We start from the raw sequence: 132,768 nt of genomic DNA, 5'->3' as shown, positions 1-132,768 counted from the left end.
AAGATAAGCATTGATGTCAAGAAGAATTTATTTTTTCTTAGAATTCTTTGTAGTCTACCGCATCCGGCATTGTTTTGAAGTGTTTTGCATCGTGATGGATGTCGCATAATTCACAATATTGCTGGCGGTACACCAGCCGAGGACCGTAGGACGCGGTATGAATTCCGAGACAGTAATTATTGTTGTTTTATTCCATTGACCGTCCTTGAACCAACATTTGGTGTTGGCATTTAACGCCTAGTCATCAGCAAAAGCTACATAGGAACTAGGTTCTCCCCCGACACACACACCACCACCAATACCACCACTACCACCACCACCACAACCACCACACCACATTAATTACTTAATTTAATTAGACTGTTGTGTTGAGGCTCAAGCATTCAAAAAGATGATTCATCATTTCTCTAATTCACACTCACGAACACACACATGCAAAGACCCACATCTAAGAATTCAACTCCTACATTCTAGTGGGCATTGTGTAGGCTGTAGTGTAGACGAGATTTCAACCGGATTGTGCATTGAAAATGGCGTACATGCTCCAGTTGAGTGAGCAAATGGTTGAACACTCGCCTTGACTAAGGTGTCCCCGTGTAGGGCTTCATGCGGATGTTTGGGCTCATACTTCTGTTTTTCTCGTGCAAGTGTCACAAGTGTTCCCAACCGCAACATGCACACATATCTGTCTACGTGTGTGCGTGTGTCTGTGTGTGCACATGCAATATGTTTCATTCATTTTCTGTAGCGTCGCCAACAAAGAAGTTCGCTATTCAAGGTCCGCACGTAGGACCGACAGGTAAGATTCAGTAAGATTCATCGTGCATGTACACGTGTAGACGCACATGTTTTTGTGGATGCTTGGAAGCAGCTTGTTCTATATCACATGCGTGCACGCAATTCTGACTTTCCCCCGTGCTTCTAGCTGCACGTCTAAGTGCCTGAGTGCATGCATGCATGCACGCGCCATGTTCATTCATCTCATTCATCGTCGCACGGTCGATTTTGCTAATGACCAGACGATAAGGTTTCGCACCACACGGTCCCTGCATAGGACGGGCAGGTCGTTCACTAGACTCGCCGTGAACTAGTTTTCCGCAGGGTGAACGCCGTAAAGGCCGTGCACTCACTTAATGTCTCCAATGCACGTGGCCCCATTACGCCAGACGTAACGCGTAACGCCGCATGCGAGGCACAGTTCTGAACAGTTGAATAATTATACAAAAGTATCGGGGACGAATAGTGAATCGTAGCTAAATAACATTGTCTATGTCAAAATTGTCTCTCTCTCTCACGCCCTCACGTACGCCATATTACGCCCCCTCCTCCCCAACACACACAGAAAGAAGTCAGCAGTTGTGGGTGTGACTCACTGTTGATCCACCTAACGATTTGCGCCACCCCACGCTCCCACCCCTATCCCCTAGCTGCTTGCTCAGCTGTCTCGAAGTGACTGTTTCGCGCTCAAATATTCTATTTGATTAGATCACTCATCCGCAACAACCTGAATTCCACGAACTGACTAACACGCAGAGCCAAGAGCATCTTTGCCGATGAAGACGTAGCTTCCACTCGCAAATACCAGCTTGCACTCCTTCAAAGCATTTTGCACTTTAAAATGTTAAATAAGTTAAAAAACAAACAAACACGAAACCACTCGTTTATGTGTTTTGTCTCCCTGGGCGTGCCCGACACCGACTGATCCTCCATCCGCATCTAATTTAAGAACGATGACATCGTGTGTTGTGGAAATGTGATTGTATACACTCGTAACTGAAACTTTACGATTATTTAGAAACAAGAAACTTTGCAGGGCCCTATAACTGAAGACAGAGACAAAGGTTCCACGCCCCCTTCTGTCTTTTGTACGGTCCGCTGACATGACTATAGACATCTTACTAGGGATGTAGGCAGTAAGCAAAGATAAAACAAATTCCGAAGGTCTGGATGTGTAACCCTAGCCTTTATTCTAGATGGAGAAAAATAAGTCAAGTCCTTGAACTCCTCAACAAATGAAATAGTAGATGGAATTGGCAATACTGAAGTCTATCCACGATATTGATTGCCTGCAGGCCTTGATGAAAACTAGTTCAAAAAAATTAAACTGCTGAATTAAATAGGTCAAGGAAGTGAAATAAAAGTCCGAAATTTTAAAAGAAAATGATTGAGATTGCCATTATCCTTCATTTCAGCCCTACTTGTGATTTGTCTTTCTCTTTATTTATTTTATCTATGATGTCATTTCACGGTATTTTGTGTTTCACTTTTGAATAAACTTTTGTTAACGTAAAATAAACGTAGATATCTGGAATTGGCATATTTTATAATAAAGATACGAAGTATCCAATTATAATCCCTCAAATCTAGGATTTAAAAACTATCCTTTTGCCTGTTGAAACTTAATATTGTTCCTCTACTCGCTCGTTCCCTGGACGTGTATAGGTGGACTGCTGTCTGTCTGCCGAGACCAACGATTAGCCTCTTGTGAAGTTCTCCGCTGTTAGTCTCGGCGAGCCTAAACAAAAAATGGGATTGAACCGGAAGCTTTGTAGTATCATGCCTCGTTTCAGTAGTTAACTGGAAAAAATCGTCCAGTTATACAAGTTCGTGCTCGTTCACTCAGTCATATGCACGTGCTTAATCACACACGCGCACACAGACACACATATATGATCACACACACTATACGCATATATAACACGCACACGCTCAGACAAACGCACACAAACATTCAAATAAGCGGAGAAACGCACACGTGCACACGCCCTCATGGTTTGTCGTGCATGTATATAATGTCTGCACCACCCTTTCACCTCACGCGCACTGCTGAAAGGCCGAGGTGAAGGGTGTACACGTGTGGGTAGATGGCGTGGCAGCGGTAAAGACTTGTCACTGATCCTCCCTGTTGCCGGAGTATCAAGGACGCGGGTGCACGAAAATGGAGGCGCTCACATTGCACGTGTTATAGCTCAGTTTCATGAGGTGGGGTTTTTTTTTCAGTTTAAGGAGATTTTAATGTTAGCAGCTGTCAAAAGGTTTAGACGGGTTGAACGCTGGCGGGGGGGAGGAGAACTCCAGGCTGTTCTGTGACCTCAGGCACGACGGCTGGTCCGAGTCGGAGGGAGGGTAGATTTATGAGGAATTCATGCATGCTCGAATGAACACATTCACAGAAACACGAGTAAGAGAAATCATATTCACCCACTCACACAGTTCATCCATTCAGACACATTACTTGCCTTCATAGACAAAACATAATATATAATTGTATGACATAATACATAAATATAAAATATTCACAGATGCATATATACACAAAGAAAATACAGGCATGTATCGATGTAGACCAGTCTTTATGCTAAACGAACACACCCACACACGCATGTGCTTCTCTTGACACAGCTGTGGAGTGTCCTGTACGCTTGTCTGGATCTCGCACGATCTCTGAACCGTTTGCACTTGTGTCCCTTTGTCATGTTTTGTGACCTTGTAATGTCCACATTTGGTGACACAGAATCACAACTTGCTCCAGCCTGTTATGCGCCTGCACGACACACAGAGAGGTGGTGAGGACAGCAGCCACGTGTCGCACGGTAGGTGTCGCGAGGAGAGGTGTTACGTTCTACCTTATCTACAATGGCGAGGCAACACAAGAGGCAGAGAGCAAAAGGGAGCTCAGGTGCGATTTATGAAGTTGTTTCCCAGAAATAAAACGCAGCAGGAAGTTGAAGGTCCTGTGGGTTTTACCCAGTGTTCCTCCACGAGTGTACACCCTTGAAAACGCTCCCCTCCCATTCTCTCCCCTCTTCCCCCCCAACACCAAATCGGGAGGAGTTTACGCTAATGCGACGAAAGGTCGCTAGGAACTGTGTTTCGGTGCTAAGCTAGATAGGCTTACATCGAGTTTTTTTTAAACATTCGTACTTGAAACCCTGAGATGCGGATTTTTAATCTTAAAGTATGCGGATTTAGAACTCACACACCAGCTCATTGGCGTGCGCGCGCGCACACTCACACCCATCGCAGTCTTTACCAGTCTTTACTGGTCGCTCTACTCCCACATCCTAGTATTCATTTTTAAATGACAGCCACACGCTCTCTGGAAATTTAAAAACAACAGTTCCAAGTACATTTCTGTGATACTTCTTCGGAGTGTTACGAGCGATATTGTTTCACTCTTAGTAACTGAGAAATTATTTTAGTCTAGCGGTATTGCACCTTTTAACTTGATTTTGCCCAGCTGATCTTAATAACATTTGATGTATACTGTGTTTTGTTTGCTCCCAAGTCCGCATTTGTTTCATTCCATGTCTGTTATCATAAGCTGTACAACACCCACAAAGTTAAAGGTCAGAGGTAGCCGAAGATTATTAGAGGGAAAATTGGACTGTTGTGGTTAATGTAGTAGTATATCGCGATGGGCGTCTGTTGGGTTATGTTTTTTAAAAGTTGGAGGCAGTTTGGTAGTGTCCTTGTGTGGAAGAAAAGAACAGCATATATAAAACTATAAGTACATCTCTCTGTTCCTGGCACTAAGGACCCACCATTTTCCACATCTAGCGCCGTGTTTTTCAAATTCCACATTAACGGCTTGCATGTCACAAACCGCAGGAACGTTTGCGATGATACCATTTATTTGTCTTGGTAGGCTGGCAAAATGACACCTACATAGTCAGGAAAGAGTCCCTTTGCTTGCAGGAAAAAAATTTCAAGGTATTTGTCAAAAAGAGACCCCACATAATTTCACTTCATTTTCTGCGGGAAGCAACATCCCGATGAGGATGACTTTGAAGCGAGCAGGATGACACCAGCAAAGTATGTTTTCACCAGTAAGCAAGTTAATATATATTAGGATCCTAATTTCGGTTTGGCAGTTGGCCACTTAGCGATGCTTTTACTGTTCATGTTAGTTGACCGTACTTACTCCATCTGCTCTGGTCTGAATTGTGATATAATTATGTACAAAGTATTTTGGTTATCGTGAAGTCGATATTTGCGCTTGGTGCAGACACAACTTATCGCTTTGATATCTGTAAGTGTGCTATATCTAGAAACAGAGATGCTTTTAATAGAAGCTGCAATCTCTAGCGATCAAGGATGAACTGATCAAACGTACCACCAGGTGAGCAAGGGCACACTTCCAGTTCCCCCGAAAAGTTATTGGCACGATTTGTGTTCAGGACAAATGTTATCTTCACTTTGTATGTCGTTCGTTCGTTCAATAGAGCGAAAAAAAAAACCACGTTTTCTTCGCCTCTAATATTTCCTATCTCTAGACATGATATACTGTGAGATGTATTTGGAGATTGCTTTATATATTTACTCCTGTACCTCATCTCTATGCTGTTCAGTGTGCCTATGCGTACCTCAGTGTCCACTTATCTTTCATTTATCATGGCTGGTCCTCGCATCTATCTTGTTCGTGATGCTGCGCGTTATAAGTTCACGTTATTATTATTATTATTATTATTATTATTATTATTATTATTATTATTATTATTATTATTATTATTATTATTATTATTATTATTATTATTATCCTATGTGAATCAACAGCAGCACTTCATATGTTATTATTAATATCATCTTATAAGCTGGAATAATGACTAAGTTTAACAATTCTTTACTGTTGAAAAAGAACCCTTCCCCCCTTAAACAAATATATTGGACGAGGACCTAAAAAGCAAGTGAACAAGAACGTGTATCTCCCCAGTGAGAGACCATTTGTAATAAAGTCTTTGATCATTTGATTATTGTTTAGTACTGTGTCCACGTCAATAAAAGTCGTGGTGACGTTTTTTACACAGTGACGTCAGATTTTCCACTCCAGCGACGTTGTGTACGCATCATTATGACATCATTTTAGTCAGGGACCATGACCTTGCAGTATTCTCTGTTGTGCTAACAGTGCGTCCGACTCTGCCAGCTTGTGTAACGCAGTTCACGCAGCTCACCAGCTGCAATGGATGCCACACCAATGACATCTCGGCACAACTTTCAGTGACTAATGCAGCTGTTTGACGAAGAGGAGTTTTTGAGCCTTCCCTCCTCCTTCACCTCTTCATAGATAGCGTCCGAATAAAAGAAGTGGACACTGCCAATGGTCCACAATATGTGCAGCTGATCATAACATACAACACAGAGAGAGAGAGAGCTTCTTTCTTCCTTGATTCCTGTGCCAGCAGGTCCAGTGAGTTGTGCAGCAGGGACTCGAGGCTTGACAGACGCGAGGGAAACATCCTACACCATGGCCACGCAACCGTCAGCGGGGAACCCGATGTCTTTGGTGGAGGGTCTGCGGCAGATGCGTAGAGAGGCGCGTAACTCGTTAGCAGAGGTACAGCACTCGCTGGCTGATGTCAAAGACTATCTCTCGGAGGCACATGCGTCAGTGGTGGGGGCGAAGTTCTCCTTAAATGAATTAAATTTCTCGCTGGAAGACGTAGACCAGTCTTTGAATGAAATACAGGACAGCCTCAACAGCATTGAGCGGACTCTGTGCGGTGCACGACTCATATCGCCGACGGAAAAGCAAGCCATGGATGAGAAGTCTGGCATGAAAGACGGCGCTAAGAATGAGGTATGATGTACAGGTGAGATCTTGTTGGACAGTTCAATTTGAAGCGTTTTGGTCAAGAAAGTGTATCGGATGAGAAGCGAGGAAGCAACTGTAAAAGAAAAAAAAATACTACGTGGGGAAGAGTGCAGACTGTTCATCGTCTGTCTAACGAAAATAAGGCCACCATGCCCAGTGAACTTAAAGCTTCAAGATTGTTGGACTCCAGTGGATGGCAGTCACCATTCAGCTGTGGTAGTTATCTATTCTGGAAGCTGCTTGTATTTCAGGACATGCTCTTGTCCCGTGTTCCTCCTTGAAGCACTCAGTGTTTCGGTCCCAAAAGCGAGGTCATTAGCATCCCAACTCTTTTACTGTGGCATGCAACATCAGCCTCAGCATGTCAACCTCTTCCACACTTTGTATAGTTTGAGACAAAAAAAGGTCACATCAGCGCTTTTTGTCTCTTTTTTTAAACTGTTGCAGATTTAATGGCGTGTGGGACTGATGTTCACTCTCTGTCCTCTGGATATGTGTGCACGCCCTCGTGAGTGATGGACGCAAAAACTAAAAATAAATAAATAAAAATGCACAAGCAGAAACAGAAACTCTCAAGACCTTTGTTGTCTCAGCACGAAGCGGTCATTTGCAGTTGTGCATCATTTCTTTCTCGTTCCTTTTTCTTTTCTTGGCAAGCATTTATTTAACTGTGCTTCCTTTCTAAGTGCGTGCTATTGTAAATTAGCAAATACAGCCTACATCACGGCCTGCATGCACAGTCCTAAATTCCCCCTTTTTTTATTCTCATCGTGGTGATGCTGTGGGGCTGGTTGCACAAGACGTTCCTAACTTTAAAGCTTCTCAAAAGTAGCAACTTCGTAGTCATTGACATGCAGTGAACGAACGTTTTAGCAACGTTTGAAGTCAGTTTTCTTTTCTTCAATTTATAACAGTTTTAAAAACGTGCGTGCGTGTGTCAGTGTGGGCCGGTCATACAGTTCAAACACTTTAAATGAAAAGCCTAATAAAGGCAAATTACGGCACGTGATCATTGGCTGTGGCTGGTTGTAATCTCATGGTCGGAGTAGGAGCGGGTACATTCTAGTTTGTTTTTGAGCGCACAAGGATGAGACGTGTGTGGGTCTGTGTCTTCTTTGTTTGCACGTCGAAAGTGTGTGCGAGTGAGCAAACATTCTGTTAGTCCTGTGGTGGCTACCATCCTAAAAAAACAAAACACTTCCATCGCGCTCGTTGTTTTAAAGAGGGCACTATCATTGACTTCGCGACTTGATTTTTTTATTTCAAAGTTTCACTGCATTATTTATCCCCCCCCCCCTTCAACTTTCCCATTCTTTTCTCGTTTTCTAGGTGCGCCTGTTAATGTGTGATTTTGTGCATGAATGCACGTGGTTATGCCTTTGTCTATGTGTGCCTTATGTCTCAGCTTCTTTCATTCAATTGTCATGGCGCTTAACCTCTATCAGATTTTTAAATTAACTTTTATTAGTTTTATTAGTCTTCAGCTCTTCATACTTTTGAATACTCTGACTCTCCGTCAATACTATTTTAGAGGATAGGCTTGCTGGTGATTAGAATCTTTCTCCCAAAATTGTAAGCACAGTTTATCCCATTGTCTTACTTGCTGTTTATCAGTAAGCTCACCAACACAAAAGTGTGTTATGTTTACTCTGGAGTGTAAGATGGGATGTTTTTATAAACAAGGAATATTTTTCGGCTTTAAATAGAACGAAGCATATAACCTCATGCAGGGTAAGGAGGGGAACTTGAGTCAACACCTAAAGTATTCGGTCTAAAGTGCAGCCGCCCCGTTGTTGTTGGGAGGACGTGCACTTTTAGCCCCTGATGGCAGATGGGTCAGGACTGGCCCCCACTTTCCCCGTTTCGAGCAGACCAGACACTGCTGTAAGTCTGGTTGTCTACCTCTGTAGAAATTGTTTGAGTATCCCGGGGTTCGTCTGCTGCTCGCTCGTCTGCTTATTTCCCCCATTTGGACATATTCTCTAATATTCCATTGTCTGAAGACGTATGAAAGGAAGACAACCTGGCAGAAATAAAGAACATCACTGCCATCACAAACGGCATGTTTGTTTTGCTGTTTAGACTTGGTCATACAAACACTCGATAACATTCATTAGATTTTGTATTTCTGAGTAAGTAATAATAATATACAGCAAAAATAATCTAACAGTATAGGGGTGAAAGTTTCAGTAAATTCAGTAAATTTCAGCATAGTGACGTAAACATTGCCCAGCACAGCTATACTATTTACACACATTTTCTGAGCTTGATACCCGATTTGAACACTTAAAACGAAGCCTTCGTGAAAAATTAAATTTTACAGGTAGGTGGGCACCAATAGTAGATGGTAGGAATGAACATTATTTATAAACAATCATATATTGGGCAAGTCAGCAAACAAATGGACCACATCTTCAACACATCGGTTGTTAGCAATAGGCATTAACGGGAGATTGATGGAAAATTGTTAATAACTTTAAATGGTAGTTGATTACATCTCACTAAACTCAGTGCACGATATCGTTCAAGAGACTTAACTGGCTGATGCAGCCATTATATAATATCTTGGTGTTATTACAGTAATCATAGTAGGATTACATTCCACGCAAGAGGCATGCCATTTTAGTCTCAACTTGATCATGAACAAGAATTGTGTTTTAATATTGACTGTCTGTATTTTCCAAATGTAGATAAAACTATACTTAAAAAAGTCTTTTTGAGAGACAGTTAGATCTTTCAGATTTATAGTTAAAATACATTATCAAATAACATTATTTGGGGCATCTGTCATCTACCATGTTCAACACTTTGCATCAGTATTTAATAACTTTAACGAACTCATCAAGAAAAGAATGTTCTTCTAGAGAGATTGTTATTTTAACCCTCCAAACACCCACCATTAACTTGCATCATTTGTATGTACCCTTTCAATCTCTTCATAACTCTGAACGCCCCATGTTTCTTATCCTTTTAACAATTTCGGCTTAATTTTTTTCATCACAAAGTTTAAGTAATTGGAAGTTTGGTAACACTCATAAATAATAAATAATCATTTCTTAATCCCAGACATAGCTCTAGATGCTTTATTTGTTACTCACCTTGAACACAGATCATAGTTTTATAGCATCATCTATTGCTTTATGTGAAATTTCGCATCAGAATATTTATTTAAGTCATTGGGAGCGCTGGTTCCTCTAAATATTTAACTTTTTGTACTTGGTTTGTTTAGCCTGAACACACCACTGTGTTGCCTTGACCTCATTTTCTCAGCTGCTGTTTGGAGAAACGAAACAGGATGAACTTTTTTCGACACTATTTTCTAGTGTGGACATGGACTCTTCTGAAGGCTTTTTTTTTCGTTTCCTGATCATCTCTTTTAAATGATAAGGCACATTTCTCGCTCCAACAAATTAATAATCTTTCTCTAATAAGGCATCTGTGTTTACTTCCTCCGGTTGACCTGAAAGGCAGGTAAATATTTGTCAACAACACTTTTGCTACAGTTAGCTACATAAGTAATCTCTCCCTCATATTCGTTCTGCCATTAATATTTAGGTTACACTCTATGCATAATGACTCGTTTATCCAACATTTCAATATCACCACATGCAGTTCTCTTCACCGTAACCCACTGAGCGTTCTGACACAAACGAATGTGACAATAACATCTGACAGAGTTGACAACGGACTTCTTAATCTTTAAAAACACATGCTCCTTATTACTCTGTAGTACTCGTTTCACAAAATTCACAAGAGATTAATAAAATTTCGATTGAACTGGAAAACAGAGAAAATTGGGAATTGTCTGTTCGATGTCCGCTTATGTGCACACCACATTCCGGATTAGGCAAACTTTTGAAAGAGTTGCAAAATGTCTTAAATGAACTATTTGTGAACTTTGAGATCTTGCAAGTACGTAGGGGTGACACTGCCACTCGCTTCTAATGACAATTTTACGTTCATTATTAACAAATATATCTGTGCCCGCCTACTCATCATATAAACCTTGTCTGTTCCACAAGCCCAGTGGTTGAGGAACCACACTTAAAAGATTCGCCGTCTATGACGAGGAATGTCGTGGCGAAGGTTTTCTTTCTTGTTAGCATCCTTAGATTCTTTCAGGAACGGAAGCAATTTTTGGCGGGTGTCCATCATCCATCACACGAGGACATAAATCTGAAATAAACGCACCTGAATTTTTTTACCAATTAAAGTCTTTCGTTCGGCCATAATTTTTCTCTTTGTCTTTGAAACTGCTAAGGATACAGTGATGGGGAGGGGGAAGGACGCCCACGATCCGGATGGTGAGACCGTTCTATCGTAACATCCTCCATGAACTTGAGCATTGTCCTTATAAACTGACTTCACAGCCTTTTCACCTTTCTTTATAACCCTCGGGTTGGGGTATGTTGTGAAAACTCAAACTGCTACTCCGTCTTCTTCTTCTCAATCCTCGGACGGTCCAGTGGCGCAACGGTTGAACCTGTCAAGAAGTGAAGATTGGCTGTCCAGGATTCAGATCTCGTCTCAGGCACGTTATTCTTTTAGTGGCTTAACTTCGTTGCTGGCTCGGCGTAAAACACCAGTTTCCCACCCACCGACCCTCTCAGTCGTGAAAGGAACTAACTTTCGTCTTCTTCAGTTCTCTTTTTCTTTCATCACTTTAGTGAGTTCGTCCTCCATCGTTTTTATCTGCATTGATGCTCTTTGCTGTTTATCTCTCTGGCTACTCCACTCATTTCAGAAGGCACACTACTTTCACTAGTTTAAACTTGCAGTTGATATAACAAGAATAATTGTTTCTTAAGAGATCCAGGGTTGGCTTTACCCTTTCTGCACTGCAACAAGAACCCAATAACGAATATCAATATCACACGCGTGTGCTAACACATACAAAACATATTGTTGTTTCCACAGAGACGTGTTGCTGCATAAACCGCATGAGACTCGAGCAACATGCGTAACAAGCAGCTCGTCAAGAAACGAAATCACTCGGCATGATAAGCATATTCCGCATTTCCATGTCTCATTTTGCCTTCGGTTTTATGTTGACGCTTGAAATAATTTAAAATATTGTGTGTGTTATTGATAGAACTCACTTCAGTGCCAAACAAATTTGGAACGCTTCGCGAGTGTGCGTGGGTGCATGCGTTTGTGTGTGTGACCCTTGAGTCAGGGAGCATGATAATCTACCATCTATCGTTCTCATTTTAGTTTTATGTCCTCCACACATAGTGATGTGGGATGTACAGCAACAGAGAGGTCAGTACAGACCGCTGTCGTGCTCAGAGTGACTCATTTAGAAACTTGTCAGCGCCACCTTCATCAGCAAATTGTCGATAATGTGTACAACGGAGTAAAAGAGACCTGATCCGATGAGACACCCAGTGTCGGTCGCCACCCCATGTCCTACTTGCTGGTCATTTCCCTGCCTTCTATCCTGCTAACCCATTTATTCCTGCTTACTCATTCATGTGCTTAGTTCTCTTTCCCCATTGCTGATGTAGTTTAAGTAAGAGATACCCAAGATTTAGCAGCTAATCTCCATGGACCCTGTTCTCTTTTCAAAGACTACTTCAAGGTTCATGGTCGCGCATGCATTTAGAAAGACGAAAGTGAATTTGATGTTGGAGGAGAAAGAGAAATACGATATTCCAGATGTGTTAGCTTGCTTAAGGTTTTTTGTCGTCTGCGCTATTCTGGAGAGCACCTCTGGTTGTGAGCCTTTTGTAAGAAACAACTGACCTCAAGCTTTTCAAATTGCAGACCTCCTTTTAGCTTTTGATTCAATGTCTGTGCTGACGCCATTAGTGTTGTTGGTGAATCAACAATCGGTTCTGCGTTGGTCTCCATGCGTACGATAGTCATCCGCAAACTCTTTTTTCTTGGCAGTTTACCCGTCTGTCATCATGGATCAAAAGATTGATGATCGTCCTGCTACTACTGATGGCTAACCCTCATCAGGGCTTTAGAGAACAGTTAACACAAGGGAACCAGACTCTTTGTTTCATACAAAATTGAAGACTCATAAACCAGAAACATATTGTCACAAATGTGGTAATATTCTCGTCTCGTGTCCTTTGACAGAAGATCAACTAGGCCTGACTGATTCTAATGTTAATTCGTAAGCTCCTAGAGACGTTGAGCGGGTATATAGGTGGAAGGTTTAAAAGTCTACCTGAGTTTTGGTTCTACGAGTGATCAGACGGAATCGACACAAGATAGCGCTTTCCTAAATATATTTGAGAAACTCACCTGTATTCTCGAGATACAAGTCTACACACATCACAGAAAGAGATCCAGCTCTCCTATTGACCTGGACATATGTTAATCATGCATGTCCATTCATATTCGTGATTCCATGGCTTTGGCCGGTGATATTTGTGGTTTCTCTCCCGATAATGGAAGGAGGACTATTTGTTCAGGCTTTTGAGGGGTAAAGCATTTTGGACCCCTCTACCCACCTTTTCGTGAAAAAGTTCGCATTCTTGGAGACCTTTCGCGGACAGTAGTCACAATATCTCGGTTTTCACAAAGCCTTGAAAGAGGAGAGCACGCTCGAGTACCATGAGAAGTTGCCTGAAATGGTATGAAATACACGTTCATTGTTTTGAAACCGAGAGCGAGAGCAAAGCGCTCTCACCGACTTTCGTAAAAATGTCGTGTGCAGTAAGAGTGCTTACTATGTAGGTTACGGGGTCCCTACCGTCATGGTCTCTGCACATGTACTGGGTTAGTTATTGACTACACTACAGGTGTAACTGTTAAAGATGGCGTTGACATATCTTTATTTCGTATCCCTCCTGCTGTCTCTACCATCGGCAAGGGCTTCCAGCGCGTTACTCATTCCAAATCGCCATGACAAGTATTTTTGTGTGCGTTTGTGTGCACGCAAGCGCGACTTCATTCATTTCAATAAATTAGTATTTATAATCTACAAGCATGTACATGTTGGCTATGTCGCATTGGTATTTAAACATGAAAAGGACAGATACAGTCACTCAGACATGGCAGGCGTACACCTTCAACGCCATTGTGAAAACTTGAAAACTATTACCATACATTTCGTGCCGCACCCAATAATTTTTTTTTTTTTTTTTTTTGAATGTCTACTTTCTTCGCAAAAAGAAGGTTTTAAAGCTGGGGAAAAAAGTCGCGACTTATAGTTCGAAGTTTACGGTACTATTATTGACTAGGTGTTGTTGTGATACTTTTCTCCTGCAGTTGTAAAGACACGACTAACCTTCATAATAATTTTGATAATTGCAGTCAACTGATATCACTTCTTCCCCGACTTGCCTCCAACACCATCCGATCAATAACGGTCTCCTCCTATTGCTCTACATCTTTTTTTTTTCTTTTCCTTCTTTCTATACACCTCGTCCTTGACATCCCCCTTCCCACTTTACTTCCCCTCCCCGCCTTCCACCAGAAGAACTACTTTCTGACGCCCACTGAAAAAAAAAAAAAGCGAGGCTTCCGTCGAGAGACTTCCTACGGTCAAGGACGCGTCTTCCCTGGAGGCCTCGACATTCATTCCACCTCCACCCGCAGGGAGTCGACACAGATTTGCGGAAATGTGGCTGAACTAATCGTTCTTGGGGTTAGCTTTCGGCGAATTGTGTGCTCAGTGCAAGAGAGTTGGCCTCCATGCTGTGGATCGGCTTGAACCTGACAAAACATGTCCACAAAAGCGGCGTGGCTGCGAGCAGGAATATTCAACAGCTAAATATTTTTTTTAATGCCCAAAATATAGTTTCATACCCGTGACTAATGTCAGTCAGCTGAGGTGATTAGGCTTGCGTTTGATTCTGTTATTTAACGGCTCGGTTAACGCTTAATAATCATACACTGCGTTCTTTTGAAGTGCGCGCGCTTGTGTGTGTGTGCGCGCGCGTGTATGTGTGCTAGTGTAGTGGTTTATCCGTAATTTTTGCATTTGCGCTCTTATAGTCTCTTTATTCCAATGAAAAACGCAAGCTGACTTGACGCATTTGGTGTTAAGTACCTATACTCTCCCCCCTCCACAACCGAACCTAGCACTTTCAGTGGAAACATCCCCCCCCCCAACCACCACCGCCACCTCCACCACCGACACCATAAAAGAAAAAAGAACAAAAAACAAACCTCATCGACAATAACAGCAGCAGGTGCTTTTGCGTCCTTGTGTCTGCTGCTCTCAAGGTCTGCCATGAGCAATGAGTTCTCCAAAGTTTCCTGTGACCGACAGTACTGTTGTTAACCCGTCGAACTGAAGTGCGATTCTTTAAACGCTCCTATTGCCATCAAAGCAACTGCTGCTTTGATGAGGGGCCTGTAGATTGGAGGGCTGGGGTGGGGAGCTGGTGGGGAAAAAAAACTTGTTCAGACGTCTCCCAAAGCCGATCGCTTCTTGAACTTGCCGCTGGGGTCAACCGCACTTTAGCAGAATTCCTTAACGGACACCAGTGTTTGTCAAGACGCCTACATTGCAGGCTGCCGATGCAGTCAACTCTGTCGCCTACCGAGTGCGAGGACTGCACTCAATCGCACTTCCTCTTTCCCTTTCTCCTCTTTTTTTTTTTTTTAAAAAAAGACGAGGTCAACCCTTCGTTGAAGTCTTGCATCTGGAGATTTATTTCAATTCGTAAAGGAAAATTATTTGACTAAGCACGTACATGAATGTACTTCGGGTATAATGATCAATAATTATTCTTAGCTTTCTTTATCAACGAGCAACGAATGTGACAAACAATGTTTGCGCCTCACTGGCGTAGACTGGGGGAGCTGTGGCTGCACTGTTGAGGTGAAGATTTATTACCGGCGCTCCCATATTTGTATTGGTATTTCCCACCCCACTGAAGTTACTAGCTTCATAAAGCTGTGCTATATTCTCCCTAGCGCCACGGATCGACAGGTGTTTCCTAGTGCAGTATGACAGTATAAGCCAAACATTTCGCAGACATAAAAGGAGGGAAGTAAATACATTTTTAAGATTGTGTAAAATGATGCTCAAGAGCATAAAAACGCAGTGGAAAATAAAAATCATACAGATAAAGAAAAATGAGGCTTCAGATTAACAGAACAATTTATAAACATTCAAAAATAGTAAAAGAAAATGAATTTATATTTAAATTCTGATAAATTTTAACGAAACAACATTTCTGCCTTTTCTGGCAGCCCACTCAGAAGTTTCGATCGAGAGTGTTTACAGATTTTCATGTATGCGTGAAAGCATCCTACTCCCAAAACCCGATTCAAATGTATATAAAGAGTTGCACAGGTGGCTGTATCCCTTTAAATGAGCTGCGGGAGCTGACTCTAGAGGAGAAATTAGAATCAGACACCACCTCGACTGATATGTACATCTTGGCGAAGTCCAACAAAGGGGATTCCCCCGCAACTTATACGCTTAGGAATTCCTGGCTTCGCTTGTATTATCTTAATATTTTCCCTGTGATCCTCAGTGAGATTTATAAACAAGAAATAATGTTTTCTTTCTTCTTTATTTATTCGCTCGCGGAACTCTGAAAATAACCCATCGCTAGTCCAGCCACCCTCACAGCCAGTCCTTCCTAATACTTCACTATGAATTCATTTTTAATCAATTTGTAAGTAAATATTTTTAAAAGTGCTTGGACTTTTGAACTTTATCATTCTCCCTTCACTTTCTACCCTTCTTCACACCAACCAGCCCCTTTTCACACAAATAAATCATGAAACACTTGACAAGACGGTAGTTTACCACCCGCTCGTCCGCTTGTCCTCAAACGGTTGACATCGCAGACGGTGGAAACGTTCGCCTGCGCATGCGCCGCCTCGTGATTAACGCGCTATATATAGGCCACCTTCGCGATGCAGACGACACTACGGCGTCCCTGGAACTTCTGTTGCCGCTCGCAAGGTGCGAGAAATACCGGGCAGCATGTATCTGACTCTTATCTTCCTACTCTGTGCGCTGATTCTTTTATACAGGTGAAACATTTTTCTTCAAACATATTATTATTTTGTTTTACATGCTATGAAGCTTTACACTGTGTGTAATGGCAGCTCCGTGTATGTACGACTGATCGGTGTTTTAAGCTGCAATTGCAGAAAATAAAAAGTTTTAAGTTTCATTATTTCTTACAGTCTTAACAGAAAAAGCAAGCATTATTCATAAAATTATTTTCTAAGGAATAGATTCATTTACATATCTCTAGCACTCGTCGTCCAGTTTCCGTCAACTGAAGACAATAAACAAAGCGAGGTAGCGCAGTAAACTTCAGCTTCGGCCATGTATTTGCTAATGTCCTTGGACAAAGCATGTTTGTGCCAGTTATAATAACAACAACCATAGTATAACAATAAATATAGTTTTAATAATTATTTTAAATATTGCGACCTGTTGTATACTTATTGTACCAGGATGTATCTGCTCATTTTTGTGATGACATGTAGTATATATTTTAGTACTCAGAGATCCCCACCCCTAAAAAGATCAGATATAAAATGTTGCTTTTGTTAGGAAGAATTTCCAAATGTGGAAGTTAGAGAGGGATGCCCGGGAGTGAATTGGTTAAAACACTCTCTTGTCACCACTGCAGTGAGACGCTAAGGGTTCAAATCTCGTCTTGGGACACTCTCTGTATGTAACATCTGTCCGTATGGCTGGGCGTAGGGGATTTCTCCGGGTACTCCGGTTTCCTCCTCACCCCATAGGGTGAAATCACCTTAAGATGGAATGCCTTTCCTACTAAATAAAGCAGCCATTGGGATAGCCTGCTGACTCCCTTTCAGCATTTAAATGAGATAATTTACTTTTGACAACTTCTAAAAAAAAATTACCTTTGTGAACGAATGTGAATATTGTAGATCTTCCTTTTCGATGAACCGGCTTTGCATGATTCTGTCAAACCACTGTTTAAAAAGTCTCACAGACACTCGCTTACATGTAGACACCTGGATATTTTTCTTCACAAAAACAAGATAACTATCTCTACCTCTTGTGCAGGCCTGTATACATTTAATTATATTAACAAAATTTATGGTACGGTAACTTATAAAAATACACGATAAATGTAGAATTATTTATCACTGTACATACATCAGTCAATCTTTACTACTTTTATTATTACTAAATAATATCTCTTATTGTAAACACAATCCTGAAAGAAAATTCCTTTTCTCAGGCTGGTTATCAAGCATAAGAACAATAGAGTTTAAAGTTCTGCTGAAGGTCGCCGTTAACACTGCTTACACTGATGATTAATCGGACGATGCTCTTAATTTCAGTCACTGGGTTATGTTATTCCATTGTGGCAACGATAAACTAAGAAACAGTCACTGGTGACTACTGTTTCAGAATCCATATATACATATCTTCCACACATACACACAATATCCTAAAGAATACAGAAAAAGTCAACATACAAAACAAATCAGAGATACACAAAAAATGAACACCGCACCTTTCTAAGAAGACAGCCTCCACTCCCCTTCTCTTGGTGTCCCTCCACTTGCCGTGTCACCTTGGGAAGGGAAGCGCTGGCCGGCGACAGTTAATTATATCGTTTCCCTTTTTCTCTTTTACTATCTTTAAAAAAACCAAACTATTACTCATTCAATGGGTGTGGCTGCGCTAGCTATTCAACCTCATGTCAACCTTTTGTGACCAACAGGTACTGCTTTGTCAGATTGTTGTATGGATATATTCATATTTTCGAATAGATATGTATCATCTGAACATGAAAGCAAAGTAAATAAATAAAAGATACAAAACACTGATATTTTTCTTTAATGTAAAAGTCTGAAGGGTTAGTCGTCCCTCTACCACTAAAGAGACGTAATAGAGAGAGAGATTAAAATAATGAGAAAAAACCTCGCAGAAAAACTGTGGAGTGAATAGATCACAATATGCTCACTATATCATATATGCTATGGTTACAGATATTTGAAGGAGAACTACAAAGTTTTTATCAAAGATGGCGTGAATGGTCCAAAGCCTGTCTATCTCATCGGAAACCTCGGAGAGTTTGCCGGAAAGGTAAAACTAAAGTCTTTCGATGTAATTTATGAATTATTCCGCTCTTTACCTATTCAAATCCATCTATGGGTTTGAATGCCACTTAATGTACATATTTCATATTTTTGTTGTTTAGTTTAGCTTGACACGCGAACTGGCGAAATAATGCTGGTATGCTGATAACAACTTTGCCACGATACAGGGTCAGGAGGGGAGAACATTATTTCCACGATATGACATACCTGCTTTAAGGGAAAAACCCATATCAGAATATTTATTGTGTTTCAGGACCCCGGTCAAACATTTTGTGAGCTCACAAAGCGATTTGGCAAAGTATTTGGGTAAGTCGGAAAGGTCAATAATTGTCATTGACTATCTGTATTGCTTTTACAGTATTACAAGGAACGTATCAGCTCATATTGACTAACGGTATTATCAAGGCTTTTTTAATGTAATGAAAACTCCAAGCATATATCGTTATGACCTGATTTTCAAAGTTAAACGTTTTGTTTTACTTTTATTTTGAGAAATTTTGAAATTATATTTGAAGGAACAAAATCAAACTTTACCTTAATAGAAGAATGTGAAGTGAATGTGGCTACCCCTTCGTGACTGGTAAATGTGTGAATCATGTGTTTCTTGCTTAGATTCTACCAGGGGCTGACTCCAAGTATTGTAGTGTCCGATCCTGATCTCATTCAGAAGATCCTTGTCAAGAACTTTTTCAAGTTTAACGGCAGGCCGGTAAGATGGACAATTTATCTGGACGCTCGTCTTCTGTCTTCACTTTCTCCACAGACCTATGTCAAAACGTGCGCGCGCGCACACACACACACATACACATTCAACCACACACACACACGCAAGCACGCATGCAAAACACGTTCGTTTCTGAAAGTCATTCTCTATTCCGAGGAAGCACTTCAGGTTCGTTAATGACGTCAGAGGTACTGGATGAGCAGCTAAGCTGGCTTTACTAGCTCAAATGCTAGCCCGCATGCAAAATTATTTAGTTCACGTAGACAGTAAATGTAGAAAGTAAATCCTAATCTAAGTGCATTTTTTAAACATGTAATTACATTTGTCGCAGCGCATTTTGCCTTTCCTGCACGGAGAGGAAGAGGGAGTTCTACAAAACCTCAACGGCACCCAATGGAAACTAATGCGTGAAGCCACGGCGTCGGCGTTTAAGAACACCAACCTCAGTATGGTGCGTAATGACCACCGACACCAACACCAACTAACACCGGCATAATGAACAATGAACACCGACAACATGTAGTGCTAAACAGTTCAGAGGTTTTATTTACTTTTTATTGTTCGTGTTTATTTTTTTAATGATGATTTTGTGGCGCTGTGCTATTAAGACTCATCATGCCATTGTACATTCTGTAGTGCAGTGTGCTTTCATCGAACATAAGCTTTTTTTGTAAAAGCGTAAAACACTTAGAGCATTAATCTTTCATTCACAATAAACGATTTTAGCATGTTATGGCATGTTCCAGATGTTTCCAAAATTGCTGTCCGTTGCCGATCGGTTTGTTGATAAGCTTCAGCAGCTGGATTTGAAATACCCAGAAGGATTCGACATCCAAAGGTAAAAGGTGCATTTTGTAAATTGTAACTACGTGACATAACTTTCATTAAATACACTTGCTTCTGCTCTAATTGTGAAAACAGACATTAAAATAATATTATAAAGATCTAAACACCGTATTATAGAACCGTAACGGTGAAATGCGGTGCAGAAGCTTTAATAATGGGCAGGTCGAGGCATAAGAGGCATTCATGAAATGAATATTAAATGAAGAGGGACGAACTGGGGGTAAAATGGAAAGAAAAAAAAAATAGGGATAATAATGTTTTATTAACTTGAAAGTTTTCGTGGTTTTTTCCCCGCTTTGCTTGTGTCAGAGCATAGAACGTTGAGTCTATAAACTCATTCACCAATTTGTGAGAGACAGCTGCTTCATTTCATATTGCTGACATGATGTTGATTAGCATTCATTCAGTGTGCTCACTGCCGTGTGATGGAAGTATGCAACATATATCCGTGTTACCTATTGCAGCCTCAATGAGCGTTATGCGCTGGATTCTGTGACCTCAACAGCCCTCGGCCTCGAGACCAACGCCATAGCCGACGCAGAAGGATGCCTGATGCTACAATACATGCACGCGTACCACAATTCTGCTTCACCTGAAAACCCGGCTTCTGGCTTAGCCCGTGAGTTATCTGAGCATAAAATGGTTATCCTCTTTCACCCTGCCACCCATTCTCTCTGCCTCGCACTTTCTCTGAGTCAGTGTCCCCTAGTCTCAAACGGAGGAAACATCCTTAAACTACAACCTCATTCTTAAAGTAATAAAATATTCTTTGAGCTATGGGTGATTTTGCAGAGGCATTTGAAGATGCAGTTGGATGGCATATGAGAACACTAGTTTTCATTTATTGGTTGGTAGAAGGATGCTAGAAGTATATTTACTTGGTGTCACATTAAAAGGGACTCGTGGAGTGTACATTTTTTTTTCCTAGTGACATGAGCACAGAAGAAAAGGCGGGGGATTAATTCAGAGCACGCATGTGTATAATAACTACTTACATAATGTTGCAGATGTAGGCGTGCGAGTGTGCGTGCCATTGCTCTTGCGTGCCTACACTTGCATTTTCTGACATGTTGATATATTGTAATGTATAATGGTATTGACAGGTGTATATCACTGGCTTGAAGTCTTGAAGATACTGGACATCAAGCACAAACGCCTGGCCAAAGAATGTTTTGATCACCTTTCTCAACATATGGAATTGGAGCGACGAAAGGTTGGTGCCAATACGTTCTAGAGTATTTTTTATTTTAATCACCACACTGTACTCTAACAAAGATAAACCATTTTATATCATGCATAACATGTTGAGTCTCTTTAGTCTTAAACGGGTGGTGTAGCCAAATTATTACAAAAAGAGTACATGAATGTTATAGCTGTGGGTAGAAAAATCGGGTACGTTTTTTTGCCAAGGCATTGCTAGAAGCACGTGTTGTACTTCGCAGCTAAATACGTCTGCGAGGACAAAAAATGTTCTGCAACACCTGCTGACCTATAACGCCACCAGCAAGGACCATGCCACCAACCCCGCGCGCAGCCCGCTGACCACCACCGAGATCCTAGGCCTGACGTCAGGCATGGTCGGGGGAGGGGTTGGCCCCACTGCCTCAGCCCTCGGCTTCACACTCCACTGCCTGGCCGTCCATCCACGCCACCAGGAGAAGTTGTGGCAAGAAGTGCAAGACGTTTGTGGGGTGGAGGTAAAGACATGGAGAACCTCTTTCTCTATCTCGCTCGCAGTTGTCTGTAACCGATATAGAATTTCTTACCTTCACCTTCTCCTACACTACCACCAGTCACATTCTCCCAATCAAAATGCACTTGTGTTGATATTCTGTACAACTGTTTCTCTTGATGATTATATGCTTGGTTATACGTACACACTATGCATTACAATTTTTACTTGAGATGATACTTTCTTTCTCTCACTGTAAAAGACGTACGAATGCAACAGTCTTGCAGACAGAACAAATCACGATCTGTTTCGATAAAACACAGACCCCTCTCCTTGCCCAAACCTTAACGGTGCGACAATTTATTTGTTTCTCGCTTTCAGGGGGTCTTTACTATAGACCAGGTTCGACAAATAGACTACTTAGACCAGGTCATCAATGAATCTCTGAGATTGTATCCTGTTGCTCCGGGGTATGTTGTGCTCTCTTTGTCGTCTTCTCAACATTTCTTACTATCTTCCTGTCAGTCGTAACTGTGAAAAAGATCTGTAGAATCTTTGAGGGGGTGTGTATGTGCATGCGCACACAATGTGTTCCTCATTATAGTGCTTATATTCTGCTATTGATTAGTCTAGAATTCTTTTGTGCACGTGCAACTTTCACAGAAGAGAAATATGCAGTATGGACGGAAAGAAAACGTATTTATTGTTCGTCATTGCAGGGTGGCTCGCACTTGTTCAGAGGACTGTGTAGTGAACGGCGTTCAGTTTCGAGCGGGCACGGAGGTTCGTCTAATGGGGATCACGCAGTACATGGACCCGGAGATCTACCCGGACCCTCTTACCTTTAAACCAGAAAGGTATTGACACCTCCTCTCTTTCTCTTTCAAGTACTGAATAGCAACTCAACAATAAGAAGACGAGTAGGCAAGGCAGGTTTATTAATGTATTTGTATTGTAACCTCACATGAGATAGTACACCAAAGAATGTTTATTAAATGGACTGCTGGCAGACGAATTTTCCACTTAACGTCTAGAACGAGGCTTTATTAAATAGCTTCCCATTTCACTATCAACACGAAGGGAAAGAGCAGACGATATCTCGTGCTGGCGGAGGCACAAAAGCTCAAGCTGTGATATTTTTTATTTATTGGCTCTAAGCCGAGGAGAGTTGGGGTCGACGATTTCTGCCAAAAAGAAAAAAGTATTAAATTATCTAAGCAACAAATTTATTGTAAGTATACTGTGCATTCTCGGCTTTGTGTGGTTCTGAGAGTTGGTTGTCAAAGGGCTTGCCGAAACCTGGTAGCTCACTACTTCCCGAAAGGCTAATAATTGGTCTTAGCAGACCGCCAGCAATTTAGTTAATATACGGTCCATGACTACACTCCATGTTGATCATGTGACTACCAGTCACAAGTGTATTGAGTGCCTATACAGGAATTCTCTTTTGTCGCAGATTTTCAAAAGATGAATTAAGACATCCTGGTTCTTGGCTTCCTTTCGGAGGCGGACCGCGCATGTGTGTGGGAATTCGCCTGGCCCAGCTGCAGCTCAAAGTAGCAATCATCAAGCTCCTTCAGAACTTTGAGATCTCGACCTCTGACTTAACGCAAGATCCGCTTCCGGTGGCATTGCGCCCACACTTGAGCCCCAGAAATGGTGTTCACATTCGACTGAAGAGACGGGTTCACTGATGACAGGACACACATCTTCGTAAAAGTTTGCGGGTCTTTAACAACTCTGATTTGCATCTAGTATTTATACAAGGAAACTATATCACTTACTACTTGAAATGTGTGGCGTCTGAAGGCCACCGGGATTCAGAGTACCATGTTGACCTACCTACCCTCAGAATTTCACATCGGTAACACTCCCACTCAAAATGCCTGTTTTCTGTCGTATTTATGCTTTTATCAACATCAACATGAACGACATTTTTTCAACAATGAGTGTCAGTAGTTTTCAGATTATTGTCACAACTTTGACCTCGCCTTCCTGCCGAAACTGTACCTCTGGAATCACTACCTCCGTTTGGAAGAACTGTAAAGCGGGTGTAAACTCAGACTCATGACATCTGCTTTCGGTTTTTAGGATGGTGACAGGTACTAGTCAAAAGTGCGAGAATCCCCGAAAACTAAAAAATGTATGATTGTTCGAGGTTTCTTCAGATAGCTGGTCATTCCCGATAATTTAGTTCCTCGTGTTTTTTCCATTATAGTACTAGAAATCGTAGTTTTGGTTAGAGAAAATCGTAAAAGTTAACGCACCTGTTTCTGTAGTAAGATCTCTAAGCAGCCATTCAAAATCCGTACCAGCCAGCAGGTCTGGCTAATGGTCTGCAGTTTGCGTATTTTCGTCTTTGGTAGAAAGCAAAACAATTATTAAGGATGCTGTCTTTCTGCTGTATCCTTTGGTTAAAAGAAAAACAAACAAACCTGAAGACCTCGTTTTGCCGACTTGATGATGCTGCCCGCTGTTGAGGAAAGTTGATTAAAGGGCGAGCACTGAAATCCCAGCAGAAATCCAGAGTTGTGTCCCTGGTTGTGAAGGAGCTTTTACAATGAACAAGCAGACGGCGGATGTGATAATGGACTACGTTCTGTTCTTTACTATGTGCTGATTATAGCTTGAACACATACCGCATAAATTGACATTCTGTGCATCTTTACAAGTTTAATTTGTTTGCATATTTTATCTAGACCTGAGGTGGGCAAAGTTTTCTTTTGGCGGGCCGGTCTCAGAATTCTAAGCTATGCGGCAGGCCGTTAAAATACTTTAAAAAATAACCCCATAAAGGTGACTACACAACAAACTTAGTGATAATGGAATGGACAACGAAAGAGTACATAATGGGGTTCACTTACCGAATTTATTCCGTAAAGTGAAGCTGTTTGAATTCGCTCACAATAAGCTTTAAAACCAGCCTTTCCTTTGAAGCAGCCGCTCCCGATGTTCTCTAACTGCTACATCAGACATGTCAACAGTGTTATTTGTTATCTTTGTACTTTGTGTTAGAATATTTTACGAACTGCCGATTTCTAACGCTGTTGCACTTGGAAAATTACATTTCAATCAAATTAACCTAGTGCACTTCACATCCTGGCAGACGGGGCGTGCTTTGCCCACCCCTGATCTAGACTGTTAATATTGTGGACAGACTAATGTTTCCTTGGCGTGAAACGAAGGCTTGCTGCTTGATGATAACTTTCCCTCATTCTTGAAGTCAGCCTACTTTTTTGCATTTTGCATACATCGAAGTGGCAAAGTGGTTCGGGCCTTCGGGGTGTTGTATGATCGAACGCAATAAAAATTAGAGAAAGAGTACCTCACAATCCTAACAAAAATAACATTTAATCCATATAATTTATTTCTATAAAAACTTTTAAAATAAATTTTTTTTGAAATAGAAATCTTGAGATGTAATGTCGTTTCCTCGCTTTTGTCTTACTATGCCTTCATTTTATTCGCTCGTTTTCGTGTTGAATACCCTCAGTGTGGCAGCTATCACAAAGCTTTTTCCAGCTTGAAAGTCTACTTCTTAAAAAGATCAAATACGATTTTATAAATAACGAAGATGTACACAAGTACATCGATGAAAAATGCGTGCTTTATTTAAATATTCTTATAAATATTCGGAAAAGGCATGGCAGACCAGGCCACAGGGCCGTTCGCCTGATTTCTTCAGTCAGCACCTTCCTCAGCCGTCGTTCTGGCATCATTTACCTGAGAGAATGATAGTTCACACAGGAAGCTTATTAGTCATCAAGAAATCTTAAAAATAAACGCTAAGAAAAGAGTAATTCTAATTTTCTATACAACATCCGTGTCAGGATATCTATTACAAAATATTGTTCTCCTATCCAGTCGACTGTAAAACAGGTTGATGCTCTAAGCAGAGCCCAGCATTGGTGCTATATGGTCCTTTACTAACAGCTAACATCTATAAACATTTTCACTTCCTTTATGATATCCACACACACAAAGTGCGGTCTTTTCAAAGAAAGCGACCGTTGCGACACTGATGACAGATACTTTCCGCAACACTGCGTTGATGATTGACTAGGCCACAAAAGCTCGGGCTATGGAAGTGTAAGTGGTACGACAGCTATACAAGGGCGACAGCTCAAGGATGCGCTGTAGCTCCCTATCTTTACTGCCCTTAACGCGTGCTTATTTGGCTTCATGGTTATTTCTGGGTTGTACCCATCCAATCTGCTGCTATCAAAAAAAAAAAAAATGAACATGGTATAGCCTTAAAGTGTGCTGTCTGTTATGACAGGGACAATTAAGTCTATACTACAAGTGACCTAAATGAAAGAGCAAAACATCATTCGCTAGCTACAACTTCCGCATCTCTAAGCTGGTATCTATGTGTAATTTTCAACAGCCATTTGAGTCTAAGGTCTATCACACACACATCAGTGCTGATATCCTCCTACGGCACAACCACTCTAAAAGGAGCTCACCAGTGATTTGGATCGCAGAGTAGTCACACTCGCAGGACTGACAACCATTGGCATCACGTTTGTAGCCCAGAGGGCAGCGTCTGTCGCAAAGGAAAGGATCGCAGCCTGCAAACACGAGCACGCAAGCAAACACTATATACATGCTTATGTATACATTTTACAGACACGAACGCACACAGTGGTGAATCAAAATTATTGCGCGTGCCAAATCGGAAACTAGAGAGGACAATTAGCCAGGTGATGGAATCGAGGGTAGAGGTGGCTTACCTGACGGTTGGACAAACGACACATTGAAACATTCTGTGCCGCACCCGTTGCTCTTACAGCTGTAGCCAGACGGGCAGTGTACACCGTCTCCACACAAAAGCAGGCAACTGCCCCGTTCCCATCGCAGTGCAGTCAAACAGACTGAGTTCAAACAGGGAAAAGAAGCCACTAAGATTGTATGCTATTCTCTGGTATGTGTAACTACATTGGATTACGAAATTTGTATTTAGTGGTAGTCTCTCGAATACACCTTGTCATCAGTACATTAGCAATTATAACAGTAACGTTTTTATCCCCAAGTACGCATCAAAGCACAAACGATTCTGTGATTAGTTGATACACTCAATCTTTCTGTGGAAAGTCGCAAATTAAAGGTACAAAGAAAGAATGGGTTAATTGTCAGTGTCACCAAGAACTACTACTCACCGAAGGAAACAGCTGTCAGCACAAACACAACGTACAGTTTTGTCGCCATCGTAGTCTTCAAAATGGTCTCGTCCTTATCACTGGCTTATCACAGACCTGATTACACCGCTGACGCTGCTCTTTCGACAGTTGTTTGATTATTCGCTTCACAAAACTTGTGCGTCCATTTCAGCTTTCATTTTTCCCGCACCTGTCGTGTTTAGAGGTATTTGAAGTGATTTTGTTAGGTTTCACTCGAACAGAGTTCTTTCTTCTCCCAGTGGAGCATAGGGCCGCAAGTACACCCTACCATGGTGTGGAATGCAAGCCTGGCTTTAATTGTTAATTCGGCTTCTTACATCATCATTTGTACCTCAATCTTTGCTGACTATGCTGCCAAGGTATGTGAAATGGTCAGACTCTGTAATACATTCCCCATGTAGTTGGCGTGGGCTTCTTGCTTGTTGGTGACCCGCATTACCTCCGTCTTCTTGATGTTGATGGTCAGGCCGGTCATCGCTGCTTCTTCTGAGAGCCGCGTCCTGCTACTACTGGTGGCTAACCCTCATCGGGGCTTAAGAGAACAGTTAACACAAGGGATCCAGACTGTTTCATACAAAACTGAAGACGCATAAACCAGAAACACATTGTTGCAAAATGTGGTAGTTTTCTTGGTGTAACGACATACGAAATAAGAGTAACATCGGATAATCTCAACCCCTAAATACACGGGAAACGAGTCTATAATTATATAATCCAAAGTGACAACTACACCTCTTGCTGCCCACTCTGTCTCAGTCTCACTGTCTTTTAAATCGGAAGTAAAACCAAGAGAAGCTCCGTAAATAAACACTTTGCATCAAGAGAATTTGTCAATTTTTGGTCCAAGTTCTCTCATGCGTTAATAAGCAGAACAACGTAAATAACAGACACGATGCTAATTTTTTTTGTTTTTGTCTTGATGTCCTTTGACAGAAGATCAACTATAACAAACCCAATGCGTTTGTAAAAAAAAAAAAAGTCTCATGGTTACGTTGCGGGCACCAGCTTCGCAGACTCCAAGCCGTGTGTGTGTGTGTCACAAGAGATTCAACTTTCAGATGCTCACGCGGGCAAGAACAAGTCACAAAACATGCTGCATTGCACTGTATTTTTTAAAATCATGTTTCCATTCTTTCTCATCAGCATCTGTAATATCAGTTATCGTTGCTTTACCTGGGCATCAGTGTGAACTAGATATGTACAAAGATGAAAAACGATTTAAGTATTTGAATGAGCGATTTTGTACATATCCAGGAAAACATTCTGGAACAGGTGTTTACACACACAACACTGTCGAGTTAAAACCGATCCTAAAATATTCCTAAATAATAACAAATAACTTGAAAAGTTAACGACAGAAAAGGGAAAGATGTACTATAAAATCCAGACCCTTTACAATAATATAAAAAAAATCCTTTTTCTGTGTGCATACAAGCATAGACGTGGGGCATATGTGAGAGCGAGAAACGCAAAGAGTGAGCTTTTATTGCTTAAATGTATCCCATGTGACTAGTGTGAGCTAATGACAAGTACTGTCATCAAAACATAGCATAGTGTAGCTCTGTGCACGATGGATGTGTGTTAAGAGTCAGTGAGATGTGTTGAATAAAAAAAAAAAATTCTCTGGAGGAGTAACAGTAGTATGAAAAAGAACTATGGAAACCAAGTTAAAATGCAACATTGTGTAACAGTACTAGCAAATACTTCTAACTTAACATTATTCTGATGTATTCTAACAACACCAGTCAATTCTGTAATATGGAGGGGAAACAGCAGCAATTGCTTTCTTAACACAGGTCACTCCGCCTAAATTCAAAACAGTACAACTCAATAAGCACAATGTAATGTTAATCTGGATCCTGTAACAAAATTCTGCACTTTCCAGTGTAATTTTGTAAGCACACACACACAAAACCTTTTGCATGAGCATGTAGCTATGCTTTTAATATATAATGATGAATCATTAAAAAATGTCTTTACGCCACTGATTATAGCTGTTTCTGACAAAAGCTTTGACAACAAAAAGCATTTTAATGAAAATTTGTAAAGTTAAAAGTAAAACTAATCTGTAAACACTTAATTTTAGTTACATGTAACATTCTTTATGGTTAAGTAACAAAATGTAAACAATACTGAAGGATTCATACACCTTTCAATAGATAGAAGAGACTAACGAAATAAACAGGATCAGCATTACAATTTTTTCAAAATAGTTCAAACTCTGAACGGCGGTGGTGACACACAGTGAATTTGTAACTGTCACTCTAATTCTGAAAGCGTATCTAATGCCAAAAATAAGTATTGGTTTCAAAAAGTGCTTATTTAATTATGATGATAATGCTCTCTTTAAAGGATTTGATATCATGTTATTTCTGTTTCATTTTTCATTTCACCCCTTGCATTTTACAAAACAAAGCATTTAAAGACATTGGAACTACTCTGGGCCCACTGAGTGGGGCTGCCCAAAACTGGGTCTTCTAGCGAGGTGTTGTGGCCCTATGCTCCTTGAGGAGTAATAATAAACAAAAACACCGATTTAATTACCTTCACCTTAAACGCTCCAATATTAAGCAAAGTTGAAAAAATGATATCAACGCACTCATTTTATGCAGCAAGACAACTTTTTCTGTGACACATTATTTTGTTCTTTACAAATAATTTAAATCTATAAACCCATGGTTTCACTTTCATTAAATGTAACCATCTTGTAATGAAAATTCAGAGAAGGGAGATAGAAGGGGTCCTAATGCAGTCCTAATAATTGGAACCCTTCATTTGTGTGCATGTTAAATGTGAGTGTAACTATCGGTGTGTTTGGTTTATTACTTATGGGAGCTCCCAATAATGCAAACAGAAGTAGATAATAGTGATGCATTGCAAAAAGTGAACCAATCACAAAAAGAAAAAAAAAGCACGAAGTATGTTTTCTGGCATTAACTGCATTATATGTATTTAACATAACAGTAAGCATATGTGTTTCTTAATAATGTAGTACATTATTAAGCTTATTGATTAGGTAGTGCTACCAGAGGATGATTTTAAGTGTTTAGTGCTTAATTGTTAGTGCACTTGCATTTCAAAATAAGCATTTTATTCATTTTTAGTTTTAAGAAGAAAATTATTCAAAAATTATTATAATCTGGAAACTATTTGACCATAGAAAAAAAGATTGGTATCATTAAAATCAGGATGAAAAACTCTATTTGTCTATGTGTTTTTCTTTCTGCTAATTATCAAATCAAAAATCAGCTTGGGGAAACGTAAAGATAGTCAAAAGTCTGTAAAAGGTTACAGGATCCAGTGTCAAAAACATAAGAAACAACTAAATAATGGCAGGGTTTCTTTATCATTACATGTCTATCAGCTTTCCCCATTTAAATGTCTTTCATAAACTGGTCAATAAGCAAGGTATGAGAATTTCAAGACTGCACAAAACATGTTCCTACAGTTCTTGAAATGTCATTCAGTCGCTACCATCAATATGTTTTACACAATACCACAAATTCCAAAAAAATGAGTGTAATTATAGTCTAACTGCAGCATGCCAAAACTGGAACTTAAAGAGAAGATGTATGTCTTCCTCCACCTCCTACAACAATAGAATACAAATGGAGACAGAACTTTCACAGGAAAAAAGATATTACCTTCACAGTCCCTCTGAAAGTACAAACTGTTATCAAGACACTCAACATTAGGCTTACAAGGACTGATGCTAGCGCTGTAAAGCTAGCCAAAACATTTATATAGTCAGAAAAAATGTGAAGAAAGAACAGTCTGGAAGTGTTATACTTGTTATCAGCAGACCAGCTTTTGATGCTGAAACACAAAACAAACATAGGCGCTTGTATTGATGGCCACAAGTACATACACATGCACACACTATCACAATGAGTATATTGCAAAAGTTGACAGAGCTAATAACGTGTTTTTAACCTACAGTAAAAATGGTGTTATGACTAGATGAAGTCAGGAATAAGTTGATGCCCTACTTTGCAGGTTAAATAATCTTCAGTGCTGCAGTTACTTTCCCTGGGTATTAATAAGAAATTTCATGCTTATAAAATGTCAGATTAAAGAGATCACATGATGGGAGATAAACAATGAAAACACAAGTGCATGCATGTGCACAGGCAAGCAAGCACAGAATGTACAACAGCATTTTTCTCTTCTTTTGTGCAACAGTTTGGAGGAATATACAGGATTATTACATTGCAAAATGACTAATTTCAAATTAACATGAACAAGCTGAAAATCTGAAATGCTACGGTACTGGCAATGATAACTGAAGGAATATTCAAACAATTTATGTTTAGTGTAATGTAGATGTGACCATTTCTGGTGGAAAGGGCATCAAGATCCTAGGCATTATGATCCTACTACCAAGTACCCGTAAATGCAATTTTATTTCAGAAATCTTGGCATCCAAATATAACACAAAACAAAGCAGGCCACTTCTCGCATCTAGAATTCTGGAGTTTGATTCCTGATCCATCAAAAGCTTCATATTATTAAATAGCTGTGTATGCTTTGTGCCAAGGAAAGTTAAAAGAAAGAACAGAGTGCTTACCATACACAGCCAGGAGAAACAAGATCAAGGCAGAAGAAGGTAAAGATCATCATACAGACTGGAGGTCACTTCCCAGCTCGTGGTATCAGCTGGACTGACAAGCTGAAGTATGAAGAGATTTTATCATTTTCAGACTGGTAAGGGAGACAAATAGTATAAAAGATGTATGAACATGAACTGAATTCCCAGGAGGAATGCAGAATAGATGTGCATATACAAGAATGTCATCCACTCATTGGCATCTGGTGGAAAAAAAATCCCAATTCATGATACACCCTTCTTACTTATAATGCTGGGATGAACAGGTTATAATAAAATATGTTGATCCAATGCCTATACAAAAACTTTTGTACCTGAAATAATGCAAAAATGACCTTCAACTAAAATAATCTGATTCATAACAAGGCAAGATTCTGTCTGAAATGTGCTGGTCACAAAAAAAGAGAGTTTAGCTTCCTAAGGGAATTTTAAAATATATCAAACTACTGCCATAAATACAACTGCTATACAACATAAAAAGCACTAACAGAAATCATAGACTTTCTGTACAAAAAAAGAAACAAAACTGTTCACATGGAAATCCAAAAATTTATTTTAAGATCATATGCTGCAGTTTATTACAATAAATTTCTTTTCCACAGCTTTTTTCTCATGCTTAACTCCTTCTGCATAAATTACTATTCAAAGCTGTGTGCAATATATATAGGTTCACCTATAAATTTGCAACAGCTTTTTAAAAAAAGCTTTACTGGCTAATACCACTGAACAGTCTACTACTAATATTATCATTGAGCATTTAATAATTAAAATTGGGTATTTGAAATGCTAACAACATACACAGACATAATCCAAAATCAATAGCTGATAGCTAGAAAACTTGTGGTTTAGCAAGTTTTTATAGCATTCATAAAAATCCCTATAGTGTTCTGAAAAGTGCTGGCAGCATATTGATTTACCACAAACAATAATGGTAAATAGGCTTTTACATCCATGAAAATTGGGTTTCAGATCTTTTGAACAAAAGATCAATTTCAGATACCAGCTGATATATGTATGATACAGACATAAGACTCCATGACAGGACATGCCCATAAGATTAATATTATATGATACTGCTCAGGCTATGCTTTGCACACACAAAAATTAAAATCACTTCTTTTCAGCAGGTCAAAAATACTCATAAATTTTTTTTTATGCCTAAATTTTTAGAAATGTCTTTGGTTAAGGTCAAAACTAATGTCTGCTGTAATTCTGAATGCATCCTTACCTTGAGGACAATAACAGTATTACAGAAACTACAGTATTGTAAATGCTGTACTTTCTATTTAAATACTATGGCAAATAATTCAAAGTATACATGTATTCCTAAAGAAATTTCCTGCCACATCTTAACCCAATAAATGCCCCTCAACACACTTATACCAAAAAAAATATTCCCTTTCCTCATGCACACTAAAAACATTCAGTTATGACTAACACACAGCCCAAGGAAAAAAAACATAGGACTGAAAAAGCATCTGGTAATTATAGGGAATGGTTTCCAGCTGAAACTACAGCCTACAAATACCAAGTATAGCACCCATATAATAAAATATTTATGAGGCTATATAACAAATGCTTAAACCAGAACAATTAGAATGCTCTGCTTTAAACCTAAACATACTTCAGTTACAAAGGCCCTTTTTATTTAAAACAAAAACATACCTGCAAGAATGAATATTTCTCTTTCAAACATGCATTTATGGCATCATCTGCAGGTACAGGTATGAGGAGTGCAGTGCACATGCATGTCTTTGATAAAAGTTGGAATTTTCACATTTTATCCAGCCTTAAAAGGAAATGTCCACAATAATTAATGTAAAATTCAGAGTTTAATCTGAATGTTGAAGTCAGGACATGGCTGTATGTGACAATACTGGTAAATTAACTGTGAACAGATGGTTTATGCTGTCCATCTACACACCCACATGCAGGGTAAAAACACCCTTAAAAAGCTACATCCAAGCTGGCATCAATTGCACTGTGCCTTATGAACGTCAGTAACCGATCCAAGGGGCAGTGCAGATTGGGTTAGTGCTTCTGATGTTTGAACTTGAGTAACTGAGGGGGCTGATGAATTTTGCTTGAACTCGTGTGACAGGAGAAAGTCCCTGAGTTTAGATGAGGCTTTATCAATAGAATCCACACACAAACGAACCCGCTCACGATGTCGAGAATTATTGACATCATAGACAAGATCTCGAATGGCTTTGCACATCTGGACACTGGCAGATACTATGCTCATGGTCACTCCTGCAAAATACAAATCCCACATTATCTTACACTGTGTAGATATTTTTAAATAGATCAATGTATCATGATACTTGGAAATTTTCTTGTGCAACGCTGTTTAAGCCTTTTAGGTTGTAGGAGGTAAATAAATAAAAATCAAACACACCAACATTTTTTTAAATTACATGACGCAGGATGTGATAAAAAGCCTCATTCAATATCCCATCATCAGTCTCCTCCACTTTCAATGCTGCTAGAAACAATTTAAAAACACCATAAAATATTTTCCTATCTATGGATTTTTCATGGATAGTAAGCTAGTGGAGGCACTTCACAATTATGTCCAATTGTATCTGCCATTTTTGATGGGGGTTCACTTTCAATTTTGTTAGAGAGCATCTGATTATGTATTCAGATATTGCTTTCAAAGAAAAATTTCATATTGCCATTTAAGTTCACTCTCCTAAGTATAGTTTTTGACAAGACACGCACATGATCTGAATAAAAAGTAAGGAGACATCAATACAATACAGTCAGATTTCTTTCTTAAACCTTTCAACACTTCCTTATCAATATATTTACAACATTGACAATACACGAGGAAGGAAGAAACACATGACAACAAATACTAAACATATCCATTTACTAATGCAACAAGTAACATAAGCAAATTTGATATAAATAAATGAACATTAACAAAAAGTTACTGTTACAAATTCTTCTGATTTTCCAAGTTGCATGCTTTCTGCACAATCTGTGAATACTTACCAAGTACAGACTTGTGGGTTTCTGCAGCACTCTCTCCAAGGACAGCTGGTGACCCTACAAACTCTTCCTCTGAAGCAAAGGTAACAAGTGCACTGCTTGTTGCTATCACAGGTTCACAAAATGCAATGATGCGTCTCAAGTGACCAACTCCAGGGTTGGATTTAAAGCACTTGACACTGGAGATCAAGCAGCTGGTGGTGGATGTGATGCTTTTGACACAAAGCTTGAACTGATTCTGGTTTTCTGGATCTTTTGCATTTTCACTTGCATATTTGCACACTTCTGTAATGGTTGATAATGCCCTGGAGATGGTGGAGCAGAGGTCAACCAGAAGGTGAGGTTCAAGGTCATCTACACAAGATCGCTTTAGGCGTGAACAACAAAACTTCAAGTCAAGCTTGGCTTGGTGAAGCTTGTACTTATTCACCACTCCAAGTTCAGAAGCACAGGAATTATGAAAGCTGACAGCGATAAGATAACCTATATGAGCGCTCAGCTCAGTAAGACTTACTACAAGGGCAGACATTTCTTGAAGTCTGATGCAAAATGGCTTCCACTGCACAATCCCTGAGTGAACCTGTGAGGATATGTCTCTGGAAGTGATAAGAATATGGTTAAGCTTATCAATGACTTTGTCACGATAATGTGTAAAAGTTGAGGTTGTGAGTTCCATGTCCTCAGTGTTAGTGAAAACGGGGCGAGCTTCACAAGATATAAGCAACAACTCTCCAACAGCCAGCATCTTGGAGTGGCATTCCTCGCACAGCATCACAACCTCACGGACATCCCCCTTGTTCATCACAGCTGGTACCCTGAACACCATTGAGGACACGGTCTTCTTTGCTGTCAGTGATCTTTACATTCAGGGGAAATGGCAAACGTGTTGCACAGCCCTGTGTAGAGTTAGCAATAAAAATCAATTAATAAGTCTTCCTTTAAACACATTCAATGACAATCTATTCTTGGCAAGAAAGTTTGATTATACTGGCCACTTAAAATCACACAAATAAGACTGTGAACTGGAGTGTCACTAATAAACTAGTACACTACACAATTGCTTCCAGATCCATCTCAGCTGGGTTATAATAAATCACAGTCTCCTCAAAATAAACACAAATGGGCAATGATATTTAAACCTGGTAGCGACTGCTTGATCAAAAAATATCATTGCATGAAGTGGCCTTAAACTGCAATAACAGTAGCACAATTTTAAGCTTGCATATCATATGCACTACACTGCATAACCATATTTCATGGTAGTTTTCTTGCTACATGACAGTAACCTTTATGCATAGAAGGTCGAAAACGATCGCTTCGCCTGCTCTTCTGTCTACAATTCTTAACAGGAAACACGTGCTTGATGCAAATGCACAGCAACCAAAACACCCCGAACTTCTATGATCCGCCTACTCCAAAATCTGTAATCTTGAGATCCGAATTTTAAACAGCTGCCCTGGTCGTCGCTGGACTTCATTGTTTTGCCCAACAGTGACGTCAAAATGCTTGGGGCCGACGCATCAAAAGGGGACAACGCCCATTACCTAAAAGGTGGGGCCTACTCCTGTCAGCTGCGTTTGCTACACACGCCAAACACACGACACGCTTAGATTGGGGACGCATCACAGCATGGTTGTACTATCAACGGTTTATCCATCCGCATATAGTAATGCGCCACAAACACTTTTCGACATATCATGTATACTTATTGAAAACAACACCCTCATAACTTTGAAAATATTCTAATAGGCAAAAGGGCTCTTTCAGAAGAACGCTGGTATTTTCCTCTCTGAAAAATTAGTGTCGAGCATCGGCAAATGACCTTTTTTTTCACGTCACGAGTTTCCGGTGTACCGCCAAGTAAGGCTACTTCCGGCAATTTGAAGAAAGATAGTGTTTAGTGATAATTTCGTTATATTTTAGCAAATTTAGGTCAACAGTTTGGCATAAAACAGGTGAGTTAAGTCCTCAGATTTCCAAAGGTGACATAATAGTAGAGCAGATTAACGGAAGTGAAGTATATATTAGCGTTTTCCGTTTTGGACACATGCAACTTCCGTTTATATTCGTGAAAATGGCGGCTTCTTCCTGTTTCTGTTTAGTGTGTCTTCTATTTATGTTCCTTTTTCGTACTGTTTCTTTCACTCTCTTTTTCCCTGAAATCGGGAACAAGATGTAGATGTCCACTGAATTAAAGCTTTTCTTTGTAAACAATATGTATATTAAGCGTAGCACTATTTCTGTTATTTCGAGTATAACATTCAAATTGGGAAGTTGTGATGTCGAACAATAGTTAAGTCACTAGATATTCAACGTCTAGTATCTGTCTATAACACAGTTTGATTAAGTATCATATGTAGGGCTAAAGTAGACGTAATCTTTCCTACCCCGTCATCTTCCCAGAAATGGGAAGTGTACTTGATGCATCCAATATTCGTTAAACTTATTTTTAATACTTGATTTATGATGCTGCTAAAACTGCTCTTTTTTCAAAACCGACTAGGGAAAAAAGCGTCATGTCAGAAGTACTCCTGCACATTTATATTCACAGGACATTAATATACTTTCGTTCTTTGCTTTATTTTACACTCGTTGCTTTACAAGGCATCGTGTTCTTTTCCTTGCACCTTATCTTGTAAAATGCCTATTCTGATGAAACACTGTATACTGATCATAAAGAGAAAAGTAACTAGATATCGCAAATACATTTTGAAACTGCAAGCTCATTAGTTTGCTCCTTACATCTGTGGGTCAGGGAAGATAGGACGTGCTGAAACAAGTCAACAATTAGTTTCTCATTATAGTACATTGTGAAGCTGAAAACCAAGAACAAGAATTTTCTACCCTTTCCTTTCCTACATATGTACATTCTTCTAAATGTGTCTATGCCTTATTGAGCTTTATTTTTATAAACACAGTTTGTCAGTTGGATTCCTTGACGTTTCTCAAACTGATGTAGTTCAAGGCAATCAATATCTTTGTTACAATTTTTAGTTTATGTTTAAAGCCAGACTTTGAGCTTTAAGGTTGGAAAGAATGATTTTACCTAGGGAAAGCATAGATCAGTGGTTCTCAAAGTGTGGTCCACGGATCACTTGTGGGCCGCAAGCATAAGTTAGTTGGTCCGCAGCTGACATCATATGTCAGCAAAATGATGTTTAATTTGCCAGATATGCTAATTAGTCCAGTATTGATTGCACTCGAGTTTTAGTTTTATCGATGGCCAACTGCTTGTTTGCATAAAACTCTTGCTTACCAACTATGTCACATAGTGAGCATTGCATCATTTGCCCAACTGCTTGTTCGCATAAAACTTGCTTACCAACTAAGTCACAGCGCAAGCATTGTATCATTTAACGGCATTATCTGCTACCCCTTAGTAACACAGTGTACTTTCTTATTTGTAACTTTTATGTGTACTTTGCGAAGCATGTAATTTTTATGTAACCTTATTAGCATACTACCGTCGCAAAAGTATAGTTTTAAATTGTAATGAAACAAATGTGGCAATTTAAATTTGAAATTCACAGTACATAGTGATTTTAGGCCTTGGTGGTCTACCATAATTTTTTTACTTTAGTAAAGTGATCCGCAATCCAAAATACTTTTAGAACCACTGGCTTGGAGCGCATTAGGGAGTGATGTTTCTGCAAGCCTAATGATCATGCTTTTTTAATTGTTTCCATTTGGTCTGCAAAGTACCCTCACCTATTTCCTCTGAGCCCATCTATTCTTTCCTGCTATAGGGCAGAAGTTCAGCCTTTAAACCACTTGATGAAAAAAAATTTTTTTAAAACAGTACAGGATAACAGCTAGGACCTATATATTACTGCTGGCTCTCATTCCCAGAGTGCCCAGTCTTGATTTTTGTTGTTTTTTTTTTTGTATGCTTAGATTTCATGTCCTACTTGAGGTATCATGTAATGTCTGATTTATTATGTAACAGTAACATTGGCAGACAATTTCCTGAAAAGGATTAATAAAGATGTTTTGTATTTGTCTGTGCATAAATGTTTTAATTTCCTTGCTGACTCCTGCCCCGACTATTTCTCTGAATTTCTATTCACTTATGTCCCAGCTAAACAACTCCGCTCTTCATCTGACAACTGTCTCCTAACTACTACTGTCACCAGAACAACAACATATGGTCACAGGATTTTTAGTTACCATACAGTGGAACTCTCCATATCTGCCACCTACCCACTATTGAATCCTTTATATGTGCACTGAAAATGCACCTCTTCGTTAAGCATTACTTGTTCACTTTTCCACAATGCTAGTTCTTTTTCACAGCCTCACTCCTTTTCCACTTATTGCTTGTCTTTTATTCATCATCAGTACTGTTAATCTTTCCATCGTTCATAAAATGTTGTTTGCCTGTTCTTCTGTCCCTTTTATATTGCCCATGTCTCGTTCTTGTTCTTAAGCCCTTAGAGCATGCTCTTTAGGAATGTGAGTATGCACTATATAAATTTTGCATTTATTATTATTATTATTATTATTATTATTATTACTTTATTGGATTTATTGAATTTTGTGAGAACTTTAAAAGGGAAACATTTTTTGTGTATCTGGTTTCAGCCTGTGAATAGACTGTAAAAGTTTTTTGTGTCTCTGTGACAGCATCAGCATGACATCAGCACCAAAGCTGACAACGGTGCAGGTGCTGGCTGCCCCAGCCTGCAGCATGTCACTTGTTGATCTGGGCAAGCGCTTGTTGGAAGCAGCTAAACATGGCGATACCGAGTCAGTCCGTGCTCTCATGTCAAATGGAGCACCATTCACCACAGATTGGGTGAGTTTCAGCTGTACTGCAGGATTAAAGCAGCATTTAAAAAAATTGTGACATTTTATAAATAACACACCATCTTGTCTCTAAATAACAAAATTATAAATATGGTTTGCATAAATATTATTGCTTTAGTAATTACCATATATTTTATGCATTAGAACAATTTTTCATTTTTGCATTAGGTTTTTGTTTTTTATTCCTTAGCTCGGAACATCTCCTCTGCACTTTGCAGCACAGCATGGCCATCATCAGACTGCAGAGGTACTCCTTCGGTCTGGCATAAGTCGAGATGCACGCACCAAGGTGGACCGCACACCACTGCATGTTGCTGCACAGGAGGGCCATCTAGATATTGTAGAACTTCTCCTGCAAAACTCTGCTGATATCGATGCTAAAGACATGGTTCGTTAAGAGAGTTTTTATGCTGTTTGTGTACCTTGCTCCACACCTAGGTTCACAGTTTTCTGTGAAAGGGTAAAAATTTACAGCTGGAAGTCAGATTTTTTCCCACATCATGCTAAATAGTGTAAACATGTTGGTTTAATCCCCTGCGGAATCTTTCCTGTAAACTTTTTTTTTTTTCAAAAATCTTATCAGTCATCCTCACTCGGTTCTATCAGTCCTTCATTGAGAGTCTCATCACCTTTTCTTTCACATCTTGGTTTCACAACCTCTCCGTAGGGAACAGGAACAGCCTTGTCTCCCTTGTTAAGATCTGTTCCAAAATCACCGGAACCAAGCAGAGGGATTTAGCCCTCTTAAATAAGCAGCGAATCCTTAGGACGGCATCTCGTATCCTAACTATTCCTGGTCATGTGTTGGCGAGTGAGTTCTCACTTCTGCGGTCTGGTCGTAGATACGCTGTACCGGTAAGTCGAACGAACCGTTACCGTAACTCGTTCATTCCGCGAGCCATCCACTTCTTCAATTCCACTAGCTGTGATGATGTGTCAGCCTGAGGTGACCTTGTGCGGGGTGCCCACTGAACCTCCTGTTGCTGTGTTACTATATGAGTGGGTGTGTGTGCACATGTGTGTGTATGTCGCCAGAATCTATTCCCTTTAATATCTTACATAATCTTCCCTCTAGTGTGCTGGCGTGTCATCATACCTGTAATTGCCCTTGCGGATTAATAAAGTTGTATTGTATTGTATTGTAAGCTACATTAGCTAATAGGTTTCCTGCCAAAGAATGCTGGGTTGCAGGAGTGAAGGAATCCAGCCACAGCTTAAATGTTAATCTTCATGATGACATATAACTTGGAAGTGAAAAAAGGACAGATTTTTTTCTTTTAGTATTTTTTAAAAATTCAGACCAGTATTTATTTATTAATTTATTAGCTGGTAATCTTGATAGCCCGTCTGATGTAAACTCTTTCATTCTCTTATTTAAGCATTTACTCTCAATATTAACTTTCATGGTTGATATTGACTACTTGCAGCTCAAGATGACGCCACTTCACTGGGCAACAGAAAAGGGCCATCTGGGCATCATAGAACTCTTGCTTCGGTCAGGAGCAGATCTCAGCTGTGAAGACAAGGTTTTTATAACACTTGTTATTAAAAGAAAAAGGATTTTCCATGTGATTTGAAAACAGAGCCTTGGAACTAAAAAAAAAATCTGAGATTACAGGGGATACTTATTTTTATTTAAAATTTTACATGCATAAAAAGCTCAGAAGGATGAGAAGAAAATATTTCTACATCAAATGTGATTTGGGTGCTCTTGTATTGCAGTTTGATCGTACTCCTTTGGATATTGCCATTGCCAATGGACGTACTGATATAGCACAGGTGTTGCAGTTGGCACAACACACAGATATTGGCAATGTTGAAGTTGACACTGTTACCATAGAAACTACAGAACCAATTATGACAGAGACTGTGACAACTTCAGGAGGTAAGGAGGCTTTCAGTTGATATATTTTACCTAACCAATTTGACCTAAATAATAGTATCGGTGAGAATTTGACTGTATTGGGTGAGTACTTTTGATATTGTGTTTTTCAATGAGTTTAAAGACTTACAGAATCTGAGGGTATTTTCTAGCTCATTGAATTTGTTTTCTTTCATTTCACAGCTTGCAGAATGGGTTTTCCTCGCTGGTTGTAACCAGAGTGATGAAATTTTATTGCTAGGAATGAATTATCCAGAGGTATGAGTTGTGTGTTTCAGTGAAGACAGAAATATCCAGTGACTCAGAGCAAAGCAGTACATCTGTGCTGGCAACTTTAGCCGCTCTTGCTGAGGCTACTGGGCCTATGAACTCTGCAAGTATGTCATTCTTGCCTTTTTTTCAAATTCCACAATGTACAGGTAGTCCTCGACTTACGACGTTGATCCGTTCTTACGCGGCGTCGTAAACCGAATTTCGGATATACGTTCATACAGTACTGTACCATAATAACAGTACAGTACTGCAAACACTTAGCCTATCCAAACACCTCTCCTAACACAGTACCCTACATAATTATCAATAAGCATAAGTACAGTAAAATATTGTACAGTACAGTACGCTTTGTTATCACTGTCGCTTTCATAGGAGCAGATCCTTTCACATGTTCAAGGATGCGATCTTTATCCTTGATAATCGTAACCGTGTACAGTACAGTACTGTACTGGACTCTATGACGTCCGCCGCACGTGGAATGAGGCGCACGTACAGTTCGACTTACGACGCTAAACCTCGTAAGTCGGAATGAACGTCGTAACCACAAAACGACGTAACTCGAGACCATCGTAACCCGAGGACTACCTGTATTGTATTTGTTGCTTGATATTGGATAACTACATAAAACCATTTACTTTGTTTAAATTTAATAAAATAAAATGTTGTCAAATCAACAAGATCAAAGGTGGCAAAAGCTTCACTTTTATGTAAATAAAGTTAGGTGATCTATATATGTATTGACCCACACTGACATTTATGATCGATGAAAGTATACCATGGTTTTATCTTAAAAAGTAACAGTCTTTAATCTGACTCCTTTAAAAGAAAGAATAAACCACATATTTTACTCCTTTCATCAATGAAAACATTTTTCAACGTCAAGAATGCCTAGTCGTTAGGAAATCCTCATGTACAATTAGGAACATGTGCACCTTTTTCTTCATAAGATTATGCTGTTGAATTACTTTTCAGAAACAACATTTAGGAGTAGGATTAGTAGTCGTGTAGGCATATATTTGTGCACTGAAGACAATGATGGTTACTGCAACAATTCATTTTAGCTGGGGCCCATGATTTTCCTTTAGACACAACTGCAGATGCTGTCAACTGGCTTGAGAGTCAGGGCATCACTATGATATCAACTGCTGATGGTGGCCTTATTACTTCTGCAGTGGAGAGTGGTCAGACCATCACCCTAACTGGTAATCTGGAATTGCAGGACATTCATATATAAACTGATATACACATGTACCTGTATAATGTATATATGTGCACATGCTTATGTAGACACAGTCACCTGATTTATCTAGATCTAGTCTTGATACAGCATACTTAGCCGAGTTCTGAAATGTAGCTTTTGATTCACATGGTAACCATGTCTCTGTAGTCAAGCCTTTATAAACAAAAAATGTTACAACTTTTCTCTCCATGGAATATTATTCTTAATGCTTTACATGTACAGAAAAATGACATAGCATGCATCTAGATTTATGTTGCTGATGGGGAAGTTAGAGGACAATACACTTCAAATCTTTAGTTAAGAGATGAGTCTTTCATGTAAGGTGCTTTGTGTAGCATGGTTTAAAAAAGAATATGTTTCAGAGGCTGGCAAGATAGCTCTGAACATCATCCGGCAAGATGCCCTTGGAGATGTGTCACATGATGGTAGTGGACTGGAAACAGTAGTTGGAGAGGGTGGTCAGGTGTGTAAATGCAAAGTGCATTTTATTCATTCTGAGTTGTGTGGCAATATGACCCTGTTTGCTTGTCACAGTACAATACAACCTTATTAATCCCCAGGGGCAATTTAAGATAGTGCTTGTATTAGCAATAATGTATATACATGTACATGATATAAGAGAGATAATATAAATGTACATGTTGAAATAGTGTCTCTCACACACACGCACATTCTCTCTTCCGCACACATTCCCTCTTCCATGCACACCCGCATTCCCAACAACAGCAGATCCAGTTGGTGACCCCAGGCCACCTCAGGTTGGTACAAGATTTCGGCCAGTAGAGTTTATCAAGTGAATGGCACCTGGAATGAATGGTTTGCAATGATGATTGGTTCTGCAGACAGACATCGCGTACCTATAGCCAGACCGCAAGAGGGAAAATTCATGCAAACACGTGAACAGAAATAGAGAGGATGCATGTTGCTTTCCTGAGGATTTACTGATGACAAAAGGCTGCCAAATCCCTCTGCCTGGTTCCAGTGATCTTGGAACAGATATTTACGAGGATCTTGGAACAGATATTAACAAGGGAGACAAGACTGTTCCTGTTCCTTATGGAGAGGCTGTGGAACCAAGAGATGAAAAAAAAGTGATGAGATTTTCAATGAAGGATTGATAGAACTGACTGAGAATGACAGAGCTGACAGAAAAAGATCTGAGTTTCCATAGGAGGTACAGGCGTTGTTGGCTCTTATGGAGGATCATGTTGGTGTTGATGTTAAATAGTACATAGATACAGGGGGTCCTCGACTTACGACGTTCTGTTCGTACGTCGCGTTGTTAACCGATTTTAAGTAAGTCGAAATATACGTACATACTGTACGTAAATAACATACTGGGTTAATGGGAGGAGGAAGCTGCAAAAGGTGCTGGAGATACTGGGGCAGGTAAATCTGAAGAGGCAGCTGAGGTAGAGGGTACAGGATCTCTTGCAGGCCTCTCTATCTTCTTGAAATACTGCTCCAGGTTAGTCTGGAAGGAGACCATCTTCTCCTCCAAGATCTCCTGGTAACACTGCAGGCAATCCATGATCCCTCTGGCAACCTTAGTGTACCTGTCCATGTTGGGATTCTCAGCCTCAAACCTTGACAACCCTAAATGGGAGATGTAACCATGAAACATCGTAACTCGGGACTGACATAACCCAAGGACCTCCTGTATATGTAAGTGTCTACTACCTCGATGGCATCATCATAGATAATACTGATGACTGCCTCAGGTATGTTTGTCCGAAAGTCAGAAATCATTTCCTTAGTCTTTGAGGCATTCAAGACAAGAAAGTGTTCAAACAAAGTCACGAAGAGCACCACTATGATCATGTTCACTATTATACAAAAGAGACAGCAAGGCAGTGTCATCAGAAAATTTCACAAGAAAGCTCCTATCCCTAGTGCTTTTACAACTGTTAATATACAGTATGAACAGTAGTGGAGACAACCAGCAACCTTGAGGGGAACCTGTACAGGTGACAACAGGATCTGAGAGAAGACCATTAACAGAAACTCTCTGTTGCCTGTTTATTAAAAAAGTCCAGGATCCAGAAAGTTGGTGAGATAGATGAAAGTCTGAAACTAGACTCTCCGCCAGCAAATGAGGTTGTATACATGTATACATATATACCATAGTAGAAGTGAACCCTAAGAATACTATGAACTAAGCTGACTGAGTAACTAAAATGCTAGCGAGCTGCAGCAAGTCGCCCTCATGTTAAATGTCCTTAACCATTTTCATTGATCTAACTGGCTGTTTACTGATCACGGCTAAGAATGATGACAAAGACTGTTTCAATACAGATCCAACATAGAGGATGGCAGATGGCTGAAACATTAAAAGACAAATAGCTCATATCTTTCAGGCGAAATGGAACAGCTTTTGTTTTGTAGTTCAAATGTGCTTCTATGTTGATGCTGTCTGCTTGTACAGTTCCTTGACATCAAGTTATTTTGTTTGTTTAAGTTTGTATTTCTGGTGTATTGACGTGTTTGATTCATTTAGAACAGGGATGCCCAACCTACGGCCCGCGGGCCAGATATGGCCCGCGACGCGGTGCCATCCGGCCCGCGAAACTTCTGTCCACAGTGCAGGAAATCGGCATGTTAGTAATATAAAAAAAAACGAAAAAAAGGAAAAAGTATTTATCCCCACGTAGGGGCGTCTCTCAATCTTTTTTTTGATGGACGAACATTTCGATTCAGTGCTCCGACTTGGTGTCTCTACGATGCAGCCGGACATTCAGAAGTTTGTTTCGGGAAAACAACTTCAAATATCCCACTAATTACTACATAATTAATGGTAAGTACAACTTGTTTCTAATAAAAAATGGTATCTGCTCTATTTTTTTTTCTTTTTTGTATTTTTTGCGGTGAAGTGGCCCGCGACACGGCTGTCCGAAATGGATATGGCCTGCGACACGGCTGTCCGAAATGGATATGGCCCGCGACACGGCTGTCCAAAATGGATATGGCCGCAACACGGCTGTCCGAAATGGATATGGCCCGCAGGCCGAAAAAGGTTGGGCATCACTGATTTAGAAGAGCAGTTGAAAGTCTACGAAAAGCTGCAAGAAGACCAGCAGTGTTACACATCACCAGCAGTGTGGCACCACAGGATAGCAAAGCACTAAACAGAAAGGGCTGGACAGAGATGTGCAACAGTCTTGTGTTGTCTCTCATCTTTTGGCTTGGTCAGCTGTATGAAGGACAAGAAACAGGACTGCAAGAGAAAGATTAATGCAGTGACAGAGTATCTGGGAGTTGCCAGCTTCATTCTACCCAACCACAGCAAACAGTTCACATCGTCCATCGATTCCAGACTCTGTGTTTGTGTCTAGAGAGTTTATTGAGATTTAGGTGACATCTGACAATGATGGGAAGGCAGTGTTCAAAGAAAAGTTGGTGGTTAGCAAGAGTCAGAGCTCAAGTTCTCAGGGACACGGCCATTGTTTGGTCAATGCAGCTGCTGCTGTCAAGGCGTTGCACAGAATTATTCATTTGTTTGGTGTGAGTTTGTGTCCTAAGGCTTTAAGTCCATGCACCAGACCATTGTGTTTTACAACAGAACTTAGCCACTACCTACATCACAGTGACATGTTGGCAAGTTTTATATCAGGCTCTCTTGTCAGTGAGGTCTTTCATATCCGTCTGTTCCCTCACTTTGGCAAGTTGCACACCCCTCTTCCTGCAGGGCCTGCTGGATCCTATCAGGTTGGATCACTAAAGAAAGGGGGATTAATATTATATTATTTAATTATTGTATGTATAAATTAATATGATATCCTTGCATGCCTGTATACAAAGTGCCATGAGTCTGGCTGATGCTGGAAAAAGGCGCTATACAAATGCGCTATTTATTTATTTTAAGTCATTTCATGTAGAACCAGGTCATGCATAATTACCATAAATTTTGGATTATAAGCTGTGACTTTTTCCCCAGCTTTAAACCCTGCTGCTTTAAACAGTGATGTGGCTTGTTTGGGGATTTTTAAGATTTCGATTAATTTTTAAATGAACATGTTAAATTGTTAACTGTTCACGTTTTTTAAATCAAAGTTGCATACAATTGAAGCATTCGGATCAGTTGCTGAAGCACACAGCCTCATCAAGCTGAAAATGAGACAAAATGCCTATGGTGCTGCTTTCAAGTTGAATAGATTTGCGACTTATAAACTAGTGCAGCTTATTTAAGAAAAAAAGGTAGCGATTTGAAAAAAATTTAGTGGGTGTGGCTTATATACAGGTATGCTAAATAGATCAAAATTTACGGAAGTCTAGACAGTATTTACAAGCATCTAAAATCTTCTAGAGTCTTAACGGTCACAGACATGCATCAGTGCACCAGATGTCTGATGTCTGTTCAAGCTTAGTATGTATGCACCAACCATCCAGATAGAATGTCAAAGATAATGCATATAGAAAACAAATGCGAAAATGTTACATTGATGTGCTTTCCTTTAGTTAAACCAGATTTCCTGTCTTTGTTAGAATGCATGGATCATGTTTCATGAAACAAGGTGTTATTTCAGAAGGTGATCACTATTGTGGCAAACCCAAATGCAGAGGATTTATCAGAGGAAACACCTGTCCTAGTCACAGTCACTGAAGATGGTACTGAGCTACCTGTAGAGGGGGAGATTGTGGAAGAGGCTGAGGGAGGTTAGTCATTGTGTCTGTTTTAAAGCATTGTTTCGGCTACTTCTACTTTTATTTTAATTCACATGAAAGTATCAAGCCGCTTGGACTGTAGATATTTACAATGTTTGCAGTGATAACAGAAGTGACACCAGACATGCATCATGCTATGGAAGGAACCCTAATCATAGAGGAGGGAGATGGTACAACAATCACTGTTACCCAGGCAACAGAGGATGAGAATGAAGTGAGTGCATTGATGATGAAGCTGGTAAACACACCTGTCAGTAAGGGGTTTGTCTCTTGAGCGCCTGAGCAAGTGCTGGCCAACTGATGTTATACTTATCTCTCTAGCTTGTTACTTTGTGGTACCATTTGACATGATAGCTTAAACTAATTCTTATCTCTGCATTCAGGATGAGGAAGATGGTGACCTAGAGCGAAGTGCGCTGCGGCGGCAGCTGGAAGCGGTCCAGAGGCAGGCCGAGGAATACAAGCAGCAGCTGCGAGCAAAAGAGGAAGAAGCAGAAAAATTCCGCAAGCAGTTGTCTCAAATACAGACAACAACAGATGTGAAAGATGTGGACTCCTCCTGAGAGTTACAGTGGTGGTGACAATGTTTGTGCATAGAACTTCAGAGATATTAACAAAGATGGGGATATTCTTGAGATGACCATATGTGCCATGTCTTAGGAATGGGTTCTGCCCCAGCTGTGAAACAAGTTACATGCAAGCTGCTGTGTGAAGAAAATGTTAGTGACTGTAAGGCAGTATTTCTCATAAATTTCCGCTATTTGCGTGCTGCCAGCTGAAGTGGATGAGGAATGGTTACAAGGCAAGTTCTTATTAATGTAAACTAGCAACCATGTGAGTGGTTGGTGGCTGGGGTGGTACTAGAATAGGTACAGACAATAGTTGCCGATATCATCATCTAGTTTCCTTGTGGCTTGCTTATTAAATTGCGCTGACTCAAGGTGGCTTCGTGGAAAAGACAGTGCTCATGCAGACATGGTTTCTCTTTATTCTTCATTCCTCTTTTCTGTTTTTTTTTTTTTTTTTACCCCCCAATGTATTCAAGTTTTTGTTAGCTGACATAAGTCTTTAAAGGTTCCATGATTTCCTGATTATTCACCAAACATATCTTTTTCATGTTTAGCATAAAGAGTAACTAGAAGCACACTGCCATTTGATCTATCATATCTTCACTTAGGGTTTTGTTTAAAACACAAGAGTATGATTTGTGCTTTTTAAGTTTTGCATTTTGAAAGTAATCATGAAATGTCATCAGTGACATGAAAAAAAATTTTAGGGGAAAATTAGAGGCATAGTTTTTCTTTTTTTGAACATGCTGAGTTTGTGTAGTAGTTCCATTTGCCCACTGATTTTAAACTCATGGGAAGACCTTGTGTATGTTTTAGAACTTTCAGCCATCTTATTTTACATCATTTAAAGCAGCATGGAATAGGAGCATTGACATCTGCCTCCTCAATTTTGAAATAAAAGTAAACTAAAAAATAAAGGCATGGAAAGCTCACAGTTCCAAAAATAAGCTACAGTAGCAATGCTTCCCAAATAATGATAATTTCTCTGTATGAGTTCCAATATGGTGGCTAGTTAGCTTCAGGTAGTCTTGCAAGGTCTATCTATGAGTTTCAGATCCATGCATACACCCCAGATTTTTACATTCCAAAGTTCTAACATCAATTGCTGGTAAATAAGTGTTGTCAGAACTGAAATACTGTGTAAAGGCCTTTTTTTTTTTTTTTTTTTTTTTTTCGCCTTTATGAAGGCATGTTTTATCTCCACTCCAGAAATCTTTTCCACTTTAAAATTTAGGTTTTTAGTTTTGTTTTTGAATCTTTGTCTGAAGCACACTCTGTCATTTGACATAAGGCAGCCTGTTGAATAAGCTCTATTCTCATTACATCCCCCTTTTCTCTCTCCTATGGAGAGAATATCCGAGATACCAATTGGTGTGCCTGTTTGTGTGACATGCATGTGCATAAACATTAAGATAAAACATGCTTATATAAATGCTGTATGGTAAAGTGCGTAGCTTGTGTTCTTAAGGGGCCATAGTTATGAAGCAAGAGTAAATCATTTCCCCAAGGCAAAATGTCAAACTCAGTGAAAAGTGTCTCGTTTCCAAAGTTATGAAAGTGTCCAGACCCCGTGGACACTACTTCAAGTTTCTTTATCATGACATTGCTCTTTAACTAGATCTTGATAGGTAAAACAGCATCTGCAGGGAAAAGTGCTGGACACCCATTTTATAACTTCAGGAAAGACATTCGTCCTTCAGTTCCCCCATGTACCCCAGAGCTATGACTTACCCTTGCTTAATAAATACAGCTCGGTGTGTATGTGTCCCCAGGTTTTCTTCCCAGTTCAAGTATCCATTTTGCATGCTTTTGCAGCCACATTAAACTGTGATTTCTCAAATATTGCCTTCTGACACTTTATTTATATCAACTGACTGCAAGGGAATGAAACTAGGATCAAATAAATTCCACTAGCTAAGAATGACAAAAGAATTTGATCAAGATATCTTGCATGAATATACAATGTTCTCATTCAGTTTTTTTCAATTATTTTCTTTGGGATTGTCAATACATAAAGTGTGGTTTCTTTGGTAGGAAACCTTTTTCAAAAACCAATAGTCCATTGATGAATGAATTTTTGAACCACGGAGAGGATTGTAGAGGATGTTTTGGGAGCAATAAAATATTTTTCTACATTATCTCAATATTTAATGTGTCATACATTTATTTGGAGAGAGATAACAGTTGATTTGATGTGAGCAGATGTTACACCCCTCAATTTACCATTTTTGATTTGTTGATTTGGTGCTCTTGCAAGAAAGCAGTAATAACCTATCTTTGCTGGCTAATTTTTTTAGTTGATAATTTTGTATGGTCTCATGAAGCAAATGGCCCTCAGAGAAATAAGTTTCCCCACCCAACATAGAACAATATAATTTGAGATGGTATTGACGATTGAGTGAGCAAACGGCATAAGAAAGAGATTGAACAAGTGATTTGTGTAGCGGCTTCATTTGGAACATCATAAATCCATTTCTAAGCAAGATCTGTCAAGTTAGGGAAGGAGCACTAAGAATGCAAGTGTTTCACTACATCCCTGCAATGACGTTGCATAGGAATAAGCTTGACTCAAATAAAGAGATAAATTGAAAGTTGACAGTAGCTTCACAGCTGGAGGAGAGCAGCAGAAACCCATCAAGATAAAGCCAGGTATCCTGGCTAGTATGTAATAATGCATGATACATGTTCATGTAACATGGCTTCATCTCATCCACTTTTCCCTAGCTGCAAGACTAGCATGCACATCATCATGGACTGACACCAGGGGTTGTGGATTGCATACTGTCACCCTCACCTGCTATTTAAATGTGCATGCACAAATTACAAAAGAATAAACACTGCCTTTCCCTAAGTCTCTTTAGCTGATACCCTATCATTCCCTGCTTTGCTTCTTTGTCTCGAGATTATAAAGGTGGAATCAGCTTCATCACAGACGTGTATAGGAGGACTGCTGTCTGCCGAGACAAACGCTTAGCCTCTTGCAAAGTTCTCCACTGTTAGTCTCGGCAAACTTTAACAATGAATGTGACTAGACCGAAAGCTTTGTACACACCTGCCTCATTTTAGTAGTTAACTGGAAAAAAATCATCTGCCAGCAGTCCAGTAATACAAGTTCATGGCTTCATGCATGGGCTGCAAAAGTCAGCACCACTGTGAAACAGTTCCAAAATGCACCGAAAGGTGATAAGGCAGTCTCATTTCTGTCTGCATCGAGGTATTTCTGAATCTATTTTGCATATTGATGACTTTGCTATTTACTCAAGGAAATCAATATTTCACTATCAAAACCCAACTCTCAAAATACACAACTCAAGCATTTTTATTTTAATGTTTTGATAAGACATTGGCAAACAAACAACTTACATTTGAGAGCTTCCACAATTGGGTTAGCATCAGAATACACAAGAATGTGTATTAGTTGATTTACCATACAATGGAATCACAACTAGCCATTCTTTGGTTGACACTGACTTTCAAGGCTACTTAATGGATATCAAGACAGGTGATGCTTGGATCTAACATGCTACACATAAAAAGATTCCCTTTGAATCAATGAAAATCCCAGATCTAGCCTGCAGTCAAAGCACATTAGTAATTGTTCTCTATAGCTTCTGGTTAACCTGCTGACATTATTGTCACTTTGAGATCAACTTTATCACATGTTTATGCTACAAATGTCATGATAGAAACCTCTTATAAGCATCCTTCACTTGAATTAATACAACAATAAAAGAAGGAAAAACCTTTGATATAGCTATGGTTTGTCAGGAAAAATTGTTAAGTAGTGAAACACATTTAATAAGTACACAAATTTTAGGAAACAAAAAGGACTCACTAATAACATTCCTCTGTGCTTTGAACTTCTACAGCCCATTAAAAATGTAATTAATCCTAATGAATGAAACACAGTAAGTAAATTAGGTAAAGAAAGATGATACCCTAAAAAAATCTTGCTTCAATATCAAAATAACAAGGAGGCTGAACCAGAGACCAAATAAAATAGATGTACAGCAGAAGAAAACTGGGAATGTAAACACTTTAAATCCAGCACACCTTCCCATCTCGTACCCTTTACTTTCTACTATCCTCACACAAGCTACCAGCTACATGCAAGACCAATACACAAAGGTACAGCCATGTGTATTAGGAAGCTTTGTCCTTTAAAAAAGACAAATGAATTGGGATTGAATATCTAACATACTTTTAAAAATGTCACTGCAATTTAATTGTTTAATGCATTATTTAATCATAAAGGATGAAAATGCCATTCTTTAAGCGGCTTTTAATGTGTTTCCCTATCTGAAAGACAAGAGTGATTTGAGCTTAATGGGGACACAATTACTGGCCCAGGCTAAGCAGCTTTTAAAGTCCTTTACCATTGTAGCGGGGGCGCTAGTTTCGGTTGAATTCTATGACATTGATTTTTTCCTCTGCAATCAACAACAAAATTAGTTGTACTTTGTATACTGGTAAAATTTGAAAATAAAATATATTGTGTGTAACACCACCAGCAGCTGTGGAAATGTACTGATGATGGCATTGGAGTGTCTGTACCCCTTAAGTCCCAAAATGAATCAGTCAAAAGTCACAGTAAAACAAACCAAATATGCCTGGATTATGTTCATGCCTTTGGTATGTTCAGTTGAGGCTAACGCATTGTGGCAGGACATGGCTGAAGCTGGAAGACTTCATCTTTGTATAACGCATTGTATTAGCACCCTTAGCTATCAGTGGAAGCTGTTGCAATGCACAGGTGGAAGATTCCAGGTCTCAGAAAGGCCCAAACCTGGCCTCTTTGCCTTTAACAATGACAGGAAGACAAGGGTCACAAAAAGCGATAGGTTCCCTGTTTCCAAATCTTGTGCGGTAGGATGTGGAATGCAAAATTTGTCCACGCTCACTAAATTTAATGTTTTTTAAAAGATTAACTATCTTTCATAAAGTACTGAAAATTATATTCAATTTTCTTTTAAGCTGTACAGAAATGGAATTAATCCTATTATTATTTAAAGGCCAGTAAATATGATAAAATGCATTTCTAAAACATTCTGCTGTTAGATATTCTGTTCTAGGAAATACTGTACAATGCTTCTCTCTTTCCATTTCTGTTTATCCTTTTTACCCCATGCCATCACTTTCTCTCTCTGATTCATGTGCACAAACCCACCCTTTACATGCAAATATGCCTATGTAAAAAGCTGGAAGGGGTCTCATGAAATGCATTCTGAAAATGGAATTATTGTTGAACACGATCTAATGCTGTGTTCCATCTTCCCCTCACCCTTCTGTACATTGTTTCCCATGTCTTTTTAGACATGTTGCCACCAACATATGAAGAAAGTACCAACACACCCTTCAGTTTCTCTTTCAAATAATTCACTTAGAACACAACCATGAACGTTTCTCTGAAAAAAAAATGCCAACAACCTAATCTCAACAGCTATGGAAAGCTTTGAAGCAAGGAAAAGATTTCTATACAGTAACCTTATTAGATAGCATTCAAGATCATTGCAGACAACCAATGGTCACTGAAAAAAGGTAAGAATCTTGTAAGAGACTAGGGTAAACAAATACCTATGGTGTAATGGGAGGAAACAACCATGGTGGTAAGTAATGGAGGAAAATCCTAACAGGCAGAAACTTGTATGTATGAATATGTATATACATCTGCATGTGCACATGAACACATGTTTGAGTGTACTATGGGTGTTTGTTTCATGGTGGTATGAATGCTGATGGTCTTCATAATCTGCAAAAAAACTATTTTTAACAATTTGTTTTACAAATCTTATTACAATATCACAAATAAAACCAGATATTTTAAGTTTTGATAATAGCAACATTTCAGTTTTACAATTTGAAACATACTGCACTGTAAAACTATTAACACGATTTGATAATACACAATAATATAACTGATACTGCACAGCAGCCACCAAAGATAAAGCAAAGTACAACTACAAAAAGTTATCATCAAAAGCAAAGAAAAGATGCAAAATTTAAATAATAATTTATAGTAAAAAAATATATATAAATATTTTAAGGAAAAAAATGAATTCAGAAAAAATATTCCTGAACATAAATAAATACAGAAACACTGAAAATACATATTCCAGTCACACATTGCACAGAATGTTAAGGTTAAAACTGCATTTTAAAAATTTGTGTCAAAATAAATAAAAATTTCTCTAAAAACTTACAAAAAATTGCCACATGTTATGAAAATAGTAATAATTATTAAAATAATACAAATTCCATTCTTTTAAAAAATCCATCTTAGACTAAACAGAGCACATTAAAAAACTAATAAAATGTATATTTCAATTAAATATTGCACAGAAGCATTATAGAATCAACTGATTAGTATTTGTTAAAGCTATGATGAAAATTGTACTATATTCTGCCAAGCACAATCTCTAACTTTTTTCAACTGATGACCTTCTCTTGATTAAAACCACATTAAAAGAAAGATATAAATGACAACTTGTGCAAGCACAAGTTTTGATTGATGATTTAATCTGTTTCTTATATATATATATACACACATATATGCACAAGTATAAGCAACAGTACATGGAAGTTTACTCTGCAAACTCCACTCTAGCCCTGTTATATCAACTTCAATAGTGACTGGCAAGTATTTTCATCCATGCACAATAAACAAATACCCTACCCAGTAAAGACTATAAGTTGCAGAGTTACAAATATTGCCAGATTCTTCTTCTCAATATCAAATTCTGCCTGAGACCAGCTAAATCAGAAACAAGTATTCCTACCTATAGACAGTATTAGATAACTTGCATGAGTCATGACACTTTCCGCACCAAAAAAATGGCACTGAACTAGCTTATGAAGAGTCCACTTTCAGAAAGCTGCTAGAAATCCTTGTGACAAGAGTTTTAGAAGTGTCACATTCCCTTAGCTCTTCAGTGACCTTAAGGTAGTGTCATGCAATATCTTTTAAAAATGTGAATGACACAGTTAAGGATAACAAATGAATTTTAAGCTCTGAAATGAGATATAGCAAAATAATCATAACACTGAATACACTATCAAACTACAAATTCCCAGCACCTTTGTCATGCACTGGGAGGTTGCAATGTGACTACCAAAAATAGAATAAAAAAACCAATGCTCAAAATCCATTTTCCAAAGTCTCCTCCCATAACATACAACTGAGTATTTTTCATGTGGGACTTGAAAGTCCAATAACAAAGTGCAATACTTAGAGATGCATCCTCCTCCTCAAAGCAAACGTAATGCTTCGCTGAAAGTGGTCTGTTTTGATTTATTTTGATTCACACATATATTTTGATTTTATTTTGGTTTTGATTTGATTTTTATTTGATATTAATACATTTTTTTGGGGGTGGCCATCATACCTCAAGAGCACATCTACATGAAGCCTAATTTGAAAAATAGGGAAAACTGAAAAAAAAAACTCTTACACAAGTGCCAGATTTCACCCTTTTCTTCTATTAGAGATGAATAAAAAAAATTTCACTTTCAACTCAAACATTATCTTCTATAAAATATCAAAAATTTCTTGAAAAGTTAACTCAGGCCACAAAAAAATAAAAAATAAACAAAATTGAAATAATAATGATTTTCTTCCCTTTGCATTTTAGCACAGCAGCAAACAGCAAATGACTGCCCATACAGCACATGCATGCTTTGCTGGCTTGCACAAGATACTGTAGCTTTTATATGAACCCATCACTGTCCTCATTTTCCATAAGCAGATCACGCCTGTGGTATGTGAGACGAAGGCGGCGAATGGCAAAGTAGCCCGCAGTGAGAACACCAGCTAGGACTAGGAGACCTCCCAGCACTGCACCTATAACAACTGGAGCTAAAACAGATAGTCATTAATCCACATCACTCAAAGAAGGTGTAACTGAACTATAAATAATCAGTTACTTTCACGATTAAAAAATATAAACAAATATTTCAGTTTGAGTGTTTGTATAGTAGAGTGATACTCTTTGGCTAGTATTTAATTTTTAATGAGAAAACCTTGATTGCTGAAGTAAGAGTTATGTCCCTTTGCCTTACTGGCTTGAGAGCCTGCTTTATTTTTTAGTCTCATCCCCAGACCCGCTCTTAGACCCCAACGAGGCCAGAGGCATAGGGATTAATTTGGAGACTAGATGCCATATTAACCCCTGACGACTATCAAATGTGTGGGGCTCTAGGCTGATGCTTTGTCTACTTGCCCATAAGCACGGCCCTGCTCATCCCTTCTTTCTGCCATTACCAGTGATTTTGAATGGTTTTGATGTCAACAGTTCGTCTGTGCTTTCGTTTTTCTGTTTCATCTGTTCAGCATTATTTTGTATGCCTGCGCCAGCTTCATTACTTTTTTGACTAAGTCTCTATATACAGTCATGCCTCTGCCATCTCAACTCCCAATTTGACATTCTCATCTCTGAACCACATGCCTGACTTAGTGCATTTTACATTCTGAATCTACTGCAAATACTGTAGACTGACACCTCTAGTATCTTTTGTACTGGTCTGCGCTACTGTTATGTTAATGTGACATCACTACCAGCAATCAGTGTGCATGCCAGACATGTACAACCATGTGTCTGTTTGTCATCATCGTCCTTTGGACATGCATTAATGCTTGTACTAGGCTTCTCGAGTTGTGTGCACTAGGATTTCTCTGTCTGTAGAGATTCATGTCTTTTTGAATAGATAAACTAACAATCTGTAGACTCTGCCTTACCATAATGGCCCAATCTTACTATTACTTTTTGGGATACAGTGTAGCTGTGGCATGCTCATCTGCAGCATTCTCTTTTATTTTTCTTTGTATTTTTGTCTCTTTGTATTCCTCTACATCATTTTTGATATTTCTGGTCTGCATTTTAATATATACAATTTATTCTGAATTTTGTATTTTGATGATGATTTCTTTTTTGCACATTGTGTTTACTCTAAAATTAAGGAATGCGCTATATAAATCCACTTTTTTATTATTATTTTGTTAGACTTAGAGAAGAGGTTCCCAGGTTCAGCAGAAAGAAAAATCTTATGGAAATTTTAATTAAAGTTCTTTCTGCACTTTCCCTAAGGTGCAGAAAAGACCACAAAACAACAAAAAATAAATTACCTTTGCTGCTGGAAGTAGGTTGCTTGTGTAATGTAGGAGTAAAAGTAGAGCCAGATGGCTTTCGTGTGACACCACTTGCTGCTGACGATGAAGAGGAAACTGTAAAGCCAACAGCAAGTAATTTAAATAGGATGGTGATGAGTAATTTACATGAAGTTATTATTCTCTCTTACATATCCTCCCTAAAATACATATATATGTTTACAGTCAAGAACCTTGTGCACATTCCACACCCTCCAGCAAATGTCTTCTGGCCTGCTTTATACATCAAGACTTGGTGATTTAAGCCAATTTGCAACTAGTCTTCTCTTAGAAGGAGTGGCTTACCTGTTTCTTTGCTTGCCACACACATCAACTTTTTGTTGTCCCTATGGTAGTGGCTGGCACAAGAGCAGTTGCGCTCTACACAGATCTCATGCAGTTCCTCTGCACAGTCATCATTAGATCTGCAACTGGAGCCAAACTGGCTCAGTGAACAGCAGCTTCCATTGGAGAAGACAAAGTTGTCAGCACACTCACAAAAAAGAGTCTCCTTGTTGCAGGTGAATGCAGGTCCATTACATCCAACAGGTGTGTTGCAAGATTTGTTATAGCTCTCTGTTAGACAAAAGAAAATTAAATGTTCTGTGGACAGTGGAGAAGAAAATGGAGAGAAAATTAATCCAGTCATCCACTTTTAGTCACTTACTCAAATGCCTTGTAATAAACAAATGCACAAGCTCACAGCTGTTTAGAAACATCCAAAACATTTTAACATCTAACTTTTTTTAAAAATGTATAATTGTCTGAATAATTTCAAATACACAAGTGATCAAAGCTGTGTGCTCTTGCCCTCCAGCACATAATCTTACGCGAATCACAGTACTGGAAACCCTTAGATAAGATTTTCCAATGAGGAGGGTTACAGGTGCTCAGAACCAAGGGTGGAGACATTTTCTGCTCTCCAGCGGTGCATGGAGGGACAGGAATGGTCTCGTTGCTGATTATTTTGCGTTGCAGTGAAGGTGGCCAGGTAACTGTGCCTGATGATGTAATCTTCACTTTCACGGTCACCTACATCAGTCAAAAACTGTAATCACAAATAAGCACAGCCATATCTCCCAAACAATTTTCCTGCCTGTTTTACCAGAGAGGAAAAAATGCGAGAAAAAGTAAAAAAAAACTAGTGTGTGCATACACTTCTAATGAAAGTATTTTTGTTCGGGCTCACTTTCCTCACCAAGCAGACAAAAAAATGCTACTAACAAATGATATCAGAATTACTACACCCTTTAAATTTATATCTTTCAGACAATTGGCCAATGCAAAGGATATTTGCACTCCTCCACAGTCCTATGCATAAGCAATACTAGTGCTCATTTATAATTGTGATCAGAAAACAGCAAATGCCAATGAGCTCTCAATCAACTCTCTTTTTCTCTGCATAACTGAATTCTTGCATTTACTGGGCTACAGTACTAAATCCTCTCTCTCTCTCAAAAAACCCTAAAACTGAGATAACTATTGGGTCTTGCCATTTGAATCTATTAAATTACCAACAAACAAACAAAAAAAAACAATTCAAAGAATGGGCATAACTCACCGAAAATTTAACCTGGTCACCAATGCGTCCCATTTCAAAGTAAAGAAAACCTTCAGCTGTGACAAGTAATTTCAATCTGTATTTCAAACCTGCAACATTTTTTTGAAAACTCATCAGATCATGATCCAAAGTAACATGAATCTGATACAACAAAAACACACCAGAATGTCTAATAGAACACTTAAATAACATGTGCACACCTACATTAGCACAGACATATGGTGCTTTCCTTTTCAAGCGTAGCCTTGGTTTAAAGTACATGGTCTAGTGAATGGCAGAGTAAAGAGCACAGCTAGAATTTTCAGAATGCAAAATATTATGAAGAAGTCCTTAAAACTGTTGTAGCATTAATAAAGGAAATAATGTATGACACTCTATATTCCTTGCTCACGTTTAAATTTAATTAATGATATAATGGCTCTTAATTATTTGTTTTTCAATCAACAATATCCACAGAATTAGAAAAAAAATTAAGTACTAGACTAAAGGCCTTGCTAACCAGCTGCTGATACTCACCTGAAATGGGAAGGTGAGTGTCATGAGTAATTCGTTGCTGAACTGTAATATTTCTTGCAGGCACTTGCACATAGAAATCCAGACTGAGGGGTTCATCACAGTGATTCAATACAAGACCAAAACAATAATCCACTTCAATTGAGTTTTCCAAGGGTATGTAGGAATTCTGTTTACAGGAAAACACAAATGTGGACCTATATACTTTAAACATGTTACAATAAAGGTTCATTTTGTTGTCAAAAATGGTTATGATGATTTTGAAATAATCACAAACACTTTTAGAAACTTTTATAGCTATGAGACATTTTAAGAACAAGCCTTACCGCTGCACTGTATTTATAAGCACCTTTACAGTCAAAGCGAGTGCATGGCTCTCCCTGACCAGCCTGACAGGACTGCTGCATGGCATTGGTTGAAGTTAACTGTTCTGCTATATGATGCCACACAGCACAGGACTCATGCTTTGCTTCTGGTGGTGATGCTTCTGCTTGCAGGCAACAACCTGAATCATCAAGTGCAGGGGTTTTTTTTGTTTGGTATATGATGCTGTCATGGGCATTGCTTGATTTGACTATCTGATTTTCAACCACTTGCCAATTCGACCACTACCAAGGGTCAACTTGATGATTCAACCATGAAAATAAATTAACTTTAATGTGATTTCCTTTTATCCATTTTTAATGCTCTAGATATAAAATTCATGTCACACATAAAAGAACTCATACACGCATATGCAAACATACCTACACACACACACACTATGGGAGGAGAAAAAGGTTTAAGAGAAGATAGGTATCTGGGGGAATGTAGAGAGGATCAGAAATAAAAAAAAGTCTGAGAAATACAAAGCATGAAAAGAGAAGCAAAGAGAAAAAGGTGGTGTGATGATATGAAGTTAGATAGGTAGGTGTGGGTAAAACCATTAAAACACATAACACTGAATCTGGGAGCTAGTGGAGTGCAGCAAGGAGAGGGGTGATGTCATCAGTTTTAATCTTAATAAAAATGAGACAAGTAACATTGTTTTAAACATGCTAGAGAATATGGATGGTAGAGTCAGGAAGGCCAGCAAGTAGAGTTACGGTAGTCGATGCAAGAAAGGTCTTGTTTAGTGATAGCACCAATTGGAAGATGTTTTTAGATCTGGCTAATGCAGTGGAGTTGAGAATAGAATGACTTAGCAATATGGGATACAAACTGATGCATGGACATAGTGTTGTCCAATACGACATCCAAGTTTTTAGTCAGAAATGGTAATACTGTTGATTTGGAGCGAGAGGGAGCAAGTAAGTTGAGTAAGATTTTGGCATGTGCCAATAGGAATGGCTTCAGTCTTGTCATCATTAAGTAGAAGTTTATTGTTTTTCATTGTTTTTAATGTCTTTAAGCAGATGGATATTTTAGTCAACAGTGTCTGTACATTATCAGGTGTTTTACTGTCCTGGACTTGACAGTCACTCACACAGAAATGGTGTTTGATATGATGTGAAGTGATAATGGCTGACAACAGAGAGGTGTAAGAACCCTTGAGGGCCAAGGGAGGTTGGTGGAATAGGGTTGAAAGTCATTGACAAGAATATAGTCTTGCAGTCTATTGGAAAAATACTTTTGGTTAGCCTGTGTGACTATCTCTCATCATTTGTGTATGTGTGTGGGAGAGAATGTATGCAAAATATCCCTCTTTTACAAGTTTGTCTCTTTGTTTGTATGTGTGTAGACAGAGACAAGATAAAGTTTTCTACAGTTCAGTCTTTATTTGTTTAAGGCTTTAGTTGTTTTTTTTTATGTAGCCTTTCAGTCAGTAAAACAAAACAAAGTGCATTTTCCAGTATGTGATTAAAAGCTTATAGGTTGCAATATTTTTTTCCTAATGTTGGTGATGATAATAGTAATTTCTATCACCTATGGTTGAATAATTCCTGGCTGTGGTTGAATCAACTTGTGGCTGAGGTCGAATTGGCTTGTTTGTAGTGGAATTGACAGTTCAAATGAGTATATATGCTGAAATCGACACATCCCTGACCTCACAGCATGATCTTATCTAGATAAGGAAAATAAAGATTAATAATTGATGCAACAAAATACAAGAATGAAAAATAATATCAAAACACTGCTAATAAATATGTAAGCATTAACATGTGAAGGTGAATGTTCTTTATAACTGTAAAGATGATATATATATATAGATATCTCTCTCAAAAAACACACACAGAAACTTACAGCATATACCAGAAAAAGATAGAAGAAGGTGGCTGTCAATACAGCAGCACAAGAGTATAGAAAGATAAAGGCACAAGAAAAGTATATTAAAACAAGGAGAAGCGAAGCGAAAAAAAAAGCATGAAGTGGGAGTATGAAGGAATTTAATTTATGTAACCGCATGTATGTAGCCACCCAGCCAAAGAAGAAATAAAGGCACCAGACAGCTCAAGAATGGCAATGACACTATGTCCACTGAAATACTCAAAGCAGAAACAAAGAGACCACAACAACTATAACGAAACTGCAGACCTTCATCTATATACATGTCTACGTAAACGCTCGAGAGTCTGTGGGCCAGCCACCATCAGTAATCTCTGGAAAATGGCAAACCAAAGATACACTGAAATGTGCTGGTCATATTTTTTAACAGTCTGCATCTAATACCATAAGACAGACCCCTCGCGGGGAACCTTCAATTGCCGTGACCTCGAGACTGATATAGAAAAGATGAAATACAAATGAAGCCAGATCAAAAAGCATGTAGGACAGAGAGAACATTAGTGGCATATGTGCACTAGGAAAGGGTAATAGGCAAAAGAAAAAGTTATATTTTTAACTAAATATGGTTGACTATGATTTTTATGACATTTAAAGAATCTTACCCACAAAGACAAAAGCAAACATCAACATCGTCATTGACTGCGTTTTTTCTCTCAGGCGTTTTGTTATGGATGTCTGCACCTAATACAAATTTGTATTTCATACGAAGATATTAAATCTATTTTAATTATTTGATTTAAAACTAAATATATACACGTGAGATCAAATTAATTACTAATTGATTTTTTATTTAACATAAATATTAATTTAAAAAAAAGAAAATCCCTCTATCGCTACATAATAGTATTTGGATTCTCAATTGGTTTTTAAATTTGTTACATGTCACTTTAGCCTGTTGCTCAGAATAGCTTCCCCTCCCAACCCGTTTACGTGCTCTGGAATTCTCTTCGGTTACATTTAGTAACTTGCTATCATTTCAAAATGTCGAATGTAAGAATAATAACAGACGACACACAGTTTAGTTCGGAATTGACTAATGCAGGAACTAGGCTAGTGATCGCAGACTTTTTTGCTACATGGTGTGTATCATATTCATGTTAAAATTGTACGATAATGACCCGGCGATTTTGAAATATTGCATGATGATTCATTGAACTCATCGATATAAATGTTATTCTGCGCATAATATTTACTAATGTTATTGGTAACAATACTAACGTTTATGTTCAGTTTTCTGAACCAGATTCAAAAAAGAATACTTTTTGTGTCTTTAGTAATATCTATTTTTCACAATGTTTAAAGTTTTTGGATTTTGACTGTTTATTGTGACAGATTCTTCAACAGAAAATGTATTTATTCATAGTTTTGCGTTCATTCCTTTTAAACAGGTGTGGACCATGTCGCCAAATAGCCCCAAAATTTGCAGAGTTCAGCGCATCATACTCAAAAGCCTTATTCCTGAAAGTTGATGTTGACCAATGTCCGGTATGTAGATTTTCTCGTTTACAATAATAAGTTTAAAGAATTAGTGAGGTGCTTATTTTTTAAAATATTGAGTAAAGATCAGTGCCAGATACTATTGTCCTAAATCTGGGTGAATACACTCCTACCACTCTCAAGATACATGCCTACAGATATCATCATGCTCTGAAAGTGGTCAACAACATCAACATTAGGATAATGCAGAGAGATGTTTATGTTGTGAAATGCTCAGCGAATGGAAAAGCTGTTACCTAGGCACATTATGGCACCATGATTTTGATCTCTTTCTGTGTATGGTGATGTTTGTAGGCATATGTTTTGAGAACAGAAAAGGAGTGTTTACCAAGACTTGGGAAAATGAGATCTTGTATCCAATCATCACAATTATAAATGTTCACCCCACCATTTCTTTAAGCATGACCATGTTTCTGAATCTGTTGTGCAAGGTTTTAGTGAAACATTATTTGAAATGGTAGATAGATGAATATTCAAACAGGAACAAGATGGCTGTAAGTATATTCATAGGGTGAGCTTCATTTCCTAATTTTGCATGACAAGATATAAAACAGATGCACAAGTGGTAGAGCAGATGGCAGAGTTATGGATATTTTCAGAGAAGTCTTCATAACAATAATAATAGATGCATGATTTGTATAGTGCATATTCTTTCTCATAACCTAACTAAATGCTACTTTTAATCTAACTCTAAATAAGTAATTTATTCAATTGTCAGGTGACTGATTAAATAGCTTGTTTTGTGTTGCTCTCTTTGTGTAATGGACCCAAGAATTGACTATATACTATATTTTTCCATGATATACTACTCTTAAAGGAAAATAATTAGATTCCGTAGCAGTCTCTTAAGTTCACTTTGGTTAGTTTCAGTCTTACTGTGAAAGTACTTGTATTTTTGTACAGAAATACAAACAAGTAAGCACTGCACTTAATAGAAGAGGTTGTAAAAAAGTTACAGTAATCAGTGTCTAAGCATGGAAAGATAGTCATTTTTAATTTAACAAAAAGGCAGGTATTGAAACCAGGGGTCACAAACGATGATAAACTCATGTACATTGATTTATGTGTTCTTTTCTCTGTGAATAGTTGATAAAACTCCCATTATGTTTATACTGGGATTTTTAAATTTCAACAATTTTAACTTAGAGTCTGAATGTAAACCTCTAGCATTTTATGGATGGGAAACTACCAAGTCTTGAAGTTCAGCAGTCAGAATTAATTCTACAAGTTATATTCTTGCACGTTTGGATATAATAGGAGAATGAGGTTGCACCTAACTGGCATGACAGCTTTCGTACTCCACAATTGTTTCTTTATATACTTAGGTTGTAACTGCAGTTGATATGCAGTTTGTGCCTGTGTTCATCATTGACAGAACTTTATTTTCTGCTGTGTTTCTGTGACCGACTGTAGGAGTCATGTCAAGGTTTGTTCTTTAGCCATTCTTCTGGGCCATTACTTTTTCAGTTTCAGCATTCCGTATGTACGGAAACATTAACCTCTCATTCGAGTATTTTGCTAGCATTCAGTTCTTTTAATTAACAATGACTTTGCTGCATGACAGTTATTCTGGTTTAACTGTATCTTTCTCCAGCTCCTTGTTTCCAGATCTACTGTTTAATCTACAACTACAGACTTTGCATTTGTAGATCTTAACTTATCAAGGATGATTTGCTCTGTGGACACGAACTGATTCTAGTTATTTATTATATATATATTGATCTACTTTTATACGAGCCTAATAATGCTTTGTGAATCTAAACTACAAGCTTTAGCTCTGTACCTCAACCTTGCATATCCTAATCTGTGAAAAATGACAGGCAGTTGAAACCCTAAACACTGCACACTATTATATCAGTGGATTTCTCTTCTGACAGCTCTTGACCTCATTTTGGTTTTCAAATAGGCATTCTGAAGGCATACTGATGAGCAGCCAAAAGATAAAAAGGATGACCTAGACCTATTAGATCCATTGGGCTTGGTGGGGACAGGATCATTTGCAGCCTGGATCAGTTTTTCAAGTGATTAGCGCACACTGGAGCACATTGTTGCTAAATATCTTTAATCTCATCGGGCATTCTCTAGTTAATGATTTTGTATGTTATGCTGTATGCATCCGTGTCTACTTGGGTTTTTTTTTCATGAAGCGCCATGAGCTTGTCCATAGGACCAGGACATGGTGCTATACAAGTTCACTATAATAATAATATGTGTGCAGACATGCTATAACTACATTTTTCATTGCCAGGAAACAGCTCAAGGTCAGGGTGTAACAGCAATGCCTACTTTCATCTTTTACCGCAACAAGGTAAAGATAGACTCACTTCGTGGTGCAGACCCTGGTGCTTTGGAAGAAAAGATTAGAAAGTGGTATCAGGAAGATGAAGAAGAAGGAGAAGGTGATATACCTGTAAAAGGGCATGTACGTACTCAGCATTGCTCCATTTCCTTTTCTATACTGTAGGGGTTTATTTCAATTATCCGTATGCTGGAATGTTTGCGTTGGCACAATCCATTAACAAGCCTGAAGGAAAAGTTGTGAATAAATTGAAGACCATTTTTTCTTAATCCTAAATATATGGATAAATGTTTGATATTTTTTTTGTCCAGAACTTATGTATCAATTGTTACAGGATGCATGACAATTCAAAAAAGAAAAATAGAGAAAAAGTAGATAAGGTAAACTTTGAAATAATAAAATAATAATATAAATAGTTGACGACAAAATTAACTTTGAAATAATGATGCATATCCATCTCCTCTCTCTCTTTCTTCCCTCCCCTTCCTATTCCACCCCACCTTCCCTGCACACTGGTGGTCCTGTGGTGCAACAGTTATTGCCTGTCACCAATACAGTGATGGCCGGCTGTCTTGGGTTCACCTGTCGTCTGGGGCACACTGTTCTTTTTCTGAATATAGCCTCAGTTGTTGGCTCCGCGTAAAACACCAATCCTCACCTCCCCCTGCACACACACAGTTTTAAAACACCTGATTTAGCTTAATAAATATAGTTATCTTTCATTTGCAATATGTGTTTTGATGCTGTCATGTTGATATTATTTTGAATGACACATTTTCTTTTTTTTCCAGTTTGCGAAAGTAGATTATAGAAATTTTATACTTTTATAGGAAACATGATTTATAACTTTGTTAAATATTCTTTCTGTTATTTTCAGATGGACCTTTCATCATTTATTAATAAGTCACAATGTGAATGTCTCAATGAATCAGATGATCATCCTCTTGCGCATGCCTTTGCAGCGAAAGGTGGTTTCCTGGAGTCAGACTGTGATGAACAGGTAAAGGGGATTTCTGGACATTTAATTTTTGGCACACATCCATGTGGAAAAGGCCTGTTTGCTTTCTTAATTTTTGTTTAATCTTACTTTTCTTGCATATGTATGTATTATCTGATATTTGTTGAGGTTGTGTTGTATAAAACAGTTTATTTGTCAACAGCTCATCATAAACATAGGCTTCAATCAGGCTGTGAAAATCCACTCGATGCGTTTGGAAGCTCCAGCTGGTAAGACATTTTACTGTTCTACAGTGGAAGATTGAACTGGCAAGCATTATTTTGTAATAGACTGTAATTATCAGCATAACCATTTTGCTTTCTAAGAGAAGAAGTAATAGATCATAGATGCCCATTACACAGCATGTAAAAATACAAGCTTAATATGTAGAATTTCTTTTGCTAAATTTAACTAGTGCATTGTTATGATCATTCTATACATGAAGATGCAGTGAACTCAAATGCAGTGAACAATTATTTACATGTATTTGTAAACCTACAGAGTGAGGCGCCACTATAAATTTTACAGTATGTACATCACACCCTGCACTTGCTGATTCTGATGTGTAGATTTGTAAGTTTCACATTGTGAACCTTGGTGTTTCAAACAGACAAGGGCCCAAAGACAGTGAAATTGTTTATCAACCAGCCACACACGCTGGATTTTGATCAGGCAGATGGCATGGCACCAGTCCAACAAATAGAGTGAGGGTCACTTTTCTGTCTATTTTAAACTGATTGCAAATATATTTAAATACCCCAAAATAGAAGATTATCCAGACTGTATTGCTTGGATGTACAATCCTGAGTGCATATCTAAAAATATTTATCATTCAGAAACTGTCATCAATGTAAAATTATTGTAAGTTAACATTTACAATTCCCAAGTCAATTGAATGGGTGATTTATGTGTAAACTGGTCTCCTGATCATTGGAAACATGAAAAGAGGTAACAGATACATATATATGTGATTTAGTATCATCCATTTAAAGATGTCATCATAAAAAACATTCATCATGACCTCAAGCTTTTCTTTTATTCCTTTTATCTTCTCTACATTTTTACTCTTTCTCTTCCTGACCACACTTCTAGTTTGACACCAGAAGACATGAGGGAAGGAGCAGTTATTCCACTTAAGTTTGTCAAGTTCCAGAATGTCCAAAGCATCACGGTATTGAAAAAAAATCTTTTCTTTAATTAACCAGTTTTTAAAGACCTGTTTTCTTTTGTACCATTTACATGTTGTGCCTTAAAATCCAAACCTCGTCCTCTTGATTTGTTTTGTGATCCAATCATGCTTTTCCTGTTATTTCTGTCTCCTCTCAAGTTTTAGTTCACCAGTTTAGGAGCTTTTGCTTTGTAAATGCTGTTAATACTTTCTTTTTAAGGTGCCAATTTAATTTATTAAATTTCTTTGATATTCATTCTTTGCAGTGAGTAGTTTGATATGCTAGATGTATATCATTTCTTTCTGTTTTACAGCTGTTTGTGAAAGACAATCAAGCAGGCTCAGAAAACACACAGATTGATTATCTAACATTTTTGGGCTCTCCAGTGTGCACAACAAACATGCAAGATTTTAAGCGGGTAATTCTTTAGAGAGAAAAAAGTGTCTAAGCGTGATTGATATATAATTAGAGTTTGTTGGCAAGTTTTTGTTATATGCAGCACATTAGTTTGTTGCATTAATGGACCTTAATAACGTCTGAATTTTAGGAACTGGCAGTATATAAAGGTTGTACTTTGCTGATTTCACCCCATGAATCCTGAACACTGCCATGTGCAAAAGAATTTTGATGTGTGGGTTTGAATTGTGATTGCATGGGGGTCAGTCTGGTGTGACAGCATTGTTGATGTACTATTTGGTTCTCACCCTTGCTTCCCTATAAAGCTGTTTAATAATTACCCTTTGGGATAAGTAAAGTTGTATTTATACAATAAAACATGAAAAAGCAAAGAATGCATGTGGCAGAATACAACTGGCTTATTTTGGAATTAAGAAAAGTGCGCATTCTATGGAATACCAGCAGATATTATGTTGCAAATAAATGTTTGTTTTTTATTTCCAGGTGGCTGGTAAGAAAGGAGAAAGTCACTGAGATGCTGATATTACAAATCAAATGTTCTGAACAGTGCACGGTATGTTTTACTATACAAAAACATAAAAACTGGTCTTTTTCAGAGTAATTTCTTTTTGCCATGATTCCAAGAATGCAGAGGGTTTGTGGGTTTCTCTGCTTTCATAACCATGACTTTGACAGCATAATTGCGATCACTATTATAAATCCAGTCCAGCAATTTTGTCTTCATTCACCAACAATGCTGCAAATGTCCATGTATAACTCATAAAAGGTCTTTTGACTTCAATCTCTGAATCTTTTATGTTTATATGAAATAAAGTTGCAAAAACCCCACCTTGTGTGAATTACATTTTACATGCAGTAAAGGGAAAAACAGAATTTTAAAAAGTAGCATAAATTGCAGTGGCTTGAAATAGACACATCATAATATTTATGATAGTATAATAAAGCAACTGGCACCTGTGTATGCTCCACAAAATACTATGTATCAGCACACTTGATGTAGGGGCAACTTAATATGTGTGGAAAAATGACATCTTTGTTTGCACTTGGAATCTCTGCGATGTGACAGTAGTTATAAACCATTTCATGTCTTTTTTTTTTTTTCAGGTATGTGTTGAGTGTATGCTACATCCAGAAAATAACTGCTTCAAGAAGAGATTGTAGGAAAGACCTTTCACATAGCAAAGTCCAAGGTTTCTGTGATGTCAGTCTGAACTGAATAATTCTATAAACCATGATCATATACTTGTTGGACGAAAAACAAATATTTGAACTAAAGGCTGTTTATATTAAGCATTCTGCAGCTTTTGAGAATATGTGATCATGATATATGAACTTAACTGTTGATGTTAAGATGCCTGATGGATGCACATTCTTCAGTTACATAATAAAAATAAAAAATCAATAACAAGTGAAAATATTTGAGGTTTTCTTTTTTCACTATTTACTAAAATAGTGTTGAAACTATTGTTGATTTTGCACAATTTCTCATATTCATATCCACCAATGACTAAAGCATTCTAGCTTGGGTAGGACTGACGGATAAATGATAAACCATGAATTCACATGCTGAAGACAAGAGTACTACTTTGCCGGTCCATTTACATATGTAAAGCCGATCTGTGACAATATGCTTGAGCAGTCAAGTCCTTTCTAAAGTCATCATGATAATAGATTTTTATAGAACACCCCTCCCCGCCAAGTAGACAGAAAAGAAAAGGCAAAACATGAATATAAACAGAAACTTACACCAAAACATATAAACAAATATGACAAAAGGAACAAGATCCTGTCAAGGTGAAGGAGAGAAAAATTAATCTGAACATCTCATTAGAAGTTTTGAGTGACCTTTTAGGGGGAACACAAATAGGACAAAATCCTAATAAAAACAAACACTGCTGTTTAGCTTCAGAATACTCATTCTTTAATACACACAGTTGCAAGATTTCGAGGTGAGACATCTTCATCAAAGATGGCTATTATACTTGGATGATGGCCTTTTTCTACAAGCCACTGTTGTCTGTCCCAAACCACCAGTGATTCCAGAACAGGCTGAAGAATAACCTGCAGACACTTGAAATGCCATAAAATATCAATTCTGTGCATGAATCAAGATTAATAAAACAAGCATGTACAAAAAATACACATGCAAAAATATAAAATATATGTGCCTTCTCCTTCCCACAACTACAATAGATAGCTAAAAAAAATCTCACCTGTTGAAAATAAGCATCATGAATACTTAATGATTTACTGCAAAGTGCTTTCATGATTTGTGTTACATCTTGATAACAAAGGAATGATTAATTTTTTTTTATGGTCAACGAAAAATCTTGCTTAGAATGTATAGGCAATATGACCGATATAATGCTAGATTTGCTTGCTAAGCTGGATCTCTGGGTTCAAGACGATAACAGTCTTTGCAAGATTAGTCGTGGGATTGTGAATAATAAATGGTATTTTCCCAGTCAGGGGAAAAAGAAAATTAAAAATAGAAGGGGGACCTTATGTTTCTTAGAAATCTCGCTTTTATTTTATAAGGGTCCAATTTTTAAAAGGGCAGAGCCTCACTGCTTTAGTCCCCAAGCCTTCAGTCAGGTTCCCATTCCACAGCTAGGTCAACTGAGGGAAGTATGCTATGCTACATGAGTATCAAACTGTCTCATGTGCACACCTTCAGTTTTGGATGCCGCTGCTCTAGTAACTCGGCTATCTCAAAATCTGCTTTCCCCAAATCTTACCTACTTTCAATAAAATTTGTTAGTTATCCATAACATATAATGTGGCAGTAGAATAAGCATTAATCTGTAGTACACATAATTCTGAAAATGTTCACCATATTTTAAGATGGTTGGAGGTGTAATGCAAGCATGTTATAGTTGCTTCTATTAAAGAAAAAAAAAAAACTAGCATAGAAAACAGCAGTTATTCATCAAACTGCTGGGTTAATCTTCCCACCAGTAGTCATGTATCTATTTATTCAGTTATCTGGGACGGATCACTAGCACTTAGTCTTTAAAAATGTCAGAAGACGTCTTACTGTGAAAGGCTCAATTGATCTAAAGTAGGGCTGTAGCTGTGAATGCAGCCTCTCCATTTCCCTCCTGACAATTGTCTTCTCTTCTGTTCCACAAGTACACGAAAACCTCATGATCATCAAACTGGCAAATCAGTACAGACATGTTTATTCTCTACTATTTTTCAATCAACACCCAGTTTCTCTGAGAAGCCAACATACAATCTCTTTTTTTTCCACCACTTAATGTTTTGTCTATTCTATTCAGCATACACCTTGCCTGACAGAGTTTTCAACTCATTTCACATTCATCAAAGATTCTTCATCCAACAGCTGACACTTGCACAAGGTAAGAGTTTGTTTGCATATTATCACTTGCTCAGGCTCAAAAGCTGAATTTTGTACATGAACTGACTTCACTACTGAAAATCTCTCATTTCTACCTTAAAAGGAAGATTGGGAGTATTCTGTTCAAATGCTATGTCTCAGGGAAGTATACAGCACAGCACACAAATGCTAAATAATGGTGAGGTACATATAGAATGCATTTGTAGTTCTTTGTGATGCAAAGATGAGTAACACCCCTGCAAAGAAGTCTAGACACAAAAATAAGAGTTCATTTACCTTCATCACTAATTGGCAGTGTGGTTATATAAGAGTTGATGAAGCTGTCAAAGTTACTGTAGTTTAGCTTCCTGATTCTTCTCCTGTCTGCCCTCAATCTTTGCTGGTTCTCTATTAGGCAACATATTCAGATTTACTTAAGCCCTCGAAATCACCTACTGCAAAATAGCAATAGCCTTAACTTCTTCATTGATTTTTTTCATGTATATCCAAAAATAAGCATTCACTATTTAAGGGAAAAACTTAAATTCCCCTACACTCACACAATACATGGTTTATCATGCCTATACTACACTCACACAATATGTGTACATTCTTCAACATACCTAAAAACAGAATCTTAACTTGCATCTGTTGCAGGTTGCATTGCCAAGAAAAAAAAATCCTAGAACTAAAGTGAACAAATGATGCATCACATAATCTTGTTTACTCAGAAACACTTCCAGTAGAGCCCTGTATGCCAGGTTCCGAGCATGATTGTCATGATCAGCCTCGCGTTGAGCTTCCCAGCGTGTCCTGAAAAATGTTCTTTTATTTTAATAAATGGATTATCTGTATGAATACACACATGTAGTTTTGGTTTAACATGTGTATATATAGCATTAATACTTATAGCATAGTGTTTCATGTTATTTGTAGGTCCACATCTTGACCGACAACCACAATCTTACTGTTGGAACACTTGACCACTTCTGTATGTTGGCAAGTGTGATTACTTTATTTGTAAATGTGCAGTAAATGTGTAATACTGAAGAAAACAGATATAAAATATAGGTCTAACAATATGAGGAAATAAGTAGCATAACAGATAAATGGATGTAAAAGAAAGTGATTTTTTGACCATGTTTGACTATATTTGCTTTGCACAAAAATTATTCTTGTATGCTAAAAATTAAACATCTTGTGTTGAAGATAGAAATGGAGTCTGTAACTAACCTTGTTTCTTGAGCTGCCAGTCTCAAACTCCCAGTTGACAAGAAAGGAGATGATAAAGTAGAATGCTTTTTTTGGGCTAAACTATAAGCCTGTATCGCTGACTCACTCAAAGGGAAGTTACAGAACTGATCAGACCCTGTCAAACAAAGTAAATTTCTCCACCCTTAAGTCAAGAAATTAAAATTCTTCACTAATTAGATATATGGCTTCATGAAAATGATATACGAAAATCATGAATTGCAAGTCATGTCAATAAAACTACATTAAGTTGAACATGCATGGTGAAAAAAAATACTATCTTGCCTGTTAAGCACAAAATTCCAAGCTTTAGAGAGTCAAACACACACCTGAGTGCCAAGTTATTTTTTGTAATGGAGTTTATTCAAGACGCTAATTACCCAAATCTGAAAAAACATCTAGCCTTCAAATATTAAGATGTACAGAAATCGATAATAACTAAAACATCATCCCGAAGGATAAATATAATTTCATCACCAAAGCTTTAGCCAAAGAGTTGAGAATATGTTATAAGGCTGTGTGATATCACAAATTTGACTTGTCTCAGTGCTCACAATGTAAGTAGGTAAATATAAAATGCCAGTCGCCATCCACTTGAAAACTTGCATTCGAGCCAATTTAACCATGTCTAATACTTTTGAACATAACATCATCAAAGTCAAACACCTTACCAGAAATCTTACACATCTTGTGGTAGCAGCAGCTGACAAGAATGATGGCACCAATGAACTCAGCATAGAGAAAAAGTTTCAGCATGACAGGGGAGAGATCACCGCAGCAGTGCAATCCTATTAAACACACTTTTCTGCCCCCCTTTTCAATGTTTGTCTTCATACAAGGTATGCTTGTCAATGTACATCTGCTTTCATTAAAATGTTTATTTCTAGTAGTCCACCCTTGTTGTGAATTTAAATGGCACTTTGCATTTTGATCTTTACAAGTACTACTGTTCTGTGAATGTGACAACCGATCTGTATTTCCTCCTGATGTATTTCTGCAATGCAGACAGTTCAAAGGACTTTCACTTCTCATGGTATCAGTTATTGTAATATATGCACTCTCAGGATCGTGCAGACACTCAGAAACAGCTTTCTCTTCACCAAAAGCTTCTGGTTCAGCATGATCAGAGTCAGTAAGTTTGTCTATCACTTTTTCTCCATCATAAACATGGCACCCACATTCTGTCCAAGGAGACTTTGTTTCACATTGGCCTTTTGCAGATCTAGTAGTTTCACTGATTTCCAAACCACAATGTCTCTCCTTATTTCCAGTCTTTTCTGTGTCATTAGTAATATTTTCTTCAGTATTATATTTCATCTGGTTAGTGGCTGCATTTGAGCCCTCAACATTTCTAGAAGTATGTTGGCATGGTGACAAAGATAGCACTGCTTCATTAATGACAGCAACACAGTTCTTTAAGTTGTCTTCACCATCACAGATTTCTAAAGTAATGGTTTTCAAACCAGAACATTCCATACCTGCAATTTGTAAATTTCTTCTTCATTTGTAAGTATAGCAATCAAATCATAAAACAATAACAATATACCAATATATTTTAAAGATCAGGAATACAAAATCTATGTAACCAAATAAATAAGATCTATATTTAGAACACCAAATTAGAATATGCATACAAATTAACTCTTTATCCAATATTTTTATGAGTATTACAACATAGGTTTACTCATAATTTATTGTAGAAAAACATGTAATTTTATGGTGAAAACAGTGAATGTACCTTGCTTGCAGGCTCTTGATGCAGCACTTTCATTATGTCCAGCATTCCCTTCTACACCAATGACAGGCAACCCATAGACTTTGTGTAGCACTTGTCCTAGATATCCCTGCTCAACAAAAGAAACATTACCAATTGTTCTTTACATATTCTCAAACTCAAAACATCCATACAGTATGTGATACTCAAAGAATATTCAAAGAATCAATGTATGTACTAGATACTTTAAAAACATACACACATTAGCAAGATACCCACAGTCACAGAGACAAATACCTAATTGTAATTCATGTTGGTATATGTCTTAACAAGTTTTTAACAATAGGACATGCAATATTATTTAATGTTATATCGTGCTCTTAAGCTGCTGACAACCATGTAAAATTTATTAAAAGCAGCAGATGAACAGAGATGTAAAACATAACAATATACACAAATTAAGATAAGAATGTAAACCACCCTTCTGTTCAATGATATCGCATCCAATGCCTCTGTTCAAGAACTTGCATATGACATCCTTGACCCTTGAGAACCCCAGTCAATCACAGTCAAATATCTATAAGCTTAATTACATAAATTCAGGAACTTAAAATTTACAGTGTACTTACCAGACCTGAGCCAACATCCACCACAGTATCACAGCCTGACTCTGATGTCACCCGGTGTACAAGGGAGGCCATCCATTCTACCTCATGAACCTTTTTTGAAGCCATTCCCCTTGACAGTTCTCTATCAATTGGTGTTGGAGACAACAAGTGTCTGGCCTGCTGACGCTCACAACTAAGCTGCACAGATTTCTGTAAGAATGATGCAAGAGATTCTCTTGGAGGATTTTGGAAATGGAGCTTTATGTCTGAAGTACACTGCCCACCTACTTCAAAAGGAAGTTTACTCAGCTGCTCTGCTGAAAGTGATGACAAAACCTTGTTCCACTGAAAAACATTGTTTATGGGAGATATAAGAAACACTTTAAATGAGTATATTATGTAACATGTAACCAAATAACTCTAAAACTACAGAACGTGAATGAATATTATGCTCATCAATACTACGCCCAACAAACAAAAATGAACAGGCTTACATTATCTTAAATGTCTAAACAAGTTCTGGTGTATGCCTACATGTCAGCACACCCTCACTCTCCAGCGCATAGCAGAAATGGGGGTAGGGTGAAAAGGGGATCTCAAGCAGGGTAAAATCTATGAAAAGTTGTTTTTTGTTTTAAATCTGACTCAAATACTTCTTATGTTAAAATAAAATGAAGCCATAGAATAAACTGTGATGGCGTGTGTATGTGAAGAGTAATTATATGAGGGACTATTGACTATGATCTACATGTGGCAGTTATGAATGTGTAAAGGTGTTGTTGACCATGTGCTGTGGTTTTTGTTTACTGATGTGAGCTGCTTCATCACTGATCTCTGGGACAAATGTTGTGCTGTACATGTTGTATTATAGGGTGAGAAGCAACAAATTCCAAAGAGTGGGATCCGAATTAAAAAAAATGTGTGATGCTCAAAATTTTCAAGTCCTATATGTTAAAAAGAAAAGCGATCAGGATATGCTGAGTAAAGGAGCCTATTCAACTGGCACAGGACCAACACAGGAACAAGACCATAAAGACAACACTAACACATCATAGCATTTGTTAATGTTAGAAAAGAAGTGGCACATCATGAACTGTCTTGTCACTGATCACTTTGACCCAGAGACATTGACCTTCATCCAGAGTCATATTGACCCCTACCATAACCAAATCAACCCACATAAAACCAACAGTGAAAGCTGAATTGATCCATTACAGAAATCTCAGTACAAAATGTGTTGCCTTGCTTATGGATAGTGCTCAAACAATGCATGGTTGTCAGCTTTATTTGGCATGACCAGCTTCTTGTATTAAAGATGATTGATATGAGTTTTGGACTTTTGGCTTTGGGAAAATTTGGTTTTACGTGGATCAATTTGGTCTTGGCAAGTGTCAATCTGTCTCTGGTGGAGGTAGATATGGCTGGGTCAATGTGGTATTGGGTTGAAGTCACCAGTTTCCATCAGTCTTATGTTTATAAAAAGCAAACAGCAGCATTGAATGGGCTCTGTCAAGATGGTTTGTGCAAAATATAACAAAAAGAGAGTTAGCAATAGTATGACCTGTTCAATACAACTGCATACATGAACTTTGCGGCAGAATTAACTGTCAAATAAGATCTAATATGGCTGAGTATGATGCTTTAATGCAGCCATAAAGACTTCTATCAAAGAAAGATAACTGCATCAGATAAGTATATAGCAGAAGCAGATGCAAACATGTGTTGAATATATTTGAATAGCATGTTTCTTTCATAATTGATTTCAAGCTTCAAAGTATTTTAGAGGCATCCATGTTTTAATAATGAGGCCACTTTATCACACAATTTGCCACATTGCAGTTTATTTTGTCTACGACATATCAAACAAAAGTTACAGGGAAATTAGGATTAATAGCCTGTTTTACAGTATGTGATATTGAGATATTCCCATTTCACTCACCTCTTCTGGAATATTAGTCCAGATCTTCTCCACAAAATATTGTGTAAGCTGCACTTGATGTATCCAGCTATGGTCTGAGAGGAATGTGAATATTTCATGAAAGTCTACAGAATGTCTCTCTGCCATTTTCTTTCACAAAGGTCTGAAATAAACAAAATACGGTGTAAATATATGTGATAAATCTTTATGAGGATAACAGAATAAGCAAAAGTTTTTCTTTTCTATATCTACCCCTCAATCTATGTAGAAGAAACTGAAACACTATATTATTACAAAACAAAGGCATTAAAATCACAAGAAATAGAAATTAGGATATGTATGTAGATACATCGTGACCTGGGTCTTCTTGTGGCTCAAAAAAGAAACTGATCAGTGCCGTTACTGAATATTTGGTCATATGTAGCCGGACTAATCCGCTTTTTGGACTACAATATATACACACAAAGATACAGATATTGATGTATGAATTGATAGGGATTAAATATTTGTGACAAATAACATGTGATACATGTTCATTTTGTCATTTTAAGGGTGGAAACCCCCTGCAAGAGATCAAAAATGTTGATATAGACGTCGTATAGGATTCCTGCTTTGACCTGCGTGTGAGAGAGAAAGAGATTCACCTTGAAAGCGAGAGATTTAAAGAAAGACAAGGGTTTATCGCCTGTATCAGTTTATCCATCCCTGACACTCGCTTTCGGGCATCATCCCGTGAATGTACAGCACTGTCTTCCTCACCCCTCACACCATGCACTCTGTCCACCGACTCCTTTTTCATGTGACACTGTCAACCGCAGTCTTCGTTTTAAAATCGATAATTTTATATAAACTATCTTATTTCCAAAAAAAAAATTTGTATGATTTAATATGCTGTAATATTTTCAAAAACCTATTCAACTAGGATGGTGCTTAGTTTATGTTTAGCGCATGAGCTCTCCTTTCACTTTTCTTCGTCACTGTACTGTTAAAAGGATATATGTGGCATTTCTAAAATTTAAAAGTTACCAGTGTGAGTAAACAGTGCACACATATCAAAAAGTGAATTTTATCAAACTTTTAAAAATGTGCTAAACGCTAAACTAAATGCAGCAATGTTTACAGATAAATATAATTTATTGCAAATCTTATTGGAATACAGTTGAAGACTAAATTTGGTTTCCATTATCGTCAGATGTAAAAGAGTTCCACAAAGATACTGTACCTTTAGGTCATAAGTGTGTTCTGTATGACTAGGAAAAAATGTACCTTTTCATTATGTTTTTCAAGTCGAAGCAACGAAGAACTCTCTTTTTAAAAACTCAGTTATACACGTTGGTCTAACTTTTCACCGGCAGTCTTTAAATTATCCAACTCTGTAAAAATCTGCCTTTGCTATACATTGTAATAGTGTGATCGAACTGAGCAGAACGGTAGGTTTCTGTACTACTAGAAACTTTTCTTCCACTAGGTCGGTTGTGTTTGACATATATTCAATACTATAAACATAAGACATAAGTAACAAAAGATTGTTATCATGACCACATCACAGCGTTTTAGAAATGCAAGTATAATCGTTTCGCACAATAGTAAGATCAGAAACTTTGTGAGTACGATACATAACTTTTAACAAAGCAATATTATATTTTATATAAAAAGAAAAAAGTGTGGAAGATGTCTGTTAACGGTTTCATTTTTTATCGGTTTTTTGTTTGTTTATCCATGAAAAATGAGATTGTAAAGTGTTATATGAGTCTTATTAATGTGTCTAGATTCTGTATCCTTCATTAGTATGGCAATTACGTCTTCCATAAGCGTCAAAAGATTTTTTTTTACGTGAATCTAAACCCAGTGTTTTATAGTTTGTCAGCTGTCAACTATCAATTTTTATGCTCATTTTATGTTTTCAGGTATGGTTCCAGAGTAGTTCTGACAACAGTACCAGAAGCAACATTAAACTCAGTAAACCTCAGAATGAAGCAAGTTAAGAAAGAGTAATGTGGAATCACAGAAAGATATTTACTTGACAATATTTGTCAGAGTCTCACAAGTGATATCACTAACTCCACACTAGTTCCACGCTGGGGCTTTACCTTCACTGTCATCTACCAAAATAAATGATGGCATCGGAAGTTTTACTTGATCCATATGACATCAAGTCCTGGTCTCCTCTGGATTCAAATGGAGGTGGTAAGAAAACATGGGAGGAGCTTCGAAAGTGTGTCCGTGACACTATGAAGCTCCTCACTTCACTTGCAGGCAGCGTACCATCAAACTTTTCATTTAGAACTGTGACATCATCTTCAGGAAAACTGAGTCGGTTGTACTTCCTTGGGATTCCATCTAAAGGACGTGAAAATACACTCTTATATGCAGATATTTTAGAAGATGAGCACGATAAATTTGTGTTGCCTTGGAAACCAGTGATTGACAATATGCAGCCTTCCTGGTCTTCAGGGCAGTTGTCAAAAGAGGAGCAGCTGATGCGTGAAAGAAAGAGATTGGGATCATATGGTATTACATCCTATGATTTTGTTGAAGACAAAGGTAGATTTGTGTTTACAGCTAACAGCAGCCTGTACATGTGTGAAGATATGGACATGATGGTAAGGCAACATTAATGACACAATTGATTTATTAAATTATTGGTTCTTTTTCGAATAAAATTATTCTAAATACAGGTAATTAGCAGTTTGAAATATACCACAAAACATTGTTACAAGAACAACAACAGTTTTAACTACTTTTTAAAATTTATGCAGTAGAAAGGGTAACATGTTTTCAAGAAAAGAGCACATAAACTAAAGGTTTATCTAACTGGAGACAGATAACAGAACATATATTAATTTATGTTTTGATCAGTTAAATTGATATGTATTTAAAAATTTGTGTAAGATGTATTTTACATTTATATTTTATACTGGTTATCATATACTGGTTGTGATTATGGTAATAAATTGCTAATATAAGTAAGGGTTAAGCTTCATGCAGTTTTAAAATTGTAAATGAGGCCAACTGCCACATTCTTTATTAGTTTCAAGAACAGTATTTAAATGTGTTACTTTATGTCATAGTTCACTAAATCATATTTGTTTTCTTTTTCCTGGCTGGATCTTTATTAGTCCTTTTTTTTTCTTATTCAAAAGCATTGTAGTAAATATGATCTGGGGTCTACTTGCATAGACACGGTCCTACCTTTGCAGTTTTTTTTTATTTACTGGTCTTTAGATGTCATACATAACATAGAGATTTATCTATGGGTATAGCATATCTTTTTAGTCTAGTGCACGAATATTCTGTGCCATTAGTTTATCCCTCTGTCCACTCTGAAAAGTTCTTGAGCTTTTAACATGCAACTGCTTTATAGGCACCATGGAGAGCAATTAATTAATCTTCTAATAAACTACAATTTGAAAGATGTTAACTTAAAATATTGTCCATTTATGACACTTTCTGATAATACTAGCTGAAGTGGAGATGAAGAGATGAAATCCATGATTATAAAGTATTTTAGAAACTGGAGAAAAAAAATGGCTTTTGTATTTATCATACATTTTTAAGTTTACAGATACATAATCTAAATTTTAATTAATATAAATATAAAATTGCTTTATGAAAATCTGATAAAATTAGCCATTATTAATCATGCAGCCTTATTTCCCTGCTGTGTCAAAGGAATTAAAACTTTTTTTTTTAAATTTCAGGTTGATTTGCCTGTTATACCAACTTTATTAGATACACAATGCATTGGTGCACGGCTAGATCCCAAGTTTTGCCCAGTGGCACCAGATTATGTGGCTTTTATCAACAGTGGGGACATTTGGGTCACTTATGTAAATACCTTTAATGAAATGCAGCTAACTCACACTCAGACCGGTGAGTTACCAATTCTTACAAAACTTGAGTGTTAATTAATAAAAAGTTGTCTGATGTACCCTTTCATTTAGATACAAATATATATCTAAAATAACAAAAATAAAAGCGAAGTTTTATAATCATATATTACACTAAAACGGTCATGAAAAAAAAATTAAGTTTGTTTATTTTGTTTGAAATACATATTTTTTGCTCTGTATCTTGCACAGGTGAAAGTACCTCACTTGAAGAGAATCCTATCAGTGCAGGTGCACCATCCTTTGTAGTACAGGAGGAGTTTGACCGTTATACTGGCTACTGGTGGCAGCCTGTTCTGGACAACACCTCAGCCAGTCAGTAGTTAAGATTATTTTTCTTGTGTTTGAGTTGGAAACCAGTTTTAGAGGATAAATCAATTAAAATGTCTATCTCAGCTGCTCATAGTTAAAGGTTCATGTTAATTTGTGGTTCAGCCCACCTTGGTTTCATCCTTCTGCTGTTGCTTGAATTTCTTTCTAGCAGTTTGTTTGTAGTTTTCAGTGCACTGCACATTAAACTCACCTCCTTATATGCATTCTACAAATTTATTATTAAGTTCACTTGTGTACAAAGTATTATAACATTTTTGTCTCACTTTTTTTTTGTCCCCAAAAATGAGTTCCTTAAACTTAGGATAAATGCAGACTAGCATCCATCTGTCTTAAATAAGTACTGAAATATGTCCAGTGGGATACTCAACCTTGAGGATCCTCTATGAAGAAGTAGATGAGACTGATGTGGAAATACTACATATCTTTGCACCATCTACAAATGTCAGCTCCAGTGGCGTGGACGAGTACCGCTACCCACGTGCTGGTACAGCTAATGCTCGAAGCACTCTTAAGGTTGTGGAGTTTCATGTCAACAGTTCTGGCCTGGTCAGTTTAAAAGTTTATTTTTGTTATAAGAATTCAATAGTTCTCTATTTATACCCAGGGCTTCTGCTAAGGCTAAATTCTTTGGGGTCCCAGAGACCCCTTCTTCAGATTTTTAAGGGGTCCCTGCTCTTCGCCCAAATTTGAAGGGGACCCCATTGACGAAAATTGAAGGGGTCCTCCGAACTTTTAATGCTTACTGTACACAATTTTTTGCGTAAGCAGAAGCCCTGTATAGCTGTTACAACCTTGTGAATAAATTAATCTTAGTCCTAGTGAGACTAGGAATAGTTCATGAAGAATCATAGACATATAATAGAAATATTTTATCGTAAGACACTGAAAAGCAGTTATGGAATAAAACGCATGCTAGGGGACCATCATTTACTCTTTGTTGTAAGTGTAAGACTATATGTCAATGTGACTTTCAATCAGTCTCTTTTCATTCTGAACATTCTTAATTTTCATGTATCTTTTTGCCTTTCTGGGTTGAGATTTACACTCTGTTTGACTTTGTTAATCAGGTGAAAAATTCCCGAGTACAGCGGTGCCTAGTTGAACCTTTGTCTGTTTACTGTCCTTGGGCTGAGTATCTTGTCAGAGCAGGCTGGACCCCAAATGGAAAATTGTGAGTGGGTAGTTCCATAAAGGATTATATGAAGTCACTTGTTTCTTGTAGCTTATTGTTAATTTAATTGTCATCTTCCAAAAAATAGTGTAGAAAATTATTCATTGGGAATTTTTTTTCATATTGATCATAAACCATTTGTAAGTAAACTTAAAACAGTTAATTGTCTGCCATTTGTTATGCTTGCCACTTCACGATAGCCATAGTTGTTTGTTACAAATGGTTTAGGCTCTTAAGTTTTAAAAAAAATAAGTTTTGATTGTAACTGGGCCAGATTTATTCCTTCTTTAAGTCAGTCATGCTTGTTTCTTTCTCTACTTTAGTGCCTATGCACAGTTAATGGATCGGTCACAGCAGCATTTGTGCTTGCTGCTAATTCCCTTGGAGTGTTTTGTTCCTGTGTCAGAGGATGATGTAGAAATGCATAGTTTTGATCATTCCAAGTACCCACCTGTTCAGTGCATCTATGAAGAAACTTCCAGCATCTGGATTAATGTACGTAATGTGGTCACAATGCAAAATGAATGTATCAAAAATGCTATCATTTCTGCAAAATATGCTAAAATACAGGACAGATCTATGTTCATGTTAAAAAATGTAGTAAAATGTTTAGAAAGTTTACACAGACATCCTAGACCTAATTAAGTTATGGTTATACTCCCTTCCTATAAAGTACTACTTGATGACTATAGGACTTGTTTCCACTTTCAGAGCTGTGCAAGTTTTCTTGCTACTTTTTAAAACATAATTTCATGGAAAGTCATATTGTTAAGCATCATACAACGCTTGTTGCAGGTTCATGATGTCCTCCACTTTTTCCCACAAGAGTTTGAAAATCAAATCAGTTTCCTGTGGTCAAGTCAGAAGTCAGGTTATCGACATCTTTACTATGTCACATCACAAGTCATTGACTTCCAAGAAACAGAGCACTCAGATGTTGACATTGAAGATAAACCAGCAGGTACACAGATTAGTTTGTGTCTTCTTTGATCTTATTTTATACAGACATGGCATTAGCATCTGCTTGGTTTTGCTTAGAAGTTTTTTTGTTTTTTTTTTAAATAAAGAAATTGTTTAATTATTTTTTGTTTTACCCCTTCTCACCCTATCCTTGGGTTTTTTTGTGCTTTTGTTGCTGGCAGCTGAGTGGTTGTTCATGGCTGTAGGTATTTATAACAAAATGATAATATTTAAAAATAACATCTTTGTCTAATAATGGCATGGATATGTTTGTTTATTCTTGTACATGTGAGCAGTATATACAGACAGATGGAGACAGAATAGGGAAAGTTTACTTTTACATTTCTCAGGTTACCATCGGTGCCAGATGCTGAAAGAGGTTCAACTGACATCTGGGGAATTGGGAAGTGATTGGAAAACAGGTGACTAGTTTATGATAAGTGTTTTAGTGGTAGTTGCTGCTTAATTAAACACCATTTTGGTTCTGTATCATTCCTTCCAAACTAGCACTGCGCAAACCAAGAACTTTAAAGTAAAAAATGATTATGAAAATGGCTGGATGTGTTATTATAAGTCGACTGAAAAATATTGTACTTGCTCCTTTTTTTGATTATGCAATATACTATAACTTTTTTGTCTTTCTATACCTATTTCAGACTTTCAACCATGTTTTTAAATACCGTGTTGACGTTTTTTATATAACCATGGTAGTATTTTGGGATTATGAATGTTTCAGTTCTGGGTAGATGAGGAGAGGAAATTGATCTATTTCATGGGTACAAAGGACACACCACTGGAACTCCATTTGTGAGTGTAAATAAATGAAGTGCACAACTTACACACACACACCTTGTTTTCTTATTCATCATGTATGTAGTAATTACAGTCAAATTTATTTAGGTATTTGATGTCAGCAGATTTTTATAAATTGTTCAATTCCAGGTATATGATGTCTTATGACAAGCCTTCTGAACCACTAAGGCTAACTGAGCCAGGATACAGTCATGCAGTAGCACTCAGCTCAGTAAGTAATTTTCAAAATTATTTTTCCTGTTTTACCATCTGTACCCTTGTGTTATCCTCTGAGGTTGAATATTCTGAATAAACCTTTCAAGCGGACTATCCTCACTCCACAGAGAACACATAATGTATATTTTGAATACACTGGTCATTTTGAAGACATGTTGCATTCAAGAAACATAATTTTCCAGGACTATAGCATGTTTGTGACTACATACTCTTCAGTGGACACTCCACCTCAGAGTGCTGTCATCAGCATACATTACAGTGGGGATGGCTCTGTGTTTATTTCTACCTGTTGCACCCTCATGGAACCTCCAGGTAATTTTCAAGGTTGCAAGTGTAGAGATGTAATATTTCTTTATCTCGCTGTCTCTCTTTTTCTCTCTGTGCTTTTATTCAATCTTTGTTAACATATTTAGTTGCAATTTGACAAAGTGTTCATCAAATACTAATAATACTAAGAAGAACTTGTAATGTACAGCATCATGACCAAGATAGATCACACTCTCTGCGCAGACCAATAATGATTAATGAAAGATAACATGAAAGATAACACAGTGGACAGTGAGATAAATATAGGCACATTAAATAACATAAATATGAGGTACAAGAATAGAACGTAAAGTAATGGATGAAAGTATGAAAGGATATAAACAGTGTAAGATGGAGTTGTTACATGACAGTTAGCATGACAGAGTACTACAAGGAAGTCAAGAATAGTAATTAAGGGATAGTATTTTGTGAACAGATGTGTTAGCATATTGATAAAGTATAACATTCTCTCTACAAATGTTTTCTCCTTATAAGAAACCAAATAGTGCCCTATAACGATTGTTACACATTTGTCTTAAATGCAAAACTTCTTCAGACTGTAGAAAGAGAATGGTTTTGCCTGTGCAAGGGAAGGTAAGAGTACATGCAGTGCTGACAACTAGAACTAGTGGTCAGTTATCTCCAGTTACTACCCCGTGAGTACTCCTACTTTCCCTCACCTTGGCGAAACCATTTTAAAAACTGCACATAAGAAGTTCTGCCTTTAAAGACCTGATAAATCCAAACTTAATAGGACAATCTGAATTTTAAAAAAAATTCAATAGAATATCTTATATATCCATTAATGTAAAAAGTTGTTTACATTTACAATTGTCCATAATCTTTTAATGTTAAAAGTCCTGAAAGAAGAGGAATTGATTTCAGCTGCATTAATGTCAGACATACAATACACATTACCTGCAGTTAATCACAGTGGACTTCAACCTAACCCCTTTCACCTTGTCACATAGTCACCCACCATATAACTTGCTTTTGGAAGTAATTCCTCATTTTGACAAGAAATACAGCATCCTGTAGCCAAGGTTGACGACTGCTACATTGGGTATTGTTATACCAGTATTCTAAGCATCTCAGAATGACATGCTGGACAGCTGTTGTCTGAGCAACTTTTCCATGAAGATAACTACACCACCAAGCCTAGAACCCTGGTGGTCTTCATTAGCTGAAATTTTGGTAAATGATGGTATATCACCCATTTAGGTCTCATGCAGGCAACAATTAATTCAGGAGACTACAAGAGTGCATGCTCCACTCCCCTGTGTAGATACCAGGATCAGCATGTCTCTAGTTGTCAGTTGATGCAGGTGCATTTGAAGAAATCTCAGATTCTGGTAAGAGGCAGACAAGATGTTGCATTGGAAGTGATTTGTTGAGGTGGGTATCTGAGATACCAGTGGGAGGTGGACAAAAGTTTGACTCTTGATGTGGAAATGCTAGTTAAAGGGATGGGTGGGTGATCTACACAACAGGAGGGTTTGATGGCATCTTATGGTTTGTTTCCTCGACTCAGTTACAGAGAGCTTTCCTTTCTAAATAGTGAGCATGTAATACCTCTTGTTTTTTTGTGTTAAACTTTTTTCATTCTTAATAAGATCTGCACACGGTTTCACTTTCCTAGCTCCAACCTGTATGACTAGCATAGGACTTTTCTAGGAAACGAAGTACAGTTATAGGCCTGGCTCTGCAGCAGGACACACTACATAGACAGTTGGAACTTTTTGAACGAAAATATTTATCTAATGCAAAGGTGTTTTATTTTTATAGTAAACTTTTCAAAGATTTGACATTTTCGAATGAAAATGCTTCAGTTCTTCGTTGCCTTTTTTTTTTTTTTTTTTTTTTTTTTTTTTTTTGAAAGAACATTGCAAGGGTACTATAGATATTCTGTTTCATTCATTTCAGTTTGCCCAAATTACCGAGCACCAGAGCTTTTTAATTTCACAAGCAGCCATGGAAGCATTCTTTATGGAATGTTTTATAGACCACACAACTACCGCCCAGGCATGCATTATCCCACAGTCCTCTTTGTGTATGGAGGGCCCCAAGTCCAGCTTGTTAACAACTCCTTCAAGGGTCTCAAGTAAGCCTCTCTAGCTATCTAGAATTTCTTAAATTGCTTCATCTGTAAAATCCATAAAAATCAGTTTTTGTTTCTGGTTCATTGAAAAATGCCTTAGAAGATGATAGCTTCAATTTAAACTGTCAGGTTTTTCAGACTTCAGATGCCAGTTTCTTTACAAGTTCAGACTCCTGTGGAAAATTTTCTTTATGTGATTTGGATTTCTATTATATGATTTATGCATGTTTGGATGTGATGGGAAAGATCAATGTTATGATCACATGTCGATGACTATTTTAAGGGCAGCCATCAATATTAAATGTGACAAAAACAATTTAGTTTTGTGTTTGTCTAAAGTTAGCTTTAAAAGAGTTTATGAATTTTCTTTATGCCAGGTTTTTGCGACTGCACACCTTAGCATCACAGGGTTATGCTGTTGTGATGGTGGATGGCCGAGGCTCATGTAACAGGGGCCTGGCTTTTGAAGGCTACATCAAGAACAGCCTTGTGAGGGATATTTAAATCCTTTCACTGCTAAGACTTAGTACTGTATCCCATATTGAGAACAACTAAAATATACCTGTATTCAAACTGGAAAAGGTATGAGAAGGGAGATTACTGACAATCACAAGATACAAAAAACCTACACAGTGCTATAGCTTTTGGAGAGAGAGAAATCCTTGTTTATTTCTAGATGCATTGTTAAATGCTTTGTTCTTGTTTATGGCTGAAATCCATGTGAATTTTTTTGCTTGTTTGCATATTTGTGGTGGATAAATGCTTCTGTATGCACATGTTTTTTGTGCATATGTGTATGTGTATGTGCATGTGTGTATATCATGTAAGAGAAAGTGTTCACATATACTCACTCTGAGCTTAAACTTTTCTTCTTTCCATAAAAGGGTGTTGTGGAGATGGATGATCAGGTAGAAGGGTTAAAGTGGCTAGCTGCTAACACGGACTTCATTGATCTTAATCGAGTTGCCATCCATGGCTGGTCCTACGGTTAGTCAAATTTGTTGTTCATGTTCTTTATCTGCGAAATGAAATCTTTGTCACTTTTTGTTTTTAAACTGTTCTCCACTTAATTTTCATCCAATAAAACATTTAGAACTGCAAATGTCAGTGATGTGAAAAATTAAACTGCTACAGGAAATGTTGGACTGAAAATTTGTCGGACAAGTCTTCATTGCATCAGTTCTTTTGATCTTTGGCTTGTGAGTGACCAGTAAACCCCTCTCCCCCTGCCAAGAGCATAAATTGGACATAACCCACTTCCCTCTACCAGTTTATGAAAGGGTATTGACTCTGTCCTTCCAATGTATATTTTGTGGATTTTATAGTTGACATGCTACTGACCTCCATATTGAAAACTACTTACATTTATGTGCATGTATTTACTATGTGCCCTCATGTTTTGCTGGGTTTACAGGAGGCTACTTGGCTCTCATGGGACTGGCACAACGGCCTGATGTTTTTAAAGTAAGTACAGAGACAGAAGATGGTGACTTTGCTCCAGTCTTTATTGATTTATGTGTGCTTGTACTCGGATAATAATAACAACAATAATAAACCATATGCTTTTAATTTCAATCTTGATTATGATGAATATTTGTGATGCACATGCCTTCCACTGGGACCATAGTTATGAAGTGAGAGTAATTCGTTTAACCAGGGAAATGGGGAAATCAAGAAAAAAAAATCCTATTTTCATTGTAATGATGTGATGCTTAGACCACCATGGACATTACTTCATGTTTCTTTACCCCAGGGCATCTTTGACACTGTTTTATAACAATGGCTCCAGAGGTAAAACAACACTGTGTGGTTTTGACACCACTTTATAATTTTGGAAACAAGATGCATGTCCCTGAAGTCCCAATGTTTACCCAGGCCAGCAACTTAACCTCATTCAATTTCTACAAGCCTTGATGTGAAGCTCATAATGCTTCCCAAAAAACACATACACAGATTCATCACCCCCAACCATCATACACCTCTGTCCCAGGCTACGGGGCCAGATAGAAGATTTGTGTTTCTGAGTTATCATTTTGCAACAAGAAATTATGAATATTAAAGAATCAGACAAAGGAGCTTCTTTGGTGTGCTAGAGATGAGATTGAGAGCATACTTACTGCACCTTCTGGGTACATAATGGCATAGAGAACAGAGAACTTTATGAAATAACATCTGATGATTTTTCTTAGTCGTAATTTGTTGTGGTGGCATAATATGTATACATGTGGAAATAATGAAGTAAAAACCCACGGTTATGTAAATCAGTGACAGTGCTATGATGATAATTCAGATGTTTCCATTTACAGATAGCAGTGGCAGGAGCACCAGTAGTGTCATGGCATCTGTATGATACAGGCTACACAGAACGCTACATGTCAATGCCAGATGCCAATACTGCTGGCTATGAAAATGGAAGTGTGCTGCATTATCTCGACAGGTTTCCAGATGAGTAAGCAAACGTTTTGCTGCTGAGTTCTAGTGTAAACTTGTAATGTATATGTCATGAAAAATGTCTGTGACAAACACCATCACCAACAGGATTCAGACATTCGTCAACAGATGTCTGCACCACATCCTAAACATCAGGTGGCCCAAGAAGACCCGTGAGAGAATCAACCAAAAACCTGTCAGCCTAAACATCAAGAAGAGCAAAACTGGTCACACCATGCGAAAGCCGGCTGACAATTTAACGAGACAAACCCTTGACTAGGATCTACAGGAGAAGCATAGTGTCGGGAGACCCAGAAAGACATGGAGGAGATCAGTCCATGGTGAGGCAGCCAGAATGACATGGACCCAGCTGAAGGGGGATGCCCAGAACCAGATCCACTGGTGTGGTGTGGTTGCATCCCTATGCACCAAGGGGCAAAAAAAATTAAGATCTTAGAAATATGTTTATCAGCTTACTTTTGAAAGTCCAATAGATATAAAAGAAAAATTAATTGAAATTAGTTTCCCCTTCTGCTTTCTTGCACTTGAACCTGCATACATACACACCCAAAATACATGCATGCTCTCACACAATATTGTGCTGTTATTTTTGTGTGCACAAGTCCAGCTGTCATTGTATTTGTAAATGTATTTCAACGCACATGGTTTCAGAGAGAATCGACTTCTTATAGTACATGGGTTGATCGATGAAAATGTGCATTTTCATCATACAAGCCAGCTGGTGAGCGCCCTCATACGTGCCTGCAAACCTCACAGACTTCAGGTAGGGACTAAAATACTGCTACTCAGATGGTCTGTCCCTGACAGAATGTCACCTGCACATTCATGTGCAATGTGGTAATGTTTGTAATTTATATATTGTGTGTGTGTTTCTGTGCAAGAGATGCTTGATTTAACTGCTACTCATAAATGACAGAAGAAATGTAATATTGTGTAACATCTTCTGTGTGTGCATTTGCAAATTAATTGGCATTAAAGTAAATAATTTTGAAGACTAGCTTAATTGTAAACTAAGAAAATCCATGTTAAGTACAATACTTCTTGGTCTTTACTAATTTACTTTGTGATATTAACAGGTGTACCCCAACGAGCGTCACGGCATCCGAAGTCATGAGTCCAACGAACACTACAAAACTTTAGTCCTGAGTTTTTTACAGGATAATCTCTGACCCCTTGTCATTTTCACCTATCTTGTACAATGTGGTTTCTCTCTGTGGCTTGATCACATTTTGCATTCTTGCACTGTTTTATTATTTAGTTCCTTCATACCAAATCATACAATTCACCTCACTAAAGGCTGGACTCAGTCGGTTATGACATATTTTGAGAAGTTTTCCATGTTTGGAAAAAGAAATGATGATAACGTTTCAGCTTCTGTAGGTATGGTCTCCTACATTTTTAAACATAAATTGTGAGAAGCCAATAATTTTAATTAGCATTTTTTTAATTTGTATAAATGCTTAAAAGGAGGAGTGAGGGAAGAATTTGATTTACTAGTCAGTTATCGCAGGAAAGCAAGATAGAAATTGTTTGTCCTTTGCAAACTTCAGTCTCAGAATTATTACTGAAGTGACATCATTGTGGTGTGATGAAAGGTAAAGCTGCTGTGTGGCTTGAGTCTGCTGTGATGGGGGTCTGGGACAGGGTAATTCACAAACAACAGTGCAAGTAGGTGCCAGCAGTGCACCAGTGCATTAGATCATACGGTATTTTAATTTTGTTCTCTAGAGCTTTATTTTCCTAGAGATAGTGTGTTCATATGTGTGTGTATGTATGTGCATGTGTGGGTACATGTAAATGAGCAATTAGCAGGCTTGAATTCATGTATAGTAGTTTTAAGATACTAATCACTTTTTTTAAATACATGGTTGGTTAACATTTAAAGTCATTTCAAAACTAAATTTTGCCTCATCTATTCATTCTGTGCATTTAAATAGTCACAACTCCAGGTGCTGTAATGGATTATGCAAAACATATTACCTTTAAATAACACCACTACATTGGTAATGATTTGAAAAAAAAATGAAACCTGAAGATGAGCTTTACTTGCTAAGTCATTGGCACGAGCATGACACATCAGCACTTTGGCTTGTTACATTTTTCGTAACTTAAGTGGGTGAGAGAAGCAGAGATGAAACATTATTATTATTTAATTTGTTGAAACCATGATGACAGTGTTGTCATATTACAGAACTCTGTAGCCAGGGGAGAGAAAGTATTTCTGAAGCTTCAGAGGTTATATTACTTGAGACATAGACATTCATTTTTGGTGGGTTGTCTCCCACTGATGTAAGAAGGAAGCGTCTGTTCATACCACGGATGTGTATTGGTGTATTGCTGTCTGTCTGCCAAGACCAACGCATAGCCTCTTGCGAAACTCTCTGCTGCTAGTCTCGGCGAGCCAAAATAATGAATGTGACTAAACCAGAAGCTTTGTACACTCCTGGCTCATTTTAGTAGTTAACTTGAAAAAATCGTCTGCTAGCAGTCCAGTAATACAAGTTTGTGATAGTACACTGTCAATTGCATGAAAAGGAAAGGAGTTGTGTATTTTAAAGTTTGTGCTATGGATAGTTCTTCCCACCAAACAAATTTTATATATTATAACATTTAGAAGGCCTCAAAAATAGGTAGAGAGGGGTAGAAATAATCTTCTCTTGCCCCCAGCAAAAACAAAAATAAAATGCTGTCATCTCCCTACTTGACTGCTGTCACCATGGACAACATTTTGCAAACATGATGAATATCAGTATGAAGAATACTTTGCATACATAAAAGTTAAAAAAAAACACTAAATGTAATAGCAATCAAGCAATCTCTGGGAAGTGAGATCAGGGGTTATCGGAAGTTAAGGGTAAACTTAGTGAACTGAATTGGGTTGTCAAACAGCACTTGAAAATATTTTTGACAAAAATTAATTCCTCTTATTTCTCACCCCACCTATACATTTTGGACTATATCTTGTTTTATTCTTGTATATGGCAACACCATGGTTTTGTAGCTAATTTGCAAACATTTCTTTTTCATATATATTTGAAGGCTGTTATAGGGCTTGGTTACTTTTTTTTTTAAGTCATAAGCATTTTCAGTAGATTTTATGGAAGTTTTAAACAATCCGTAAAAAAAAAAAATAGTAAACAATTTTTTTTTTTTTTTTTTTTTTTTTTTGTACCAAATTTGTCACAAAGATCTACTTCCAGTCTGCTTCCCAGGTTCTAAGGCACTAAGCTTTCATCAATTGAAAATAGCACTGGGATGATTACATCCTGTCCAATCTCACCTTGTGCCAATAGGAACAAATAACAAAACAGGTTTCTCTTGTTTTCTGGCTTTGTGTGTGAATCATAGTTTCACTCCATAAATATATGCACCAACAAATGTTTTCAGAGAAAGAGACAGGTATCTCTATTATGAACATTACCAAAGGACATGTTACCAAATAATTTTTAAACTGTGTTCTGCAGTTACAGGATCCCATTCCCAACTCTGTGCAATTTCCAGCCTGACAGAGCAGGTACTATTTTAAGTCATTGATACATTTAAAAAAAAAATTTATATATACCAAAGTCGCTGTAAGTCCAAAAATTGGTTTTATATACAGTGCAGTATCTCTAAACTGTTCACCAATTTAGCTGCCTTTTTAAAAACTATTTTCCTTTCCACTATTTGCATTGCACTGTGTCCACATTAGAAGTCAGAAATATCATGTAACAGTGCTGACAAGTAGGGAAACAAATGCCAACCTGGATTGTATTTAGAAAAAAAGTTGAATTTTTACAGTTCACTAAAAGCAAAATATTCATGGTTTCACCAGAATTTTAATTTTTAATTTATTTTTTTTTACCTGCAGTGTGGATACAACTTGGTATGTTTGTGTAATATTAAAGTACATGATACATGTACATGTTTATTTCTCATATCGAGTACTTTTAACTAGTTGTGCATCTATACATTGTCCATATTTTTGCTTGTATATAACACTGATGATCACCTGTGAGAAGTAAAAGTGCCAGTAACTTGTGTGTTGTGCTTGCCTGGATGAATGAAATTAATATGAAGATCTGTAGGTAGGTACATCTCAACAGGGATAGCAAGGGATCTGAGAGACAGGCTAAATACAAAATATGTTGCAAAAACAAACAAACAAAAAAAGATTTCTTCCAAAGCACAGTTAATGAGAACCCAGTTTTGCTAATACTGTGTAAACAATTACATTTGTAGTCTCACTTCTTAAAAGTTTTAAATATATCATAAAAACGTAGAATAATAGTACAAACATGTAAAAAAAAACTGCTTCATATGATTACTTTCTATATTCCAGAGTATGAACCACACTAAATTGTGTAATGTCATAATTAGGAACATTTTCAAGAAATAAGCTTTGGATAATATTTTCAGCATTTGGTCATGAAAAATGTGTAAATTTGACTTTTCACAAATGTACAAAAAAGTTTATCTTAATGGCTAATCCAAGTAGGTCTGGAAATTTAAGTTCCTTGTGAGCAGATCATATCGTTGTCATTAACTTGTTCTAAAGTATTTTTAAGAATAAGCACACTGATTGGGCTAAATTCCAACTACTGATGTTACTGAAGGCTATAGCTGTATACAGCCATTGACATCACCGGAAAGGAGATCTTGACACACAATATGAGAACTACTCTCTTCTATCTGATGAGCAGAACAGTTTTCAGATTCTGGAAATCATAATGAAACTGAAAATAATTTTGCACATGGTAATCTATGCCATGTCATCCTGAGGGATTAGAAATTTTATCTGGCATAGCCAATGATTCAGACTCAAAAGTGATCTTGCAGTTTCATATTACAAAGAAAAAAAGATCTCTTTAACAGACTGGGTATAATTATTATACAGGACTTCTCTAAAGCTCAGAGACTAATGCAGATACATAAATATTATGCATGTTATCCCATACAGATTTACATTATATACACAGAACGAAAGAGTTATACAATTTGAAAATAATCAAAAAGTATTTCTACAAGCCATGCTGCTACAAGTTTGTTTATCTCATTACATCACCTTGTTAAGATCAGGAGGTATCTTGGTGAACAGAATCTTTAAAAGTTGTTATTCAACCTCTGTATTCAGAAAAACACTACAGATATAAAGGCACATATATTGCTAAAACTGGATAAGGCCATGAACTTCATGAACCTAAGATCTTTGTCATGTAAAAAGACTGGTGGTTTATAATAATCTTATGGACTAATTTTTAGCAAAGTAATATTTTCACACCACTCTTTCAAGCATAAGAATATCATTCATACAATTAACAAAACACATCAATTAAAAAAATGTGTCATGTTTTGATAGTCATGAGTGTTCCTACAATAACAGACCATAAACAGTAGTTTGCTGACGGAATTATCATCAATAACTCTATACAACCTGGGCAAATTTTTATAAAAAGGCAATAATAATAATAACTTTCACTTGCATAGTCCTTTAGGCGAGTTACTGCAGCTTACAGATTGAATCCTCAAAGAATATCAAATATTCTATTGTTCTGATTATTTTATTGCTCTATCATGGCAGCCATGCGACGGTTTTTGCGAGCTCTTATTTTTTCTTGCAGGCCTTGCTCCATGCGGGTTTTGTTGGTTTCCTGGACTTCATCAAACTCTTCCATTTCCTTCTTGTGCTGTTCTTTTAGCTGCTGTATCTTACCTGCAGCCCAGCATATGCATCATTACTATGATTCTTGATTCTATTAATATATAAAGACAATTCAAAGTGATTGTTAATGTCAAACCATTTTGCTGCTTCAGATTGTTCAGACAACTTTTACAGCGGGCTATTTAAGGGCTAAAAAAAAATCACAAACTCAAAGCAAAGTATTTCCATGTGACACTCTTTCCACATGCCATAAACATGGATATTCCAAGCAGCCATTTAGAGTCCAACATAAAAATATTTTACACAAGCATATGTCTAATGTTTTCTTGAAAGGTATATTGATTTAATCCCTTTCAGAAAAATTCATGTTTACAAATGTAACACCATGAATAAATGCCAATGTTTTCTTAACTAACCTTTTCAACAAAAAAAAAGAAATTTTGAAGTACTATAGGAGAGATCATAAAACACAAAGGAATCAACACTACAGTGCTGCTGCTGCCTTTGCAATGATCAAAATATGGCTTAAATTGGAATATTTTCACTTTGTCCCAGATCTGTGCATAGAAAGATATTTTACTCACCAAGATGCTGTTCGAAAATGCAATGGTTAGCAAGAAAATGTATGATAAAATTTAGGCCATAACGTGAAATGAAAATTTAAATGACTTTGAAATGATCACTAACCAAAGAGTTCTTCTGCAGAAGGAGGGGGAGCCAACTCATTGGCAGGCAGTGGAGTGGAAGCAGGTGGTCCCTTGTCATCAAACTCAGGTGCCTGGAAAGGTCATGAATGAATGTCAACAGTTACTGACTTTAACATACAGTACATTCTAAAATGCTATCTTGTTTAGGATAGAAAAACTCATTTTACAGCTTTTGTTATGAACACACAACCTTGGGGGATCCAAAAGAGGTTGCTTTTCCTTCTCAAAAACACAATATCTAAAAAGAAAATGTTAACCTATTTATGAGCCTGTTAATCTAGTTTCATTAGAGTAGAATTAGATCAAGCAACCTACAAGGAAGACAAGACTAGAGTAAGCTTTGTAAGTCATTGTACAAGCCTGGCGTTTGTTAAATAGTCTCTTTAATCATTAAAAGCACATGAGTGATTTTCCCATTGAATGGCTGAAGCAAAAGGTTTGAAAAAGTCATAGAACTGGTAACTGAATTTAAAAAATAATCCATGTAAAGAAATTATTTAAAAGATGTAAGTAAATTTAATATCAAGTTAAAAACATCCCTAAAAAAAAATAAAATCTACTTTTATGAGTTTAATGTTTCAAGAAAAAGCTCTATATACATTACATGCAAGCATTATTTACATCTTTTAATTATGTATTTTACATGTATACACAAGTGCATGCATACACACATAATAACATTGATATGCATGCATGCACACACACACCACCCCCTATAAAGATAGTCAATGCAGGCCCATATTGTTTTCCCAACATATATTTTAAAAAATATTCCAAAACTTTTCTCTTATTTAAACAGTTGAAACTGGAAAAAAAAAGTGGTTTAAATACTGGATTAACTCTTCTGAATTTAAAGTTTCTTACTCATCTGTTAAGTAAACAAGTTTTATGGGGGGACCATGTGTATTTGACTGCATTGTAAATCATCAAGAACAATGAAGGTATAATGACTTACTTCTCCAGAACCTTCAGGTTTGTCTGGCTTGCTCACAGCAACCTTTTCAGGATCTAGCTTTACATCACTGGCATCAAAATCTAGGAATAAATATTCTCAATATAATACCATGATCTTAAACACAGAACAGATTTGGAAAAGATGAGTTCACTTCTATGGATACAAGCGAGGGTGAGTATCATGAAAAAAACTAAAATGACAGTCAATTAAGTGAAGGGACTAATGCACATCAGATTTTTTTTTCATGTATAAATTTGCCAAAAATGTCAGATGACTTACCATGCTCATGAATCACAAGACTTGCTGCCTCAGGACCAATTTTCTCTTTCATCAATCGTATCCGTTCAGAGCGCAGGGCCTTTTCTTTGAGCTGCAGTTCTGTCTTTACTGTGACTAGATCTTTATCAATATGATTTTTTATAACCTGAAGGAAAATGAAGGAACAGGTAGTGTTTTCTTTTTGAAACCTGGGATGTATGTTACTGTCCTTTCACTAGGGAAGATCATCATGCAGATATCCTGCATGTATAAACTTGTTTTCTAAAACAACCAGATTAGTCAGGCTACTAATATTGGTAGCTACTGTAAACAGATGCTCTTTCTCAGGATGAAAGGTGGCTAATGATTTACACAAGTAGCAGACAGTCTGAATCATGTAGGTATTAACACACCAGATAAAAAGTATATAACCATCCACACACAAAAAAGACACAGAGGGAGTGTGTTTGTGCAGTAATGAGTTAGAGAATGGCTATATTATAGCTGTATATATCGGCATACAAATGATTGGGTGAATATAAGTGGTCCTTCATATTAATTTTTATATGCATATGAAAGGGCACATTCCAGGTCATCATTTAGTAGGATATGGGTATGCGAGAGAGAATAAGCTTTTTCTACATACACTGTCAAACCACTGAAGCAAAGCTGCAGCACGCTTAAATGTGACATCGTAACACTGGAATGCATGCTGATGTCGGTCAGGTGTCCTCATGTCAACATAGACATTGTTGCACGCTCGTTGTAATGTTGCGATTTCCCCTGGCTCACAGTATGGGAATCTGATGTTGTTTAAGTAGCGCTTGGCATTCACAATGTTGGAGGATGCTGCAATGAGATTGTTTCTGACCTCAGTGGCCATGTAGTACTTCTGCTGGAGATGTCTGCAGAAAAACAAGTCTTGTGTACATAGAAATGAAAGGGTTGCCATTCAAATAAAGGATATTGTGATATTTACATGAACCTACCATATACAATGTTTTAATTGTGAAATAGTTGCAGGGATAATCAAGTAATGTTTTCCTATAAAGAATAATGTGGGAAAGAAAAAAATCAATGCACTAAGAGAAATTGAATAAATACTCATTCCTATGGATGATAATCTAATATATACATATATGTGGAATCCTATGGATGATAATTTATAACCAACCCCGACTAGGATACGGGTACTTGGAATGCCTGTGGTGATCACTGTGTACTATTATTTACTACTGTACTAATTATTTTTAAGACCTTACAGTTGCTGTGTAAATGATTTATAAATATATATGTTGCGATATGTCTGTATATAATGAAATCTATACATCCACCATTATGATATAGATTAAAACAATATAGTCATTGGTTTGCTCATTCAGACACACACACAAACATGCATACTGTGGTGGAACTCTGCTCAGTTCTATCCATCGGCAGCAGGCAAACCATAGCTGTCGGACAGCATGCTGAAGAAGGATCTGTGCATAGGTCCACTTGTATTTGGCAGCCATAATCCTTTCATTCTTGTCAAGAAGCACTTCGCACTCTGTCTCAAGCTTGTTCTCTAGCTCACTGCCATATCGACCATTGAAAAGTTCTCTCTGGAAAATATCAATGAACAGCATCAATCTATCTTGAAATTTGCTGACAAGTCCACATCATCACCAAATAAATATGCTTAACAAATCCTGGTGAAATGCATTATTTTTTTTCATTTTGCAGTATTTATGTATGGGTAATGATGAATGCATGCACACATACAAACATAGAGAGAAACAATGAGTGAAGTGAGACAGGTAAGAAATGGCAGGGAGAAACAGAAGATCTAGATGTTACTAAAATATTTGTATAAAAAGTCATCTACCAAACTGGCTACAGACCTAAAATAATGTCCAGGTCATCATGCATTTTCATGAGTGCCTCCATCTCTTTGCTTAGTGTAGCCACCTCTTCTTCCAAAGGCTTTTTTTGTGCTGTTACCATGTCCAATTGCTTTTTGGCCACCTCTTGTTCACTGACAGCTTCCAGGTATTCTTCCTGTCCAGAACAGACCTTGATCTCTGTAGTACTGCTGAATAACCAAGTATGAGCTTACTCTCACACCACAGTAGGCATATGCCAAGGACATACCCTATCACTGGTGCTTTTTGAATATCTTCTTAGAGAACATCATGCTCAAAACCCTCCACGACTATCACACTTCCATTTCCATTGATGGAAGACCAATCTGCAACCTACACTTGTCATGTATCATTGCAGATGACAGAGAACTGTTAGCAGGCACTAACAAAGAACTGCAAAGGCCTCACCAACAGACTGACAGTTCAAACACTTATGGAAAGGAGACCAGCACTGAAAAGCACAAAGTTGTTATCAATGGCAGCAGCAATGCAGAGATTATATGAACGGGGGGTACAGCTCGAAGAGGTAAGCATCTTCAAGTATTTGGAAGCCACCCTCTCAAGGATGGCAGTTCCACACCAGATATCCACATTAGGATCGCAACAGCAACAGCAGGCAACGGATAACTTAGGATGGCTCCAGCATGCCATAAGATAAGGTTCACTACCAAGTACATGCTGTACAAATCCATGGTAGTACCGATCCTGCTCTACAGATGTGACATGTGGACTTTGCTCACTGAAACAGAAAGGAAAATCCAGGCATTCGAGAACAAGTGGCTAAAGAAGTTGCTCTGTATCTCATACAGAGAACACAGAACCAATGACTTTGAAACAAGACTGCTACACTTGTAGGACACCAGGAACCTCTACTTGCAACAGTCAAGCAACGTAAGCTGGTCTTCTTTGGCCATGTGACCCAGCACAACACCCTGTAGAAGACTATCCTTCAAGGCATCTGGAATAGTAGTTGATGCCGTGGTGGCCAGAGGAAGAACTGGCTTATGAATATTAAAGACTGGATTGGTCGTCCTGTACAGGACCTGCTTGCTATCGCCCAAAATAGTGAAAAGTGCAGGACCTGCCGCATCTATCCATGTGTTCCCCCCAACAACAGGTGTCAGTCAAGGAATGACTGACTGACAAGAGTACACTTTTCTTAACACTGTATATGATTTTGTGTACACAAAAACCTTGCTTGCATGTGCCGGAAACACCAAGCAAACAAACATACATGAACAAACATACGATAAAATGGATATGTTCGTAAAATGTGATTTTCTTTACTTCTTTCTTACTCTGTAAGTATACTTGTTGACAAACGGTTTTCTGTTTACATTACATGGTGCATATCACAGCTTGCAAGACTTGAGAATCAATGACATTTTGGGCATGGGTCAAGGTTTTTTTTTTTAATTGTCAAAACTTTAAGACTTACCTGCTCCTTGGACATCTTCTCATCAAAAGACTCTTGGTCCTTGAAGAATGCACGTACAGATGGAGTTTGAAGTTTATCTACATCTGCTTTTTCCTGGGCCCTTGAGAAATAAAAAGAACTGACAATAAGATCTTCACCTTATTTCGTGATCATTTCTAGACTCACTCTGCAATAGGCATTTATAATAAATAACATATGATTAACTTTATTAATCCCACTGCAGAATTATAACTTTGCAAGTCTGCTCAGCTACAAAAGTGATGAAAAAAATGTTAATTACAAGATGGTGTATCATAGCAAAACATAAAACATGCAGTCTTACATCATTGAAAAGGAAAGTGTTACAGTTCTTATCTAAGATAAATTTACCCATACTGCAATCTATTTAATGTGTATTTTTCCAGGTAATGACATTAATATTCTTACACTTTAGCTGTAGCTTTTTTGTAGTTCTCTTCTGACTCCTTGGTAGCTTGCATAAGACTGGCAAGATGCTCTTTTTTCAAAGAAAGGGTTTTAGGAATGTTACGCTTCTCATACTCATGGATTTTCTTGGCAACATCCAAGTAACGCTGAGTCAGTGCTTTTGCTTCCTCTGGTGTCAGCTGAATCAGAAAATATTAAAATAGTATCTTTTTCTGGCTATAACTTCTAAATTTACAAGTACAAGATAATATTTACACACACTTATTAGCAGTTGGATACGTATTTATATACCTATACATGCACTCATATGCCTTTGTACACTCTCAAATACACACAAACACAAACCTCTTTTTCCTGTTTTGGCACAGATGGTTTCTGCTGTTGTTGTGCTTGTTGCTGCTGTTGTTGAAGTTGCTGGTTTTGGTGATGCTGTTGTTGTTGATGAGGCTGTTGCTGTTGTGGCTAAGAAAATATATATGAAACCAATAGACTGCAGAAAAACAGAGCAGCAATCCTGAGAAAGATCCAGTGACTGCATGGTTTTACATTTATTCTTATTATTCTTAAAATATTATTTTGACTATTAGATATTCACAATTCAGCTGGAGATAACTGATTTTAAATAATGGTCAAAACACAAAGATGACAAATATAAATTATCAGTCCATGAACTGCATATTCAGTCCCCTGGAATCTTTCAAAAGTTAGTCTTTTTCAGAAATGGCTCAGCAGTATATTTACAGCTGGCTAGAGCAATTATATGTACATCAAAGCATTAGTTATCCCTATCTGCTTGATAGAAATGTAACACATCTATGTAACCTTATATTTGGAAATATATGTATCCTTTGTCTGTTTGGCCATTAACATAAAATCCCTGTAAAATCGGCACATCCTGTCAAGTTAACAATGTTATGTACTAATAATCAGCTTATATTCACCTGATTGGAAGAAATACCCACAGGTTGTACATGGTGTGAATGAAGAGCAAGATTTGTCTTGGGCTTTTCAGACTTTGACATTGAAAAGCCCATGATTCTGGAAAAAGGGTGTGACATAATGTGTTTATCACCAGACAAAGTAAAAGATGCCTGTGGTGCTACCCTCACAAAGAAGCTGTTGACTCCAAGAAAATTCTCTACACATAACCAGAAGGTGTGTAGAGGTAAACAGAGGTAAAATCTGGGTATTAAGGTTTATCCCGTCAAACTTTTTAGAGGCTTCCTAGGAAGATCGATCACTTCTCACAGAGCGAATATTAGTGGACTCTAGTTAAATAAAAGTCATAATCTTTGAGCAAGCGGATAGCTATAAAATCTATAACAATTTGCTCAACGGTAAAACGCGTTAATAATTACGTACAGCTGTCTGACCCCACGACTGTCTACAAACGATGATTTTTCACAGTTCATCGTTGTTTCTCTTCTATGGTAAACGATTCTACAGGTTACTGCCTATCTAGTTTTTAAAATCTATTTTACGCAAAATCAATAATTATATAAAGCGCCCGCGATCAAATCAATACTCTCACATATTTGACCTATAGCACGAACATCTATACTATCTCAGACTGTTAGATAATATATATATACCACCAGAGATCTGATAAGATATAGCACTTACCACAAGAAACGGTTATATTTTATGTCGGCGGTGAATCAGCTGAATGTGAAATCCGCGACTAGCAGACTCAGGGCGCGTGAACTGTACGTCTGCTTCTGGCCTTCACCACAGCAACCAGTAAACAGTGTGGCGAACACGACAGTTGACAGAGGCATGCGAGCAAAACAGCTCATAACCTGGCACAAAAGACGGTTTCGCAACCTTACACATTATTGTTGTGTTTACAGTTACCGAAGAGTGAATGTGCGAGCGTGATAATGTGTATCTCTGTGTGCGTGCGAAAGGGCTATCGCATGCGTATCAATATATTCTGTAATATTACTCGATAGATATTTATTTTCTATTTCTGAGGATTTTACATAATAGGAAATCTTTTTTAGGTATATATATATTTCAAATTCACGTTAACTTGAGAAACTACGATAGGTAGTCTTCATTATTTTTCGCTTCCATTTTTTTTTTTTTTTATTTTATTTATTTTTTTTTTTTTTTTTTTTGCGTCGCGGGGCAACGTTTTCGTAGGGTGATGTAGGGGTGAAATGTCATTATCTCCCGTGCACGTCCCTACCATCAACATGTCAAAATGGTCCCACTGCCTAATCGTGATCACAGCAGTCTTGGAAAATACGCGGGCGAAGGGAGAAAACCCGGAGAAAAATCATGATAAGCAGACGGCACCAGCAGAGAAAGTGCAAGACCCTATGTACCAGACTGACAGTTTGAACGCATATACATCTAGAATAGAGACAAACACTGACAAGAGTAATGTTAGTCATTTGGCAAAGGGCAAAGCAGAGATCTACATGAACGGAGTACGGCTTGAAAAGGTAAGCAGCTTTATTAAGAATTTGGGAGCCACCCTCTTCAAAGACGGCGCAGCTCCGCGACAGATATCCGCACCAGGATCGCGACAACAACACCGGTAATGGCTAGGCTGGATTATAGGGTCTGGCGCAATCACAACATCAAATTTACTCTGAAGTATAAACTGTACGTATCCCTCGTTGTACCTGCTTTACGGACTCAGTTTGTCAATACCGAGAGGAGAATCCATGCATTTGAGAAGAAATGCCCAAGGAGGCTGCTGAGAATTTCATACAAGGAATATAAAACCAGTGACTTCGTACGAAGTTCGATCGCCACACAGGTAGGACACCAGCAGGATCTCCTACTTGCAACAAAAGCTGTCAAAGACTGTCCTTCATGGGTACAAAGGAGGTCGATGCTGCGGTTGCTGAACGTAAGGAAGTGGACGTCGTCCTGTGCAGGACCTGCTATTCCATCGCTCAAGACAGGCATTTAGTCATTGAGTGCATTGGCGGCAATCCAAGGGAAATAACTCGCATGTACATAATATTCGTTTTTAAGAAGCATTTACCTCCCCTGAAGACATGACTTGGTTGCGGTCATTATTTTCGTTAGATATAATGAACCCAATAAATGACCAGACGAAGGTCCTTCAAAACAGTCCCGCTGACCTCGTGTCTTGCTCACGACGCTCCCAACCCGACTTTCTGGCAAGCGCTCCATCAAATGTCCGGTATTAAGAAATCACTTTTTTCGACGGACGGTGCACCAACCCCATGCATCCACGTGTTCACACATAACAGACACGCTCACTTCGCCACCCGAAACGTCTGGTCATACAATTAACAGACCAATGAAATCAGGACAGGGTTCACAGTGAACAGTCGCTGACTAACTAAAGTATTTCTTAATTTGACAATAATAATAATAATAATTTTAATGCTGACGGGTAATTTTCCAACGATTTGCTTAAAGTGTCTTTACAGAAATAAAGAAAGTGGGAGTGACAGAAATAAACCCATTGGAACGAGTCCAAAAGTCGAACCGTTGTAGGCATAAACCGACTGTTCACAATAAGAAGCGAAATAAGACATTGCTCACATTTCTACAGATAGGCACACCAAATCAAGTTTCCCAAGAAGATGCTAAATAATAGTCAGACACACTGCATCGGTGGTGAACAATCGAGGTACTAGATTCCACAGTCAAGGATCTTCTGCTAAGGCTAAATTCTTTGGGGTCCCTTCTTCAGATTTTTAAGGGGTCCCTGTGCTCAAAAATGACTGTCAAATATATAAGAACACACTCAAGAAAGCTTATCATTTTTATACACAAACATAAGCATATAATTATTTAAATATTAATACGTGTGTGTATATTATTATATTACATGTAGTAAAATTCACAATAAAAAATAAACTATAACAATATCTCTCAATATTTATCAATTTATTGTTACTATAATTCTTTTGGTAAAATGTAAGAAGGAAAGTTATCTTTATAATCTACATTTCGTCGTTCTGGATTGCCCTTCCTCTAACTTACTTGATGCTTACGCATGCTCTCTCTCACTCACTCGAGAGGTCCACCCAAAAGACTGGCATTTCTGTGGCATAGCAAATAAAACTTCTCCGTGACTGAATTTCCTTTGCATGCAAAAACTTTAAGCCATAAAGATGTCAGCATCACATTCTTCATGCACACCTTTCATACTGCATAACATTATTTATATTTTTATTGTTTTTGTTTTCTTTTGCTATACTTTTTCCCCTTAAAAAATATCTTTATTGCGCTGGTAAAATCTGTCTCCTTCTCTGAAGAGTGCCACTGGCTTGGGTTTGTGGTAGCTGTCATGTGGTGGTGAAGGATGTTCTGCTCCACTCTCTCCCTCTGTGCGCTGAAGTTGACGAAAGCTTGACATGCGATAAAACACAAAAAAAAAAACTGTCACTGTCACTGCGGCAGGGTTATGAAGCGCAGCCCAGGAGTGAGCGTAGTGAAGACGACGGTGTGGATGACAAACCAGTTGACGACGCCGTGACATCTGCAGTGTAAACTGCGGGCAAAAGGAGTTCCGCATGGTGAAGCCAGACTGAGGCGTAACACCCGCCACGGACTACAGCTCCCCAGGGGTATGCACACGTGAACATCGAAATCTCTGAAACAGAAATTTACTCTCACCCAAACCTTGAATCTCTTATCTCTCTCCCTTTTTTCTGTCTTGTCTTTGCTCGTTTCAAGCGGTTTAAGATTCTGTTTTGCTCGCACCTTGACATCAACAACTGACCAGAAATCAACAACAGGTAATTTCTCTTGCTGAGACCTTTTTTTAACTTCTCTCTCTCTACTCTGTCGAGAGAGAAAGAGCAAACACTGAGTCATGAGGACGGTTTCAAGTCACACAGTTTTATCTTTTCTCATATTTGACTTTACCTGAATTTGAGACAGAAGATGCCTATCACTGCTGTCATACCAAGTGTAGTTTGTGAAATAATGACATTACTTCGCGCACGTCACTTCTGAACCGGAAGCGCTCCAGCGCTTCGTGCTTCCCTTGTCGGATGTTTTCCTCCACGAGGGTGCACTTGGACCCCTGCGCAGTTTGTCATACGGGTCACCTGTCACTGGCTGCTACAGCAGCGAAAAAGGGGGAAAGGGTGTGGGGGAAGACATCCTTTGTTTGAAATATTGTCACTCACTATTTTCGTGAAGTTAAAAACAAGTAAACTGTACTATAAACACACGCACGCACGCTCGCCGCGTGCAAGCACGCGTACACATGCAAAGTTCAGACGTAGAATCTGTATTCTGAAAGCATTGGTAGCCTGGTCGTTGCTGTCCCAATGTGTCCAATTCACTAGTCATTTCTTCAATCGACTAATAGGCTAAGAAATGTTCCTAAAATTTGGTTTACAACTGTAATGCAACGAAGAACGGTAAGAATAGCCTGTTACGCATCATGTCACATCAAACCTTCGGTCTGAACTAAAACCAAGAATCACGCACGCCGTGTTCCTGGCTGCTGCATAGGGCAAAGGTTAAAGGAAGTGACATGATTTGAACAAGAGACACCAACCAGTGGAACTCGTTTTCAGGTGTGTTGTAGTGCATCCTTGATTTATTTTTCTGACCGTACTTGCGTCGTTTGGGTACATTTTTCCCCAACATGTACACATAGGAATTGTAATTTCTTTCGTAATTTTCGTTAGATTTGTTACCTTTCTAAACCCCAAACCTAAAAATCTACATTTAAAAAAAAAAAACATTTTAGCCTCGTCTTCAGGCACTTAAAAGAGACATGTAACATTTATAGTGAAATATGTATTCCGAGTATGAAGTTTAATGCCAGGAAATGAAGTAGAAAATGTCGCCGTCACACTTCACTTCACGTTACACGGCCTTGTCACATTTTATTTGCATTTAAATGAAGACATTTTTACCAAACCTGATAGGGTTAATGACACAGAGGCATGCATTAGCGAGTCAGATTAACCCCTTCGTACCCATCTTGCAATTAATATACTCCGCATCATCAGCAGTCTTGTTTCTCCCCACAAGAGGGAGACATTACAATTTCTTCAATACGAATGGTTCTCTTCCACCTCCTATCCCACCCCACCCCCCAGTTATTGCTAGATTTGCTGGTCTGATTGATTGCAGCTCATTGTAATGTTGCAATAGTTTTGTAACATTTCCCTTAAGGGCTCTTTTTAAAAAAAAAACATTCGCAAGATACAATCTTCCAGAGATCGAAAGCTTGTTGGGTATATCCAGTAATCAGAATAAAACAGGGCTTTTTTAAAATTTCTGTCTGAGTAGAGACGAGAGTGTCAGTGTTTGAAAACGTGCGTCTCAGGTCTGGAAGTATTTTCTCAATTTTAAACAACAACAACAACAACAACAACAACAACAACAACAACTCAGAATTGTTATCGGAATCAATGAGCTGATATTAGCTTTCATCGGCATTCATAGGTTACAAATGCTTGTTGAAGTGAGATGTCCCTTTGTTGCGTGCGCTATAACCAACTGATATAGTGTCTGAAGACAAGGTCTGATATGCTTCCTGTAATGCATATAGGCAATACGTATATAATGTAGGGGTTCCTCTCCTGCCTTTTGACTGTAATATACATTTGTATATATAATTTATAAAGTAATACACATTCTTTTTAAATTCTTTATTTTATAGTCTTTTTCAGCAAACGATCACTTCACACACACACACATATATATAAAATGATAGGCACACAAATTTTACACATGGATATTATTTTAAATAACGTATTATGTTTCTTATATTCTACTTATTATTAGTGACACTAAAATATATTCATATGCTATTTATTTGCTTATTTTCAATGACAATATATCTATTTTTCTAATTGTTATATTCTATTTCTGATGACGTTACATTAAAATTTTAGTTTATTTTTATAAATAAAACTGTTCATTATGTATTTCTGTTTCAACTCCACATAAAGCCTTGGTATGTGCGCAAGCGTGCTTTTTTTTTTTTTTTTTTTTTAAGTTCCCGTTGTTATATCTTATGTATAGTTTACGGATAGACATTCTCCTTTTCTCCCTCGTCCTTTGAACTCAACTGAAACTAGAGACGCTGTCAGTGCAGACGACCGATTCCAGCACACGGCGGACGTTTGGAGTCTTCCATCCCCCACGACATGATGGAGTGGCCTACCGCCACCTACACCGCCAGTGACATCACCGACCTGCCTGCACCTTCTTCTTACAACGAACGTTGGATGCGTGACGTCATCCAATAAGTATTCCCTTTCTATGACGTCAGGGTCTTTGAAGTGACACGAGACATCAGGTGTGGTCATGCTAGGTGACCTTTACCACGTAACTCACCAGGTAAGTTCACTGGGCATCCTCTTGAGTTCGTTGACATCGATTCCCACGACACACACACAGAGTTCTCTCTCTAGTCTTTCGAATGTCCCTCAGTATGAAACAATGACAAGTGCAGAGACTTTTAAACTTTAGACATTTTATACTTTAGACATTCTGACTGAACGAAGGGAAACTTGTAGGGACAATTATAGATATTCCAAATGCAGTTTATCCCGATGAGTCTGCTAACAGTACGTTGTAGACATTCGTGGCACAGCACTGTAAAACACATTTGTTAAATGCACACAAATTAGAAGCTGTAAAAATTATCTGCGTATTTACTATGCGAAGAAATTCGCAGTTTTCTTACTCTTTGACCTTTGTTTTTCCGTTTTCGTAATCAAGGTGTTGTGGAAGTCACTGGTATCCGCGGTGATTGATGGTAATTGTTAATTTGTTTTTGTCAACACTTTTGTTTTTTACACTTTGTTTCTTTTTCTTTTTAGGTCGGTGGCTTTAAAGTTGGAGATAAACAACTGACTGGTATACATTCCTGGAAGCTAGGACATTACCCAACGCAAAGGGTGACGGTAGTAAACAACACGTCTTATTTATTCACAGATTAGCGGAAAAAGTGGGACAACGCGAACTGTCAACTGGTGTCTTCTTTGCTTCTTCAGGTTCAGAGAGTGAGAGTGTGGAGAAAGAAAGCGAGTTACTGACAAAATGAAAACGATGAGGACAGGAGGCAGAAGTGGAGACAAGTGATTGATATTGCAGATCAATATTAAAAGACTTCATTTGCCACCATTCATTTGTTGCTAGGAATGATTGCTCTGTAACGAATTTTGGATAAAAATTATTTCTAATGATAATATTTTCATTTATTTGTCGATTGATGATAATGATCAAGATTTCTGATCGACTGCTGAGTCACACTGTCGACAAAAAACAGGAAACATCAGTGATGTAGTACACCAGATATTTTCATCCCATTTCTGACCATCATCATAAATCTTCCCCACCTTTCTGCTTGTCATTCTTTTCTTGTTCCCCCAAATACTTCCATTTCTATCCCACACTTTTACGCCAGCTGTAGCTTTCTAAAATAAAGAAATGCAGATTAATGGTTGGCTATCAGCAAGAGCTTCCTCTTACTCTCCTTCATGGTGTTTATTTCAGGTAAATGAGGGTCACGCACGCGACCTGTAGATAACGCCGTCATCAATCTTCTCGTGCTCCTCCCACCAACCACTCTTACAAACTGTCGGGATGTTCTTTAAGATCTACCAAACGGTGAGGAGAAGGGTCCTATGTTCGTGAAGCATACTTTCCTTAGCTTTCGCCCTCCCGCAAGACGGCGGTCACGTGACAGCCTGGCAACCAATCTTAGCTTCAGACATAAAAGATTTCCTTCCAGGTAAGAGCAAATCATACGAGCTAGGTAATGCAAGCTTCCCTGTTCTGAAGCGTTCCAGTTTTTAAAAAAAAAATTAAAACATCGCAACTTCAATAAAAGTAATTTAGGCACTGAGGAAGTTTTTAAAAATTACAATCTAATTGCCAGAACGTTGAGAAACAGCAAAGGTCACCATCAAGTTTAATTTTCTAGACATTTCGGGCAGCAGCAGGCCGGGAAGAACTTCAACCCGAGTGAAACAAAAAGCAGTGGGACTTTGAAAACTGCAGTGGGAGCAGGAACGACTACATCTCAAGGGAAACGCACAAGAAACGAACCGACCGACTCTCCACTTTCCTAAAGCTTTACTAATTTTTATCCAGGAGACTACACCTTGTGGAGAGAAAAGTTGTTTCACAGAAAAATGCTGAGGTTGTTGACAGCAGCAAGTAAGTGTTATACTTTCAAATATCTTAAAACTTTGAATGACTACTCACTTTGAAAATCACATGAAAATATATACTTGTGGACTACTTTTTTTTTTTCTTTAGAGTTTGTCTTTTTTTGATTACTAAACTCCTAAACTCAATGCCAAGTAACTTAAACATATTTTTTTCACACACGTACTAGACATTTCAAAATATTTTTGTATTTTCTTCTTAAGTATGTTTTTTGTTGTCATCATCCATCTAGGCCATACGTCTACTAACTTTGAAAAATATATAAATGCACATTTTGCTTATTTTCGTTTTCTAAAATGAATCTCATTTTTAATCTCTTGGTTGTTTACTTGAAGTGTTTAACTAAGCATTATATTTTATATTGACTGTTATAGTGAAATAATTTTCTCAATAATGTGGTGATTGGTATCTTGGAATAGCTGACACAGATATAGAAGTTCCTGCGTTTGGGTGGTAGGTGGATTTCGATACGATAATGCAGAATGTGTTAAACACATTTCATCATGTTACGTCCGCCATGATTTCGCGTTCTTTTCTTCTTTTTTTTATTTATTATTATTATTTTATTTTTTATTTTTGTTGTTATTGACAGAATTCTAATTTTAAGGTCACTCGGGTGTGTTTTGACCTCCTTGGCGGAGGCTCCGCCGAACCCCTGAGACCGACTCACCGAACCCTTAGGGTTCGATAGAACCCCTGTTAAGAACCACTGGCCTAGTGTCTCACAAGGTGCGACTTAGAATCACCTATACGCGATAGGACAAGTGTCACCTGCACTCTACAGCGCCTTTCAGACGAGACAATTAATAAAATCAAAACACAGACAACAGTTTAAACTTTAGAAATATAATATAATTTAAAAATCAAAATAAAAGAAGAAAACAAAAAAATAAATAAACACAATACAAAACGATTCCTAATTTTCCAACCCACAATTCGTACACACGTTTCTTTCCAACAGTTTCAAAAGTATTCAATCCTCTCGTCCAGTTTCTCTCAAAGTCTCCACTGAAACGGCACAATGTTTTCACTTCTAACATGTACTATATATCCACGTGAAAAAGTCACAAAGTTTCCACTTCGTCTTGTAGTTATATCCAAAAGAAAATCCAAAGTAAACCTCAACAGTAAATCCAAAGGTAACTCCAAAAGGTAAATCCAGAAGTAATCCACAAGAAAACTTACAAGAAAACTTCAACAGGTTCAATGTTAACAAACACAAACAAGTCTGGTACTTCAAGTCGGTTCAGGACTTATACACACAATCCAAGTCTGGTCAGGACTTGTACACACAGGTTACAAACACCAAGTCCGTCAAGACTGTTACAAAGCAATAGCCGTCCGCTCCGGACACACTGACAACACCAAGAAGACTCTCTTCTTCCGCTCCCGTCAAGGAAAAACCCCAATCAAACCACACACATCCAACACACTATCACCCTCTTTCCTTTGTTCAAAGTAACCACCAAACAACCTATCAACAGAACTTAATTAACACAAAGACCGGCCGGCCATTCCTGTATGGCGCGGCACGCCTCAGGCTGTTGACACTAACAGCCCCAGTGATAGCTGTCTTTACCACCTCACCCGAACAATTACTTTTACTAATTAAAAAAAAACATTTTAAAAAATACATCTCAGCAGGTTTGTGACAACAAGTAAGAAAAGAACAGAAAAAAAACCATTAGTCACATCACGAACTGACGCATGTCAGATGAAGTCCTTTTGTTCCTGTATGGTGTTGTTTGATCTCCCCGCCTGCGTGTTTGCGGTGTACCTCAGGGCTGTCTGCCGGGACCTATGATGTATGTTCAACCGCTGTCCGATTTTATTCGTGTTCTCAGCTGTTATTGTCGTCAGTATGCTGATGACACTGTGTTATCCAAAATCTCCCTTCATAAACACTTCTATGTTCCTGTCCGGATCACCAATACAATGACAATTCGCTGGCCTGGGTTCAGATCTCGTCTCCGACACGCTAATCTCTTTGGGCATGTGGGTCTATTTACAGAGCTGGCTGTTTTGCCGTGATATAGCCTCAGCTGGTGGCTCGATGTAAGACACCAGGTCCCCCTCCCTCCTTACACAAACCCTACTTCTGCTCCTGTGACTGATGTTCACACATTATTTCTTACGTTCTCACGTGGATGACCAGAAATAAGCTAAACCTGAACGCCTGTAGAACTGAACTACTGTCTGTGGGTTCTGCGTCATATTTTGGGTTCGATGGACTAAGAGCTAACACTCATCAGACATAGGTGAAAATCTGCGTCAAATACATGAGAGTGTACCTTGACCATTTTCCTACTCTCATGTCAACTCTGTCGTGAAACCTTCCTGAAACCCAGGACATTTTCCTATATTCTTCGTCATTTATCTCTGCTGCTTCATAGAGACTTTTCTCTTTCACACTACCGTCCTTTTGATGACTCTTGCAAAGCAGTACTTGTAAGGCTCCCAAAACAAACCGCTTGCAGACAGTAAAAAATAATCCTGCCAGACTAGTTTTTAGAAAATCAAACCCTGATTTTTTTTCCTTAGATAAACCTCATTTCCTTGTTATGTGGCGTTTGCATTTCAGACAGGCAGGCAAGTAGAAAAACAGACAGAAATATGGACAACAATTATTTTGTGAGGAAGGCTGAAAACATGGTGAAACTCCCAAAACAAAATTGTATGGAGCCAAGTAATAACATGAAGTTAAAACAACAAATCCAATAAGCTGAAAAACATTGACTTGTCTAGTGACAAAAATCGAGCACTTTTGTTGTTTATGGTGTTGTTTATCATCTTCTAAGCGCTGTCCATCCCTATCAGACCAGCCCAACCCAGCCACCCTTCAAAGCTATATTTAGACCTTTTGCTTGTAATTTTATTTTACCGCTTGTGCGTGTTGTCTTCATGTGCATCTGACTTCCAAATGCAAATCCTTACGTGTGTCTGATACAAGGCTCTAGTGTCTTAGTGTCACGGCCATGATGTATTGTCACGACAGGCCGACACCACTCGTCACAAGACGACAGAGATAAACCACGCACGAGACGACAGGCTCGACTGTCCGAGCATGCGCAGATGAGTCATTATCAGTCCCAACAGACACATTAAAGTGTTCGTGACTGCAACACGAGACAGCAGTCATAAACAGGAGAAATTACGACAAAAAGTTATATTGCAGAAACTATATAAAATTGTAAAATTATAAAATATTTATCTATAAATAATTGTAATAAAAATTATGCGGCGTCAAGATTTGTGTTGTAGGAATTATGAAGAAAAAAGGCCAAGAATTTTGCGACATTAATTGTATTGTAAGAATTCTGTGCTTAAAAGCGTGCAACAGGAATCATACGGCAAAATTATATTGCATTTATTATGAGGGTAGCATTTATCGTCCAAGAATTACAATTATTTGTAATTATTGCATTCCTAATATGCATGCATTTCCACACAGTTGTGCAACCAAATCACTCATTGTGTTTTGTTGTTGTTCTGCTGCTTTTAATTTCTATGTGAAGAAATCTTGGGGGTAAAACAAAAAAGAAAAAAGAGAGATAAACAGAAAAATAGACAGCAGCAAGAAGGAAACGATTGAAAAATGCGAAGAGAGTGAAACATCCACAGCTAGAGAGAGAGAGGGGGGGGGGGAAGAGTTAATGACATAAAAATGAAAAGACAGAGAAACACACTAACTGTCAGATTTATATCCCCTGTGCTTTGGATGTCGGAGCAGTCAGCTTATTAGTAATATTTCTGGCTGATAATTAAGGAACCTAGAAGACAATGGACAAAGACTATATAACAACTGCAGAGATATTTATGGCAGACACGTAAAACTGTAAGTTTTAAAAAGAAAAACACAAAATCTTAATGTAGCCTTAGGGACGTCTCATGTGATGACTCCCATAAAAAAAAGAAAAGAGTTATTCGAAACATAACTTGTGAAACTCAAGGGTCATGAAAGCATTTACGTTAGATGGTCATGGCGGCTTCCTGATGATTCACGACCGTTGTGCACATGATTTTTTTTTTAATGAAGGGCACCTCACACCAGGTGTCTAACGACTATTTTCAATTGGTCCAATATTAACAACATTTGTGCACCCATCACTGTCCTGTTAAGAAGAAGCTTTAAAGATGCGATCGCCACAGAAGCGTTTTAGAAGTAATTTAGCATTTTTGCTTGACTTTGCCACTATAGTGTATAGGTTTCAATTGTCCTTTCTCTTTCAGGCTGCCTTGTGGCGGTCTCCATGGCAGTACCCTGGGGAGCAAGGATGACAAATCCGGTCAATCAAATGATGAGTTCGCCTTTCAGAGGGGGAGGCATGATGGGTGCAATGGCGTCCTTTCTCATGCCTGACGGCACAGGTAACTATAACAGAACTTAATTAAGCGATTTAGGGTAAGGTATGAACAAAAGAACTTTGTGCTTTTACCACCCAGCCCACAAATTCGCAAACTGAATCTTTTTGGTCACGGTAAAAAGTGAAATGCTTGCAAGACGCTTTGAGAAAACAAAACCGGAACTAAATAAGTAAGCTGGTATAATTACAAGCTAATGAAAGATGTTAAAGGTTCTCAGAACATTATCAACAGAAATTTGTGGTTTTAAGTTTTTTTTATACTTTTAGTATTATTTTATCATTCGTTTTATTATTTGTTACTGTTTTTGTTTTAACAGAAGCCCTTAAATCTTTTGAGACTGATTAGAAATCTTCATCTGTTTCAGCATTGCAGTTTGCCGGGAAAAACTTGGAACGTGAGTGCAAGCATAATGACTACATACTGCTGTCAATACAACATTATACTGTCATCTGCATAGTCATCGCGTTCGTCATGAATTGCCTCTAGTCAAAATGCAGTGGCATCCTTGAGAGTTAGACGTGTAAATGATGCTCCTTTCCGTGGGTTCCATACAAACAATCCGGAGTTTACCTAAATCCCCAATTTAATAGAATTGCTTCCTAGCCATTTATTACATTTCATTCCTACATCACAGTATGTAAAAGGATATCGTCATGCATCTCATATGCTTAATTTTTTTTTCTTTTCAGAAATCTGCTACGAGGCGTGTAAGTACAAACAATTTTATATGGGAAGGCGTGTCTCCTAATTACAAATATGGGAGAGGGGAGTTGTTTCATTCTTTTTTCATCTTACAGTTTGACACTTAGATACAAGAGAGCGAAAAGAGATTTTTGTTGTGGATGATATCGAGGACTGTAGTGATAATGATTACTGTTCTGAAAATAATAACGATAGATGGCACAAGAGACAATCTATAGAGTCTTTCAAATGAGTTTTGTTCCACAATAATTTAATGGTTATGGTCAGACCGTTGGCGTTGCAACTAAATTTGAAATTTTGAGTTCGTGTCTCATTACAGATGTGAAAACAAGAGGAACAGATGGACTGTGTAAGTATTCTTCATTTTCTTTCAATTTTAGGTAGTTTAATGTTTAATGTTAACTAAAGATAAATTATTCATCTTTTAGACTGCACACTTATATATACTAGGCAAGTTGTAACTATACAACATCCTTCCAAGTGTGTCTATAGTTAATGCTCACTGTATTCTTCCATCAGCCCTTTATTTTCGTCTTTTTCAGCTGATGCCATGCGTACTGCAACTCAGTTTATGGTTTCATGTAAGTACCACAGCAATGTATATGGTTTCTTGCTTTTTTATACAATAAAACATTTATGGTTTCCTTTATGTATATAGTTTGTACACTGCAGTATATTATCTGCATAGACTACGACCTTTTGCTAAAGAATGCAAGGATATATGGAGATCTTAAGAACATTTTCGCACAGGGTTACAGAGCAGAGAAAGAAAAAGAAACGGAGAAAGGAAAGAAGAACAGAAGAAAGAGAGACGTAGAATAATTTAAGATTTTTATGGCAGATAAAGAGATAGACTTGCAGAGTAAATTCTCATTTTTCAGTCAGACTTGCGGAATATTATGCTCTATCAGTCACCTGCCAGAGTGAAGACATTGCTGATTGTTGTTTTGTTTTCCTGTACAACAGCTCCCGGTGCCGTTGGAGCAGGAGCCAATCGCCAGTGGCAATGTGAGTACAACTTTATTTTTATTGCTTTGTATTTTTCATCTACCACTTTTGTTATAGATACAGCTCGAGATCATCCATGGTTGTTAATCTTGATTTAAAACGTATTCGAAAATATGTCTCTGTGCATGTGTTTGTGAGAGAGAGAGATTGCTCCCAACTCGTTACTCATTATCTTCTAAAAAGAATGTTTTTGTGTTTGTTGCAGGCTTATTCAATTTCGCCACCGGAAGTAAGCACTGGAAAGACATTGTGGTCTTGGAGTTTTAATTTGCTACTTTTTGTTGCTTTGTTTTTATGGTTTAGTGGGTTTTTTTGCTTTATTATCGAAAGCATCCAGAATTCTAAGTAAATGCAATGTAACCTCCTTCCACTTCTGGGACAAATTTACAAACATTATCATGAACAGTAGTAAGTCGAAATGTTGACAAAACGAAGCTTGTGACATTGACAACGTAGGCGTGATTATATATATTTTTTAAGTATCAGTCATCTAATCATTTATTTTTTTTAATTCCTTCTTTTTTTTTTTTTGTCTTTGAAGTTTTGTTTTATTCTTAATCATTCTTTCATCTTAGTTCTAGTGTATGACTTTAAATGATCTTTTTCTCTCTTTCTGTTGTAAAGTTTCTTTATTTCATATTGTACACTTTTTAATTAGTCTCCCTATTTCTGTAGAAGAAAAGTTTGTTTTTATGTAATTCGAAAATAAGGACACATTTTCTCTCTCTTTTTTTTTAGATGGAAGATCTGCGGCAGGAGCTCCAAGTACGTGTTTCATATATACTGCGTGTGTTAGCGTGTGTGGATGTGCAGATGTATATAGGTGTGTGTGTGTGAGTGAGAGAGCGAGAGAGAGCAAACGATAGAATACCTGTACACATACATGTATAAACACATAAATACATGCCTGTTCCAACAGACAAACACGAGGCCTTTTTTTTTATCAGGATCACTCTGTACGAATGTCATTACATTTCAGCCATGTAGCATTATTGCCATAATGGCATCAGTAACAATGTGTCCTTATCCTACAGATGTCATCGGAGATTACTTCGACACAGCTATGGAGACTCCAGGAATAATAAGTAAGTCAACCTGTCGTATTGTGTCTCCGAAGAGAGGACAGTCAATGACTGTTAAACTGTGCTACAGACGATGGACGCACTGAATGTTTACCTCGGCCATATACTATACTGTATATCTATGTAAAGGTCACTGTCGTTTGTGCTTGGTGGGCAGCATACATCCAGTGAAGTATCTAAATGGTATCGTACTTCCAATCGGCACTAGACATCTAATGTTTTATGTTTGAAAATAGGTGTCTGGAACACTTACACTACTGTCATATGTTTCAATGTTCATGCTGTAACGTTCTGACTTGTTCAGCTCTGTTGTTGTTGCCATCATATGAATTGAAAAAAAAGTCTGAAAACTATAAATAGTAAAGACGGATATTCTGTATATTTTTCTGTTTGCTAATTTTCAGATCCCTGTCACAACCCATACTGTGGTGGTAAGTTTCAAACTATGAACAGAGAAAATGTCTTAGTTAAGTCAGGCTGCACAACATCAACAATTAGATATCATTATACTAACGGTTTCAACGGTTGACGGAAATGTCACCAAACTCTTGACAAACTTTCACCAGGGCTAAAAGCAACAACAACAACATAAGAGCAGATCTACTATAACGTCAACAACAAATAAAATAAGTCCAATAACATATCAGTGCATGAGTTGTGGATAGTGTTACACGGGCTAGTGGGACATTGAGGCAAAGACTATGCAAGTTTTGTTGCAATTTATCGTCCACACTAGGTAAACAATAGAAGGACAAATACACGTCTTCAGCATTAAAGACTAATACAGGGCAACATTACTTTGCACTTTAGTTGTTAGCTCAGTTTTCCGATGGAGATTTTGCACGTGGCAGGTGATTCAGTGTTGGGGTTGCTCAATGCCGAACTCTTTTTGCAGAGGGCAACATGACTCCTTTCGAGATGCTAAGGCGTATGATGGTGCCAGGCGGGATGATGCCGGGCACAGGCAGCATGCTGGGTGGTTTCGGGACCATGCCCAAGCCGGTAGGCGGCAACCCACTGAACGCTGTAGGTGCCAGCGGCGCGGCAGGCGGCGCGCCCGCGGTTCCGAGCATGGACGCCATTTTCCAGGCGTTTGGCGGCGCGAACCAGGCGGCGTCCCAGCCGGCCCCCACCAACTCTTTCATCAACGCTCTGGCCAGCGCCGCCCAGCTCCCACTCAACCCCTCCAACAACACTCCTGCAGGAGGCAACGCCAGCGCTCCTGCTGTGCCGGCAGCGGACGCCGCAGCGGCTGGGTCGAGCGGCGCGGCAAAGTCTCCCTTCACGCCGCAAAGCCTCGCGCAGCTGGCACAGATCATGGCTAAGATGCAGACAGCGAACCAGCCCAGCAGCAGCAACAGCAGCCGAACCCTATGTCCATGATGAGTAACATGCTGCCCATGATGGGGATGATCAACTCCATGCTTGACCCTCCTGATTTCTACCCCATGGGATACGGCATGGGAGGCATGGGAGGCATGGGTGGAATGGGAGGCATGCCCGGTATGGGAGGCATGCCCGGTATGGGAGGCATGCCTGGAATGGGAGGCATGTCCGGTATGGGAACCATGCCTGGTATGGGAGGCATGCCCGGTATGGGAGGTATGCCCGGTATGGGAGGTATGCCTGGTATGACAGGCATGCCAGCCTTCGGATGAAACAAAAAAGGTGGCTTGCCACATTAATTTATAAATTGTATTACAATATATTTATATAACATTCGCAGGTGGCCCAAGAATCATTTAAAGTAACAAATAAACGCATACAAAGTAACAGCTGATTTCTAAAAATTTTTATATGATAATTAAGATTTCATGTGATAATTATAAAGCATCAAATCAGCTGGACACTAAACAGGCGAACAACGGACATTCAGGTTAAAATATGGACAGATAGACAGGCAAAATATACATAGATATAAAGAGAAAGTGGGAATCTGGTTGGAGGAGTTAATTTCCCTAATAGAAACCATGGCTGACAAATCCAGCTGCTACATGGGAAAGGCCTAGATAGATGTTCACTTGTCAACACTTGCATCAATAAAAGGTGGGATCTCTTCTTTTTCAGGTGGGGTCACAAAGGTAAGTTTGTTAATGTTTGTGACACGTCCAAAGAGCTATACATGAAACAGATCATGAGATGGCGCATTTCTTGATTTTTTTACAGTTGTCATTGCTGCTACTGCTTTACTAAACAAAAAATGATAAAGTGACATGTGCCTACATGGTCATCCACCGTTAACAGGATTTTTTAAGTGTACCAAATGTAAGATGCTGAGGTTTTTTTATGGGAGGTAACAAATAAATGCAAAAATGCATAAAGCAATATCAACAATGCAAAATTTAAGCTGTGAAAATAAATGGTTTCTATATATATAAAACTTTGTTTCCAGGACAAGCAAAAAGCACTTTCTTGAAAATGAAGAATCAAGAAATCCCGTCAACGCCCAGCAGGCAGACTACAACTACAACTACAACTAAATGTTATGAACTCCTCTTTTTTACGCTGGAACTCAAAGCACAAGCATGAAGACCACGGGACATCACATTGCCACCTCACATCATTTGAAGTCGAGAACGAACTTTGATTCACGAGGATTAGGAAGCTGGTTTCTGTATTAAAAATAAGTTAAAACAGCTGTACACGTCCTGGTCAGTGTGTCCATTCTCCTCACTTCGGATGTGTTGCGTGATTGCTAGTGTGTATGTGTGTGTGTGTGCACGTGCGCTCGTTAGGTTGCTGTGGGTTCCTGGGTTCGTTGGACTGATTTGAAACAAAAAACTTAGACCAGCGGTTCTCAACCTGTGCTTACAAGGGGGGCGCGAAGGTGGTCATTTTTTTAAAGTTTCTTATACCGGTATTAGTGAAATTAGCTTACATTGTGTGGCTAAGGGGGGCGCGCGGACGTACCTTTGTTCATCAGGGGGCGTCACAAGTAAAAGGTTGAGAACCGCTGACCTAGACCCTGGATGGCTCTGTCTGAAGCCGACTCGCCATAATATTATAACTCGTCACGTGATGCTGTCTCATAACTTCAGAATGTTCTGTTTTCCATCACCTGCCAGCGTGGTAGACTTTGTTGTATCGAACTGCTCTGAGGAGGTATGTGGCAATCTGTTGATGCTCCATGCTTGTCTAGAAGCCATGGAGAACAGTAAGAAAGCTCTGTGGTGGCTCCTGCAAGTTCTGTCACACTTCGCAGTCTGTCCAGTCGTCTAAGATCAGTGGGTCGTCCCGGGTATGTTGCTAAACCCAAACCGGTTTGGGCGACTGACCTCTTCTACGCATGCGCGAACAGCCTTTTAACCATTCTTTGTCCCCTCGGTCATTTTGTCCAAAACAAAAGCTTACACTAAAACCCTATGAACATTGAGGCGTCAGCATGTCTAGGGAAGTTAGTTGTACTTCACTGTGGCCACACAACAGACCAACAACATTTATCGGCATTCTGATGCTTTCTGTTGTGTTATCATACGTAACACACACACACACACACACACACACACACAAACACACACACAAATAAAACACCTTACCGGTATTCAAATTAAAAAATTAAATTTATTTAGAACACCTATTAAGGGGAAAAAAACGTTTTCGATTAATCTCCCACAATGAGAAGGAAATCATTTCGAAAACCCATTAAGGATATCTACAAAGCATATTCATCTAATACTCCACAATAATCACAGTTTTCTGAAGTGAAATGTTACAGCCGTAAGCATTACACAAATTAAAATATTCTTCAAGGCATTAAAACTGACGTGGCACATTATCTGTGTATCAAATACATATTAAAATTATTATTGCATTAGAATACTTCACGCATCTGCATTAAAAGTCTTGATTATGTTTATGGTTGTAGAGACAGTGGGCACAATAGTTGCTCCTCATCAAAACAAGATAAAGATGCTGACTTTGATGATAGACACGTTGACGAGCTTCACTTATGTCAAGGTTACCAAGCTGTCAAGTTCATGAAGAAATCTCACATGACAGTGTTTTGACATCTTGTTAAAAATACTGATATTGCCAACATCGAGCAGACACTTATAAAAAAGATGTCAAGAAAGTTTAGGCGAAATGAGAATGGTATATATATATAATGGAGACGCTACGGAATGCCAAGGCTTCGAACACATACATACAGAGAGAGAGAGAGAAAGAAAAAAAAAGAGAAGGAGCTGCCAAGCAATAGTCAAATAGTTTGGTTTTTTTTTCAATCTCTGGTAATGAACATTCGTCTAACTTAACAGTTCTCTCATAACCTCGATCTGTGCTCAAACAGTTCTTTATCCCACTAATCGGAGTTTAGACAACGAGCACCTGTCTATAATCTTTTCCCTTCAGACGAATTTGGTCCGATGAACCCCACGAATGTGAATGGTCGGGTGCAGCGTGTTACTGCAGTACAGACTCTACTCAAGGACCTGCTGACTGGAGAGAAGAAGATGGCGAAGTAGTTGATGTCTACGGTTGTGGACGTCCATTCAGCTCGTTGGTGTCGTAGTAGAAGTCGCTGCTGTTGCGGATGGGCGAGAAATTCTGGCAAAGTCGCCCACGAATTTCCTTGAAAGCTGGTCGCCGGTTGGGTTTGTATTCCCAGCACTGCTTCATGAGCTTGTAGTGCCTGCAATCCACAGATAATGTCTATGTTTACAGGTAAAACTAAAAACACGAGAATGATGTCCTCGTGATAAATTGACGACAGTCGGTAAAGAAGAGAAGATTATGAGATAAATGAGTAGATGAGTGAGTGTGTTGGGGTGGAAGGATGTCAGTTTGCGTTTGGTTGGGAGGTCGACAGCATGACAAGGTCTTTGATGCTAGCTACTTACTGTCTCCGTCCGACAGCCTGCTGAATGACTAAAGTAAAACACAAGTAACACAGCTGCTATTTTAAAAAGGTATAATATTTTTAAATTTTTTTAATACGTTTCAATGACGAGCTTCGAACTCAAACATCCCGTTTATGCCAGTAGGAAAAGACAAACCATTCACTTACTCATCGTCAGAGTACTCAGGCTTGTTCATACGGTAGCCTCCCTCTAACCGCGATCCAATTTCCTGAGACCTTATCTCCCGATATGGCGTATCACCTGGAAGAAGAAAGGTTCATGATGTATTAGAAGAAAGGTTCATGATGTATTAGAAGAAATGTTCATGATGTATTAGAAGAAAGGTTCATGATGTATTAGAAGAAAGACTCACAATGTACTAGTAGAAGGGCTCGTGATGCATTATGACAAAATGCTGAAATGATCTGAGTTTTAAATCAATCCACACTCAATAAATAAATGCTGGCAAACTGAGCAACTCTTAGACAGAAAGTTTATCTGTTAACATGTTTATGCAAACTAAATTAATTAATTAAAGAACGAAAGGACTTGCCCATGCTGAAGATCTCCCAAAGAACTACACCGAAGGACCAGACATCGCTTTTCTCTGTCGGAATATTGTTGGCCAAGACTTCTGGTGCGGCCCACTTGGCAGGAACTCGTGTTTGCTAGTCAACCAAAGGGTCATCATTAGTCCACAAACATTCCCACAACAAGAACCTGGATAGCGAAACACTTATTAAAAGTTAGTATTACAAACACTCTCTCTTTGATCACAGACTGTGGAGACAAGACTAACTCTCTCATTCACGCTTTATTTGACTTCTTCCACAGCGAAAGCGGAGAGCGCCATCTGTCTAAAGGTTTGCAGTGTATCTGATTATTAAGTACTTCACTCACCTGGGCTTCGGCATCCTGGTCACCATCTTTGTGCTGCGGTCCGAAGCCGGCCACCCTGACATCGTGAATAAAGGTCAACAGAATGTTCCTCGCCGCCAGTCGCCGGTGGACAATCTGAACGAAATCCACGAGGACAACGAGACAATCAGGTTTGAACTATGACCCTTACACTAGAGCTACATGCAACGAGGGCCTCATGTGAAACTTGCTGGATGCACTAGAGCTGGTGTGACCCTGTGACTCAGCTCACCCATACATTCTGGCAGAACTCTGTCGCACGACTACTGAAATATTCTCCAGCTGCTAGTTCTTAAACCTTGTTAAGTAACAGCAAGTATGCAGTGAGAGTAAATTTCAATTAAAAGAAATTAAAAGACAAAATAATATTCTTTTTCGTTTTTTTTTCTTTTTCTTGTTTCCTTATTTCTTTGCTTATGTGCTTCTGTGCATGTTACTTTTCTAGCCTTTTTTTCGTTTTTCTATATTTTCGTTTCTTGCGGTTCTCCCTGGAGTCTTATTATCTCTCTTTCTTGCCCGTCCTCTCCCTTTACCTTTTTGGACGCTAGATACTCCATGCCCTTGGCTATCCCGATGCTGAACTGGTACAGTTTGTCCATGACCTGTTCGTCAACTCGTTTACCCTTGTAGGAGGTCAGCCACTTATCCAGTGGTTCCCCCTCGCAGTATTCTAAAACCATGACTGGACCCCCTGTAGATAAAGAAAACGCAAAACAAAGGCTGTGTAAAACTATGGCAACTGAGAGAAATGAACATGTCTACACGCATTCGCTCTAAAAGCAAAATAGTTATCCTTTTCTTAAGACCTAAACATATTTATCCTTTTTACAAGACCTATAATAAGTTATTGAACTCTTGTTTACATGCAGAGTTCTCGAGGACGGCGCCTAAGAAGTGAATGACATTGTCGTGGCTGTCCACCTGTGTCGCAAAGAAGTTTATCTTGGCCACCATCTTCAGGGCATCGTCCTTAGAGAAGCCATCTGAAAATTACAACTACATGTAAGGATGCCATCATCACAAATCAAAACTGGGTTTAGTGAAGATCCAACAATATCATATCAAAGTCAAATACTTTAGGCAGTCATCCATGTTGACTGACTTCTACTATCTAAAAGAATTTGTAAAATGCTGGATTACAGGATGGGTGCAATGATGGTTGCAGGAACATCTGGGAAGTTGGGAAGACAGGGGAGTCGAATAGTACACTCTCGCTCGTGCGTGCTGCATGAAGGTGTGTGTGCATATATATATATTGTGAGAGAGAGAGAGGGTGAGAGAGAGAGCTTGTTTGTTCGTGTATGTTTGCGGAAGATGGTGAAGGAGGAAATGGTGATCGAGCGAGAAAACGAAAAAGGGAGGAAATGTTGCAGAAGTGACGATTGAGAAGAAAACTCACTCTTAAGTAACTTAGCCACAACAGTTGTTTTGTTAGAGTTGGCGGCACGGAGACTGGCTTTGAAGATGTTGGCGAACTTGCCCTCCATCAGGTGGTCTAGTAAGGTGAGAGAGTCGCTCTGTAACTGCCAGTTCTGACGCGTGCCAAAGGTCATGGAGCCGTACAGATAAATCTCGTCTTCATCCGCCCTGTATGCACTGTTCTGCAATAAACGGAAATGGAAAGGAATAAAGCAACAGATTAGAATAACGGAAATAAAAGAATAAAGCATCAATGCAACAAACACCTACCGACATCAAGAGACTGCGTAAGGTCAACTGGCATGTTAATACTAATTAAGGGCTATTAAATATTAATTTTAATTTACCTTCAGACTGTATACTGATAGCTTCTCTAAATTCAAAAACGGTAAAATAATGATTGGCATACTTGCTCAGTCAATCAATTAATCGACCGATCAAACAATAAAATGAAAAGAGTGAGTCGATTGCAAACAAGAGCACACTAACGAAAAGACAAAGAGAAAGAAAGAAATTAAATGAGTGAATGACAGCACAGGGCAAGAATTAAAATGTTTACTGAGAATCCTCCTGCATGTCCGGCCCTGAAGGTCTTCTTTCGAATGTTGCTGAAGGCCCTGGATACCGTCTGCATGTGGTCGTTGGGGCGGCCCTGCTGCATGATCTTGCCCTTGCGCCACAGCACGAAGAGCACGATGAAGATGACCAGCGCCGCCAGGATGAGCAGGCCTGCCAACAACAGCAACAACTACAGTTATCCACTGTTCTCACCGCAAAGTCACGTGATATAGATACCGTGAGCGGACATTTTGTAAATGTTGCCCACTAAATGAGTCAATGTTGTTTCTAGCAGTAATGAGCGAGACAGAGACTGGTTTTTAAAAGATAAAGGCATGAAACCATGTTACTAAATAAAGGAATCTATAAAGCAATGCATGTGTATACAAGCAATACATATTTGCAATATCCTTACAAATATAATTTCTTGGTAGACCTGCGCCAGGACAATGATCTTACTGAACAAGTTGTAAAATTATTTATGCTCACCTATGATCTATACCAGCTATGGCTCCCCCTGAGATCCCTGCACGTATAAAGAAATATCGTTTAAATTGAAAATTTTACATTTTTAAATCACAGGCTAGAAAGAATGCGCTCAAACATCCGCATTTTATATTTTTAAACAATTTAAATGTGGGAATAAATCATTGGCATTTCCTAAATGTGAGTGAAACATGTTTTGCAAACAGCCAAGAAGCAGACAACCAAATACACAGATTGTACCTTAGACACAGTAGTTTGCACAAATTAGTTTACATATTCAATATATCAGTTTATAGTCTATTACCTATTTACAGCGTGTGTGCTGTATGCTTGTAACACTGTTCATGTGCTTGGGTGTGTAAAGCAGTAGGAGCAGTAATTTTTACAATGTGGATGTTGGTGTACTCACTTACCGTTGTCTTCTAGAACCCGAACGTAGATGACACAGATCCCACATCGTCGTGAAGAGCAATAAATAAAACAACGAAATGAACAATTAGTCTTTTATCAGCTTGGAAGGTAAAATGTTGCTAACCACACTCTTTTTCAGCTAAAGATAATCTTACTTGAGCTTTTAAACGTCCAGGCATTACGAAAAAAATGTGTGTGAAAGAGAGAGAAACGAAATAAATTTGACAAAGGGACACGAATTACAATGTTAGAGGAGTAAAATGAAAATTCACTCTCAGTTAAACTTCCCAGAAACAAAATAAAAGTATCACAAACTGACTAAGCCTGCCAGTGTACAAAGGCTAAAAGAGAAGGCCGAGACCTGTGGTGAAGATGACGCTCTCACTGTCGCTTGTCTGATCCCCCTCGTATCTGGTTACCATGACAACCCTGTACTGCGAGCCAGCCGACAGCCCACCCAGGGTGTAGGAGGTGGCGTCCGGGTGGACCGGTGTTTTGGTCTCGCGGCCGTCCAGCACCACGCTGACCCACACGTCAGTGCGCTCGAAACAAGATGGCGGGAAGGTCCAGGTGATGGTGGCGCTGTCGGCAGTCACCTGAGACACTCTCACGTTTTGAGGTGGGTAGTCTGTGAGAGAGTTAAAAACACCTTTTTTTGGTAAATACCACTTAATGTCGGTAAAATCCTTTCTAAAGTTAACATGAAAATAAGATCCTCGTTGCTGGAGACCCTAGAACGCACACACACACACACTATATATTGCTTATGCTACAATACATACACTCTTTAGTCCCGTTCAGCTGAGTGAGATCAGTTTTCTGTAAAGAAAAAAAAGAAGAAAATATATATGTATATACATAGGGTTTCTCGTTCGTAAAAGTGTACTGCCATACCATTGTTCTTGTCTTTCTAATCGCATTCTCCTCCATTTGCTTTCATCATTAAACACTCACTCACTCACTCACTCACTCACTCACTCACTCACTCACTCACTCACTCACTCACTCACTCACTCACTCACTCACTCACTCACTCACTCACTCACTCACTCACTCACTCACTCACTCACTCACTCACTCACTCACTCACCGTCCAGTTCCACGTGGTGACGAGGCCTGCCCTGTTGGTGATGTCAGCAGTGGCGTATATTCGTTCGGTCTGCAGGTTGTCTTTTCTGACCATCATGCGGCAGTTGCTGAGAGCGAAGGACTGATCGTACGGGAAGCAAGCGCCGTCTGGACTACAGCGACAGGTACTACCGTCTGTGCATTCCTGCAAATGTTCCACACCCAGCACGTGACTGACAGGCCACACTCTTCATCATTCCCAATGTTTTATTAATACCTCACAAAATATTAACGAATCTTTGTAAGCAATGCATTTATGATTTGTAAAAATCGGAAAAGAATAGAGAAACAGTGTACAGTGTTCCCTCGTTTATCGCGGGGGATAGGTGCTATGATCAGCCGCGATAAACGAATTTCCGCGAAGTAGGGACATACATGCAATAATAATATATACATGTAAAACAATATCATGTTAGTGTAAAGTAATATATTAATCATGGTATTAATGCAGTACAATAACAAATTAGTGTAAAAAAATTATAACTGTACTCAGAGAAACCAAAAAAAACTGATGCGAACTGGCTGCGAGATGGGAGATAACAATCATGGCTCGTCGCTTACGCATATAGCAATGGATTTCTGTCACACAATTATTTCTTTCTTTCTATCTATCTACAAAATAACCATGCTATTTTAATAGAAATACAAATATAGCTACATTTTTCGTCTTTTTCCTGTTGAAATATCTATGGTATTTTGTAGAATGATAATTCCCAGCGCGGAAGTATCGATCGATACTTCACTCAAAAAAAACCGCGAAGTAGTGAATCCGCGAGAGATGAACCGCGAAGTAGCGAGGGAACACTGTACTTTGTTTTGATGTTTTATAATTTCATAAATTATCTGAAAGACTAGTATGATGTTCACCGGCTTTGGTAAATTTCTTACAAGAAATGTTCTATCTTTTATTTAGGTAAATTACCCGAGAGAAATGTTTTCCTAATATGGAGAAGAGTAGAGAGTACCAAAGGTCTTATGTTTTCCTATGTAATGAGCTAACTGGGAGAAATGTCAGACATGTTTCCTAACTTAGCCAGGAGGTGGGTGTGGAGACTAAAGGAGGGTTTTGTCTGAGATGTGGATGACTGCTGCTACCGTACCTCGCGGCTTACTTGTCGACCCTCCTGCCGCTGCTGGTAGAGGATGCTGCCGTTGGACAACTTGAAGGTCCACTGAGTGTACCAGATTCCTGACTCGTCGTCGTTCACCTTGATCTCGAACCTAAACAGTCAATAATAATCATCATTATCATCATCATTATCCATCCATCAATCAATCAATCAATCAATCAAGCCATCCATCCATCATCATCATCATCATCATCATCTATTTTTCAGTCAGCGTCAAGAAAAGCCCGATCCTTCTCACTTGGAACTGAAGGGGATTCCAGGAACTATTTCGTTCATGCGGAAGCCTGTATTCGCAGTCTGTAGCTGGGGCGGTGTGGAGTCTAGGGTCACGTGAATGCGCTGCACAAGCTCGTTGTTGACGTAATCAGTGGCCTTGACCCACACGGTGAGCGTGTCCCCTTCACTGAGTTTGTCAGAAATGGTGTAGGTAGTACTGAGACCTATATCATTCCATGAAGGTGGGTTGGCTGGCTGGATTTTGCCTCCTTCGTGATCTTTATTATAAGAAACTTTGAAATTTACTGAAAAAGAGAGAGAACGCAGAAATATGTGACGTCAGCATTGTCCCCGCTGTTCGGAATGTCGGAGCAGTTATCCAAGGATTAAGTTTTCTGCAAAGCATTAGCAACACTTATTTAAAAAGTATTTGAAAACGTGGAATATAGAGAGAGCACAAACACGACAAAATAATCAGAGTAAGTACGAGACAGATGGACAATTATAGAAATCCAACTGGACTTACGGGATTTCTGTAAGTAAAACATGACTTTACGGCAACACAAACATGACATAAACCAGTATGCACGAAAATCAAGTCAGAATTACTTATGCCCCTTTCGTTTCCAATGCTGTCCACAGTTCTGCGCCCTTCGTGGTCCTCTCTTGTAGTGCTAGTGGGAATATTTTTGAGACCGTCTTCCAGTTGTACAGGGTATGGCAGGACAGCGCCTACACAAAAAGACAACTTTGTTTATTTTTTAGGAATTTATTTCAAATATCTAACGTTAGAGATAGAAAACACCCAAACAGCTTTCAGTTTCAAGTGTGACAGCTGTTGTAAGTTAGAGAACTAAAAGTAGTTGTTGTAGTAGTGAGTAGACACAAAAGAGAAGGAAGCCTACCCAGGAGAGCTTCATCTTCGTGAAGAGCATTGCGGAAGTATCTGGCCACGTGACCACGAGAGGGGCCGAGGCGTTGTTGATGTACGTGTAGTTGGTCTGTTGGTTGGCTGCCTGCACGTACAGTCGTTGTTGCGAGTCCACGGTGATCTGAGAGTCGGGGTCAAAGAGACAGAGACGCCGGACGTACTTGGTGTTGTTGCCCAGGTCCGCCGCCTCCAGGATGACCGAGTACATCCCCGGGCCCGGCAGCGTGTACTCTTGAGGGCCCAGGGCCGCGTGCATCACCTGGCGACAGGTGCAAGGTGTTCACATCAAGGGGAGACAAACATATTTACATCATATGATATCCGAACAAGCGTTGTTCATATCACCTAACGACAACACGCATCAACTGGAGACAAATTTAAAGTGTTCACATCACTTGGTGACTGGGAAAATGAAGCTGTTCACTTTACTGGAAACTGGCAAACAGAAACTGAAATACCTCTCTGTTGATGAGAGGGTCGAGAGCTTTGTCATTCCTGATCTCAAGCTTGCCGTCCGATGTTTTGGTCATCTTGAACACCTCCATCGAGTAGCGGAACATTTTGGAATCACTGTCCTGCCACCCGTTCCAGACGATTTTAACCGGATTTGTCTGTGGGTATCAGGTACAGATAAAGTGATGGAACAGAGTAACTCACGAATAAAGTAAAAAAAAAAAGCTTACACAATGGAGATGCATAAGTTGGTTGAAAACTGATTATATCTGAACAGAGTGTGTTTAAGTTTAAGAAAGGAAACACAAGGTAGGGGTAAGGTGAGGGTATTACTGTGAGGTTAAAAAAAGTACTACACAGGTCAGTTTAAGAAAATAATATACAGGTATTGGGTAAGACAACTTTTTCTATTGTCTAGAGCAGTAAACTTACCCTGGTGACCTCTGACACGGTCAGCATGTTCTCTCCATTGGTGCAGCTGCTGGTCTCACCGCAGTGGGTAGGGGGCTGGTAGTCGAAGCGAAATTCCACGGATCGACTAGATTCCACAGAATAGAAGGTCTGGGCGGGCAAAACAGTATTTGTGTTGAGGTTCACGAGCCTGCGAAACCCGCCACCGGAGGTTTTGTATGTCACCTGCATGCTGTGGTAACACACAGAGAGAGAGGATGGATGAAGGCGAGAGGATAAAGGTGAGAGGATGAAGATGAGATGATGAAGTTGAGAGGATGAAGAAGAGAGGATGAAGGTGAGAAGATGAAGGTGGGGTGTCACTTTCTTGTATGTAGGAGTGTAAAGAGTACTCCTTTGACGAGAAATACAAACTAAAGTTCGCAACCTGTTTTGATAACTAACTGATTACAGAGTTGTTTTCTGTCAACCTGGAGTCAACTGTCAGCATAGCTTTCTGTACAACTCGAAACGAGACACCAAAAAGGAAGAAAGGAAGGCACGAGCGTGCACAGGAAGTGACGTACGTGTCTCCGTGTTCGATGACGCGATCGAAGTTGGGATTGGTGATGTTACACATGAACAGCTGAGTCTCCGGCGCCGTGCTGGTCACCTGGCGGTCACATGGTATCGTCACATTCAGAGAGATGAAGCTGCCGCCAGCTGCAAATTCACAGAACACAGACGAGGACATGGTCAACACGGAGTGCGACAGTCATGGCGAGAAAGTTCTCGGCCTCCACCTACGAAGTCTCATTTAAGAGTCCTAATGATATCAGTGATTGTCAGTGTAAAACTGTACTCAGAGAAAACAAAAACCCAAAGACAAGTCCAGGACACAGCTTACATCCAGAAGGAAGCTTTGTGAGCAGGACAACCACGTTGGCGCTGACGATGCCAAAGGTGACATTGTTCACGTAGGGGGGTGGGTAGTTGACAGACAGAGAGAACTGGCTGGAACATGTCGCCTGCAAATTGTTGAAGTTTCTGTCGAAGACATTTCAAAAATAAAGTCTTAAATTAATTTTGTTTTGTTACACAAAAATAACCCTAACAAATGAGCAAAGTCTACATCTTATATATCAAGCAGAGAAATAAAAATAGACCAGTGTTTGACTTCTAAGACTAGGTTGCTAGATGTTACTTTTAACAGATTCAACAAATTTAGCTTTTTGAATCAATCAAAATACTTTATTTCTAATGCCCCTGCATCTCTCTGGGATATTAATCCTAACAAAAAAGCTATTTGTATTCGTAAGTTGTATTAAAAGAGAAAACGACACAAGACATACAATCGTCTGTCCATCTGAAGAAACACCAAGATGTTGCTATTGTCATGTTTACTATCAACACTAAAGACCTATTGAAACGTGAAACTTCTAACAGTGCATTGTCTCTTATTAAAAAATGTTTTTCTGACACATGTGTGAATGTTTACCTGCGGTTTGACCACAGGAAGTCTATGGCGCCATTTAAATTTGTGGAATCCGCCAAGATGGCATACTTCTCCATGGGCGGGGTCATGTTGCGCGGCCAGTAAGACATACGCACTTGCATCTGGAAGATCTGGAGGTCAGCGACCTTGACATCTTGAACTGCAACAAGAACTTTTCTGTTACAGACACACTTCTCACCTGCACACCTCAAAGGTCTCCGTCTGCAGGTGTCAGGTCTTGTGGACTAATCTCACGAGAATGTTTACGACGATAAACAGAGAGAACGATAGTAGATACGATTCATCTTTATTAATTCTCTTCATAATGTTTTGTGCATGCCGACACTTCACATACAACATCATCAACGGCTATGAAAGAAATTAAAATGTCTGCACCACAGCGATGAAAGTATGACTACGACGAGTACAATGATGACGAAAGCAGAGGTCTATATCATCAGACAATAATTTAATTAAAATTATACCAGTAATGCTTACTTTTGAGACAGCGGTCCGTTAATAATGATGTTGGGTTTGTAAAGCCAGTGTCGCAGTTACAGCCGTTTGGTGGAATACACGTACCCGGATAACAAGGACTCTCGTGGGAACATACGCCTGAAAAACAACAACAAATAAATAAATTAATTAATTAATTAATTCGTTACAGGTATACTTAATATCACGTATCAAAAAATGTTTCAGGAAGGGCAGAATAAGTCTTGGTAAAATGAAAGACGACACAACAAATCGTCCACCCGAGTAGCTGCACACATTCTTTCTGTATCGTATTTAGCACCCGCGTGCTCTCTTCAAACCTTATAAGACTCGCGCCATCAGCATACAAAAGAAGAGAAGAACAATAATTAATTAGAATCACATTCTCAGAGAAAGATCAGAAGACATCTGACTAATGTTTACGGACGACTTGCTGTGTCACTATCACTTACTTTGGTCACACCGAGGACCGTTACTGGTATGGACACCGACACAAGCCAGGGCTGACACACGTCCCGCCATTCAGACATGGAGGATTGCACACCGCTGGACAATCACAGGATAAATGCGAGAATAAATTACTTGTAGAAATAGTAAACATTGAATTTCAAAGAAAACTGCCATACATCAAACATCATCATTTGAGTAGCTGAGTACTTTGTATAAGAAGCAGAAAGACACATAGAGATAGAAACATGGATAGAAAAAAATATGAATAAAAAAGATGTTTATGTAAAACAAGCAGGACAGGAAAATGCATCTACTACAGGTACAAAGCGCACATTGCAGACAAACACCACCAACTACAGACCAAAACTCACTGAAGACACCATCATCTCAACACACCACCGAGTGTACTGCAAACAAACATCATCAGCAACAGCCACAACTCACGTAAGTTACAGATCTGGTTGCCATCGTGTGTCCAGCCGTTGCAGCAGAAGTAGTTGGTGTAGTACTGAGTTTCTTGTATGATCTTCCAAGAGCAGCAGCTAAAGAAAAAATGAGAAAGTATGAGACAAGCTCACGTGGAATGGAACCACGTACACCTGCAAGTGTCCACGTCACAGACTGTGAACAAGCACGTGCAGTACATCCGTTAGACCAGGTGAGGTTAGTACTCATTGCTGCAGAATGTGAACTTATAGCTTTTCAGTTTATTTAGTATAATTTATTAACACCTGTAAGTGTTCTGTTTGCGCATACAGGAGCCGTGCCTCCATAAAGATGCAGTTATTACTGTTTAAAGTTTCATTACAATGTCAAGTCATTCA

At 38.4% G+C, this 132,768-nt stretch overlaps 12 protein-coding genes and 1 long non-coding RNA gene across 29 annotated transcripts in view; 5 read left to right on the top strand and 8 right to left on the bottom strand.

Annotated features, from left to right (window-relative positions):
• The first annotated feature begins 16,437 nt into the window (after positions 1-16,437).
• Positions 16,438-25,278, top strand: LOC112557698 (cytochrome P450 3A13-like). The gene is made up of 12 exons (XM_025227697.1): positions 16,438-16,549; positions 18,503-18,599; positions 18,867-18,919; positions 19,226-19,322; positions 19,669-19,788; positions 20,084-20,175; positions 20,648-20,802; positions 21,287-21,396; positions 21,626-21,880; positions 22,237-22,325; positions 22,575-22,712; positions 23,312-25,278. Exons 1-12 carry the CDS (start codon positions 16,500-16,502, stop codon positions 23,547-23,549), a joined length of 1,494 nt encoding a protein of 497 aa, XP_025083482.1. The 5' UTR covers positions 16,438-16,499; the 3' UTR covers positions 23,550-25,278.
• Positions 25,279-25,444: 166 nt separating this feature from the next.
• Positions 25,445-27,170, bottom strand: LOC112557699 (antistasin-like). Its single transcript, XM_025227698.1, has 4 exons — positions 27,015-27,170; positions 26,589-26,729; positions 26,322-26,426; positions 25,445-25,578 (listed from the first exon to the last, which is right to left on the bottom strand). Exons 1-4 carry the CDS (start codon positions 27,061-27,063, stop codon positions 25,571-25,573), a joined length of 303 nt encoding a protein of 100 aa, XP_025083483.1. The 5' UTR covers positions 27,064-27,170; the 3' UTR covers positions 25,445-25,570.
• Positions 27,171-27,943: 773 nt separating this feature from the next.
• LOC112558174 (talin rod domain-containing protein 1-like) lies at positions 27,944-36,378 on the bottom strand. 4 transcript variants are annotated; one of them, XR_003098087.1, is made up of 4 exons: positions 35,925-36,376; positions 34,642-35,534; positions 31,603-33,894; positions 27,944-30,851 (listed from the first exon to the last, which is right to left on the bottom strand). XR_003098087.1 is itself a non-coding variant. In XM_025228464.1 (3 exons), exons 2-3 carry the CDS (start codon positions 35,462-35,464, stop codon positions 33,614-33,616), a joined length of 1,104 nt encoding a protein of 367 aa, XP_025084249.1. In that variant the 5' UTR covers positions 35,465-35,534; positions 36,052-36,378; the 3' UTR covers positions 27,944-33,613. The 4 variants fall into 4 exon arrangements, 3 of the variants coding, with proteins under 3 accessions (XP_025084249.1, XP_025084248.1, XP_025084251.1); XM_025228464.1 differs by having other exon boundaries at positions 27,944-33,894; positions 36,052-36,378; XM_025228463.1 differs by having other exon boundaries at positions 27,944-33,894.
• Positions 36,379-36,479: 101 nt separating this feature from the next.
• Positions 36,480-50,208, top strand: LOC112558166 (GA-binding protein subunit beta-1-like). 4 transcript variants are annotated; one of them, XM_025228446.1, is made up of 11 exons: positions 36,480-36,593; positions 39,262-39,433; positions 39,635-39,832; positions 40,872-40,970; positions 41,167-41,329; positions 41,605-41,703; positions 42,685-42,801; positions 43,202-43,302; positions 47,363-47,492; positions 47,603-47,715; positions 47,885-50,208. In XM_025228446.1, the coding sequence occupies exons 2-11, from the start codon at positions 39,269-39,271 to the stop codon at positions 48,062-48,064; spliced, it is 1,365 nt and encodes a 454-aa protein (XP_025084231.1). In that variant the 5' UTR covers positions 36,480-36,593; positions 39,262-39,268; the 3' UTR covers positions 48,065-50,208. The 4 variants fall into 4 exon arrangements, with proteins under 4 accessions (XP_025084231.1, XP_025084234.1, XP_025084232.1 ...); XM_025228449.1 differs by lacking the exon at positions 36,480-36,593 and adding an exon at positions 36,722-36,739; XM_025228447.1 differs by lacking the exon at positions 36,480-36,593 and adding an exon at positions 37,591-39,090.
• A 280-nt stretch (positions 50,209-50,488) lies between these two features.
• On the bottom strand, positions 50,489-62,236 carry LOC112558170. Of its 2 annotated transcripts, XM_025228459.1 has the most exons (9): positions 62,151-62,230; positions 61,189-61,327; positions 59,610-59,788; positions 59,287-59,452; positions 58,771-58,859; positions 58,040-58,241; positions 57,516-57,785; positions 57,189-57,287; positions 50,489-55,922 (listed from the first exon to the last, which is right to left on the bottom strand). In XM_025228459.1, exons 3-9 carry the CDS (start codon positions 59,688-59,690, stop codon positions 55,774-55,776), a joined length of 1,056 nt encoding a protein of 351 aa, XP_025084244.1. In that variant the 5' UTR covers positions 59,691-59,788; positions 61,189-61,327; positions 62,151-62,230; the 3' UTR covers positions 50,489-55,773. The 2 variants fall into 2 exon arrangements, with proteins under 2 accessions (XP_025084244.1, XP_025084243.1); XM_025228458.1 differs by lacking the exon at positions 61,189-61,327 and having other exon boundaries at positions 62,151-62,236.
• A 196-nt stretch (positions 62,237-62,432) lies between these two features.
• Positions 62,433-69,344, top strand: LOC112558189 (thioredoxin-like protein 1). Its single transcript, XM_025228478.1, has 10 exons — positions 62,433-62,627; positions 62,937-63,033; positions 65,294-65,467; positions 66,222-66,344; positions 66,505-66,571; positions 66,952-67,045; positions 67,434-67,512; positions 67,824-67,928; positions 68,411-68,480; positions 69,032-69,344. The coding sequence occupies exons 1-9, from the start codon at positions 62,530-62,532 to the stop codon at positions 68,438-68,440; spliced, it is 867 nt and encodes a 288-aa protein (XP_025084263.1). The 5' UTR covers positions 62,433-62,529; the 3' UTR covers positions 68,441-68,480; positions 69,032-69,344.
• Positions 69,345-69,823: 479 nt separating this feature from the next.
• LOC112558162 lies at positions 69,824-78,150 on the bottom strand. 7 transcript variants are annotated; one of them, XM_025228434.1, is made up of 10 exons: positions 78,025-78,150; positions 76,780-76,921; positions 74,862-75,185; positions 74,257-74,362; positions 73,190-73,996; positions 72,501-72,636; positions 71,995-72,080; positions 71,565-71,675; positions 70,965-71,047; positions 69,824-69,997 (listed from the first exon to the last, which is right to left on the bottom strand). In XM_025228434.1, the coding sequence occupies exons 2-10, from the start codon at positions 76,903-76,905 to the stop codon at positions 69,842-69,844; spliced, it is 1,935 nt and encodes a 644-aa protein (XP_025084219.1). In that variant the 5' UTR covers positions 76,906-76,921; positions 78,025-78,150; the 3' UTR covers positions 69,824-69,841. The 7 variants fall into 7 exon arrangements, with proteins under 7 accessions (XP_025084219.1, XP_025084215.1, XP_025084220.1 ...); XM_025228430.1 differs by lacking the exon at positions 78,025-78,150 and adding an exon at positions 77,403-77,907; XM_025228435.1 differs by lacking the exon at positions 78,025-78,150 and adding an exon at positions 77,403-77,907 and having other exon boundaries at positions 69,824-69,988.
• Positions 78,059-93,015, top strand: LOC112555330 (dipeptidyl peptidase 9-like). The gene is given in 20 exon segments (XM_025223690.1): positions 78,059-78,188; positions 78,666-79,361; positions 80,460-80,631; positions 80,841-80,963; positions 81,337-81,527; positions 82,049-82,152; positions 82,476-82,647; positions 82,948-83,113; positions 83,463-83,512; positions 83,514-83,534; positions 83,849-83,919; positions 84,055-84,136; positions 84,324-84,453; positions 86,371-86,548; positions 86,923-87,034; positions 87,430-87,532; positions 87,960-88,009; positions 88,852-88,994; positions 89,648-89,759; positions 90,073-93,015. Coding segments are annotated over 19 exon segments (2,562 nt in total). The 5' UTR covers positions 78,059-78,188; positions 78,666-78,872; the 3' UTR covers positions 90,166-93,015.
• On the bottom strand, positions 92,542-100,727 carry LOC112555324 (the record flags this gene model as incomplete). The annotated part of the gene is made up of 10 exons (XM_025223676.1): positions 92,542-94,688; positions 95,325-95,415; positions 96,300-96,379; positions 96,579-96,723; positions 97,204-97,462; positions 97,962-98,157; positions 98,441-98,597; positions 99,900-99,999; positions 100,326-100,504; positions 100,671-100,727. Coding segments are annotated over 10 exons (1,416 nt in total), but the record flags the coding sequence as incomplete, so codon positions are not given.
• On the bottom strand, positions 100,728-103,082 carry LOC112558196. 2 transcript variants are annotated; one of them, XR_003098089.1, is made up of 4 exons: positions 102,959-103,082; positions 101,949-102,124; positions 101,267-101,363; positions 100,728-100,787 (listed from the first exon to the last, which is right to left on the bottom strand). It is a non-coding gene; the product is annotated as an uncharacterized LOC112558196 (long non-coding RNA). The 2 variants fall into 2 exon arrangements; XR_003098088.1 differs by lacking the exon at positions 102,959-103,082 and having other exon boundaries at positions 101,949-102,295.
• A 5,793-nt stretch (positions 103,083-108,875) lies between these two features.
• Positions 108,876-119,264, top strand: LOC112558184. Of its 3 annotated transcripts, none has more exons than XM_025228473.1 (15): positions 108,876-109,029; positions 109,222-109,457; positions 113,700-113,837; positions 114,199-114,228; positions 114,524-114,541; positions 114,856-114,885; positions 115,079-115,117; positions 115,503-115,544; positions 115,750-115,773; positions 116,283-116,309; positions 116,579-116,629; positions 117,031-117,057; positions 117,522-118,294; positions 118,694-118,707; positions 119,019-119,264. In XM_025228473.1, exons 2-13 carry the CDS (start codon positions 109,433-109,435, stop codon positions 118,007-118,009), a joined length of 939 nt encoding a protein of 312 aa, XP_025084258.1. In that variant the 5' UTR covers positions 108,876-109,029; positions 109,222-109,432; the 3' UTR covers positions 118,010-118,294; positions 118,694-118,707; positions 119,019-119,264. The 3 variants fall into 3 exon arrangements, with proteins under 3 accessions (XP_025084258.1, XP_025084259.1, XP_025084260.1); XM_025228474.1 differs by having other exon boundaries at positions 108,878-109,029; positions 109,235-109,457; XM_025228475.1 differs by having other exon boundaries at positions 108,885-109,029; positions 109,238-109,457.
• Positions 119,265-120,837: 1,573 nt separating this feature from the next.
• On the bottom strand, positions 120,838-125,714 carry LOC112558175 (fibroblast growth factor receptor-like). Its single transcript, XM_025228467.1, has 11 exons — positions 125,618-125,714; positions 125,259-125,267; positions 124,849-124,885; positions 124,361-124,530; positions 123,782-123,983; positions 123,246-123,365; positions 122,916-123,073; positions 122,365-122,478; positions 122,018-122,132; positions 121,632-121,725; positions 120,838-121,256 (listed from the first exon to the last, which is right to left on the bottom strand). The coding sequence occupies exons 4-11, from the start codon at positions 124,460-124,462 to the stop codon at positions 121,097-121,099; spliced, it is 1,065 nt and encodes a 354-aa protein (XP_025084252.1). The 5' UTR covers positions 124,463-124,530; positions 124,849-124,885; positions 125,259-125,267; positions 125,618-125,714; the 3' UTR covers positions 120,838-121,096.
• A 2,071-nt stretch (positions 125,715-127,785) lies between these two features.
• The window catches only part of LOC112558165, a 9,939-nt gene continuing 4,956 nt past the window's right edge, over positions 127,786-132,768 (bottom strand). The window contains exons 3-13 of the mRNA XM_025228445.1: positions 132,389-132,486; positions 131,947-132,040; positions 131,498-131,614; positions 131,003-131,159; positions 130,412-130,551; positions 130,092-130,227; positions 129,547-129,757; positions 129,120-129,272; positions 128,636-128,920; positions 128,340-128,462; positions 127,786-128,035 (exon numbers count right to left, since the gene is read on the bottom strand). Of these exons, the coding sequence (XP_025084230.1) occupies positions 128,340-128,462; positions 128,636-128,920; positions 129,120-129,272; positions 129,547-129,757; positions 130,092-130,227; positions 130,412-130,551; positions 131,003-131,159; positions 131,498-131,614; positions 131,947-132,016 (1,392 nt within the window). The 5' untranslated portion in view covers positions 132,017-132,040; positions 132,389-132,486 and the 3' untranslated portion in view covers positions 127,786-128,035. The remainder of the gene's footprint in view (positions 128,036-128,339; positions 128,463-128,635; positions 128,921-129,119; positions 129,273-129,546; positions 129,758-130,091; positions 130,228-130,411; positions 130,552-131,002; positions 131,160-131,497; positions 131,615-131,946; positions 132,041-132,388; positions 132,487-132,768) is intronic.

Source organism: Pomacea canaliculata, linkage group LG2 (assembly GCF_003073045.1).
Source record: "Pomacea canaliculata isolate SZHN2017 linkage group LG2, ASM307304v1, whole genome shotgun sequence".
NCBI lineage: Eukaryota > Metazoa > Mollusca > Gastropoda > Architaenioglossa > Ampullariidae > Pomacea > Pomacea canaliculata.
The sequence above is the reverse complement of the archived record's forward strand: the minus strand, read 5'-3'. Positions and strand labels throughout refer to the sequence as shown.

Bases quoted from the DNA above. Each gene is read 5' to 3' on its own strand.
- LOC112557698 (XM_025227697.1), top strand. From the start codon at position 16,500: ATGTATCTGACTCTTATCTTCCTACTCTGTGCGCTGATTCTTTTATAC. The intron at 19,323-19,668 runs GTAAGATGGACA...CATTTGTCGCAG, and splicing joins TCAAGTTTAACGGCAGGCCG to CGCATTTTGCCTTTCCTGCA. The intron at 22,326-22,574 runs GTATGTTGTGCT...TCGTCATTGCAG, and splicing joins TTGTATCCTGTTGCTCCGGG to GGTGGCTCGCACTTGTTCAG.
- LOC112557699 (XM_025227698.1), bottom strand. From the start codon at position 27,063: ATGGCGACAAAACTGTACGTTGTGTTTGTGCTGACAGCTGTTTCCTTC. The intron at 26,730-27,014 runs GTGAGTAGTAGT...GTTTGAACTCAG, and splicing joins GCTGACAGCTGTTTCCTTCG to TCTGTTTGACTGCACTGCGA. The intron at 26,427-26,588 runs GTAAGCCACCTC...TCGTGTTTGCAG, and splicing joins GTCGTTTGTCCAACCGTCAG to GCTGCGATCCTTTCCTTTGC.
- LOC112558174 (XM_025228464.1), bottom strand. From the start codon at position 35,464: ATGGTGTTCAGGGTACCAGCTGTGATGAACAAGGGGGATGTCCGTGAG. The intron at 33,895-34,641 runs GTAAGTATTCAC...TGTATTTTGCAG, and splicing joins AACCCACAAGTCTGTACTTG to GAGTGACCATGAGCATAGTA.
- LOC112558166 (XM_025228446.1), top strand. From the start codon at position 39,269: ATGACATCAGCACCAAAGCTGACAACGGTGCAGGTGCTGGCTGCCCCA. The intron at 39,434-39,634 runs GTGAGTTTCAGC...TTTATTCCTTAG, and splicing joins CACCATTCACCACAGATTGG to CTCGGAACATCTCCTCTGCA. The intron at 47,493-47,602 runs GTTAGTCATTGT...CAATGTTTGCAG, and splicing joins TGTGGAAGAGGCTGAGGGAG to TGATAACAGAAGTGACACCA.
- LOC112558170 (XM_025228458.1), bottom strand. From the start codon at position 62,184: ATGACGATGTTGATGTTTGCTTTTGTCTTTGTGG. The intron at 59,453-59,609 runs GTAAGGCTTGTT...TCCTGTAAACAG, and splicing joins CTTATAAATACAGTGCAGCG to AATTCCTACATACCCTTGGA. The intron at 58,242-58,770 runs GTGAGTTATGCC...TGACTGATGTAG, and splicing joins GTGACCAGGTTAAATTTTCG to GTGACCGTGAAAGTGAAGAT.
- LOC112558189 (XM_025228478.1), top strand. From the start codon at position 62,530: ATGTCGAATGTAAGAATAATAACAGACGACACACAGTTTAGTTCGGAA. The intron at 62,628-62,936 runs GTGTGTATCATA...CCTTTTAAACAG, and splicing joins GCAGACTTTTTTGCTACATG to GTGTGGACCATGTCGCCAAA. The intron at 63,034-65,293 runs GTATGTAGATTT...TTTCATTGCCAG, and splicing joins TTGATGTTGACCAATGTCCG to GAAACAGCTCAAGGTCAGGG.
- LOC112558162 (XM_025228434.1), bottom strand. From the start codon at position 76,905: ATGGCAGAGAGACATTCTGTAGACTTTCATGAAATATTCACATTCCTC. The intron at 75,186-76,779 runs GTGAGTGAAATG...AATGTTTTTCAG, and splicing joins GGACTAATATTCCAGAAGAG to TGGAACAAGGTTTTGTCATC. The intron at 69,998-70,964 runs GTAAGACGTCTT...TGGCATTTCAAG, and splicing joins GATCAATTGAGCCTTTCACA to TGTCTGCAGGTTATTCTTCA.
- LOC112558184 (XM_025228473.1), top strand. From the start codon at position 109,433: ATGCTGAGGTTGTTGACAGCAGCAA. The intron at 115,118-115,502 runs GTAAGTACCACA...CCTGTACAACAG, and splicing joins AACTCAGTTTATGGTTTCAT to CTCCCGGTGCCGTTGGAGCA. The intron at 115,545-115,749 runs GTGAGTACAACT...TGTTTGTTGCAG, and splicing joins AGCCAATCGCCAGTGGCAAT to GCTTATTCAATTTCGCCACC.
- LOC112558175 (XM_025228467.1), bottom strand. From the start codon at position 124,462: ATGCAGCAGGGCCGCCCCAACGACCACATGCAGACGGTATCCAGGGCC. The intron at 123,984-124,360 runs GTAAACATTTTA...CGTTTATTGCAG, and splicing joins GACATGCAGGAGGATTCTCA to AACAGTGCATACAGGGCGGA. The intron at 121,726-122,017 runs GCAAGTCCTTTC...TTCTTCTTCCAG, and splicing joins TTGGGAGATCTTCAGCATGG to GTGATACGCCATATCGGGAG.